Source organism: Rhinoderma darwinii, chromosome 12, assembly GCF_050947455.1.
Source record: "Rhinoderma darwinii isolate aRhiDar2 chromosome 12, aRhiDar2.hap1, whole genome shotgun sequence".
Lineage (NCBI taxonomy): Eukaryota > Metazoa > Chordata > Amphibia > Anura > Rhinodermatidae > Rhinoderma > Rhinoderma darwinii.
Genome location: NC_134698.1, coordinates 69551989 through 69696167, shown reverse-complemented (window position 1 = coordinate 69696167; position 144179 = coordinate 69551989). Strand labels below are relative to the sequence as shown.

At 42.7% G+C, this 144179-nt stretch overlaps 2 protein-coding genes across 6 annotated transcripts; both read left to right on the top strand.

Moving 5' to 3' along the window:
* The first annotated feature begins 35262 nt into the window (after window positions 1-35262).
* Window positions 35263-39108, top strand: ZBTB42 (zinc finger and BTB domain containing 42). The gene is made up of 2 exons (XM_075844948.1): window positions 35263-35549; window positions 37371-39108. Exons 1-2 carry the CDS (start codon window positions 35477-35479, stop codon window positions 38804-38806), a joined length of 1509 nt encoding a protein of 502 aa, XP_075701063.1. The 5' UTR covers window positions 35263-35476; the 3' UTR covers window positions 38807-39108.
* Window positions 39109-63937: 24829 nt separating this feature from the next.
* CEP170B (centrosomal protein 170B) lies at window positions 63938-137521 on the top strand. 5 transcript variants are annotated; one of them, XM_075843818.1, is made up of 20 exons: window positions 63938-64063; window positions 84369-84509; window positions 91812-91901; window positions 94227-94307; window positions 96223-96279; window positions 98165-98303; window positions 100151-100264; window positions 105841-106314; window positions 108127-108896; window positions 110134-110313; window positions 110400-110535; window positions 111545-113257; window positions 117180-117417; window positions 119193-119352; window positions 122452-122490; window positions 129625-129765; window positions 131708-131796; window positions 131897-131990; window positions 134448-134499; window positions 135574-137521. In XM_075843818.1, exons 2-20 carry the CDS (start codon window positions 84405-84407, stop codon window positions 135807-135809), a joined length of 4908 nt encoding a protein of 1635 aa, XP_075699933.1. In that variant the 5' UTR covers window positions 63938-64063; window positions 84369-84404; the 3' UTR covers window positions 135810-137521. The 5 variants fall into 5 exon arrangements, with proteins under 5 accessions (XP_075699933.1, XP_075699935.1, XP_075699932.1 ...); XM_075843820.1 differs by lacking the exon at window positions 63938-64063 and adding an exon at window positions 71864-72135 and having other exon boundaries at window positions 117285-117417; XM_075843817.1 differs by lacking the exon at window positions 63938-64063 and adding an exon at window positions 71864-72135.
* The last annotated feature ends 6658 nt before the right edge of the window (window positions 137522-144179 follow it).

Genomic DNA, 144179 nt, shown 5'->3' with positions numbered 1-144179 from the left:
GAAACAAAGTCACCCACTTCCTGTACATGGTTACCATAAATACACACTTTCTACGAGCAATGTTGCAAATTGTTTACATGCAGAGATGAACTATGGTTATTAGCTCAGTGTGACAGTTTTTAATAAAAACATATATGGGACCCATTATCCGACATCCAGACCCGCCAACATTTCCATTTGCACCTGAAACTCTTCTTCTCATCCTTCCTTATTTTGTTATAGGGTTTACCAAAAGCATAAATTCACACTGTCATATTGTAAATATACTGTATTATAGCCCAGAGCTGCATTCACAATTCTGCTGATAGTTGTTGCAAACAGTCAACAAGCTTCCTTTATTGCTCCCAACGTATATGCCAAATGTGTCCTTAGCCTAAAATGGGCCCAGCATATGCCAAAAAAGTGTAATTTGGGGAAATATTCAGATTGAATACATCAGCATATATTTGTTTCACTGCATATAATAGCATAGTTGACTGCCGTTTTCAATACAGGAGATCCCGAAATAAACATATGGTGATCAGTATTTTTTTCTTTTTTAGATTGGCAGTTAACGGACGATGTATGCAACTTTATGGCATACAGTCACATATATCGAGGGTATGCTTTGTGCACTTGTGCTGGAGGATTTTTCTGCCATTTATGCCGGCTGATTGCGCGCTGCCTATCTCCCCCCCCCCCCCATCAGACATAAAGTGGAAAAAAAAAATAGGTCCCCTTAGGCTCTCACAGCAGGCTGAGCAGTGTCAGGTCCTTATATGAGACGCAGCATCCAACGCCTCAGCGTCAGTACCCTGAATGAGCTGCAGCCTGCAGTAACTGCCAAAGGGGACCCGATGGGGAGAAGTGAAGAAGAGCAGTGAGGTGAACATATATTTGGGGCCGGGCATGTGCCTCTACCTCGCTACAGCCCACAGTGAAATCTACGCTATCTTGGAGCTATAATGGAAGACAACTTTCTGGCGTAAGTTATAATAAATTTGTCGGGCTGCGGTCCCCCTGCCCAATTTTTAAGCCACGTCCTCCTTTCAAAAAAGTGGTGAGAACTATGTAAAATCCCCAAAAGTCACACTTTTCAACACATATTGGGACTTTTGGGCCTTTTGTGACTTTTCTACCCTAGAAAACTGCCGTAGAAAGGTTGCTAAATTTCCCCCATTGAGTCAGCATGGAATGCTGGGAGATTTCAGCTCTGAAGCCAGCAGAATTGTGAATGCAGCTCTGGAGTATAATACAGTGAAATGTATTTGCAAAGTTACTTAACTTTTTATGCAGATCAATTAGATTTGCAATATTATGCAGTGATCTCCACATAGGGGGAGGGGGGCGGAAGACAGCTAGATTTTTATCATTTAGTAAAAATTGAGAACTGATCACACTGGGGGAGTGGGGACTATAAAGTCAGAGTTGTATCTGGGATATACCAGGAGAAGATCTACCTGGTGCCTATACCAAACTAATCCAACAAACATAACAGCTTCACGGAATGCATTGTGTACTATAGGTTTTGTGCTGTAAGACGTTTGACTGCTTTTGTTTAGGACTTAAGCCATAAAACCGTTGACAGGACCTCAAACACAGAAATGTGGTGACTTATGTAACTCTTACCTAAGAATAAAACAGCCTGCTTTATAACGTGCAAGCTTTATATAACGTTCCTTGTGTAAAGAAAAAAGCTTCCTGATCAGGCAGAGTTTGCTCTTTAAAGGGGTTTTACTCTTTTGACAATCGTTTTGTGGTAGAAGGTTCTTCCAATGATAAGATGATCGACAGGGTGCTGGAACCCCAGAGATCTGCTGTAATCTGCGGGGAAAGATGGCAGCAAATCTCCTACAGCACCTCCAGAGGTGAAATGAAGCATTACACAATTAACAAAGAAATCAATGGGCTGACCATGTCATGTACATACATGCCGGGTCCTCCAGAACGAGAGATGATAAGCCAGTTGCTCTTTTTAGACACTCTCCGCCCTGTCTGATAGAGGTGGAAAGGTGAATAATGCTCTTGGGTCAATAATGAGGACAGCAGAGTAATCTAAAGAGAAGAAAAACTAAACTAAAGTTTGTGTCATATCTTACTCTAGTAAGAGGTCGGTAACATACACTTTTCCATCTAGCTTCACTGCCATTCATAAAAGCAGCTCTGTGGAAACTCTGGGATAACAAGTCCTCCACTGTTGCAAAGCCACCGGGAACCTGATCCTTAGTTTCCAAAAATACAAAAGGAGATGCAACAGCACTGAAGTTCAATACAAAAAAAAAAGAATCTTTATTCACCCGTAGAAGTGGAACATTTGACCCCACAATTCAGCTTGTATGGCGCTTCAGCTTATAAGACATTGTCATGATATAAATACTAGAAGACAATCTAAAGAAGCCATGATAACCACATAACCATAGTGCCAGCGGTGGATGGCAGCAGTGTTAAAGGGGTTGTCTAAGAGGACCCATTTCCACATGCCCATAGGCCCGCATATGGACGTCATAGAGGCAGTGGCGGATTATCATATGGGCGATTCGGGCGGCCGCCCGGGGCCCGAGGCTCCCAGGGGGCCCATGGCAGCCCGAACCGCACATCATCTTGCAAAGTTACTTATTCAGCGCGCTAGCGCTGCTAACTAACGAAGATGAGGGGAGGAGCAGGGAATTGGCCGGGAAAGGGGTAGGACACGCCTCCCTGACAAGTGCGGGCCGCCGCCATTGAGTAACAGAACAGCGAGGGACGGCTGTTCTGTTACTCCGAATCTGCAAGACGGTCGGTCACCGGCGCTGAGGTCAGTACAGCAGGCTTATCCTCCTTCCCAACTGGTTCCCGACCGCTGGCTGTATTTTTACGGCCAGCGGTCAGGGACGGGTCCTTAAAACCCGAGCCATAGACTTTCTACGGCTCGGGTTTTAACTTGCTGCCCGCGCGATCGGGTCTCCGGCTGTCAGTGACTGCCGGGGACCCTGAGGAAAAGACAGAAGCAGCTTTCGCTGCTTCTGTCTTCTCCGATGTCTTCTTACACAGCGTTCAATGAACGCTGTGTATAGGAATAGAGACTCTCTATTCCTCCCGGTGATCATGTGACTGTTCACATGATCGCCGGGTGCCGTTAGTGGCAGGCTGCTGCTGGGTCTAACTAGACCCAGCACAGCCCTATTAGTGACAATCGTCACTATGAGAGGGCTGATTTCCCCTGTAACTGGGGCTGCTGTGCAGCTCCAGTTACAGTGGAAAAACATGGTGTAAAAGAAAGAAAAAATATATATAAAGTTCCCCAAAGGTCTTTTTTGACCTTTGAGGAACAGACCACAGTAATAAAAAAATAGGAAAGTGCAAAAAAAATGAAATAATAAATACACATAAAATACCCACCCCAAAAAAAACCGTCCGTCCCCCTCCCGCCAAACATTGTTGTAACGCAAGCGCTGACCCAATTACCCTAATATAGACATGTAATATATTAACATTTACGGTAAACAATGACGATTACAAATAAAAGGTCTATTTTAGGGTAAAACTATGTTATTACCCAAAAAAATAGCTGAAACGTAAAAAAGCTTATTTTTTTACTATTATTTTTAAACTTTATGAATAAAAATTCTAAAATAGCAAAAAAGGTGTGTATAAAAACGCTAAAAAAAAAGAAACATGCATTGTCTACGGAAAAAACGTCGCAAAAATCACGTCGTTTTTATTTCTTTTTTATAAAAATGTGTGTTTGGTGCAACTTTGTAATTACGTTTTATTAAAAAATATTTTCACTTTTTGAGATACAGCTGCTTTGTATCCTGTATCCGTCAGGTCAGCAGGACTGACGGGATCAGTGACACGCAGGATCCACCTCAAATCTATCACATCTAAGATTATAATTTAGCGCAGGGCCCGTTTCACTGATCCCGTCAGTCCTGCTGACCTGACGGATACAGGATACAAAGCAGCTGTATCTCAAAAAGTGAAAATATTTTTTAATAAAACGTAATTACAAAGTTGCACCAAACACACATTTTTATTAAAAATAAATAAAAACGACGTGATTTTTGCGACGTTTTTTCCGTAGACAATGCAGGGTTCGTTTTTTATCGTTTTTATACACACCTTTTTTGCTATTTTACAATTTTTATTCATAAAGTTTATCTATATGGGGCTGTGTGTAACGCTCTCTACGGGGAGGATGTGTGATATATAGAGGGGGCTGTGTATGGCGATATCTATGGGGGTGTGTAATATCTACAGGGGCTGTGTGTGGCACTATATACAGGGAGCTGTGTGTGGCACTATGTACAGGGGGCTGTGTGTATGTGGTGTTTTACAGTGTGTGGTATTATATTCAGGCGCGCAGTGTTTGGTGCTATTATATTTAGGGGTACAGTATGTGGCACCATGATAACTTTATTTTCGTTTATAGGTGTGGAAATGTTGGAAAAGTGAGGAGACGTCTGAGTGGCAAATTCTGCAGAAATGAGTCATGGCCGGGAGAAGTCGTCATGAGCGCTGGACCGGATGGAGAAGAAAAGAGGAAAAAAACTACTAGAATCTGAGACGTCGTCACCTGTGAGTCACTAGATTTATAGAGAATCTGTCACCTCTCCTGACATGTTTATTATAGGAATCCTTGTATTTCACAAAAAGTCTTTCTGCAGTCCAGGACTGATAGACAATTCCCCTTGTCAGGAGGTTGTGTCCCTGCACAGTGTGATACTGTCAGTATGTAGGGACACAGCCCTGTGACAAGGGAAATCGTAACACTGTTAATGCTTGCCCAAAAAAGTAGTGTCAAAAATAGTTACGGCGCGGCAGGGCGGCGGTGAGGAAGGGGGGCCCAAGTTTGGTTAACAGCCCAGGGCCCATGGTCTACTTAATCCGCCACTGCATAGAGGCTGTATTTTCGATCCATGTATTTTTCGTGCCAAAAGCAGAGGAAATCGGGAAAACCTTTGCTGTGGAAATTACTGGGTGAATGCACCATTACTGTTAAAGGGGTATCCTGAGGCTCGAGTAAGTCTTGGAAAATCTCTTTACTGTGCTAGCAATAGGGGAAAAGAATTGTGTGCAATGTACTATTAGGAAACGGCGTCTCTTCTTTGGTGTGGCACACGACTTACCTGCCATTGGTAGCCAATCACGGCACACAGTGGTGGGCACAATGTCAAAAAGGCGTACTCAGATTGGATTTCATGGTCATGTCACTATGAAGTACCGGCAGCAGGTGAGTAGCAAAGCAAAGGCAGTCTTGGAATAACCCTATAAAAACTAAACATTGTAAAGGCTTAAAGAAGACCTATCAGCTCTACTAACATGTCTGCTTTAGTAAATACTTACCATGCAATATCAATGCTGGAGCATTTTATTTTTAGAACTCTAGGTTGCGCAGTTACTCTGTTATTCCTCCCGGAAATGTTACCATTACCTTAGTCCCTAGGACATATACCTATACACTATGACATGGTCTAGTCAATGCTGACAGCATCAGACTGTGTAGGGACACACTATTGACACAGGAATGGTAACGCCAAGTTGTCAATTTATTCAAAGTATGCCTGAGGGCCACTCTCATACAAGCTAGGGACCCATCTTGTAATTGCGGGCAGATGGAAAGTGCAGCACTAGTTATACAAATAGGGAAAGCAGAAATATTAATACTTTGTCATCCATCTGATCCGAACTCTTGATTTTACACTGCAAATGTTCACGATAATAGCATGTCGATCGCGCTCGTTTGTTCCATTTACATGGTGCAATGATCGGGAGCATTGCTCCATGTAAATGGAGTAATCGACAAATGATGGGTTTTTTGGCAGCATAAACGATGCGATCAGTGCACAAACGAGGGTTTGCTTGTGCACACAGGGCAATGCTTGGAAACAAGCGTCTTACGAGTGTTCTTTCAGCCAATCATCTGCCTGTATATCTGCCTGTATAGAAGGGTCTTAAAGGCTATGTACACCTTTGAAATCTTTTATTTTTTTTTTAAATAAAAACCTCTATCTGTTTTATTCAACGTTCTAAATACTTTTATTAAAAATAATTTTTACTTTTTGAGATACAGCTGCTTTGTATCCTGTATACAGAGCAGCTGTATCTAGCACTGAGACCTGAATCCGTCAGGTCAGCGGAACTGACGGGTTTAGTGTCAGCGGGTCCTGCGTGTCTCTGATGGGCAGGATCCACCTGTTATCGATCACATCTAAGTTATGAACTTAGATGTGATTGGTAAAAAAAGCGATCCTGTGTATCTGACCCGCTGACACTGAACCCGTCATTGCCGCTGACCTGACAGATTCAGGTCTCAGAGCTAGATACAGCTGCTCTGTATACAGGATACAAAGTAGCTGTATCTCAAAAAAGTAAAAATCATTTTTAATAAAAAGTATTTAGAAAGTTGTACAAAACACACTGATACACATTTTAATTTTTTTTTTAAAACCCCAAAACTATTATTTCAAAGGTGTACATAGCCTTTAAGACATCTTTAAAGCTATACCTTAAGATAGCACCAGTGACAAGCGGGGGTGGGATTCATATTCCGTACTTGGTGTGCAGGGTAACTGTGATATAGCGCATCACAGTAAATTATTCTTACTATAATAATCAAATAAACCAATTGCCAGATCAGTTTAACGCATTCTGTAGAAGTTTTCACCATGTGAAACTACAGCTCCCAATATGACCAGAACAATGGTAAGGATATGCTGAGAGTTGTTGTTTTACAATCAAGAATGGTGCCAGGCATCATCTGCAGACCTTACAAGTGACTAGAGTATTGATATGACGCAGTCAGAGGCAGACTAAACCGCGACATCCAGCTAAGATGACGTCTTTACTGATTGGAGAAGTTCTCTTTCCTTTTCCTCTCCATTCCGTCCAGACCTCCATGACGACTTCTTCCAGCTATGTCTCATGTATTGCCCTGAATACAATCCTGCCGCACACTGTGCCGCCTTAAAATGCGATAGCTCCACAGACTCTTCCACCGTGATACTGTGTCAACTGAAAATAGAGCTACACACACTGCCCCTTAAAAATTATCTCACACACTGTGCCCCCTGAAAATGACGTTACACACTATGCCCCCTAAAAATGGTCCCACACACTGTGCCACTGGAATGTTTACTACAATACAATGTTTCCACTTAAATGAAAACAAATAAACACTGTGCCCCATGAAAATAAATAATTAACTGTGCCCTCTAAAATTAATAATCCAATACAATGAGCCCACATAAATAAATAAAAATATACACTGTGCCCCTGAAATAAATATTAATAAACACTGTGCCCCTGAAGTAAATATTAATAAATACTTTGCCCCCTGAAATAAATATGAATACTGTGCCCCTTGAAATAAATATTAATACACACTGTGCCCCCTGAATATAAATAATAATAAACATTAGGCCCCTGAAAATAAATAATCACTGTACCCCCTAAATATATAATAATAATAATAATAATAATAATAATAAACACTGAAAACCTTGAAATAAATAATAATACTGTGACCCCTGAAAAATTGTTGTAATCTTTGTGCCCCCTGAAATAATAATAAAAATAAACTGTGCCCTTGAAAAATAATAATATTAAACACTGTTTCCTGAAATAAATAATAACATGGCAATTTAATTGAATCCAGGAGGAACCAGGTCAGGATCGTTCTTCTTCCCGGTTCCCGGAAACGGCTGCTATTTTAACAACCAGTTTGGGAGAACCGGCCCGATCCCACCCCAGTGACAAAGATATGAAAATGATGTTATGAATGTGATACATTCACGGACATATAAACAGTAAGTTCTAAGTAAGAATTTCACAGCCAAACTTATCAATCAACGAGCATGCTTTATGTCTGGTGACTTCAGTCCCTTTCATGCTGTAGCAAATAGGCAGAGGAATAGCTAGAGAGGTGCAAAGTTACCAGTCGCACTAAGACCCCTCTGCTACTTGACTCTACATTGTGTAATTCTCCTCTGTTGTTCCTCCTGGAAATGTATGAATAAATTGACAACTGAAAATTGTCATACCCCTTCTCAATAGGGAATGTCCCTTCACACTATGATATAACTATTACTGTTAGCCTACATTCACACGACCGAGTGCAAACTCGGACGTGAGTCTATCGAGGGATCAGGGAAAATGGAAGAAAATAGGACATATCCTCTTTTTCAACGGGCCCTTCACACGGACTGTTAAAACAACGGCCCCATTAAAATACATGCGTCCGTGTGATGGCTGTTGTTTTAAGGCTGTCACACGGATGTATACAACGTTCCTTTGAATAAGCCCTTGAATAAGACGTTGTAGAAATACTGCAGATTTTACGCAACGGAATTAATTGCGAAAAATCCAGAGCAAATACAGTGGCAGCAAAGTGGATGAGATTGAACAAATTTCATCCACACGAAACGGCTAAAAATAGCCCATGTGAACATACCCTAATTGTCTCTTGCTTTACACCTTGTCAGCAGCACATTTAATAACATGATAATAATGTATGGGGACGAGCGATCGTAATAACAACCTCTCGTCCCCATACATGGCTCCCTGTGACAGGAGCAAACGTGGGCCGATCAACGAGCTGTCTCGTTGATCGGCGCTCATTGCACCAGCCAAAATTGGCCGTTGTAATAGGGCCTTAAGTCTCACAAAAAATATTTGATGAAAAAAAAAAAAAAAGAAGGTCAGTCAAAAACCAGAAGAGGAAGCTAACAGGAAATATTTCAGACAATACTGAAAAGGGGAAAGTTTCAGTTCCTTTTTTAACAAAGTAGAAGACAAAAGTTATCTATGCGTGCAGTGGAGATAGCCCCTCTGTCAGCTCAGGCAATTCTGCAAGAGAATAGAACAAGCACAATCTGTTCACTGGAAACCAGTGGTAATGTGGAAGTGAACTAACAACAACAACAACAATAATAATAATAATAATAATAATAATAATAATAATAATATATGATCATGAATTACCCCGCTTTGCACATGGAACATATACAGTAAAATCTGTCCCTGCCCAGAAGGGCTTACAATCTAATTACCTGGTCATATACACTACCGTTCAAAAGTTTAGGGTCACTTAGAAATGTCCTTATTTTTGAAAGAAAAGCACAGTTTTTTCAATGAAGATAACATTAAATTAATCAGAAATACACTCTATACATTGTTAATGCGCTAAATGACTATTCTAGCTGCAAACGTCTGGTTTTTAATGCAATATCTACATAGGTGTATAGAGGCCCATTTCCAGCAACCATCACTCCAGTGTTCTAATGGTACATTGTGTTTGCTAACTGTGTTAGAAGGCTATGGATGATTAGAAAACACTTGAAAACCCTTGTGCAATTATGTTAGCACCGCTGTAAACAGTTTTGCTGTTTAGAGGAGCTATAAAACTGACCTTCCTTTGAGCTAGTTGAGAATCTGGAGCATTACATTTGTGGGTTCGATTAAACTCTCCAAATGGCTAGAAAAAGAGAGCTTTCATGTGAAACTCGACAGTCTTTTCTTGTTCTTAGAAATAAAGGCTATTCCATGCGAGATATTGCCAAGAAAAAGATTTCCTACAACGGTGTGTACTACTCCCTTCAGAGGACAGCACAAACAGGCTCTAACCAGAGTAGAAAGAGAAGTGGGAGGCCCCGCTGCACAACTGAGCAACAAGACAAGTACATTAGAGTCTCTAGTTTGAGAAATAGACGCCTCACAGGTCCTCAACTGGCAGCTTCATTAAATAGTACCCGCAAAACGCCAGTGTCAATGTCTACAGTGAAGAGGTGACTCCGGGATGCTGGCCTTCAGGGCAGAGTGGCAAAGAAAAAGCCATATCTGAGACTGGCTAATAAAAGGAAAAGATTAATATGGGCAAAAGCACACAGACATTGGACAGAGGAAGATTGGAAAAAAGTGTTATGGACGGACGAATCGAAGTTTGAGGTGTTTGGATCACACAGAAGAAGCATGGGGTGAAATTTCTCCCGATTACCTCAGCAAATTAACAACTAGAATGCCAAAGGTCTGCAATGCTGGAATTGCTGCAAATGGAGCATTCTTTGAAGGAGAAAATAATTATTTAAAATAAAAATCCTGATTTCTAACCTTGTCAATGTCTTGACTATATTTTCTAGTCATTTTGCAACTCATTTGATAAATATAAGTGTGAGTTTTCATGGAAAACGCAAAATTGTCTGGGTGACCCCAAACTTTTGAACGGCAGTATATATATATATATATATATATATATATATATATATACATACATACATACATACACATACATACAGACTTTCATTTTATCTTGCTATTCTGGAACTAATAACGTTTTAATTTTTTGCTTTACTTCAGCAATATGGGGTCTTGTTTTTTGTGGGACAACTTGTCATTTCTACACGCACTATTTGAGATACATATCAGGGGCGTAACTAGGTAAGACTGGGCCCCATAGCAAACTCTTGACCGGGGCCCCCCTTGGGTGCCATAAGCAGCCCCACTTATAAATAGTGCCCCCTGTAGAATGTGCCTTACAGCCACCCTGTAGGCAGTGCTATATAGCCCCGCCTATAGACAATCACACCCCATTTGTACATAGCGCCCCCACCTCCCCTTGTAGATAGTGCCATACAGCCCCCCCCCCCTTAGTAGATAGTGCCACACACAGACCCCTGTCTAGGTAAGGCTGGGCCCCATAGCAAACTCTTGACCGGGGCCCCCCTTGGGTGCCAAAAGCAGCCCCACTTATAAATAGTGCCCCCTGTAGAATGTGCCATACAGCCACCCTGTAGGCAGTGCTATATAGCCCCGCCTATAGACAATCACACCCCATTTGTACATAGCGCCCCCACCTCCCCTTGTAGATAGTGCCATACAGCCCCCCCCCCCTTAGTAGATAGTGCCACACACAGACCCCTGTCTAGGTAAGACTGGGCCCCATAGCAAACTCTTGACCGGGGCCCCCCTTGGGTGCCATAAGCAGCCCCACTTATAAATAGTGCCCCCTGTAGAATGTGCCATACAGCCACCCTGTAGGCAGTGCTATATAGCCCCGCCTATAGACAATCACACCCCATTTGTACATAGCGCCCCCACCTCCCCTTGTAGATAGTGCCATACAGCCCCCCCCCCTTAGTAGATAGTGCCACACACAGACCCCTGTAGATTGTGCCACACTCAGCCCCCTGTAGATAGAGCCACAGCCCTCCCCCTTGTCTACAGTGAAGAGGTGACTCCGGGATGCTGGCCTTCAGGGCAGAGTGGCAAAGAAAAAACCATATCTGAGACTGGCTAATAAAAGGAAAAGATTAATATGGGCAAAAGCACACAGACATTGGACAGAGGAAGATTGGAAAAAAGTGTTATGGACGGACGAATCGAAGTTTGAGGTGTTTGGATCACACAGAAGAAGCATGGGGTGAAATTTCTCCCGATTACCTCAGCAAATTAACAACTAGAATGCCAAAGGTCTGCAATGCTGGAATTGCTGCAAATGGAGCATTCTTTGAAGGAGAAAATAATTATTTCAAATAAAAATCATTATTTCTAACCTTCTCAATGTCTTGACTATATTTTCTAGTCATTTTGCAACTCATTTGATAAATATAAGTGTGAGTTTTCATGGAAAACGCAAAATTGTCTGGGTGACCCCAAACTTTTGAACGGCAGTATATATATATATATATATATATATATATATATATATACATACATACATATACATACATACAGACTTTCATTTTATCTTGCTATTCCGGAACTAATAACGTTTTAATTTTTTGCTTTACTTCAGCAATATGGGGTCTTGTTTTTTGTGGGACAACTTGTCATTTCTACACGCACTATTTTTTTTTTTTTTTTTTTTTTAAACATTAAATTTTTATTGATTTTAAACATAGAAAACATAGAAAACATTTTTGTACAGAAGCAAATAAATTATATCATCAAGAAGATGTTCACCAAACAGAGTAATATTATCCTGTACAACTGAGGTAGGCAACCTGAAAAACGTTATCTCGTAAGGGAAGGTGGGGAGGAAAGGGAGGGATAGGGAAACAGGGAAGGCTTTCTCAGAACATTCTCATATCCTTTAATGTGTTCCACTATTATTATTAACCCCTTCTCCTCTTATTGCTTTGTAATCCACGTGTGAGTCCCCATTTTACCTTCGTCTGTCCTAACCTGGGAACATGTCAGTCCACCTTTGCCACTGAGCTTCGAATCTATTCATTCTATTCTGACGAAGTGCAAATAATCTTTCATATACACAATGGGATGAGACTTCTTCTATAATTTCCCTCAAAGACGGGACCGAGACTGACTTCCAGTTTCTGGCCACCAATAATTTAACCGACAGACAAATATGGCAAAACAAGGCTCTATCTTCCGGTGAAATTATTCCCATATTTAGAGACAAAAGGGCTAGATCTGCATTTGGTGTCACTTGAACCTCCAACAGTCTGGAGGCCAGATTGAACACTGAAACCCACACCGGAGCGATAATGGGACATTCCCAAAATATATGATGTAGGGTCCCCAGCCCTCCACACCCCCTCCAGCACTCCGCGTTAGCCCCTGGGTATATCTTGGAGATCTGAAGGGGGGTATAATACCATCGTAACACCAGCTTATGGTATACTTCCAGGAGGTTCGAGTTCACGGTGGACCCTAACGTCCACTTAATGGCCCTGGACCAATCCTCTATGGTATAAGTGGATCCCAAATCCCTCTCCCATTGTAGCACATATTTCTTTTTGGCCATCATCATATCTCCCAATAGCCCTTCATAGAAGGCCTTTGTTAAGCTAGATTCTATGACTGATGTCTCGAATAGCAGATGATGTATCTTAGAGGGGATGCAAACCTGTGCGTGTGCCCTTGTCGGGAGGAGATGTCGAATCTGCAAGTATTTAAAGAATTCGGAATGAGCCAAGGCAAATTCTTCTCTTAATTCTGAGAAGGGTTTAATGCTATCTTCTCCATAAAGATCTGCCAGCGTTGCCACTCCTAACCTGACCCAGTTACGTAGATTCAGATCAGGAATTAACAGTTCAAGAGCATCTATTGGTAAAAAGAGTTTGTACCCCGGATTAGAGGAGGGTGTCCCTGTCAGGATATGTCTCCATGCTTGTAACGATACTCTTACTGTAGGAAATTTAGGAAGTACCTTCCTTGGAAACTTTGCATGAACTAATAGTAGCGAGGTCAGGGGAATATCCCCTATCAGGTGTTGCTCAATCGTCGGCCAACTAGAGCCAGAGGATGCGGTGCACCAGTATCGCAATTGTCGTAACACTATGGCCTTATGGTAGGCCTCTAGGCTCGGTACTCCCATCCCTCCTCTCTGTCTATGTATGTATAGACTTTGTCTGGCTACCCGAGGTTTCTTATTTTTCCATATAAACCGCATCAACTGATCTTGTAACTTACGGAGAATAAAAGCCGGTATAGGCGCCACCACTGTCCTAAACACATAGAGTATTTTGGGGAGAATAAGCATTTTATACAGGATTATTCTGCCCATCCAGGATGGTTCCGTATCTGACAAACGATTTAATTCGTCTTGCAATTTATCCTGAAGAGGAAGAACATTAATATGAGCTAATTTAGATGTTGGCGAGCACAATTTTATGCCTAAATAAGGGATCGACATCTCCTCCCAGCCAAACGGAAACTCCCTCTGTATATCTTTTCGCAGTGTCCATGGTATGGCCACTCCCAATATCTGAGACTTGGAGGCATTAACTTTATAATAAGACACGTTGCCAAATTGTGCTAAAATCTCTGCTACTCTGCGGAGAGAGGACAATGGTTCTGTAAGGGTCAGTATGACATCGTCCGCAAACAATCCAATCTTATGCTGTCTATGTCCTACAGAGATCCCCCGCACCCCCATATCCATTCGTATCAGTTCCGCCATCGGCTCCATTACCATAGTGAAGAGCAGAGGAGACAATGGGCAACCCTGCCTTGTTCCATTGGTGATACTAAATGGCTCAGACAGCATCCCATTAGCCAACACCCGGGCTGAAGGTGCAGAGTACAGGGCCCCGATTGCTCCTAGGATGGCTCCCGAAAAACCAAATCTCCTCATAGTTTCAAAGGCAAATCCCCAGTGTATCCTATCGAACGCCTTTTCTGCATCCAGAGTAAGGAGAACAGAGGGCATTCGACCTGCCTCCACCCTGGAAATTAGATTTATAATGCGCCTTGTGCCATCTGGCGCCTGTCTCCCCTTAGTGAATCCCACTTGATCGTTATGAATCACTGTGGGGAGTATTGTCAAAAGACGTTGGGCCAATATTTTTGCATAAAGCTTTGTGTCGCAATTTAACAATGAGATGGGTCGGAAATTGGCTGGGAGAGTCGGGGATTTCCCCTGTTTAGGTATTGTTACAATAGTAGCCTGCAACATCTCGGCCGGGAGGCTTCCCCTCTCTATAGCTACATTAAAAATACGAGCTAAGTAAGGGGTCAAAATAGATTCGTTAAATTTGTAATATTCGGATGAAAACCCATCCGGCCCCGGGGCTTTACCTAGTTTAACTAATTTTATAACTTTGGACACTTCGCCTGGTAAAATAGGAGCGTTTAGCTGCTCTAGTTGAAGAGGAGTTATTTTCGGCAACTGAATCTGATCTAGAAATCTATCTATTGCCTCTGCTGTAGGTGGCACTATACTGGGGTCTCCCCGTAAGTTGTATAATTTGGAGTAGAACTGGCTAAACCTATCCGCTATCCCTTGGGGATTCGAGATTTTTGGCTCACTTCCTTCCGCTATCAAAAACGGTATCTTCGACTTCTGCCGTCTTTGTTTCACCCTGTTTGCCATATATTTACTCGCCTTATTGTGTGAGGTGTAGTATGTCATGCGAAGGGAGGTCAAACTTTTATCAAAGTCTGCAATCAGTACTTCTCTCAATTCCCGTCTTAGTTTAGTCAGAGCATCGTGAACCGTAAAAGACGGGGAGGATTGCTGTTGCATCTCCAGGGATTTAATCTGTGCTAGTATGCGGTCTGTGTTCAGCTGTTTTTGCTTTTTATAATGAGAGCTTTGTTGGATCAACAGCCCGCGCATCACCGCCTTATGGGCGTTCCACAGCACAAATGGGTCTATGTCCGGTGAATCGTTTAGGTCAAAATAGTCCTTTATCTGGGAGGAAATACGTCCTCTATACTGGGTCAAGGCCATCAGAAAAGTATTGTTCCTCCATGACCTATGCGGGCGACTCCAGGGTGACAGCGCAACCTGCATGGAGACCGGAGCATGGTCCGACCACGTAATGTCTCCCACCTCAGCTTTTATCACTGAATTCAGCAACCACTTATCTACCAAAAACAGGTCTATCCTAGAGAAAGTATGGTGACAAGGCGAGTAAAAGGAGAACTCTCTTGTCGAAGCATTGTGACATCTAAACACATCATATATGTCTTGTTGCTGAATCCACCCTGACAAAGTGGGGAGAGACCTCTTGCTCCTACTGGTAGAATCCAAAACTCTGTCTGGAATGATATTGAAATCTCCACAGAAAATAAGCTGTCCCTGCTGGATTTTGCAAACTTTCTTTATGGTTTTGTTTAGAAATCTAATCTGAGAGACATTAGGAGCATATATATTGACTAGTGTGACTAGGGTATCATTAATGGAGCATATCAGAGCAAGAAATCTCCCCCCCCTCATCCACCCGGGAGTCCACCAATTTAAAATCTATCGTATCTCTGATAGCTATTAAAACTCCCGCCTTTTTTTTCCCCGCATTAGACATAAAAACATGAGGAAATTTAGCATTTGTAAAGGCCGGACATTTCGATTGCTGAAAATGCGTTTCCTGCAGACACATAATGTCTGCCCCAGATTTCAAAGCCTCCTTCCAGGCTGACGACCTTTTGAAAGGGCTATTTAGACCTTTGACATTAAGAGACATTATTTTAACCGCCATAATCTCTATTACAAAGCTGCGATATAACATACATAAGGCACTGAATCATTTTTACATTACATCTTTGGACTGTACTGAAAAGGATATTCTTGAAAAAGCTGCTTGGATAAAACAACCGGGAAGACAACCGGGAAAAACAGAAACATAAAAAACTGCATTCTTTTTTGAAGAACAACATTCTCCGGAACCAGGAACAGTTCCAGTAGGATCCCATCGACCTTGGCGATCCCGTAAAGGTTTCGGGGGTGAAAGTTCGGCTAGATGAGACTCGACCTCTCGTTTAGCCAATAAAGCCAGTCTTTCATCTAGTATCTGTGCTCCTTGACCACTCTGGGGAGATCCTCGCCGGTCCCCTAGGAGATATTTTCCGCTGTGGACCAGGGAGCAGGAACCCCCAGTCTGACATCAATTTTTCTCCATCAGCAGGTTTAAACAATACATGGGTGCGTTCATCTTTCCTTAACAGCTTCGTAGGGAAGCCCCACTTATAAGGTATTTTCTGATTCCGGAGTACCAGGGTTACCGGAGAGAAGGCCCTCCTTGCTTGCAGCGTAGCTTGCGAGAAATCCGCATATAAGTGGACCCCTCCAAATGGATCTGGTAAGGGCTGTCTTTTCCGCGCAGCGAACATCAAGGCCTCCTTGACATGATAAAAATGAATGCGGGAGATCACGTCACGTGGTATGTCCGCCGGCAAAGCTTTGGGTTTAGGCAGACAGTGAGCACGATCAATAATCCAATCCGGAGGATGGGTGTCGGGTAATAAGGTTTTAATCAGCTTCTGGAGATACCCCTGAAGATCTGCTTGTGCCACCGATTCCGGAATGCCTCGAAACTTAACATTGTTCCGTCTGTTTCGGTCCTCCATATCCGCCATTTTATTTTTCATAGCTTCCACCTCCTCTTCTAACACATAGTGCGCATCCACCAGATCATTATGGGCCTGTGTGAAATCTCCCATCTTGTTTTCCACGTGATCCACTCTAGTACCTAGATCTTCTATGGAAGTATTTAGCTTGGCAGTGATTTTGGCCATATCCTGCTGCAAAGATCCTCTGAGCGCCATTACAATGCCCTTAATAAACTTTTCTGACGCCACCTGATCTGTGGTGGGCAGATTAGATATGGGGTCACCGTCTCCTGCAGCCCCTTCCTCCAAAACCCCTGGACTCTGTCTGTCAGGGTTTGCTATATGCCCGTCTTCCTCTCTTTCCAGCCTCTGATCTTCTGCCCTGTCAGCATGCGATATTGGCCCAGGGCTAGTTGCAAGCACCCCATCTCCTTCTCTCTCCTTAGATCTCTGTCTGGGGCACACCGGAGTGTGTGGTGACTCACCCAGAGAAGCTGCAGGAGAAGCTGGTCCGGAGCCTCTGCCACAGGTGCCGGAATCTCCTGGAGAAGTCTCGCCGGCGCCATCTTGGATATCTTCCCGCCTCATGCTGCGGGTGGAGAAGAAGTCCGTCAGACGCTTCGGGCCGGTTTTATTGCCCCTCTTCCTGGTCATCATCTCGCCTGCACTCCGGGACTCCGGTATAAGTCAGGTAAGTCGGCTTTCTGTCGCTTATTTAGTGTCGCTTAGAGGTCTGAGGACGGAGCTCCGAATCAAGCGTCCGCCACGGTCAGCATCCAGGCCACGCCTCTACACGCACTATTTGAGATACATATCAGGGGCGTAACTAGGTAAGACTGGGCCCCATAGCAAACTCTTGACCGGGGCCCCCCTTGGGTGCCATAAGCAGCCCCACTTATAAATAGTGCCCCCTGTAGAATGTGCCATACAGCCACCCTGTAGGCAGTGCTATATAGCCCCGCCTATAGACAATCACACCCCATTTGTACATAGCGCCCCCACCTCCCCTTGTAGATAGTGCCATACAGTCCCCCCCCTTAGTAGATAGTGCCACACACAGACCCCTGTAGATTGTGCCACACTCAGCCCCCTGTAGATAGAGCCACAGCCCTCCCCCTTGTTAATAGTGCCACACAGCTCCCCCTCGTGTATAGAGCCACACAGCCCCCCCTTGTGTATAGTGCCACAAGGCAATGGTGCATCCGAGAAAGTTGTATCAGTCAGGGAGAGGTCACTCAAACATGGAAAGGTGGGTTTGGAGGCAGGACTATGTGACTCTTCAGGATAACGTCACCGCCCCATGACCCTCTAATGAGTAATTAGCATATAGTGTGCGACGTTTTAAAAGTGGATTTTAAAGATTTTGCTGCATCTGAAAAAAACATACAAGGGAATTTTTGGAAATATTGTCAGGTCATGTATTACCGCATGGTGGCGGTTCAAGGGGTTAAAACTACCAGAGAGGTTCCCATTAAATATATAATGAATTGAGAACAATTCTATCTGCCCTGCAATTTTGTTATTAGAACTATATCCTATATAAACTACAGATCCAGAACCAAGCTCTGACATATATACAGTACCATAACCAAGCTCAGAACATAAATACAGCACTAGAACCAAGCTCTGACATATATACAGCACCAGAACCAAGCTCAGTACATATATACAGCACTAGAACCAAACTCAGTTTATAAATACAGCACTAGAACCAAGCCCATACATATATACAGCACCAGAACAAACCTCTGTACATATAAACAGCACCAAAACCAATCTCATATGTATATACAGCACCAGAACAAAGATCAGTACTTACATACAACATCAGAGCCAAGCTCAGTACATATATACAACACCAGAACAAATACAGCTCAATTTAGTGCAACCCCTGCCATATGTAGTTTTACGACGTATGTTTGTACGTCGTAAAACTACAGCTCCCAGCATGGCCCGAACAATGGTAAGGATATGCTGGGAGATGCTGTTTCACAGAAAAACAAATCACACCACCATCATCTCGCTGCAAAACATACAGTGACTACAGTACTAATTAGAGGCAGAATAAACATTTACATTAAGTGACTCACCGGTGACGTCTCAGATTCTAGTTCTTTTCTTCTCCCTCCGGTCCAGACCTCTATGATGGATATCTTCCAGCCACGACCCATTTCTGCATTTTTCCACTCAGATGTCTCCAGCTTCTCACTTTTAAAACATTTCTGCACCTATAAACGAAGTTAAAAGTCTCAATACCTCTAAATATAATAAAGCGCCATACACTGCACTAACTATAATAGCACCATACACTGTGTCCCTGATTATAATGGTACCATACACTGTGTCCCACACACACCGTGCCTCCTGTAGATAGTTCCCCCATAGCCCCCTGTAGATAGTGACCCCATAGAGCCTCTCTAGATAGTGCCCTACATAGAAGCCCCTGTAGATAGTGTCCTACATACAGCCCACTGTAGATAGTGCCTACATATGGACTCCAGGGCTGCTAACCACTGAGCCACCGTGCTGCCCTACATATAGCTTACCCTATAGATAATGCTCCACGTATAGCTCACCTCTGTAGATAGTCTCACATATAGCTTCCTCTGTATATAGAGTCTCACATATAGCCCACCCCTGTAGATAGTGCCCTACATATAGCCACCCCATAGCTAGTGCCCCACAGGTAACCCACCCTTGTATATAGTGTCCTACATATAGCCCACCCCTATAGAAAGTGCCCTAAAATATCTCCCCTATAGATAGTGCTCTACATATAGCCCACCTCTGTATAGTGCCTTACATATAGCTTCCCCTGTATATAGTGGCCCACATATAGACCACCCCTGTATATAGTGGCCCACATATAGACTACCCCTGTATATTCAGCGCTAATATGTATTTGACTGTCGCTAGCACCGGGGCCCCCTCCGGTGCTAGCAACGCCTACGGGCATGAGAGGGCTCGGCGGCGCGGGCCGCGTAGTAGCTGCGCTACCGCTGTAGCAGCCATAATGGCTGCTAGCGGCGCCTCCGGGCATATGGGGGGGGGCGTGTCGGCTGGCGGCACGGGCCCCCTCAAGCCGCAGGCCCCATAGCGGCCGCTACGGCTGCTACCGCAGTAGTTATACCACTGATACATATGTATGTGTTATATTATGTTTTTATTAATTTAATTCTGGAGGGACAAGTAAGAAAGACACCACCATTCCTCAAAGTTTTTTCCCATTTGTGTTGTGATGGTTATGGGTATACCAAATAGGTGGAGAGTCATGTTTGTGTATATGTGGGTTTGTTTTTAAATAAAAAACTGTTTTGTCTCCTTTTTTTTTTACATTTAATTTTTTCATTTTTTTAATAAATCGCATAAAGGGATTTAAATTTAACACTGGTATGGCCTAACAGGCTTTTACAAGAGACAGCCCTGGAGACCTTTATCTGGTGCCAGTTTGCCCCCATAGTGACGTCAGCCACAGCAGTCAAATAGCCCAACCTGGCGGTTTACGGCTACAAGGATCCACCCCCTTTTCTTCGATCAGGTTTGATCGTAGCACTAAAAGAGTTAAAGGGGTTTTCTCATAATCACTATCTTCATCAGCCCCATAGAAATGAATAGGGCTGTGGCCGAGAATTCACACTACCGCTCCATTCCTATGGAGCTTTCAGGAACGACACGGTAAGTCTGTTTTCGTGATTGGTGGGGGTCCCAGCAGTCGGACCCCCACCGATCAGATATTTTTTTACCTATCCTAGGGATAAGTGATGAATATTGATTATGGGAAAACCCCATTAAGTGTCGAGATCAAAGTTTTCTCCAATCCCGACTGTTGCGGTGGGAGTGCAGCTGTGTATCACAGCCGTCCTGATTGCATGGGCACAGCGGCAGTTCCCGCACGATCACCTTGAGGTAATAGTGTGTCAAGGTGTGCCAGCTACCTCAGGCCCTTGACCTACTATCGGGACTGGAAGGGGTTAATATATGGAACGTGGTGATGATCCCTGACATTGCAATCTTCTAAAGTCTCACCACTCAAGAGAGACATTTCAAAAAAAGGAAAACAATAAAATATACTCCATAAAAATGCGGAATTAAGCTAACATTTTACTCTAAATGAAACCAGCCATCAATACTAACCGGAGTCAATTAACACCCCCACTTTGAACCCAGCAGCTTCGCCCCAGCTACACCCCTGATGATAATAAAGGCCCTACGGACCAAGTGAATAGTTTTATACATTTTATAGCAGTGAAGTGAGAATACAGGTGTGACAGATGTTAATGAGCTCACTAGCAAAACTATGTCAACATACTGAGCCCAACGTTAATACTTCAGCATGTGTACGCGGGTGGAGCTAACCTATTCCCACAGCGCTGAACACCAGCAGGCACGGTAAATACCTGTAGGGCACAGTTCAATAGCTCTTGACGTTTGAGAAAATCAAGTAACTAAGACGGAGCACAAGTAATCAAAGCCACCACCGACCATTATTCCAGACAGCGCTCTATCAGTGTAAATCATCCATAAATCGCGCCATGTCCAAGGGCAAAGTCCTTTCTGTAACAGTAAAAACAATGTAATGGAAACAATTGATTTGTTCGATTACTTGCATTTTTTGGATAACTAAACTTAACTCTTCAGGACCAGTACAGACGTCTTTATGGTAGGACATCTATAAGGTACCCTAACAGTGCTAAACTACCATCCATTAAATGGTCCCCTGACCTCCCGATCTTGACAGAAAATAAATATTATATACAGATGTAGCAACTCTTATCTGGATTCTGATAACTTGCTGCAGCGGGATAACTTATTGAGTAAATGGTGGTATTACAGGGCCCGACGTGGAACGTGTAAACAAAGAGATCGGCGCTCATTTGCTCCTTTCACAAGGAGCTAGTAGGAGGACGAGCGTTCGTTTACGCAGAGAAATGTGCTGCAGACAACGATAATACTTTCGGCATTTATAACGATACAATCAGCCGATGAACGAGCGTCTGCTCGTACATCGGCTGATCGTTGCCCTGTTTACATAGGGCAATTCTGTAAACGCTCGTTTGCCCAATAATTGGCCCGTGTAAAAAGGCCTTAAGTCAAGTTAAAGTTTTTTGCCACTGTGCATTTAAAAAGAGGTTATCCGGGTTGTGTAAATTTTTTTTTTTATATGGGGCTGGAAATTAAATAAATTAACCAAAATAAGAATACTTACCTATCTTGCCCCTGGCGATCCATCAGGCTCTGGCAGCACTCCCGGTTGTTGTTGACATGCACGTAGCATGTGACTGCTGCAGCCAAACAGAGGGATCAGCGGCCATATGTTTTATTTCAGGCATTATGCTAAAAATACGATTTCTCACCGGTGAGCCCCGCTAAGCCCCCTGATTGGCTGCAGTGGTTATATGCTACATGCATGTAAAACAACCATCGGGAGTGCCACCGGTGCGGCAGCGCTGGATCACCGGGGGGCTAGGATAGGTAAGCGTGGCTTTTTTGGGTTTATTTTTTTTTATTTCCAGCCCCTACTAAAAATAATCTACATCCGGATAACCCTTAATGCACTGAGGTCAAGATAAAGATTGCTACATCTGTATATCATTACAAGAATGGTGTCGGGTAACCGGTCAGTTGATGCCTCTTAGCCAATCAGTGTGAAGGACATGCTCTTTTACAAACATGGCATTCTTCCTGTCTGCCAAATGTTCAGAGAAGGGCTGCTTTTCGGTGGGGTGTAAGGCCTCATGCACACGACCGTAGCCATGTGCACGGTCATGATTTTCGGGTCGGCCGGCAGCGGACTGTCAGCCGCGAGCCGCCCGCAAATCGCGGGCCATGCACATGGCCGCCGCCATTATTTTCAATGAGCCCGGGCTCCCGGGCCATGCAAGGACCGTAAAAACTACGGTCGTGTGCATGGCTCCATAAAAATGAATGGGGCCGCAATTCTCCCGTGGATTTTCGGGGGAATTGCGGCCACAAAAGCACGTTCTTGTGCATGAGGCCTAAAACTGGGCAATTGTCCAAGGCCTTTTGAGGATGGGACCTCCAGGAGCACACTGAATTTACCATGATCCCTTCACTGTTCTAGACCACTGGGAATATAAAATGAACCTCTTAACTGCCTATACTAACAGGAATTTACAATTAACCACTTAACTACTGTAGATAAACAGGGGCTTTGAAATTAGCAGAAAAACTGTGTAAAAATTGTAAAGGGGGGCCCTACTTTGCTTGTTGCCTGGGGCACCTTTTTTAATTTATTTATATAAAACTAGCTCTGGATCAGAGGATCGTTCAGTAGATGCCATTGCACAGAAGATTCCATAGTCTTTGTGGTGACAGATGTGTTTTTTTTAAAGGAGGGCAGCACGGTGGCTCAGTGGTTAGCACTATTGCCTTGCAGCGCGGGGGTCCTGGGTTCAAATCCAACCAAGGTCAACATCTGCATTTAGTTTGTATGTTCTCCCCGTGTTTGCGTGGGTTTACTCCGGGTACTCCAGTTTCCTTCCAAAAACATACCAATAGGGAATTTAGATTGTGAGCCCCAATGGGGACAGTAAAAAAGAGGACCTCTGTACAGCGCTGCGTAATATGTTGGCGCTATATAAGTAACTGAAATAATAAAGGGGATTTTTGGCCAATTACTTTTTATGCCATATTTATTGGAAAAGCCATAAAAGTGAGATTGGTGAGGTCAGGCAGCTGGGACCCCCACAATCTTGAAAATAAGCGTGCCTAGTTCCCATTGCCAGGGGAGAAATGGCGATGCTGCAAAATTCATTAGTCAGGCAAAAAACCCTCGGAAGTCTTTTCAAAAATTCAAAAACAATAATGAAAGAAGAAGAGAGTGGAACGGAAAAAGATCACCGTTCCTCTTTCCTTGGCACCACCAGACGGAGTGCTGGGTAATCTATGAACTCATCCTCACTCCTTTCTACATGGACCTCCCTACGTTTCTAGTCCTTGTCAGGACCTCCCCTCTTCTGCAGGGTCTGAAGTCAAAGCAACTGGTGGCAGCAATGGTGAATATTTCCACCTGCAATGTGTGACCGGTAAGTAAACCTCACAGGGTAATGCAATAGCAACTTAAAATAAAACTGGCTATGGTTCAATTGAAATAGACATGACATTGTAGAATAGCCAAAAGCAGTCAAAAATTCCAAACTAGAATAAGCATATAGTAGCCTAATAAATGTGACACACCATGAAAAAAATAGTATTGCCTTTTGGTGCCAGAATTAGGGTATGTGCACACACACTAATTACGTCCGTAATTGTCGGACGTATTTCGGCCGCAAGTCCCGGACCGAACACAGTGCAAGGAGCCGGGCTCCTAGCATCATACTTATGTACGATGCTAGGAGTCCCTGCCTCGCTGCAGGACAACTGTCCCGTACTGTAAACATGATTATACTACGGGACAGTTGTCCTGCAGCAAGGCAGGGACTCCTAGCGTCGTACATAAGTATGATGCTAGGAGCCCGGCTCCTTGCACTGTGTTCGGTCCGGGACTTGCGGCCGAAATACGTCCGTCAATTACGGACGTAATTAGTGTGTGTGCACATACCCTTATAGTACAAAACAGTGCTAAAATAATAATGTCAAACAATTCCGCTAGTAATACCACCATACTGTGCCATATTACTGCCATACAGTGCATAAAAAATGCCAGTATATCACCATTGTTATGCACTGCCCATATTGAGGGAAGTAAATGGTCCCGAAGAGTAAAAGCCCTTTTACTCTCCGATAATCGGTTGGTGCAGCGAGCGCCGATCAATGAGACATCGTTGATCGGCGCTCGTTTGCCCCCGTCACACAGAGCCATGTATGGGGAAGAGCAGTCGTTACTCCGATCGCTCATCCCCATACATTATCATGTCGGCAGCGCGTCTCCCTGTTTACACACCAAGATGTGCTGCTGACAACAATAATATTTTACTTTTTTAAAACGATACCATCAGCAGACGATTGAGCGTTTGCTCATTTATCTGATGATCGCTGCCCTTTTTAGACAGGGCAATTATCGGCAACGAGCGTTCTATGAACAACTGTCTGCCTAATACTCGCCCAGTGTAAAACCCCCTTAAGGCAGTGTGCTGTGTTAGCATTTTATCATACCACTAGAGGAGTAAGGGGGAGTTCACGCTGAGTTTTTGACGAGGAAACCGCGTCGGAAAACGCGCCAAAAAAAGGAGGCGTTTTTTTCCTGCAAGCGAAAAAATTGTCTCGCGGGAAAAATAAGGGCCATGCCCTATCTTCGGCCATTTACGCCTCTGACCTCCCATTGACATCAATGGGAGGCAGAGAAAGCGTATTTCGCAGTGTATTTTGGCCGCGGCACTCAATGACCGGTCACCTCTCCTGACATGTCTATTTTAGTAAATACTTGTATTCCTCATTAAATAAACATTCTGAAAAATATTATCTTAGAACTCTCTATTGTTCCTCTGTTATTCCTCCTAAAAATGTATAAATAAATTGGAAACTGGGTGTTATCATTCTCCTTGTCAAAGGGGCGTGTCCCTACACAGTCTCACTCTAAGCACTGATTGGACATGGTCAGTCTGTGTAGGGACACACCCCCAACTGGGAACACCCAGTAGTCAATTGTTTCATAAATTTCTATGAGGAATAACAGAGAACAGCATAACATAGAGTTCTAAAAACAAAATACGCCAAAATTGTTATTTCATGGGGAATACAATTATTTACTAAAAAAATACATGTCAGGAGAGGTGACAGGTCCTCTTAAAGGGGGTCTCGGGCGTTTTATATTAATGGCTTTTCCTCAGGAATGGATAGGTCACCAACACCAGATTTGCGGAGGTCTGTCTCCCGGCACCCTCGCCGATCAGCTGGTTGATGGGACCACGTCATTTGCAGTTTACAAGCACAGCGCCGTACATGTCCATAGTGGCTGTGCCTGGGATTGCATTACCGGTCCCCTTCAAGTGAATGGTACTGAGCTGCAATCCCAGGCACAGCCACTATGGATGTGTATGGCGCTGTGCCTGATAAACACTGAAGAGGCCGTGGTGACATACACTGTGGCCCCTTAAATCAGCTGAACGGTGGGGTTGCCAGGAGTCGGACCCCCACCGATCTGATATTGATGATCTATTCTAATAGCTCATCAATATAAAATGCCAGGACAACCTAATAAAATATAAAAATATAGACTCAGAAATTAATTAACCAAGCAATACAGTAAAACCCTCACTTTTTTTTAAACTTTATTTCACTGTACATACCTCCATCACTGGCAAATATCTGGGTGTTGGCCTGAAAATGAAAACTATAGGGGGCGCGTATGTTGTGGTCGCACTTGAGCCCTGGAGCCTAAGGGGGCCTAAAAGGTTCTTCATCCCCATAGGAGGAGATCACACTATAAATGACATGTCAGAATTGGGGAGCCCTGATTTTGCATTGAGCTTCAAGTTCTACCTCTGTGAAGGTATTAGCACACACACATGATATTATCTTGTTCACACTGTGCAGATTTCATGCATTATTTTCCACCAATAGAAGTTATTGTGTCTTCTGTTAAGTAGTTAACATTTTTAATCAGCCATTTCATCTTTGCTTCTGGGAAATGTTTTTAGACTTCCGAATTGTAAATTGTCCTAGTGATGCAGCACTATATCCCCACTCCTATCCATGTAGATATAGGGTGCAGTCACACGTGGCATATTTTAGTAGCGTAAAAATACGCTGCGGAAAACTGTACAATGTCCAATGTATAAAATATTCTGCTATGCAAAAAATTAAGAAATCGGAGTTGTGGAATATTTTTCCTATTTGACATTGTACCGTTTTCCGCAGGTATTTTTACACTACTAAAATACAAAGTAAATACGCCACGTGTGGCTGGATCCAGGGGTTAGCTCCTTTTCGATCAGTTGGTCGCGGCTAGCTGAGGAAAAACTGTGGCTCATCATATATTTCCTATGCAGCCAACAAGGTCATACGAACCATAAAGGGCAGCACATGTGGTTGCTACAAGGGCCCGTGGAGATGCAGGTTTATCCACTCCAGGGGAATTGGCCGAAGGCTCATGGATAGGGCGTGGAGAGGGACACAAGCACCAGGCCCTTTTGTCTTCTTGGTGCCAAAACCTCAGGTCCTTTTGGTGCCAAAACCATCATAGGTCATCCCCTCTCTTCCATGTACACCACTGATGGCCAACCATGCAATACATGGATGGGCTGGGTTCTTCCAAAGCAGGAGCTGCTCCGATTTGACTAATAGAGGGCGACATGATCAGAGGACCTCCGTAATGTCCATATGCTTTAAATATGCGCTTATAGGATCGTGAGGCATACATTTAATCTTCAGGACTCTAGTAAAGCGGAACGACAACCAGGTTGGCATCCATATTGGTTATCACCCAGCATTTCCAAAACCAGAAATAACCATGAAATGCCTGAACAGAGTGTTTAACAACAGAAGAGGACGAGTCAAGGACTTTATTTATTGTGTGTTTAAGGTGGAAATACTCTTTAATGTTAGGAATTTCTCCAAGAAACAATCTAATCTGTTTCCATTGTGTCGGATAGGTGACATGGCAGCATGTGTGACGGCCCCCTCCCCCGTCCCATCCCGTCTCCGCTAGTTTATTGTATGTTGGATAACACCAGCAGTGGAGCAGAACAGATACAACCAGTTTAGAGTAGAGAGAATAATGATTGATGTCAACTAGATGACCCCCTGTAATTTATAGGGAGTCTTTTTATTTCCTTCTTCTTTCTTTCCTTCCTTTCTTTTATTCCAAAGGAATATTCCATACTTTGTCCTGCCTGGAGATAGATGTGGCGGGCTGGGAGGAGGGGGTCTAGACTAAACTCGCTGGGGCCGACTGTTTCCGTAACTCCCATAGAAGTGAATATGTTATTGTATATTGTTCGTAAACCCATTAGGGTCGTCTGGTCTCGGCAAATATTTATTGTATAATGAAAGTTATGTCATTTCTTACTATACGATCAGTTCTTTACAACATTTAATATCTCTGCTTGCTTTCATTCATTCAGGGGTATAAATATAAGGTACAGAGGTAACCCGGGCTCTGGTGCATGAGGGGCCCAAAGGCCCGTCTGCCCCATATGACTCCCGTGTTATACATGGCACATGGTAGATGGGGGGCCTGTTACTAATTTTGTATTGGTGCCCAATAGCTTCTAGTTACACCTCTGCTATTAATGAATCGGAAACCTTTATTATTTATTTCCAGAAGGTGAAAATCTGTCCTGGTCACGTGATTCTCTTTACAAGATCTCTCATAACTGTAAGGATTCAGGTAAGATTTTCAACCCCTGGAGAAAAAAATAAAGGTTTCCATTCAATGTCAGCAAGCGGAGATCAGTGATGTCATATCCTAGAGTTTGTAATGCAAAAAGGGAAATCTGCAGTAAAATATCCAGATTTACCTTAAAGGGGTTGACCGGTCCCTAAAAATCGATGGCCTATCCTCAGGATAGGCCATCAATATTTGATCGGTCGGGTCCAACAGCCGGGACCCCCCGGCGATCAGCTGTTTTGAAGGCGCCGCAGCGCTCTTGCGAGCACTGCTTCCCCCTCATTTCCCTTACTGCTCACACTGTGAATCGCCGACACACTTGTAGCGACAGTTCACAATATTGCAGCTTTCTCACGGTCCCTTCAATACTATGAACCGCCGCTACTGCTGTGTCGGCGATTCAAAGTGTGAGCAGTGACCGTAATGAAGGGGAAGCAGCGCTCGTACGACCGCTGCTGTCCCTTCAAAACAGCTGATTGGTGGTGGTCCCACCAGTCGGACCTCGACTGATAAGATATGGATGGCCTATCCTGAGAATAGGCCATCAGTTTTTAGTCACTGGACAACCCCTTTAAAAATTTTGTGTACATGTTCAGGTTTCCAGGGACTGCTACAAGGCCTGGTCAGCAGGTGCATAAATATAGAGGCTCAGAGATAACACTCACACCCGGGCCCCAGAGCCGTACGGGGCGCAATGGCCTCTCTGCCACATAAGAAGACACCAGTATTATAAATAGCAACGAACCCTGTTACAGGGTTGCATTGGGGCCCAGGAGCTTCAAGTTACCCCTCTGCTGGTCAGCGCATTGTGAAAGCCTCTGCAGACAGAATACAGACTACTGTAAACAGCACATATATTCTCCGCATAATACCAGCAAGGAAGTTGCAGACAATTTGAGTCCACGAGTCATGAAGACTTGTTATGACAATTGCTGGTTAGCTATAAATCCGTAGATGCCACTGATTTTGTTGACAATCTACTGTCTCAACATCTGATCAGGAAGGGTGATTTTTTTTGCTAAATGATCATTTTGAAGATAAGGGGCGCCAGTGTGTCTGTCGGACGCTTATCTCCCCCTACTGAAATAGCGATTGGCCTAGAAATGGGGTAACCAGGACTGATAGTTGTAGTTCGTCACTTAGCCTGCTTTTTTCGGAAACCTAGGCCTATTCAAATGTGTTTTTGACTATATGTCTTCATTAGCCGTCAACAGCTGGAAAAACACATGTTGACTAAGCAGGGCTTAAATGTAAGCCCTGAGCAGCGCTGAAGTGTGCCTTTGTTTGCCATGAGGCTTCATCATAATGGGTGAAGTGGTCTTAACGGGAGAATAAACCACCACAGCTGTCACAGGACAAGACTATTAGCTGTGATATACCGGTTATTTTATCTACAAGGAACCTTTGGTTCATTTTTTACTCAATGAAGAACCTTCATTCCACCACCGAGGCTTCTAGGAAAGCATATGGCTACTTAAACGTAGTTGTGGCACTTTGTGAAAGTTGCAACTTGTGTGGCCACACTTGGCGGCGGCCCCATTGACCTGCTTGGGAGTGCAATCAGAGACGGTACAGTCACATAATTTCGACAGTACCGTGTAGGTGCTATATGTGTTCTGTTTATGCACTGTATTGGTGCTATATGATTACTGCACAGGTGCTGAATGGAGGCATTGGGTACCATTAGGCCAGGCCTACATAGCGAGCGGTTAAATTGCATTAGCCTTTGAGGAGAAGAAACGTGACCTTGTGACCATCCCAAAAGTTTCAACACAATCCGTCATATTGTGTGTGATGTTGTGTCACTGTTTATCCCTAGCCTTAAAGTGTATGTACACATCATTTTGGTTTTAATCTAAAAATGGCCGAAACTGTTTGCTGACTAATTTCTTATTATTTCTGTTTTCTGGTGCAGAGCTCCAACTCCCCTGCGTAGAGACAGGTACATTATACAATTTTGGCTATCTGCAGCTACCAGTAGAGGGAGCTCACTGCATACTATTTATACATTATACTCAATAATAATACGATATGCAGTAAGCTCCCTCTAGTGGTGGCTGCAGGTAGCCTGAATTGTTTTATTTAAAGGGGTATTTCAATCTTGGACATTGGATATACCATACATGTCCGATAGATGCAAGTCCCACCTCTGGGATCCACAGCCATCTCTAGAACGGTGCTCTGAGCCCCATCCTACCGTCTCCCGCTATCGCTGTGCTTCGGCTACTGAATTATGAGGTGGCCTAGTATCCTGGAAACAGCCGAGCTCGTTTTGCTACACTGTTTCCGAAACTCCCATAGAAGGGAGTGAGAGGTAGAGAAACAGCGTAGCACAGGGAGCTACGCTGTTTTCGTAACTCTGTAACCATTATTCACTTCTATGGGAGTTCCAAAAACAGCGTAGCAAAGCGCGCTTGGCTGTTTCTGTAAAACTCGGCCACCTCGTAAGCCAGTGACCGGAGCTCAGCGTTAGGACGGGGGTCAGGGGATAGGTGTGGGACCCGCATCCTTGAACCTACATTTTCTCAGATATTTATGGCATATTATGTGGACGCTTATGCAGGGAATTTGGAGCAATGTAGCAGATAAATGGGGCTCTGGCCGCTATAAAGGTATATTAAGAAATTTATCCGCACAGAATGTCGCACCTAAAAACAACGTGGTGTCAAAAGGCGGAGATTCACTTTAAAGCACAAGTTTCCAGATAATGCCATGAATACAGTCTATTGTTAAAGTATCGTAATCGGAAGATTGTTTGGGTAGACTTAACATAACTGTACTGAACCAAGAATCAAGCCATGCAGGGGGTAGATAACAATCACTTCCATCGATCAAAGGCGCTTAGTATCACACAAGAAGAATAACCAACATGTCGGAAAATCTCTGTACAATGAGTACAATCTTTACATTTTCTATGGGAAGGATGCGGTTTGTCACCGGGGGTCCAAGGAGGGGCAGATTTCTCACTGACCACATCTATCTGCTCCTCAAATTATATCTAAGGGGTCTTGGAGGCTGACCCTAATGCTACAGTGTACACCGAACATAAAAAAATCCAACATATGATGAGCATTTAAAAATACTACTGCCATACAATGACCAAATAGTGTCATACAATGCTCCAATTCCTCAATATACCATAGTTCCCAAATAATGCCACCATACAATGCCCAAATAGGAGCGCTCAGGCTGCAGATTTCCAAATCTGTTGATGGTGAATTGCTGTGGGAGTCAATGGAGGCCCATAGATAGAGGAGGCTCCAGGACATGCGCCACTATTGCCCTCCCTATAATTCAACTCTGATCTTAACATATTCACATGAATTACAAATCATCATGTGCCATGATACAATATTGACTCCACTAAAATCTACTCCACCTGCAGAGTATTTAATGATCTTGCTGCTTATACAGTTTAAATATTTTAGAAGAATTGAACTAATAGCGGAAAATCCAATAACAGGACATTTACCTTATTTTGGTTGCTTCAGGAAAAATATGCAAAGGAAGATTATCCCGGATTTCACTGCCGCTTATTACATTTTTTAACCCATGGACAAATTAGCTTTCTTTTATGACTGCCACATGATCCAATCCCAGCCACATGTGAGGGATTACACAGTTTTGCTGTCTGGTTTAACAGACCAGGCCTGGGTTTACGGCACAATTCTCAGGCACTGTCCTCTCACAGCCATCTCTTAGAAACAGATGCCCGGAGATAATCTGGGTACGTTCTGAAACATACATGGCCGCAGTGTCGCTTGTCTGTACAGTAATGAATGCATGTAAGCATCTGAGACAAGGCTGTGCTCCCACATTCAGTAGATCTGGTTTATATTCAACTGCAGCAGGTGTAAGGAGGATTCCAGAAGTATTAGGCCCTGTTCACATAGACCTTTTTGCAGGCAGAAAAATCTGCGTCTAAATTCCTTCATTCCTTTTTTTTTATTTTTTATAAAACAGTGTATCATTGTGTTTGGTGCAACTTTCTAATTACTTTTTATTAAAAATTATTTTTACTTTTTAAGATACAGCTGCTTTGTATCCTGTATACAGAGCAGCTGTATCTTGGGCTGAGACCTGAATCTGTCAGGTCAACGGCACTGACAGATTCAGTGTCAGCGGGTCCTGCATGTCTCTGACACGCAGGATCGAGCTGTTAACCATCACATCCAAGTTCATAACGAAGATGTGACCGACAACAGGTGTATCCTACGTGTCGGAGACATACAGGACCCTCTGTCACTGAACCCGTCAGTACCGCTGACCTGACAGATTCAGGTCTCCGCGCAAGATACAGCTTCTCTGTATACAGGATCCCGCAAGCAGGAAAAAACCCGCTTGGGGGGGGGGGGGGAGGCGACATGGCCTTTATTTGGGCGTTTCCATCTCTGACCTTCCATTGACATCAATGGGAGGCAGAAAAGCGTATTTCACAGTTTTTGCCCGCGGCACTCAATGGCTGTTTGCCGCGCCGTTTGCCGAAAAACACAAATGGCATGCAGGCAGGTCAAAATCTGCCTCAGAATTCCATGCCTGCAAAAAGGCTCCATGTGAACAGGGCCTTAGATGCTTTTAGCACTCTCTCCATCCAGTTTATCTGCCCCAGTGTATATTAGGAGGCTAGACAAACTAACAAAATGAGAAATATTTTAGAAAAAATATACACGATCACATTAAACCGGCCATAAACATTAGATAATTGTCGGCAGGATCCGTCAGTAGTATTATATATATGGTGGGAGCCTAACTGTCCCTTGACATCTACCCCAGGGGGTTAAAGCCACTGCCAGAGGTGTCTTGTGGCTGGCAGTAAATATGCATGCTTATGGGGGAGTCTAGGGAGATTGTAGGGGACCACTCAGCTGACAGCTATCATATGTCTACGGCCATATGTATCGTATAGCTATGGCTTGAAGCAGTTGTCCGGGATTCAAAAAAGATGGCTTCTTCCTTCCAGAAACAGCGCCACGCCTGTCGATGGGTTGCCTCTAGTATTGCAGTTTAGCTCTATTGAAGTTAATGTGGCTGAGGTGTAATATCACACACAACCTGTGAACAAGAGTGGCACTATTTTTGTAAAAAACAAAAACATGTTTGTCTAATCCTGTACAACCCTTTTAAAGGGATGCTGGCACAAAAGGGTTTTAATAAATCCTGCTTCTGTCTTCCTATAGTTTACAAACTATTATGCATCATATTTAAGGAAAGGACTCCATACCTCCACCAAGAGGCCACAAAGAGTACTACAGTTTTATTTTTAGCCTAGAATATTTTGGGTTGACAACTAATAAGATGGATCAGCAGCTACAACTCTTGGGGGCTGTTTGTATAACCAGGTTTATACACGTAGTTGTAAGGATGGAGATACTTATATTGATGTATATCTAAACAGCTCCACCCTACAGTAAATTTTAGCGTCTGTATTACAGCCTCAAAACCTAGACCCATCGTGTTTCTACTTAACTGAACTTAGATACAACCCTATGATATTCTAGGTATGGAACCACGAGGGCGTCAATTGAGAGTGTGGGGCATGATGCCACACTTTTGAATAGGGTCCCACCAACATGGACCTCTCCAGATCAGGGTTCCTTTAAATGGAAGGATAACTGCTAACTGAATTACAGTCTTAAACACCATTCTGGAACTTCTAGTTCATCAACAGTTAGGGTTTTATATGTAGAACCTGAGTAACAACATACAATACCCAATCCTGTGTACTTATATATGTAGTATGAAGCACCTGTGCCCAGGGTCGGACCAGCATGCATCAGTTGCCTCTAGGCACCACAGGGAGCCTGGCATACAAGGCTTGAGATCATCATGAATTGTCTAGAGCCATTATTAGATTACTTTATGTATGGAGCTGTTAAGTAGTCACTGTATGTTGGTAATATATGAGCACTGCATGTTGGTATTATATTAGCACAGTATGGTGGTATTATTTGAGCACTGCATGTTGGTATAATCTGAGCACTGTATGTTGGTATTATATTAGCAAAGTATGGTGGTATTATTTGAGCACCGTATGTTGGTATTATTTGAGCACCGTATGTTGGTATTATATGAGCACTCTATGTTGGTATTATATGAGCACTCTATGTTGGTATAATCTGAGCACTGTATGTTGGTATAATCTGAGCACTGTATGTTGGTATTATATGAGCACTGTATGTTGGTATAATCTGAACACTGTATGTTGGTATTATCTGAGCACTGTATGTTGGTATAATCTGAACACTGTATGTTGGTATTATATGAGCACTGTATGTTTGTATAATCTGAACACCGTATGTTGGTATTATATGAGCACCGTATGTTGGTATTATATGAGCACCGTATGTTGGTATTATATGAGCACCGTATGTTGGTATTATATGAGCAATGTATGTTGGTATAATCTGAACACTGTATGTTGGTATAATCTGAACACTGTATGTTGGTATAATCTGAACTCTGTATGTTGGTATAATCTGAACACTGTATGTTGGTATAATCTGAACACTGTATGTTGGTATAATCTGAGCACTGTATGTTGGTATAATCTGAGCACTGTATGTTGGTATTATACGAGAACTGTATGTTGGTATTATTGCTTATACAGGTCATATAGTAAATGAGAGATAAAAGATTATTTGTAAATATAAACCCCACCCCCCCCCCAAAAAAAACAAAACAGAGTGCTGCAGAAGCTGAATTCATACATTCATAACACTCTATTATAAACTCTAAATTTGATAGAGACAGGGTTGTTTGTGCTAGGTTTCAAATAAAGGAGACAGGTCTTCTTAGCAAGAGGTTCTGCAGAAGCTGCATTCAAACATTCATAACACTCTATAATAATCTCTACATTTGATATACGCAGGGTGGTTAGTGCTAAGTTTCAAATAGAGGTGACAGGTCTTCACAGCAAGAGGTTCTGCAGCAGCACTTTATTTTTCTGCACCTATATACATGATTAGAGCAGAAGTGTGAATGTTATATGGGGCCAGTCCTGCTATGAGCACCCTCACCCCTCCTCCTCCTCCTCTCAGTCCAAAAAGCTGCCAGGCTGCCCCTGCTAGCTGAGCAGTGTATTATAACAGGAGCAGCCTGTTTATCTGAGAAGGGCACAGCTGTAGCTCTCGCCTCTCCCCATTGGTTCCCAGCAGCGGTGGTAACACTTCCCATTGCTGGCTGGGGAGGGGGAGCAGGGACTGTGTCCAGTGCCAGGCTCTGCGCAGAGACACCACCACCACCACCAAGGAAAGCTCCATATACCAGCAGCACCAAGCCTGAGCCCAGGAGCAATCACACAACAAGGGGGAGAGGCTACAGAGTATTGTGTGCACAGAGGAGTGTCCTCTTACCAACCTGCTCCAACAACACAGTGCTGCTAGGCTGCCACTAACACAGGGAGGAGGGAGGTGGCACCAGCTCCAACATCTGGGGATCTCCATGAAGCCGCAGGATCCCCACAAACTCTGGGCTTTAAACCAGCCACCAGCCCCTGGATCCCCCAAACCAGCCTGTAAGTAGCCTCAATATCTGGGGTGCATGCTCATTATTGCAGGGAGGGAGGGGAGGGGGGTCTGGTCTTTTAAACTGGATGAGACAAGTTTGCAGTCCCCATCTGGACTATTGCTGGTCTAACCCCCCCTGGGGACATTGTCCAGACAACAAGAGGGTTCTGCATTGAGTTTGATCCTCTTCATCTGACACCAACACATGTAGCAGTGCAGGGAAGTCTGTTATAATGTATCTTGTGTCTTTCTAGCTGTGTTTATAAACAATAACAACTTTGTTATGGGGGGGAATCAACCGTGGGAAACAATGATCCAGGCTGGAATTGGCAGCTACATGGTGAAGGCACAGCCGGCAGGAGGGGAGAGAGGAGGGGGGTGTTTGTGGATACAATGAGGTCTGTCTGCACTTCCTTAAACTCTGTGCAACCTGCTGCAGTTGGAACCGACAGGCCTGGGACTGACTGCAAAGGTCACAGACATTGCTTTACCCATAGCCCAGCATGGGGTACACAAATCAGGGGGTTATGCTAGAGGATTGGGCTGGTGGGGGGTGTCTGGAGCCCTACTCTACTTTCTATGTCTTAGCAAGCTATATAATAGTTCATATTGATCTGTGTGTGTGCTAAAAGCCTAATAAGTTATAGCATAAGGACTTTAGTCCTGAAAAGACCTCTAGAAGATTAAAGGGACAGCTAATATAATCTGTAGCTTAGCTCAAGTGTATATGTATGTAAATAGGAGATATAAAGGACAGATATTTTTCTAGTAATCCGTATGGTTCTCTGGAATGGCTTATAGGGAACAATAGATTGCACAGTAAATGTAGAACACGTAGACTTGTGCCCCTTTAAAGTGCTGTCCTGGGCCGCATGCACCTGTACCTAGTCTTGTAGCTGTAGACATGTGTCCTTCCCCAATCCGGCCAGCAGTTGCACCCATGTAATAGATGGCTATAAATGGGGAAGTTGGAACTTTAAAAGGCAGCAAGCGGCGTGGTTGGCTGGTAGTTAGATTTGCTGTAACATATGGCATTAAGAGGAGCACAGCTGGAGGTAGCATTTCTATCCTAGTGAACTCAGAGCAGCTGACTTTCCAGCTTGCTGTGTAATTAGCAAAGCGAGCACTCCCAGCCTCCTCCTCCCTCACACTCTGCACTGACACAGAGACACAAACTACTGCTGCTACTCACTGCTTGTCTGTTGGAGACCTTGTAATGCCACAAACCATGGCAGAGACCAAAGCTAGATCACCCTAAAACTCCCAGGGGTATAACCCATGAGCCGGTCCATTCTATTATTGCAAAGGGGGGAAGGTAAGACTGTCACGAAGCAGGCGATGCAAAAAAAAAAAAGTAAATTTTATAGCAATGACTTTTTTTTTTTTTGCAGTTTTATATTGGCATAGTAGGTGGCGGGTTTTGTTTGTGGCTTTTTGTAATATCCCCGTTGTGTAAATACGTATTTGTGATCGCAACGTCTTCGTAGTACGCACAAGTTGAATTAAGTTTTAGACAGCTGCCAAGACTTGTGTTTAAAAGGCAGCAGTTACCATAACTACTCGATCGCTGCACTGACCAGGAAGGGGACAAAGCTTTGAAAACTGCCTCCTGGAAGCCATTGTTTATTTAAAATCAAGTTTTTCCTGTTCCTGGCAGGTGCAGTTAGATGAGAACCTTGTTTTATAAATGCAACTTGCCATAGAGAATTGAGCGGTGGATGTTATGTGCTTCGCTTTTTCCATGTGGTGCTACAGCCAGATCTTTATTGCAGCTGCTAAGAGGATTTAGTTGACTGTAACATTCAAGTTTTTCCTGTTTTTTTAAACAGGTTATGAAGGAAGAATGGAGTTTCCAGACCATAGCCGCCAGTTGCTGCAATGTCTGAGTCAGCAGCGTCACCAGGGTTTCCTGTGTGACTGTACTGTTTTAGTTGGGGAAGCTCAGTTCCAAGCTCACAGAGCTGTATTGGCGTCTTGCAGCATGTACTTCCATCTTTTCTACAGGGACCAGCTAGACAAAAGGGACATTGTACATCTGAACAGTGACATTGTCACGGCCCCAGCATTCAGTCTGCTGCTTCAATTCATGTATGAAGGGAAGCTGGAATTCAACAACCTCCCAGTAGAAGACGTGCTGGCCGCTGCAAGCTATCTTCACATGTATGACATTGTAAAAGTCTGCAAGGGCAAGCTTAAAGATAAAGAACTCCATTTGGGAGAAAAAGCAGTCGACGACGGGTCGGACTTGGAGAAAGAGGATGGGTTGTCCGATGCCGATGGACCTCGAGGATGTATCTTAGATAAAGAAAAAATGTCTACCACTGAACGTGAGAAACCGGCCTGGAAAGAAAAGGTCATTAGGCTACCGGGCCGGTCCCCCGACTTGATAGGTGTCAATTCAGTTCCTACAGAGGCTGTGTCATGTAAGACAGCAGCTGGAAAAACAAAGGCCAGTGTCAATAGTTCTTCATGCCCTTTGTCCCAGAGATCTGCTAACCATACACAGCCTCCAAGTGATGGGGATTGTGCTCTGGATTTGTCTTTCAAGCCAATGTCTGGGAGAGATTCCTTACACCCCTCCTACGTCTTTGGACAGCTGGCTTCCGACAGCCAGCAGCAGGGCACTGTGCCACTTGTTAAAGATGAACAAGGCTTGTTGTCAGAACAGGAGGACAGTGAAGCAAAGAGTCCAAAGAGTCAACATGTTGGGAATTCAGCCAAAAACCTAATGACAGGGTTAGGACACATGTTCGCAGGAAATGGAAATTCTCACGTTCGGGAAGAAGACTTGTATCACGACCGAGACGAGAGTGAAGATGACATGGACTCCTCAGATCTTTCTACATCAGGTGTCCTTGTGTCTCCAGGACAGATTTGCATATGTCCTTTGTGTAGTAAAGTTTTCCCAAGTCCTCATGTTCTGCAGCTTCATCTCAGTTCCCACTTCCGAGACAGAGACGGTTCTCGGATCAAGATGTCCCCCGATGGTTCTGTTCCCACCTGTACGATATGCGGCAAAACTTTCTCATGTATGTACACCTTAAAGAGACATGAACGTACGCACTCCGGAGAAAAGCCTTACACGTGTGGCCAGTGTGGGAAAAGTTTCCAATATTCCCATAACCTCAGCCGTCACGCGGTGGTTCACACACGGGAAAAGCCACATGCGTGTAAGTGGTGTGAGAGACGATTCACCCAGTCGGGTGACTTGTACAGACACATCCGTAAGTTTCACTGTGGCCTGGTCAAGTCGTTGGTTGTGTAGTAATGAATGATGTAAATTTTGATTGTAAGGTCCATTTTGAGCTCTGTAATCTGTTATGACACTGATACCACAAAGTGCATCACCCCATCTCCCCCCCCCCCCCCGCAATTAATATATATATTTGATTTGTTCTGCTGTTAAAACGAATGTGGCAGATTATCGCAAACGTCAAAGAAGGGTCATCGTTGAAGTGTCCACAAATTACTCACAATCCCCTGCTTAACACATGTTGGTTACATCTGGCTTGATACCCTTAGGGTATGTGCACACACACTAATTACGCCCGTAATGGACGGACGTATTTCGGCCGCAAGTACCGGACCGAACACAGTGCAGGGAGCCGGGCTCCTAGCATCATACTTATGTACGATGCTAGGAGTCCCTGCCTCGCTGCAGGACCACTGTCACGTACTGAAAACATGATTACAGTACGGGACAGTTGTCCTGCAGCGAGGCAGAGACTCCTAGCATCGTACATAAGTATGATGCTAGGAGCCCGGCTCCCTGCACTGAGTTCGGTCCGGGACTTGCGGCCGAAATACGTCCGTCAATTACGGACGTAATTAGTGTGTGTACGCACATACCCTTAGATGCAGGAATATCCCAAACATAGGCACTCATTACTATAACTACCTAATATTCTATTGATGTAGCAGAGCTGAGTTAGGCATCAACTGTAACATATTGTGTTTAACTTATCACAAAGGGCAGCAGGTAAACCTATTGCTTTATCTTAACTCGGAAAGCTGAAAGTTGCAGTGACAAATTCAGCACTGCTACATCTGTACATCTGGCAGCATGTCCTAGTCGCAGATTAAAGTTTTCGATCAACATTTCAGTCAGCAGTATTTAGGATGTGGTTCACAATTTCCTGTGCTGATCACTTGGTATAGGTAAAGTATTGAACATTTGATAAATGTTCGGTGGCTTCAAAGTATTGACTATTAAAATTCAAATAATTATAGTGTTTCTGTGCCCGGTTGACGATGTGCATCTTGTTAGCCTGATGAATTTTCTCATTTTGGCTCCATTTATTAATATGAAGTGCACAGAGCACAATATAATACTATGGCCCTGATTTATCAGAGCTGTCTAGCAGAAAACAGGCCTCGTTGCCCATAGCAACCAATCAGAGCTCAGCTTACATTTTCTAATCGGCTCTATAATAATGAAAGCTGCTCTGTGATTGGTTGCCAGGGGCAACAAGGCCTGTCTTACTGTTAGACAGTTTTGAACAATGAGGCCCTAAATGTGTTCCCTCATCTGAAGCAGATGAAGTGTTTAGTATTTGTTTCTAAGACGGTTATAAGATATATATAAAAATTTGGTGACAACCAGATAGACTTGTTTCACAATGCAAATGACTTTATGGCATGATGACAGCTATCTGTTGCAATCCGCACAGGAAACATTGTACTGTCAATGTTTAACTGATATGTTATGACAAACGTCTTAAATATTCCCGGACTGATAAGCTATAGTATTCAAAGGCTGACAGACACTGTGTCTGTTGTATTCCCAGAATCCTCTGCAAAGTCTTAAAAGACATAGCTGAAACTTCTAGCAACCAATCAGAAATGAGCTGTGGTCAGTCTTTCCCAGGGGTGGCCAAGAATGTGACCGAAAAATAAAAAAGTTCAAAAAGTTAGCAAATTTCTGATGGAATTAGCTATCGAATTTAGACCGGTCCTGGTCTAGTCCATCGAGAATGTAGGGAACAATGGTCTAATTGTTTGCTATGGGTTGCAGCGTGTTTGTGCCATTCGCATGAAGTTATAATAGTCCTACATGAAGTAGAGACAGTTCATAAATGAAGAAATTATCTTCCGACTTGGGAAGCGCTCCATTTTATATGCCAATATAAAATGTGTTTTTATTTTGAAGTGCCAATTGTTGGCTCGTGCTAAAAATCTTAAGTTTCTATTGGCATTTAAAAGATAAATGAAACTTTATGATCCTAATTATTACAAAAAAAAAAAGAAGATGCCCTTAATGAGTTTTTATGATTCCCAAATGTCCGTGTAATGTGAGGAAATATATTTATACGCCAACACAGTGTCATTCTTGTTCTGTGTTCACATTGTGACTCTTTTCCTAACTGCTGTTACATTCACGTTGAAGGTATGATTTAGAATTTTTTTTTATTTTATTTCCTTTAATATGTGTGAACATCATTTTTTAATAGGCTTCACCAAGGTACAATAGTTTTATTTACTGGTTAGTTATGTTATTTTGCTGTGATTTGAAAATAGCACTGAAAAAAAAAAAAACTACTAAAATTAAGTTATTTCTTTTTTGTTTTTTTATTTTTTATTTTTTTTGTTCCTGACGGTACTTGATATAGTATTTATTAGTTTTTATTTGAAGTGAAATGATTTTATAATTTAGAGATTCTATTTAGCATTGTGTTCTTTTTCACCCTTTCGAGATGCGCGATCATCGACGAAATGGGAGTAATTGCTGTATGTTTGATTTTTTTTTTTTTTTTGTCTTTAAAATATTTAATTTATGTATACTTTAATAAAACATGGTAAAGTAATATTAGACACTGGTAAACAACAAGGAAAGTTTACATCCGCTTCTCTCGCCTGATGAACATAAGTATAATAAAAAAGGTAAAAAAATATATATATATATATAAATCCAGTTGTGCAATGTCCAATTACCTTGTTTTTTTTTTTTTCTGTTTGTTTGAAAGCAATGTCATTTGCACTTATTTTTTGAGTCAATAACACTGATATCTTTGGTAGATAAAAAAAACAAACTTGCATATTTGCATTTAGCATTTCTTTATGAACACATTGCACAGATGCAGTTTGGGTATAATAAATCTGTAATTATTTTTTGAATCTGTACCTGCTCTGCAGAGCTGCTCATGGGTTTTAACACTGGATGTGAAATATAATCACGCCAATGCTGTGAAATCACTGAAAATTATCAGTTGCTAGTTCTCCTTGAAGTGACGAAAATGTATATGTAAAAAAAACAAAAAACAACAAAAAAAACACTAATTATTTCTGTATAAAGTTTTATACTATATAATATGTAGACAGACAGGTTGGCTTGGAATATATTTTATAAAAAAAATATTTTGCTGTTCTACAATTTTTTTTGTTTTCTTTGTAATTCTTTTATCTTTTTAGTTTTGTGTGGTGTTTAAGTACAATTTTTTTTTCAGTGTGTGTTAAACTGACAATCGTGAATAGGATTGATGTCTTTATATTTTTTTTTTCCTTTTGTCAAAAAAATAAAATCTAAATCTGTTAAATTCTGGTTATTTTTTTTTTAATTTTAATTTTTGTCCTTTTTTCTTCAACTTTGGCTTTGAATTACCTGGTGTGTATATATTTTGTAATGATCAATAAAAACAGATGTTTACTACGATACAACAAAGCTTACTAATCTTAAACCTACTCCAGGGTTGTCTTCTAATGGAACAAATAATTTCCTTTTAATCGGGGCATTTACTGGTGCTCAATTTGATGCCGGAAGGAATGAAGGCTTATCTGTAGACAAAAGACACTGTCCATGGAGATTATTAAGACCTAGTATAAGTCATTGACAATACCCATAGTGTTAGTACTGTATCTACTTCACGTTCTTAATTCTATCGAGTGAACTTAGAACCTCAAAAATGAACATTTGTTTTATTTTTGCATTTTTTTTTCTGGTAGAACATGATTGAAAATACCCTATACTTCAGTGAGGTCAAATACTAGATCAACCCTCAAAAGGGCTTCTTCTTTTTGAAGGGTGGTGTGATGTTGATGTTTTTGAAAAAAGTGGTTTGCCAACTTCATATCTCGTTCCACATCTAGGCAGCCATGAGCGCAGCTGGAGTCCTCCCAGGCCAAACCTTTTGAGGTCAAAATTTGTAACTTTTTAATTTCTACTGGTTTGCTTTAGTGACATACATTGGCAATCGGGAAACTGTTGAGCTGTCCCCATACCTGTTAGGTCGTAGTCCAATTCCACAAAAATTTACAGGTCTACATTTTTAGGTCTTTATGCCCGATCCATAAGCCTTTTGAGGTAAGAATAGTAGTGGTCAACTTTGAGCTTCCTGGCAACAGTCACATCCCTAATTTAAAGGATTCCAGTCATTCTATAAAGAAAATGTATATTTTGCTGGTGATAACACATATCTGTAATACATATTAAGTTTTAAGAGATTATAAAACAGGTCTGCTTATCTTTTCTTCTCCCAGAAACAGCGCCACTCTTATCCATGGACTGTGTCAGTACTGCAGCTCGGCCTCATTCAGATTATAAGGTTGCCAAACCAATCACAGTGGCGCTGTTTCTGGGGAAAACTAGAGCTTTTTTTCCTAATCTCATACAACCCTTGTCAGGGCCTCCCATCTTTTTTAACTAAGACATGTTCATGTTTGGAAGAAAATGATAGAGGAAATAGAAAATTTAAGTTGGAACTCAGGACAGTCACCAGTGATGAAAGATTAGCAGTGGTAATAACAAGAATAGGGCCTGAGCTGTGACCACTTACGTTCAATTTAATGGACACCAGAGCAGTCGGAACAATTTCTTGTTCTACTCCAATGGTTCCTAACCATAAATTATCAAAATGATTTTACTTCTCAGTTGGCCTCAACTGTGTGTTTTAGTAGAATACTCCTGGTTTTACTAAATTTGTGGTAGGAGGTTGTTAAAAAAATGGATAATTTTTTTATTTTTGGGTCACATATCAAATTCCTTTTTTTTGTAACTAAAAAGTCATTCAACGTTTATTGCCCTTTCGATGTTTTTTTCAGAAAATATCATATAGTATATTGTATTATGCACCAGTCGCACGTGAAGAGCTTTAACAGCTGGAGCACTGCGACAACTGCCAAACCCTTAAAGCAGCCGTGATCGAACAGCTGGGGCAAGAGAACAGCTGGAGGACCCCAGCAGCTGGGGCAAGAGAACAGCTGGAGGACCCCAGCAGCTGGGGCAAGAGATCAGCTGGAGGACCCCAGCAGCTGACAAGCTTCAACAGCTGGAGACATTCAACAGCCAGTTGAGTCTGAAAAGTTCATGGAGGGATACGCTTGGCCTTTCCTAAATTGTTTGCTTTAAATCTTTCGTTGAAATCTTTTATTAGCGGGTCCAGCTTGATTATAATGGACGGCACAGATGTATTGACGGGTTGAGTACCTTAGAAATGGTTGTATATAATTTTATACGCGTATCCTTTTTGATTCCTAGGCTGGGTTGACATTGAGTTTTGGTACTGCGCTCCGCGTATACATTGGTAAGTTCTGCCGCCATAAACGTGTCCATAGACTTTTATTCGCAAGAGTTTGGCTAGTATAGGTCGGTAAACGGTACATTTGACTTAATTGTACACTACGCTTTTAAATACAACTTTTATTTTTAGGGTTTTTTTATTCATTGGGAGTCCATGTCAGACGTATGTAACGAACGATAGGAAAACCTGCAGCATGCTCGGAATTCAGTGCGGATTCTTTCCACGTGTAAGGCCTCGTGCACACGAACGTGTTTTTGCGTCCGCAATTCACCAATGGGTTGGATTGCAAGCAATGGGCAGATGTTTGCAGGCGTAATGGAGCCGTCTTTTCAGGCGTAATTCGAGGCGTAAAATGCCTGAATCACGTCTGAAAATAGGTCGTGTGAACATACCCGAATAGTGAACACCTTATATTACATTAATATTTTTTATCAGTCATACCGGGGATCCCTTGGGAACTCCAGATGAAATGATTCTGAGCCCCCCCCCCCCTAACTGTACAGAACTTTTCATTGCATTGTAATCCTTGTACCCACAGGACATTTTATTAAGTGATTGGCTCCAAATGGGGATGTCTTCTGATGGTACTTTAAAGGGGTTGTACAGGATTAGAAAAACATGTCTGCTTTCTTCCAGAAACAGTGCCACACCTGTTCATGGGTTGTGTCTGGTATTGCAGGTCAGCTCTATTGAAATGAATGGGGCTTAGCTGGAGTACCAGACACAACCTGTGAACAGGTGTGGCACTGTTTCTGGAAGAAAGTAGTCATGTTTTTGTAATCCTGGAAAACCCCGTTAATGGTCCATTGGAGAATCCTCTAGTGGGCCAGTTCGACCCTGGGTCTCACCCTCTCTTCACAAGGATATGCATTATAAATAGCACCAATAGTGTATAATACTTCAGACACTTGCCTGGAGATTTGCTCTGAAATTAATATTACAACCCAAAATCGAAAGTCTGCCTGTTGACCGGCTGTTACTCAGTAGGTTCTAGAAATCTCGGGACTTCCCTGCCGCTTGCTCTATCATGTCACCTCAGTCCTGGGTATTTCAGCAGTAAGGAGAACGCTGGCAAGCCGAGAAATGATTAGATAACACAAAGCTAAAATAGATTTTTACGAAGGGTCAGTGCAATGTCATCGCCTTCTCAAATTCATCTGAGGGCCGTCCAGCGGAACTTGTTCTTCCTGCTCTTATGTTTTGTCTACAACACCTGAGCAACCGTAGAAACTCAACTGTGGCACCGAGATATTTCTGGGTAGTCCGTTCCTTGCGGTGAGCTCAGGGTATGGCTCGGGGCCTGGGTGCAAGTACAAAAGCCGTCTGAAGAACATGGCGGTGGGGGTCTGTTTTATGCAAGTGAGGCACTGAAGTTGCTGTCCTTCCCTTGTAGTCATGGGGAACACAACCAGGATGATATATATGTATAGACTGAGCCAGGGCACAAGAAGAGAAAGACTTGGTACCACCATGGGCGTTGCTGGGAGAGGGCAACCTGGGGGGGCGGGCACCAATAAGCCGCTCTGCTTTGGCCAGGTTATTTAGATACATGGTTAGGGCAGAAAACTAAATCTTTGAAGGAAAGTCTTGCTGTGACAATGGAAAAAATGCCTCCTGGGTGTCCCATTTACAGTTTTACTTCTGCTTTGCAAGTAGTTCTCGGAATTGTTTCTACAACCGCTTCCATGGGAAATAGGAAGAAAAACACATGATTAAAAAAAAAAAAAACGCAAAAAAAGAAAAAAACCCCCAACATTTTCATGAAAGGAGTTCACTGCCACATATTGTGACCCGCATTTTTTTCAGAACTAGCCGCAATGTTAAAATAGTACAGCGGCCAAAATATACCAAGGTGTGCCTGGATTAGGGGTGCTTGTTTTCCTCTTCCCCTAAAGTATTAGGGTATGTTCACACGGCCAAATTTCAGACGTATACGAGGCGTATTTTGCCTCGTTTTACGTCTGGAAATACGTCTCAAATACGTCGGCAAACATCTGCCCATTCATTTGAATGGGTTTGCCGACGTACTGTGCAGACGACCTGTTATTTACGCGTCGTCGTTTGACAGCTGTCAAACGACGACGCGTAAAAATACAGCCTCGTCAAAAGAAGTGCAGGACACTTCTTTGGACGTTTTTGGAGCCGTTTTCTCATAGACTCCAATGAAAACAGCTCCAAAAACGGACGTATAAAACGCCGCGAAAACGGTGTGAAAACGCCGCGAAAAATGCGAGTTGGTAAAAAATGTCTGAAAAGCAGGGTCTGTTTTCCCTTGAAAACAGCTCTGGATTTTCAGACGTTTTTGTTGACTACGTGTGAACATACCCTAACCTGCCACGGTGGCCCCATTCACTGCCCAACTTATTCACGGTCTTTGCATTTTAGGGTAGTGTGTTAAAGGGAACCGGTCACATCAAACGTGCAGTCCGACCTGCGTGCAGTACGTTATAGAGCAGGAGGGGCTGAGCAGATTCATATATAGTTTTGTCAAAGATTCAGGATCACCTGTAATTTATTGATTTAAATCCCTGCTAACTCTGGGCTTAAATGTCCAGTGGGCGGTCCTACTATGATTGGCAGCTATTTTGGTGATCACACTCATACAGTGGAGGCTGTCAATCAATGGTTGGGTCCACCCATTGGACTCTTTAGTCCACAGTAAGCGGGGATCTCAATTAATAAATGACGGGTTATCCTGAAGATTTTTTTTTACAAAACTATATATCAATCTGCTCAGCTCCTCCTGCTCTATAACATGCTGCCTGCAGATAGGACACCATGTTTTACATTATAGGTTCACTTTAAGGACCCCCACTACAGAGACTTCCGCACTTTATAAATTCTTTATTTTGTATTTTACAACAACTTGCAGTTAATACACACATCATATGTCCTCAGCATATGAAATTAACATTTGACATTTAACAATTAACAATATAAAGGCAGTGCAATAGAAACAATGACTTTCACAACCCAAATTGCAAATAGGCAATTCCCACATATTTTAGATCCTCAAGATATATTTCACTTCAAAGTCATTTCCTCTTGGATTCCTATCGAGATACATACAAAGAAAAGAAAATAACATACAATACCATAACTGACAATAAAATAAATCAGAATACACTACATTCAGAACAAAAAGAAAAGAAAATTGCACATCATAAGGTAACAATCCATATCTCCATCACATTGGATCTTCTGCGTATATTATAAGAACCATAGCTCGCTAATACTTTCATATCCCTATATCCATAGGGCTGGCTGTCTCCCGGGCGCCCCCTTCTCCTAATTAGCACCCCCTGCAGGGTCTGACACCAATCCCTTACACCTCCCCCAGGTAAAGAGGACAATAGACCACAATTCCCCTCACCTGTTGACCTTCATTGAACGCTTACTCCGCATCTTCAGACTTCCGCACTTTAAATGGCCGGAATACAGATGCATGTTAGCTTCAATATTACGACCAGAACCCCCAGATCACCTATTGAAACTAAAGGCCATTTTATACGGGCTAATTATCGAGGCAAACGAGCGTTCATGTGAACGGTCGTTCCCGATCATTGCCCTGTGTAAACAGGGCAACGATCAGCCGATGAATGAGCAAACGCTCGTTCATCGGCTAATCACATAATTTATGCAGCCAGAAAATATCGTTGTCGGCAGCACATCTCCCTGTGTAAACCGGGCGATGTGCTGCCAACATGATAGAAACGTATGAGGACGAGCGATCGGAATAACGATTGCTCGTCCCCAAACATAGCTCCTTGAGGAATGAGCAAACGAGCGCCGATCAACGAGCTGCCTCGTTGATCGGAGCTCGTTTACACGGTCCGCGTCGGGCCGTGTAAGGGGACCCTAACTTAGATCATCATAAATCCCATTCAAATGGGGAATATTTATTTTCGTTCCTAAAACAGATGATCAACTTCAGGCGGTTTTGGCAGCAGGCTCACAATGCTAGGCTTCACCCATAGAATATATGGGGCTCTGCTCTACCTTCATATGACTCTTAGTTTTTTCTTTTAGATTAAGGGAAATCGGAAGCAGAACGCCTCCAAACATCTGCCCATTGATTTCAATGGGAAACACGGCGTTCTGCTCCGACAGGTCGTTTTTTTGCGCGGGCGTTTTGAAAAACGGCCGCGAAAAAAGTGCACGGCACTTCTTGGTGCCGTTTTTCATTGACTCTATAGAAAACGGCTCCAAAAACGGCCGTAAAAAACGCAGCGAAAATCGCGAGTGGCTTCAAAAACGTCTGAAAATCAGGAGCTGTTTTCCCTTGAAAACAGCTCCGTATTTTCAGACGTTTTTGTGTTTGCGTGTAAACATACCCTAATAAGGAAACAAATAGACCAGCCAATAACTTGGAGATTACTGTCTCATCTAAGTTGTGCCGACTGGAAAAGAAATTAAAGGGATTCTCCAAAAATACAAGTTTTATATTTCCACCTCAATAAGTTAACTTACTAAGTTGTGAGGGGTCTTTGTATTTAGTAAAATAAAAACATTTTAAATCTATAGACTAAAATAAGAACACTTTTTTTTTTTAAAGAAGTTCGAGCTCCATCTAGTGGTCGTGTGTAGAGTTGCAGACTGATATGTTTGTTGGTAAGCATGGAAACCTGTACATCCCATTACTAGATTAACAGACCGTTACTGTCACTTTCTTGGGAGATGCCGACATGCTTCAAGGAGAAAGTAGTATTTTCCCTGCAGTGAAATTATACCAACACTGACTGTTGGAAGATAGATCACTCAGATCAAGTATACCGATTTTGGCGGTAAAGTGCATATTTTCTTTCGTTTTTACTTCCAAAACCAACAGTAATTTATATAGTTTATTTCATGTTTTACTACTTTCAGAAAGAAAAAAGTATTTGTTAAAAAAAAAAATTTTATTTGGTCTCAAAATTCTCATAAAAAAAATTTGTGTCATCAAATTCTGAGACCCTTAACTTTTTATTTTTCTGTCGATGAAGCGGAGGACATTTTTTGAGGTGCGGGCTGTCCTTTTATTTGCACAATCTTATGGTACTAGCAAACTTTTGATCACTTTTTTAAAAAAATTATTATTATTATGATGCCATTTATAATACTGGTGTCTTCTTATGGGGCAGAGGAGTCTTAAAGGGGTTGTCCAGATTAAGTGCGGTTTTTCATACTGATGACCTATCCACAGGATAGATCATCACTATATGATCTGTGGTGGTCCGACACCTGGACCTTGCACCAATCGGCTGTTCCGGCTGCCTCCAGAAGGCTCCGGTCACAGTATAGTGGCCGTAATGCAGCTCTGCTCCTATTGAAGTGAATAGAAGCAGAACTGCAGTACTACAGCACGGCCGCTATCGAGTATATAGAGCCATCTGCTTCCGGCAATTGGAGGCAGCTGGAACAGCTGATCGGTGCAGGGTCCAGGTGTGGGACCCCCACCGATCATATACTGATGACTTATCCTGTGAATAGGTCATCAGTATGAAAAACCACCCCGAACCTGGACAACCCCTTTAAGTCCCCTCTGCCCCATGAGAAGACACCAGTATTATAAATGGCACATGCTAATTGGGGGCTCTGTTGCAGACTTTGCATCGGGGGCCCTGGAGCTCCAAGCTACGGCTTTGCATTCCGGTAGGGTTTTGCCAAGTAAATGAATATTTTAGGTACAGTGCGTTCTGAAGGACTTTTTGGAGGTAAGTAAAGCATTATAGAGTTCCTCGCAGTTTTGGATTTGCTGGAACGGTGAAGTCGCAGACAGCTGCGGAGTCACCAGTTGCCTGGCTCTGCGATACGGATTATCAATCCAAGCGCACTTTGCTGCTCATACACAACAGTCTCTTCCAGCTACCCTATTGCCAAGAGGCAGTGGACAGAACATGGCAAACTTCCAAGAATCCATGCAAATAACAAAGCTACAGACGCTTTGTACATAGTCATTACAGAAGCCCGGGACACAATGTAATGAGTTTGGTATAACTGAACATCACCTAAATGGAAACTTCTGTCTTAGAAGACATTCTGTGGGTGAATGTACATGGGCAGTATGGGTTCTTAGCTGGTTCAATGCACACCAGGAACATATTGGCATGGTCTGTCCCTGCATTAAACCTACTGTAATCCAATGCAAATATGTAGAAAACTGGGAAGAAGCTGTCACCAAACACAGGTGACATTTATGACAGCCTGTATTCTTCCAAATGCCCAGGTTGTGTTAACAGCACATTGTATGAATGCTAGCTGCCCTAAACAACACCTGATTCTGCAGATGGCGCCTGTAGGCAAGCTGCCCATAGAACTTCTGGGCTTCCCGACAAGACAAAACTTTGCTGCAATAGTCTGCAATCAGGCACTGAGGTTAATACTGTGTGTTTTCTACCAGCTTAATACTGATGGTCTGAGGTGGCTTAGTCAATAATGGTGAATTCCTAGGATACATAAGGGGTTAATGATAATATACCTGGGGGTCTAGAATGGCTTACGTTTTTATCTATGGAGGGTTAGAGGGTGTAAAAATCCAGGTGGTCTAGTGTAGGGGTTGTCCAGGCAGGGGGCTGTTCTTCATAATGATGACCTATCTACGAAATGTTCGGTGGGGATCCGACACCTGGACCCCACACCGATCAGCTGTTTCGGCTGCCTCCAGGCGTCGGAAGTTATGCAGTCATCGGTGCTGGATGCAGATGGCTCCAGTCACAGTATAGCGGCCGTGCTGCAGTACTGCAGCTCTGCTCATATTCAAGTGAATATTCATTACTGCAGTACTGCAGCACGGTCGCTATACAGTGTACGGAGCCATCTGGTTCCAACAAAACTTCCAGTGCCTGTAAGCAACCAAAATGGCCAAATGGTGTGGGTGTCAGACCCCTACCGATCATATACTAATGAGCTATCCTTTCGATAGGTCATCAGTATGAAAAACCATCCTGTGCCTAGACAACCCTTTTAAAACAATTCTGGTAATATTCCTATTAGTATAGGGTTCCCTCGTGATCTAGGGTAGAAAAATGGTTAATACCAGCATCTGTGGTGGTCTAGGTTAGGGAGGCGTTCATATCTGGTGTCCAGTGGCTCTTGTGACAGGAAGCTGAACACAATGGGCTGATCATTTTCAGATGACCAAGGCGGTAATTTATGAAGGCTGGCGTTTCATATGCCAGTCTTAATATAAAGAAAGTTGGGGTAAGATGCGACACGTTTATCAAGAGACGAACGTATCTTTAATGTGTCACATTTTTCGGCCAGCCGTGCGCCATCCATTCCCCCCTTCCCATCGGACATACTGTAAAATAAATAAGTATATTCACCCCACCGCGCTCCTCCTCTCCCCTCTGGGTCCTCTCCGCATGCTGCGTTATGTACAAGGTCCGGTATGTTGTATCAGACGCAGCATGCGGAGGGGAACAGAGCGGTGAGGTGAGCATTAATTGCATTTTTTTTAAATTGTCCATTGGGTGGTAGTATGTTCGGATTGGGGGCAAGGTACAAAGGTATCCTTACCTTGCTACACCCCTGAGATTGCAAATTTTCACTTAATTTATGAAATTTTCTGATGTAGACTGTAATATTTGTTGGGTGGCTGTGGCCCTGCCCTTTTATAAAGCCACACCCCTTTGTATAAAAGTGGTTATGGTGGCGTGAATGGGCCAAAAGTTGTAAATTGCTACTTTGGGCCCTTTTGAAACTTTTCTACACTGGTGTAGAAAGGTTTATAAAGTCCAGTGCCCCAGCGCCGCACATTTGTCTCCATGGACAGGCACAGCACTTCATGTCTATTCACGTAGTGGGATAGGGGAGTCTTGCACAGCCAGGCCACCGCGACTCCTATATAAGGCTTTTTGGGCGCACCACAGAAGAATTGTCAGATTGCTATTGATTATAGAGTCAGCCTTTCTATTGAAGATATTACATTCGAGAATTGTTACTTCTGCAATTAGTCTCTAAACTGGATACAAAATATAACTTCACGTTTATATGATTTGTTGTATCCATTTGGGTCTCATGAATCCTACACTAAGAAGGTCTTGCATGGCCCAGGGTTGAAGTGTCCTGTAAGGCTATAGTGCCACCTACTGTATGTGTTTAATATAACATACTGTTTTGGGACTTTAGAACAGGTACAGTACGGTGTAATAATAGATATCAGTGACTTTTCTTTGTAGGATAGATGAGGATAATGATGCTGCGTTTCTGCCGTCAAAATGGGCATGAGCAATGACTGGATTTCAATGCCATGCTTCATATATTATCCACCATCTGAATCATCTCATCTATGAGGTAAGGAATATACGGTAACCTGCTGCACCCCAAGGGGAATGTGCACGTCATGAGTTAGTGTCAAGTCATTGGGGCTACCGCTTATCCGAGGGGGCCCACAGTGGTCTTTCTTAAAGGATGGGTTTAATATTTACTTTTAATAATAGGGCGTTCCAGACTACACATCCAGATTGCTGTTACAGGGGCGCTCCAGGCTACACATCCAGACTGTTGTTATAGGGGGAGGTCCAGACTACACATCCAGACTGCTGTTATAGGGGGCGCTCCAGACTGCACATCCAGACTGCTGTTATAGGGAGGGCTCCTGACTACACATCCAGATTGCTGTTACAGGGGCGCTCCAGGCTACACATCCATACTGCTGTTATAGGAGATGCTCCAGACTACACATCCAGACTGCTGTTATAGGGGGCGCTCCAGGCTACACATCCATACTGCTGTTATAGGGGGAGCTACAGGCTACACATCCAGACTGCTGTTATAGGGGGGGCTACAGGCTACACATCCAGACTGCTGTTATAGGGGGAGGTCCAGACTGCATATCCAGACTGCTGTTATAGGGGGAGGTCCAGACTGCATATCCAGACTGCTGTTATAGGGGGAGCTCCAGACTACACATCCAGATTGCTGTTATAGGGGGAGCTCCAGACTACACAATCAGACTGCTGTTATAGGCTACACATCAATACTGCTGTTATAGGGGGAGTTACAGGCTACACATCCAGAATGCTGTTATAGGGGCTCTCCAGGCTACACATCCAGACTGCTGTTATAGGGGGCGCCAGGGGCGTAGCTAGGGGGGGGGCAGGCGGGGCATGTGCCCAGGCGCAGTTTAGAGGGGGGCGCCAGCGCCACCTCCTCCTGCACTATAATTGTACCTGTGTCGCAAGGACACAGGTATAATTAGAAGCAATTAGAAGCAGCGCCTTTCCACGAATGAAGTGACTGGTACCTTTTCTACCAGTGACGCTTCCGTCGATGAAAGGCGCTGACTGACTGACAGGGAAAGTCATCCTGCCCAGCCAATCAGCGCCTTTCATAGACGCTGCGTTCAACCCCCAGGAGACCTGCGCAGAAGAGAGCAGGTCTCCATGGCTGCCGGACGGCGTGGGAGCGGGAATAAGGGGAGTTTGAATTGTTTTTTGTTTTTTTTAATCGTAATAAAAGTGTGCGGCTGTATCTTGACTTTGTCTACGGGCGGGACTTTATCTACAGGGGGGGGGACTTTTTCTTCACGGGGGGGCCTTCATCTACAAGGGGGACTTTATCTACACGTGGGGGGTTTATCTACGGGGCGTGTCAATCTACAGGGGGGGCTATATACTGGGGTGGGCTATCTATGGAGCACCATATACAGGGGTGGGCTATAGCTACAGGGGGGGCTATATAGTATATAGCCCCCCCTATAGATATAGCCCCCCTGTAGATATAGCCCCCCTGTAGATATAGTCCCCCTGTAGATATAGTCCCCCTGTAGATATAGTCCCCCTGTAGATATAGTCCCCCTGTAGATAGCCCACCCCTGTAGATATAGTCCCCCAGTAGATATAGTCCCCCCTGTAGATATAGCCCACCCCTGTTTATAGTATCCCACAAATATCTCCCCCTATAGTGCTCCACAGAAAGCCGACCCCTGTATATAGCCCCCTTGTACATATAGTCCACCCCTGTATATAGGGCTCCACAGATAGCCCACCCCTGTATATAGTGCTCCACATATAGCCCACCCCTGTATATAGCCCCCCTGTACATATAGTCCACCCCTGTATATAGTGCTCCACTAGATAGTCCACCCCTGTATATAGGGCTCCACAGATAGCCCACCCCTGTATATAGTGCTCCACAGATAGCCCACCCCTGTATATACTATATACAAGGGTGGGCTATCTGTGGAGCACTATATACAGGGGTGGGCTATCTGTGGAGCACTATATACAGGGGTGGACTATCTAGTGGAGCACTATATACAGGGGTGGACTATATGTACAGGGGGGCTATATACAGGGGTGGGCTATATGTGGAGCACTATATACAGGGGTGGGCTATCTGTGAAACACTATATACAGGGGTGGACTATATGTGGAGCACTATATACAGGGGTGGGCTATATCTACAGGGGGGGCTACATACATGGTTGGGCTATCTGTGGAGCACTATATACAGGAGTGGGCTATATCTACAGGGGGGCTATATACAGGGGTCGGCTATATACAGGGGTGGGCTATCTGTAGAGCACTATATACAGGGGTGGGCTATATCTACAGGGGGCTATATACAGGGTTGGGCTATACGTGGAGCACTATATACAGGGCTGGGCTATATCTACAGGGGGCTATATACAGGGGTGGGCTATCTGTAGAGCACTATAGGGGGAGTTATTTGTGGGACACTATATACAGGGGTGGGCTATATGGGGGCACTATCTACAGGGGGCTCTATGGCAGGCACTCTCTACAGGGGGCACAGTGTGTGTGTGGGACACAGTGTATGGTGCTATTATAATTAGAGGTGCAGTGTATGGCGCTATTATATTTAGGGGCGTAGTGTATGGTATAATGATAACTTTAAATTTATTTATAGGTGCAGAAATGTTGGTAAAGTGAGAAGCTGAAGACATGTGAGCGGCAAACTGCAGAAATGGACCGGGAGAAGTCATCATTGAGGTCTGGACCGGATGGAGAAAAAGAACTAGAATCTGAGACGTCACCGGTGAGTCACTTAATGTAAATATTTATTCTGCCTCTAATCAGTAATGTAGTCACTGTATGATCTGCAGCGAGATGATGGGTGGAATGATTATGATAGGATTTATTTTTGTGAAACAGCATCTCCCAGCATATCCTTACCATTGTTCCAGTGGCGGACACAGACTGCAAAAGGCCCCTGTGCAGATAATGTGCCAGGGCCCCCCCGCCCCCCCCCCCAATACCGACAAAGTTACCTAAACATATATATGCATATAAAAATAAACCTTACTAATAAAAATTATGAAGGAAGATTTATATTGTACATTTTATTACCAGTTTAGAACACAAGTAACACATTTTTTTCCGGGTTAAATTCTTATCTAAACTAAGTCCCTAAATGTGGGCAAAGAAAATGAAAAACCTATACTCACCTCCTCCGGCGCCTCCGTTCCCCCTCCGCAGCCCCTATCCCTTTCTGTGTTTACAAAGCTGCTGTGGTGACGCGCGGTCGATGGCACATGACCGCTGCAGCCAATCAATGCCCTCAACAGCGATTTGCTGTGGAACTACTGTCCTCAGCAGCACACCAATGAGGAGTTATTGGCAGCAGCGGTCACGTGCCATCGGCAGCGCGTCACCAGTGCAGCCTTGTACACTTGTAACACAGACCGAGACAGGAGGATGGGGGCTGCGGCGGGTGAACGGAGGCGAGGGAGGAGGTGAGTATAGTTTTTTTATTTTCTTTGCCCACATTTAGAGACTTAGGTTAAATTGAATCATTGAATATAACACAAAGCACTCATGCAACTGAGATGCAATAATTTAGATGATCTTATCATGCTTAGCTTACTGCACTGTTACCTATCAAGCAGGACTGAATCTCAAGATATCTACAGAGGGGGCTGTATGGCGTTATCTACAGGGGGGACTGTATGGCGCTATCTACAGAGGGGTCTGTATGGCGCTATCTACAGGGGGGTCTGTATGGCGCTATCTACAGGGGGGACTGTATGGCGCTATCTACAGGGGGGACTGTATGGCGCTATCTACAGGGGGGACTGTATGGCGCTATCTACAGGGGGGACTGTATGGCGCTATCTACAGGGGGGACTGTATGGCGCTATCTACAGAGGGGGCTGTATGGCGTTATCTACAGGGGGGCTGTATGGCGTTATCTACAGGGGGCTGTATGGTGTTATCTACAGGGGGGACTTTATGGCGTTATCTACAGTGGGGTCTGTATGGCGTTATCTACAGGGGTTCTGTATGGCGTTCCCTACAGGGGGGGTCTGTAGGGAAAGTCATACAGCCCCCCCCTGTAGGGAACGCCATACAGACCCCCCTTTAGGGAACGCCATACAGACCCCCCTGTAGGGAACGCTATACAGCCCCCCCTGTAGGGAACGCTATACAGCCCCCCCTGTAGGGAACGCCTTACAGCCCCCCCCTGTAGGGAACGCTATACAGCCCCCCCCCTGTAGGGAACGCCATACACCCCCAATCACTCAAAAAAATGCGACCTACAGTGTGAAAAGACAAAAGACATGTATCCCCTATCCACAGGATAGGGGATACATGTGTGATCGCTGGCATTGATAGGGAGAGCGGGGGACCGAAAGTCCCCCGAAGTTCTCCATCACTCACCTCTGACTTCCGGTGTCTGCGCAGCTCAAGTGTGACCGGCGCTCCATTCATTTCTACGGAGCTGCCGACACAGACCCCGGAAGTCCGAGGTTTGTGATGGAGAACTTCAGGGGACTTTCGGTCCCCCGTTCTCCCTATCAATGCCAGCGATCACACACGTATCCCCTATCCTGTGGATAGGGGATACATGTCTTATGTTTAATGGCAGAGCGGGGAGATACTCCCTGCTCTGCCGTAGTGTTCCGTGGCATCGCGCTGTAGCAGCCATAGCGGCAGCTAGCGGAGATTCCGGCCAAGGTGGGGGCCCGTGCCGGCAGGTGACGCGGGCCCCCTCATGCCGCGGCCCCGTAGCAGCCGCTACGGCTGCTATAGCAGTAGTTACGCCCCTGTGTTAGGGGGAGTTCACACTGAGGTTTTTTTCGCGAAAAACGTCAGAAAGTGCCTCCCATTGAAATCCATGAAATTTTTCCTGCGAGCAGTAAAAACCGCATGCGGGAAAAAGAAGCGCAATGCCCTTTCTTCGGGCGTTTCTGTCTCTGACTTCCCATTGACAACAATGGCAGGCAGAAAATGCGTTTTTTGCTGCGTTTCCCTGCCCACGGCCCGATGGCCGAAAAACGCCACAAAAAAACGCAATGAAAAACGCGGGAAGTGTTCTACCGGCAGGTCAAAATATGCCTCAAAATTCCGGAAGGAATTATGAGGCAGATTTTTCTACATAAAAACTTCTCCCTTCTGACATGAACTTTTTAACTTCATCTACCTGTCCTCTGCAGTCTGCACGTCCTCCACTCGTCCTGTGTCTGTCCTCCGCTCATCCTATGAGTTCTCCGGCAGTCCTGACTGTACTGTCCAGCCGCCCGAAGTCTTACGTCGCACCGCCCCCTGTCCTCTCCCCTGCCTGAGCGCTCCTCCTACCACCAGCATCGCCGTCCTGTCCTATTCATCTGTGCCAGATTGGCAGTGCAGTGTAGCGGCTATCACCGGGCCCGGGCACCCGCCCCCTCCCTCCCGATTGGTAGTGCAGTGTGGCGGCTATCACCGGGCCCCCGCCCCCTCCCTCCCCTCATGCCTAGTGTTGTGATGCTACTAGGCATGAGGGGGCCCGTGCCGCCAGGCCTGGTACATAAAATGTAATGTGCCTGTCAGGGCGACACGGGCCCCCCCATGCCGCGGGCCCCGTAGCAGCTGCTACGGCTGCTACTGTGGTAGTTACGCCACTGAACGGGCCCCCTTCCCACGCGGGGCCCTTGTGCAGCTGCACCGGCTGCACATGCGGTATGTCCGCCCCTGCATTGTTCGGGCCATGCTGGGAGCTGTAGTTTTACGCCGTACACACCTATATGGCAGGGGTTGCACTAAATTGAGCTGTATTTGTGCTGGTGTTGTATTTATGTACTGAGCTTGGTTCTGGTGTTGTGTATAGAACCATATTGCTTGTAAGATATACAAATGTGTTACATAAAAAGCAATGACACGTCGATTGGTAGAGAAAACAAACACGGCGAGGGGGAAGGAGATGTCGAGAAAGAGGTGGGGGGGGGGGGCGCCAAACTGAATCTTTGCCCCGGGTGCTGGAGAACCTAGCTACGCCCCTGGGGGGCGCTCCTGACTACACACCCAGACTGCTGTTATAGGGGGGACTACAGTTTATAAAGCAAGACTGCTGTAATAGGGGGTGCTCCAGACTACACAGTCAGACTGATGTTATAGGGAGCGCTCTAGACTACATAGCCATACTGCTGTTATTGGGGGAGCTCCAGACTACACATTTAAGGGGTTATCCAGGTAGTTTTTGTTTTTATAAAGCTATTTGAAAAAAACTAATTTCTGTGAACTTGCACTTTGACTGATTCCACAACCGATCAGAATTAAAATTTAAAGGAGTTGTCAATGATTCAAAGATTTTAAGGGAGTAGGATGAGCTGCAATAGCACATACAGCCCATAGACAGACATGGTGCTGTTTCTGGGGGGAAAAAACAAATCCTTTCTATAATTTTAAAAGGACAAGCCGTGGCGTGGTACGCTCTACCTGTAGTTACTTCCTTTAAATAGCAAAACCTACTAAGGGCTCGTCCACACGTAACGGAAATGCCGCTTTTATTCCGGCCGGCATTTGGCCTGGAAAAAATGCAGCAGAATACAGTAGCAGCATAGTGGATGAGATTTAACAAATCTCATCCACACGCTGCGTAAAATTTCCACCAGAAATTGACCTTCGGTGCGTATTTTTGGGACCGCGGCATGTCAATTCCTGCTACGGGAAATGTGCAGAATTGCTGCGTTTTCCAGAGGAGATGTCTCTATCTCCTAACATTGGGAAAAACGCAGCAATTTCCGCACCATTTTTTGCCGCAAAAACTACAGGAAATGGTGCGTTTTTGCCGCAGCGGAAAGCCTTTGACTTCCAACGTAATTGCTGCAGAAATTTTCTGCAGCAATTCTGTTGTGTGTGGACAAGCCCTAAGAGTATTTCATGGCAAAACCATTCATGGTCCTGCAGTATGGAGAATTAAAGTTATATTTCATAATCCGACACACGGGTTTTAAAGCCATCTGGGTTTTAAACAAAATCTGATTACAGTAGTGAAGCAAGGTGGCCATATGGCCGCAGAAGTCAGGTAACAGATACAGCTAAGCTTGATTTTCTTGTTGTAGAGGTTAGGAAGTGTGTTCTGCATTATGTGTAAAAAAAAAAATTGATGACAAAGATTTTAGCTCTGCTGTGCAGTGTATGGTATAGTCTACCCAGTTAGGCCCCATGCCGTTCCCGTAATCACAGCCCGCGATTGCAGGCATGGCCGCCCGCACGCATTTTTGGGCTGTGCTCCCATAAGAACGGACATGTTCCATAATTTGCTTACAATTTTTACGGCACGGCCACCCATCCGTAGCGATACGGAATGGTGTCCGCGGCCAATAGATCTGAATGGGTACGTAATTGCGGACTGTATTACGGTCCACAATTACGGAGAGTTTTTACGGTCGTGTGCATGGGGCCTTAGAGGGTTAGGGTTATACTGCTGGTTTAGTCTTAAAGGGACATCTGGACAACCCCTTATTAGAATGAAGACACCTCAGCGATCAACTGATCACAGGTCCAACTTCTTTAACCACCACTCATGTAGCGGCTGCTACAGAGGAAATGTAGTATTATATGGCATGGATTCTGATCGCCACGCATTTACGGCGATTCTCTAAAACACAGGATTCAGCTAATAGCCATAACATCTAAGGCCCCAATGGATCCATAAAAAAAAAAAGAGGGAGGCTGCAGATGATGTCACCAATATATTGCATAGCAATGCTTCCGTAAATAAGGACGGTTTACGGATGCACATCCGTAGCTGTCCGTATTTACAGAAGCTCCCATAAGCTTCTATGGGAAAGTCCGTACCGTAATTACAGATAAGAATAGGACGGGTTCTATCATTTTTTCATCACGGACACCCACCTGTAAAAGTACGGAAAGGTGTCCGTGGCCAATAGAAATGAATGGGTACGTAATTACGGATTAAATATACGGTCGTGTGCATCGGGCCTTAGGGCTTGTCCACACATAACGGCATTGCTGCAGAAAATTGCTAGCAGGAGTTCCGCTGCGGAAAAACCGCACCATTTCCTGCATTTTTTTACTGCAGAAAATGTTGCGGATTTTGCTGCATTTTTCTTCAATGCCGGGAGATGGTGAAATATCTACTGAAAAACGGAGCAATCCACTTTCCGCAACAGGAAATTAAATGCTGCAGTACGAAAAATACGCACCGCAGGTCAATTTCTGGTCGGAAATTTTACACAGCATGTAGATGGGATTTGTTAAATCTCACCCACTTTGCTGCTGCTGTATTCTGCTGCGTATTTTCCGTCTGCAATTTCTGACATTTCCACATTCGGGTGCGGTCTTTCAAACTGAATTTGCGCTGCGGAAAGCAGCGCAGTGAAAACCAAAAAAAAAGTTCATACTTACCCCCTCTCTCTTCTTTGCACGTAGTCCGGCCTCCCTGTATGACGTTGCAGGCCATGTGACACTGCAGCCTGTGATTGGATGCAGCAGTCACATGGGTGGAAACGTCATCCCAGGAGGGAGAACTGCAAGAAGGAGAGAATTCTGGGTAAGTATGTTTTTTTTTTTTTTTACGGAGTTGCGATTTTGCGCAAAAGTTGCAGCACTTGACTTTCTGTTGCGGGTTTTGCATCCCTATTGAATTCAATGAGGAAAACCCACAACGGAAAATCAACAAAAACGTAGCATAAATTGACATGCTGTGGAATTAAATTCCGCACCGCAGGTCAATTTATTAACGTTTACACTGTGGGGATTTTCCGCAGCGTGGGCAGGAGATTTCCGCACAGGATTCCAGGATTCCGTTGCGTAAATTCCGCAGCATTTATGCAACATGGGAACCCGGGCTTAGGCTCTATTCACACGACAGGGTCTGGGTGTTGGCCGATAAAAACTGCCATTTTGGTCAGTTTTTCTCGGCCATTTTGCATCCGTTCAGTTTCTATTCTGGTCCATGTTTCCGTTTTTAACTGCCGATTGAGACCCGTTTTGCATCCGTTTTCCACTGTCCGTTTTAAAAACGGATGAATTTCATTTGTCAATTTTTTTGGTTCCAACCAACTAAAAATACCCACAGGAAGATCACATGATCGACCAGTCACCATTTTCTTTTGCTCTCAGAGTATAGAACGCTTTGTCTGATCCCTCAGCTTCATTGCATTGGTTTCTGGCTTTTTCTCTGCTATTTTTTACTTGCTACCATGTCCTCACAACCATTGAACAGTGTACTGCAGCTTTGCCTGATTTCTCAGCAATTCGGACAGCAATCGCAGATGTTGAATCCCTCTGTAGATAGTGCCCCCTGTAGATAGTGCCAAAGTGCCCCTGTAGGTAGTTCCACACAGCCCCCTTGTGGGTAGTACCACACAGCCCCCTTGTAGGTAGTGCCACACAGCACCCTTGTAGGTAGTGCCACACACCACCCCCTTGTAGGTAGTGCCACACACCACCCCCTTGTAGGTAGTGCCACACACCACCCCCTTGTAGGTAGTGCCGCACACCACCCCCTTGTAGGTAGTGCCGCACACCACCCCCTTGTAGGTAGTGCCGCACACCACCCCCTTGTAGGTAGTGCCGCACACCACCCCCTTGTAGGTAGTGCCGCACACCACCCCCTTGTAGGTAGTGCCGCACACCACCCCCTTGTAGGTAGTGCCGCACACCACCCCCTTGTAGGTAGTGCCGCACACCACCCCCTTGTAGGTAGTGCCGCACACCACCCCCTTGTAGGTAGTTCCGCACACCACCCCCTTGTAGGTAGTTCCGCACACCACCCCCTTGTAGGTAGTTCCGCACACCACCCCCTTGTAGGTAGTGCCACACACCACCCCCTTGTAGGTAGTGCCACACACCACCCCCTTGTAGGTAGTGCCACACACCACCCCCTTGTAGGTAGTGCCACACACCACCCCCTTGTAGGTAGTGCCACACACCACCCCCTTGTACATAATGCTACACCCCCCTCCCTGTATATAGTGCCATTGGGGCTCCCTCTAGGAGTGGAATCCCCATCCAGAGCGTTGCCAACGCCCTGGCCGGGGGTTCCTCTTCTGGAGGAGCCTCTGACATCACTGTCCATATATGGATACTGACACCAGTGGCTCCTCTAGGAGCAGAGTCCTCGGCCAGAGCGTCGGCAACGCTCTGACTGGGGATTCTGCTCCGGAGGGAGCCCCTTTTTCATGTCACTGTCCATATATGGACAGTGACGCAAGGGGCTTCTCCAGAAGCGGAATCCCTGGCCAGAGCATCGGCAACGCTCTGGCCGGGGATTCCGCTTCAAGAGCAGCCCCTGATGTCACTGTCCATGTATGGATAATGACGACGGGGGCTTCTACTAGAGCCGAATCCCCGGCCAGAGCGTCAGCAACGTTCTGGCCGGAGATTCAGCTTCAGGAGTAGCCCTTGATGTCACTGTCCAACATGCATAGTGACGTCAGGTGCTTCTCATGGAGCGGAATCCCCGGCCAGATTGTCGGCAACGCTCTGGGGGGATTCCCCTCCTAGACAGGGGCTCTGCTCGACAGGGGAGCTGGCAAAAAATCTCCTTCGCACTGTGAGGTGGAGGAGGAGAGAGCAAGCGGCAGAAATCACGACTGTCACTTGGATCACATGGGAGCCATGTGGCTGTGAGAACAGCCCAAAATAAGACTTGTTCCATTGTTTGGCGGCCCAATAAAACTGGCTGTCATAAAATCGGTCGTGTGAATAGCCCCATTTGGGGTGAATTGTTTTTACTACAGCCGTGTGACGGCCATTAAAAAAACCGCCGTCACGCGGCTGGGAAATGCTGCAGTGTGAATAGGGTCTAAATCTGCAGGTAAAACCACTTTGTTTTTCTTAAGATTCTGCTGCAGATTTTATATCCTGTGTGTGGGAACATACCCTTAGGTTGGGTTCCCACATAGCGTAAACTCCGCAGAATTTCCTCAACCGAATTGTGCGGAAATTCCGCAGCATTTGCAGTAGCAGCAAAGTGGATGAGATTTAGTAAATCTCATGTCCGCGCTGTGGAAACAAAATGCAGCATAAACATTTTTGTTGATTTTCTGTTGTGGATTTTCCTCATTAAATTCAATGTGCAGGCAAAAGTCCCAACAGAAAGCTAAGCGTTGTGACTTTTGCGGCGTAATCGCAGCGATTATGCCGCAAAAAACACAACTCTGGAAAAATATGCTGGTAGTACAAAGTATTACAGAACACTGATCATGTCGGCACTGCCAGTGTGCCCGGGTGATAAAGAGCGGGACAACGGCTGTAATATACTGCTGCAGTCCCACTGGTCTTCGCCATTTAACCTCATGAAAAAGTTATGACCCCCATAATGGGCAGAGACAAAACAAAAAAGTTGTCCGAGTCTTTATGGGATTAAACATAGTCGAGGTTACCGCCATGTGCTGTCAAATAAAGTCTATTGCTCCCTTTTATCAGCCATTCAGGCTGTCGAGAGGCTGAATGCAGGGTTATTGAGGGGGATTACTGACAGGAAGTCCAGAAAACCCCCCCGCCCCCATAATCTATGCTTTATCCCACATATCTCCAGTTCTGAGAACCTCCACAACATTTACATACACAAGTCAATGATATTACGAGCTCTTTTATATATAATATACACTGACGACTTTAGGTTTAGTGTCCCTTTAAGGCTCATGTATGCTATGCAGAGGAATGATATACAAGTACACGCAGCTCAGTCTGAGCACAGGCCAGAAAACGAAAGTGTTGTGGAGAGGCCACCCTCTCCCACCCTGACTGGGGGATTCGCCAGATATAGGAGGAGGTATGTGGAGCATGCCCAGCGAGAGATGGTTGAGAGCCCAGCACAGCAGAGAGGAGAAGGTGAGAACTATTGTGTTTGTATCTGTGATACTGGATGCAGGGGCAGTGCCTGGGATATTCTCTTCATAGATGGGAATGCAGGAAGTGGGAACAGCCGTCATGTGTCTGCAGATCTACTGTACATGTCATAGTTTCCACATTGCCCTGCTGGCATAGTGAGTGATGGAAATAATGATGTCTAAGGAGATCTCCTGATCAGAGTGACAACCCCGGGGGCATCATAATCAGACCTGGGCGCCAATCCCATAGTAATCCCCCCTCAGTTTGACGTAATGAAGACAACTTGGGGGCCACTATTAAGGCATACGAATGTCATAGTGGGGGGGGGGTCGCCAGCTTGGGAGCCCCCACTTTAACCAGAATATAGTGCTGCTCTGGCAGGACTCACGTCATCTGAATGGCCACCATGTAATACTACATTGCAGGGGTTGTTGTATCGGAAATATCTGGCTGGCTGCGGCTTTCCCTAACAAAATCACCCTTTTTGGGGGGTGTCGGGAGTTGGCAGCTGATCGTCGCGGTAGCTTCAACCTAAAAAGTGTTGTCTCTGATGAAACAACCCGTATAATCATAGTATAGTAAATGCCTTTTAACCCGAGATCAATAAAACATGTAGGTGCCGGATTATCAAATATTCCGGATTATCAGATTACCAGAAAAACATATATAAAACACAATTGTAAGGGGTAGGGAACCTTCAGGGAGGTTCTGTACTGTTCAGAACAGTGTTTGTTCATACAAAATCTGCTAGAATGGGGGAGATTTATTAATACGCACCGTACGAGCGATGCGCCGCCAGTCTCTTCCCCGGTGCAGCGAGCGCCAGATTCATCAACATCGACAGGGTAGAAAAGTGTCCGAAAATTTGGATAAACGAGTTTCGCTCGTGACCGCAGGGGCTCCATAAATTACGTAAATACATTGAGAAATCTGCCCGCTCATTGGTTCTCTCTGCGCAGTCTTGTGCGTCTGGTTTTTCTGGATTATCAGGAATTTCACTCTATAATGAACAGTTCTATAACTTTCTAATATAATGTGTATTTCAATTTCTCACTGTTTTCAAGACCTCTGTTTGCTGTCAATGAATGGAAACATTCTTCCTTACACCCAGAGGTCAAACACCTGCACTGCAGGTGCCATCAGTACAGCATGGGCACCATCTGTGGATAGAGTCCTCACGCAGAGGTTAATTGCCATTCCTGTCAGCACGAGCCACACTAATCCACCATATCTAAAGCATCTCCCATATCATTTGGACAGGGGCATGATGAGACGACGAGCAGGGTTAAGTATTCGTAAGGAAGTCATCTGAGAAACTGTGACATCATTAACCCTTCCTTTGGACATCAATAGACCAATCCACATAGTGCATTTCTATGCAGCGACTCTGCAGCGCTGTCACTCACAATCTGCTGAATTAAATGAACATTTCACTCACTTTTGCTTTCAGAGATACCGCCATATAGTGCATATAAAGCTGCCATGGACATACAACTTCAAGCCTTATACGTCTGCTCTCCTGGATCCAATTCTGGCTTTGGTTAAAAAAACGCATTAAAAATCTGCAGCAAATCTGCACTGTGGGTACCCAGCCTAAGTGCTGTATTCCGCAGCGGATATTCCACCCGAAAAACTGTACCACAATTTGGTGAGGTTTTTCTTCCTAAAATAACAATTCCGGAGAATCTTTTTTTTATTTTTTTTAGAACTCTGTGTAGTGCCGTTCCTCTATTATTCCTCCTGGAAATGTATGAATAAACTAACAACTGGGTATTATCATTCCATTTGTTAATGGACTATGTCCCTACACAGTCTGACGCTGTCCAATCAGTCTAGGCACGCACCCTGTTGACAAGGGTAACGGTAACGCACTATTTTCAAAGTAATCATACATTTCCAGGAGGAATAATAGAGGAATGACAAGTTCTAAAAAAATAAAATAAAAAAATAATGGGCCCCAGTCCTCTTTAAACTTGTCTTGTCACAGCGGTTTAATGCAGGGCATCCCTACCATAGTACAGCGCTGGCAGATAAAGGACATTTATCAGTTCTGAAATGTGGAATCAAATCTTAGATTCGTCAGATACCGATGTAAACTGAGCAAAGAAGTCAATAACCTACGTACAGAATAATTATCATTTACACACTTCCTTCTGAGCTATAGAAGTCTTCTCAAGCCACGGCACCGCATACATATTTTATTTCATCCTCTTGTGACTCACAGTCTCATTCCTTTTATCTGTCAACTTTATGGAAATAATAGAATTATGTAAATGTTGTAATGTGCCGTATGCACTGCTCACATTACACAGCTGTGCGTAAAGGGAATGACTCCTATAATAACATTATATTTGGGAATTGCTCATAGTGCATTTCCCTAATTTAATAGTTAAAGGGCTTTTCCAGTTAGAAAAAAAGTGATGACATATCCTTAGGATCGGCCATCAATATCTGATCATTGAGGGTCCGACTCTCGGCCCCCCTGCCGAACAGCTGTTTTGAAGAAACATTTAAAGGGGTTTTCTCATCTTGGACAATTAAGGCATATCCACAGGATATGCCATAAATGTCTGATAGATGCGGGACCCACTTCTGGGACCCGTACCTATATCTAGACCGGGGCCCCTGAAACCCCGTTCTAGCTTACTCTGCTGTCGCTGCCTCCCGGCCACTTGATGGTTAGGTGGTCGGTGGTCGGGAGTTACGGAAACAGCGTACTCCGGCTGTTTCCGTAACTCCCGACCACCTAACCAGGAAATGGCCGAGAGGCAGGGGAGCCGAGTAAGCTAGAACGGGGTTTAGGGGACCCCGTGCTAGAGATCGGTACGGGTCTCCGAGGTGGGACCCGCATCTGTGGATATGCCATAATTGTCCAAGATGGGAAAACTTCTTTAACCATGGTCAATATAAGCCGAATGCCAGCCTATGACTAAGGGCATGTAGATTAGATTTCGTTCACATTTGCGTCGGGGCTCCTGTCCTTAGGATAGACCATCAATATCTGATCAGCGGGGGTCCGACTCTCAGCAACTCCACCAATCAGCTGTTTCATAGGAACTGCGGTGCTGCTTCCCCTTTATTCCTGGCACTGAAGTAGGCGCAATTAACGACTGAACCCTTGCACAACGTTGACAAACTGAAACCATTTGCAACGTATCCGACACCATTGAAATCAATGGTGATGCACACGGAAACCTATGGTTTCCGTTTGTTTCAGCTTGGTTTCCGTTCATGGGATCCCCTGACAGAAAGGTCCGACGAAACCCATGAACGGAAACCAAGCTGAAACAAACGGAAACCATAGGTTTCCGTGTGCATCACCATTGATTTCAATGGTGTCGGATACGTTGCAAATGGTTTCAGTTTGTCAACGTTGTGCAAGGGTTCAGTCGTTAATTGCGCCTACTTCAGTGCCAGGAATAAAGGGGAAGCAGCACCGCAGTTCCTATGAAACAGCTGATTGGTGGAGTTGCTGAGAGTCGGACCCCCGCTGATCAGATATTGATGGTCTATCCTAAGGACAGGCCATCAATTTCTTCTAACTGGAAAACCCCTTTAAAGGGGGATTTCTGTAGATCCTGTATATTTCACAGTGGCATCTTCTCCATTAATGGCCGGGATCCATTGGCACCAGCGCCCAACACCCACAAATCTAACCCTAGGTGGCGTTGTATTGACAAGTCATAAAAGTCTTATTTGACTCCAATTGGACTTTTACTTTAGGAACAAAACTGCATGAACTTTCATCATAACAATACTCACTGGGGAAAATGTATCAAAATTAGTGAGATGTATCAAAGTGGAGCAGTTGCTCATAGCAACCGACCAAATAGCGTTTTTCATTTTCAATTAAAGCCTTTAAAAATGAGAGCTGGAATCTAATTGGTTGCTATTGGCCCATGAGCTACCAATCAGATTCTATTGTGCTGATTGGTATGGGTCCTGGGAATCAGACCCCACAATAATACAATGATGTTCTATCCTAAGGATAGGCGATACATTAAAAATCCCCCAAAAAACACATTTCCAGCTTAAATTTAAAAAATGATTGAGTAACGTTTTTTGCGTTGTCCTTTTCTGTGAAGTTGACAAAAATTCTATCATTATCGCCGCAGCTTTCTTGTATAATAAATCTGCATCTTAGTCCTCATATCATTGCAGGATGAGGCAGAATTGCTTTTCAGGAACCTGGGAAAGCTGGGTGAAACCCCTTGTGGGATCTGAAATGGTTGTAACCCAGCTTTTCTAAAACTATTAGTCTGTGATCTAGAAGTCACGTTGCCATTCTGAAAACCTGCTGCATGCCGTGAGTTGTATGGGAAAGAAAAACATGGCTGCATTCTTCCAGAACAGTGCCACTCTTATTTATGGGCTGAGTCTGGTATTGCAGCTCAGCACCATTCACATGAATGAAGCTGAGTTGCAATACCAGACATGCCCATAGACAAAAGAGGCGCTGTTCTGGAAGAAAGCAGCCATGTTTTTAATATCTTTAAAAACCACAGAATGTGGATAGGATTTGTTCCTTCCTAATCACCTCAATGATAACTTTTACTGCAGTTGGACCTGACCTCGGTATGTGAACTAACCCTAATTGTATATAGGACTTGTCAGTTGTAATATTGTGTTTATAGGACAATATACAGAGAATTGGTGCAGTAGTTTTCTGTAGTTATACGTGAAAATATCATGTCAGTCTGTTTGTAGCTATTTATAAATGGCCGCTTATGTCCCGGGACTGATAGGGAAGTCATTATATTACTCATCCTGCGTATAAAATGTCTTATTTTTTTATGAGATGGATACATGACCTCGGTGTATGATGGAACATTCTGTGATAAATGAAGCGTCTCATCATCATACAGAACAATTATCTTACCTGGATCGTTTCGGAGACTTGTATGATAATATTTGTCAGGTATGAATTGGCGCTCCTCTTCCTTCTATTTGTTGGAGAGGTTTCAGGTCTTCATGGAGCTTTTATCTTCTCCCTCGGTTTGTGTGATGTTCTTGTTTCCAACACCCCGAAGTTGGGTGACAATTTAAAACACACATAGAGCGCAAATTAAGTCATGATTGGCCGAGAGGGACAACCCGGTCACAGCCCCTATGTGCTAGAAGAGTCGTGGTCATGTGATGCTGTACCTCTCATCAGTTCAAGAGGCACCTTCATGTGAAAAGAGAAGGGTTATTCCTAGGGCAGGGAATGCTATACAAGCAAAAGCCCCCCCACCCCCAATCCAGCGCATTCCCTGCCGCTCCAGCCCCCCGCTGAGGTCAGTGATTGGCTGCAGCGGCATGTGAGCACTGCAGGTGATTCCAAGACCAGGGTGGCAGGACGGAGCCGCTGTAGGGGGCATTTCATGGAGGAGTACCAGATAGTTTATTCTTTTATATGATACCCTGCCCTAAGGCTGGATCCACACGGCCGTGTTCGGTTTGTGAGATATGGACCGTATGTTGGCCGGATTTCCCGGACTGGACACAGTTTACTCCCAGCACAATAGTCACCCATGACACTGAGTCACTGCCTCCCCGCAGGACTATATTAGTATAATATATTGCCACAATATTAGGCTTATATAATAAAACCAGCGACAAATTACAGTACCATACACTGCGTACCTAATTCTACCATATAGTGCTCACATAATACTGCCATATAGCGGCAACATAATAGAGCTATATAGCACTGACCTCATATTGCTAAACAGTGCCTGAATAATACGACACCCTTCACCATAAAGTAAGTTCTTCCCAAGCCAGCAGTGAGGACATTTAAAAAAGGCTACAAGTGGGAGGAGTGGGTTTGTGGAGGCGCCAGGGCAATTGCCCGCTTTGCCCATACAGCAGTTTTTATCATAAGCAGAAACAAAAAACTGATAACCTCCAAACACAAGTGCAAAAATCGCCTTACTATGGAAAAGCAGTTCTCAAGCCCTTGGTGCAGGTACTGTCAGCAATTACAGATAATTTAGGAGGCCCGGCCCTTCTGTGGTTTCAGTATAGGAATTTTTCTTCAGCTTAGTCAACATGTTAAACCGTTTCTGACGCATTGATAAAGGCCACAGGAAAACTCTGCGATGACTAGAAAAAAAAAAGTGATGACTAAAGCCGGCCAAACATTACTAAATTGGCCTTTTCAGGCATCCAAAATCTCCATTGTATGGGCAGGTTTATTATCCATATTATTTAGGAATATTTGGGTATATTTATTATATAATCTGAATATCTAAACCCACTTTAATAGCTTCTTGTTCAGATTGGAACCATGTACCGTGAGGGTATGTGCACACACACTAATTACGTCCGTAATTGACGGACGTATTTCGGCCGCAAGTCCCGGACCGAACACACTGCAGGGAGCCGGGCTCCTAGCATCATAGTTATGTACGATGCTAGGAGTCCCTGCCTCGCTGCAGGACAACTGTCCCGTACTGTAATCATAGTGTTCATATAATACCAACATACAGTGCTCATATAACACCACCATACAGTGCACAAATAATACCAACATACAGTGCTCATATAAAACCACCATACGGTGCACATATAATACCAACATACGGTGCTCAGATTATACCAACATACAGTGCTCAAATAATACCACCATACAGTGTTCAGATAATACCACCATACAGTGCTCAAATAATACCAACATACGGTGCTCAAATAATGCCAACATACAGTGGTCAGATTATACCAACATACAGTGCTCAGATAATGCCAACATAAAGTAACCACATTACCGCTCCGTACATAAAGTAATCTAATACAGTGCATACAATCAATATTAAGATCCTTGGTGGTCACAAGCCTCGAGGCAGCTGAAGTGGTCACACACCTTAGGTAGTGGCGTAGCTATAGGGGTTGCAACAGTCCCAATTGCAACCGGGCCCCAAAGCCAGAGGGGTCCATGGCCCCCTGCACCACGTCTATCCACAATTACTGTAGTAACTGGAGCCTATGTAGCAAAACTACACAGGGCCCTGTTACTACAGTAACAGTATACTTACCCACCTGACTCCTGACTCAGGTCTGGGCATACAACGGAGATGATGAGGACCCGATTCAGGAGCGAGGAGGGTAAGTATAAGAATACTGTCTCCTGGGCCCTGTATCTAATCCTATAATGTGTGATACTTTCCGCTGGGCCCCGTAACTAATCCAATAATGTATGCTACTCTCTGCTGAGCCACTGTATCTAAGCCTATCCAGTGGCAGAACTATAGGGGTTGTAGTCTTTTTGATATGCGGTCTCATATATAATAAATAAAAAAAATATATATATATATTGCAGGGGGGGGCTATTGCCCCTGATGTCTTAAGACCTTAGTAACGCCTCTGGCTGCTACTACTGCATTGATGTGTGACTTAATCAACCCAGCAATGCGGCTGAAAGCTTGGGACCCTCGGCCATGAAGAGAAGATGAGGGGGGGGGGCCCAAGACGAACTTTTGCAATGGGGCCCATGAGCCTTTAGATACGCCCCTGCCCTTAGGCCAGCCCTAAATATCTGTAAGCAGCAGAAAAATGCAGAAATATGCTGGTATAGCTTTATAATATATTTGAAATATAATCTATTATTACTACTAGTGGTTTGGGGTGTAACATATACTGGTTTTTATATAACCCTATAGAATTCTTTTTTTTTTCCATTGTCATTTTATTTCCCACTTTCAGATCCCCCACAAGTTTAAAGGAGCCATGAATAAAAAAACATGCCTAGCACTCATAGGATTTAGGTACCGGGTGACAGCTTCATGCAACAGCCCAGCAGATGGCGTTTGCAGTCTCCATTACAGAGGAAAAAATGTCACCTATCCTGGATTTCCAAGCTAGAGGGGGAGGGAGGATTGGCTGGTGATGTCATGAACCTGTCGTGCAAGTGCAGGCGGAGAAGGGTGTCTTTAGCAGGAGGAAAGAGGGTGTGTAGCTTGTGTGTATCCATTACCTGCCTCCATACACCTCCAGATCTGCAGCTCAGAAAAAGAAGCGGAAGCATTTGCTCCTTGATTTCCAAGACTCCTCATAAGGATTCCAGGCTGCGCCAGACATAGAACCTAAGACAGGTAGGTGCGAAGCTTATGTATGGCATTACCTTGGGCACAGGAAACAGCTGATCATCCATATTCTGGCCTGCAGCTGCAATCTCATACCTGGCTACAATGTTGCAATCTAGATCCCAGTCACATTATGGCAATAGATGGATACATTGTATTGCAGTATTCTGTATTTTTTTTGGTTTCTTTTCTATCCCCGCTATGATCTTCCAAGTGTTGGGTGACATATTTATTCCGCCAACTAGGGAGCTGTGGAAATATTAACCCTTGCAAGACTGGGAATGCTGTTGTATTGGTAATCGGCCTCCCCTCCCCCCTTTCCTACAGTTCTTCAGCAGCAGGAAAAAAAAGAAGGGATTAATGATTACATTCTGACAAGGAGAGATCCTGGCGGGGAGTGGTTTGTAATTTAAAGGGATAAAAAAAAAAAAATGCAGCTGTATTACAGCTGGAGGGTTGTACAGGGTGACAATACTTGGGCATGTTTGCTAGCCGGTCTTCTTTTTTTTTTTTTTGCTACATTGTGTCTGTCGCACTGAATAATAGATAACGCTGGGTTTGGTCACTGCAGGGCCCTGAGCTTTTTTAATTCTCGCTGGGGGAGATGAGCAGCTTTGATTTGTCTGTTTGGCAGCTGCCTCTTACCAAGCTCAGTCTTGCTTTTCCCACCCGCACGAGGGGAATAACGCTGGTGGTTACTGGTGCCAGCTCCTGCACTTGTTTCCGTCACACTTGCTCTGTTGTCACTTTGCTATTTTCTTTATAGTAGGTCCACCCTTGGCGTATTCCCTATGATAAACCTTATTGACAAAACATTTTATAAAAATATTATTTTTTATTTATTTACGTATTAGGCCCTGTTCACACTTTTTTTTACAGGCAGAAAATTCTGCCTCAAAATGCCATCTGGAATTTTGAGGCAGATTTTGACCTACACATTTTCTGCGGCGTTTTTCGCTCACGGGCATTGAGCGCCACAGGCAAAAACGCAACGAAAAACGCTTTCTCTACCTCTCGTTGATGTCAATGGGAGGTCAGAGACGTAAACGCCCGAAGATAGGGCATGTCGCTTCTTTTTCCGGTTTTGCCGCTCGCGGGAAAAATCGCCTCCGCCTCCCATTGACCTCAACAGAAGGCGTTTTTTTGGCGCGTTGTCCGACGCGGTTTCCGTGTCAAGAATCGTGTCAAAGAAAACTCCATGTGAACAGGGCCTTATACAGATTTATGCAAATGTTAAAACATTCTTATGATCTTTTAAAGGGGGATTCCACTTTGTCAGAGGTTGGAGGTTCATAAGTTGGGACCTTACTGATGCCACAGCATTCTGTCAACCATCCAAATTTCTTTGGCGTTGCTTGGAGGTTTCCAGCAGACTAAGGCCAGATTCACACAAACGTTTTATACGTCCGTGTGCTGTCAGTGAAAACACCGGACGGCACACGGATCTATGCAACTCCATGGGGCTATTCAGACGTGCGGTAATCTGGTGCGTTTTTTGCGTATCACACACCCATTGAAGTTGATGGGTGCGTGAAAATCACGGACAGCAGCCGGATGTGTTGCGGCCATAACATGTATGGTAAAATGCGCCTAAGTTACGTCTGTCTGAAAGCGACCTTAGACCGAGACGCAGCTGCCATTTCTATTGTGCTCCATCTTGAAAACTATGGAGGAGATTTATAAAAACTAGTGCAAAGGAAAAGTGGCGTAGTGTCCCATAGTAACCAATCAGATTCATCTTTCATTTTTCAGCGGCCCTTTGGACAATTAAACCAGCAGCCTGATTAGTTGCTTTGGGAATGACTCCACGTTTCCTTTGCACCAGTTTTCATACATCTCCCCCATTACTATAGAGTTTCAAGGAGTTTGGGCATTTTACATGGAGCTGTGGCCCTTTTATTTTGGATTTAAGAATTCTGTCACGACTTATGGACCACAAGTGATGTTTTCTTTTGACATCTAACAAATGCTGAATTTAAAGCGTGTCTTTGGATTAAAAAAAGGTCTCACAATTCACAGACCCATTAGTTTCTATGGGCCCATGCACACGACAGTGGTTTCCACAATCCGTGCATTGGCCGGGAGCCCGGACCGCAAAAAGATAGGACAAGTCATTATACGGTCCGGATTTGCGGTCCTGGCTAATTGAAATCCATGTATGCTTGGTCCATGAATTGCGGACGGCCCGTGGATGACACGCCGCGATCGTCCGTTCTGTTATCACGGGCCACGTGCATGAAGCCTTAGAGGCAGCCACTGATCTGTAATCTCCATGGGCCCCTCTAGCATATTATCATATATTGCAGACCTCCGTGACGGCCTTCCGAATTCCAGCACATGTTTTGTGTGTTGTGGTTGTGAGGAAGATTGAGTCTTTTAAGCTGGATTCACACGAGCGTGTGCATTTTGCGAAATGTGGCGTTTTGCGCGCGCAAAAGGCACTTAACAGCTCCGTGTGTCATCACCATATGATGCGTGGCTGCGTGCTTTTCGCGCAGCCGCCATCATTATGACACTCCGTTTCGATGTTTGTAAGCACGTGGTGCTTTTCTGTTTTCATTCATACTTTTTACTGCTGTTGCGCGAATCACGCTTGTCCCACGGAAGTACTTCCGTGTGCTGCACGTGTTTTTCACGCACCCATTGACTTCAATGGGTGCGTGATGCGCGAACAACGCAAAAATATCGGACATGTCGTGAGTTTTACGCAGCGGACACACGCTGCGTGAAGCACACGGACAGTCTGCACGGCCCCATAGACTAACGTAGGTCCGTGGGAGGCGCCTGAAAATCACGCACGTTGCACGGACGTATTACACATTCGTCTAAATAAGCCCTTAGCAGCAGTTTCCAAAATGGTCGCAGACTGCGGTCCGTTATAATTGGAATGAGAGATGATGTGTGGGATAAAGGTGGACGCCCGGTAATATAGGAGATCTGCATCTTGCTGTATGTGGTAGTTTCTAGTTGGGACTGTTTTTTTTCCTGGGTTGTGGAACTATATTTGGTGGACTGTCTTTCCAATGCTAGGCCCAGGCCTCCTGTGTTTCTGGTGCTTTTAGGCCTCCTGCACATGGGCCGAAAATGCTGCGGTTCTTTCTTGCGGATTTGTACACTTGAGATCCGCAGCGGATTACAGCACCCGCCACGTGGATGAGATCTGAACAAATCTTATCCACGTGCTGCCGAACATTTTCCACGTGGAAATCCGAGCGTGCTCATTCTGTCATGAGTGTTTACAGCTGATATTAACCTTTTCAATGTAGAAGGGGTGAAATCCATTAAAAAATGTACACGTAATACGTGCAGATTTTGCCTCAAATTCACTACGGAAAATTTGCAACAAATCACCTGCGTGTGTGGGTAGCCTAAGACGAACGTGGCGTTTTTGCGCAAAAGCCACTTACCTGCTCCGTGAGGCAGCATCATATGATCCGCGGCTGCGTGCTTTTCGCGCAGCCGCCATCATTATGAGACGCCATTTGGATGTTTGTAAACAGAAAAGCACGTGGTGCTTTTCTGTTTACATTCATCCTTTTGACAGCTGTTGTGCGAAACAGGCAGTTCGCACAGAAGTGCTTCCGTGCGACCTGCGTAGTTTTCACGCACCCATTGACTTCAATGGGTGCGTGATGCGCGAAATACGCAGAGATATTCAACATGTCGCGCTTTTTACGCAGCGGACAAACGCTGCGCAAAAAGCACGGACTGTCTGTACTGCCCCATAGACTTCTATTGGTCCATGCGAGCCGCGTGAAAACCACGCGGCCTGCACGGACGCAATTCACGTTCGTGTGAATCCGCCCTTAGGGTCAGTTCACACAGCATTTTTGGTGCTGATTTTGACTCGAAAGCCATCTTGGAATCGGCGTCAAATGTCCAAATCCCCCCCCCCACCTAATGATTTCAATGGGAGGCGGAGGAGTTTTTTTTTCCCGGGAAGCTTTTAGCCACTCGCGGTAAAATAAAAAAGCGGCATGCGGTTTATGCGGTTTCTAACTCTGATCTCCCATTGAAATCAATGGGAGGCAGAAAGAACCTGCGGCGCTCGTTTGGATCACTTTTTGCACAGCTTTTTGCCTGCGTTTTTTGCATTTGCTTCAACAGGTTAAAAAACGCGACAAAAAAGCGTAAAGCAACGCTGGTAATTCAAAATCTGCCCAAAATTCCTGAATGAATTTTTAAGGAAGATTTTTTTTCTGCCTGTGAAAGTACTCTGTGTGAACTAGGCCTTACAGTGCTAGTAGCATATCCATAGTTCCATGCACACAACCGTATTATGCCTCCATACAGCACCCCGGTAGTACGGAGCGATCATACAGAGCCCTAAGACTGTACCTTTGCATGCCTCCAATGTCATATGTGGCCTTCTCTGTCGGATCCCCCTAAAGGCAGGAGCAGTTGCGGTAGCAAATCTGCTCCACTCCTACCATATAAACAGCGGTGTAATATGCAGGCAATGCATGGGTTAAAGGAAATATTGTGGTGCAAGTTCACACCAACAATACTCGAGTCCTAGGACAGGAGGGCCCAGCAAATGGTTTCTTTCTTCTCAACCCGTAAACGGGGTTGAGAAGTCCCCCTTTGCACAGTTAGGGTATGTTCACACAATAGACTAAAAACGTCTGAAAATACGGAGCTGTTTTCAGGCGAAAACAGCTCCTGATTTTCCGACGTTTTTGTAGCAACTAGCGTTTTTCGCTGCGTTTTTTACGGACGTTTTTGGAGCTGTTTTTTCAATGGAGTCAATGAAAAACGCCTCCAAAAACGTCCCAAGAAATGACGTGCACTTCTTTCTTCTTTAGTTGAGAGTTCACAAAAATAATTAATCTTCATAAAAAGTTGAGTAACTGTCATTGCATGGTATTACTTATCTTGCATTGATCCTGAGTTAAAGCCTGAATTATACTCTAGAGCTGTATTCACAATTCTGCTGGTTGCCTTTAGAAACAGTCGACAAGCTAGTTGTCAGACACACCTCTCGCTGCTCATCTGAGCTTCTACAATGCCGTAGGATATTTTAGGTTTTTCAGATTACTGGTCTAAAGATAATTCCTAAAATCAATTCACTACAACATGCTCTCTACAGAATTGAGCTAGAAAGGAATGCTGGGAGATTTTTGCTCTGAAGCTACCCAGCATCCGTACAAACTAAGTTATGCAATATGTTTATGTAGTTACATACAGAAGTTGGAAATGATAAAAAGACACAGATCCATCAAGTTCAATCTATTTTATAGTAGCGATCCAGAGGACAACCAGAAAATCGTAGAAGGCTTTTGGGTAAAAAAAAAACCTCCTTGAATCCAATATGGCAACAAAAAGAAATCTCTTATCAAAGATCCATCTCAAGCAATACAAGGCTTCATTCACACAGCATAGCACAACATAAAGAATCCCCTTTTATGCTGTTGGTGAAATCTTCTTTCCTCTACATGTATTGGATGCCGCTTGGGTTTGCTCTGGAGTTTTTCTATAAAATGAACCTCCATGTTTTGGGTAACATATGCCTATATTTGTTTGGGGGGAAAAACAAAAACATTGGCCTTTATATACTCTGGGAAGATCTCGTCCTGATAACCTGTTCTCCACCTTTTGTTTGTCGGATAACAATGAACCTTTACATAGAGCTTGCCAATAAGTACAAAGCTTATATCACTTTCCAGTACAGAATAATTAAGCCAGCCCACAATACATAAGGCCCATAGTTTGCACTTATATACAAGTGGTACTTTCCTAATATATACCGTATATGACCATTTTGGGGCATTGGGGAAGGGAAGTAAGAAAAGGGGTTAAATAGGGGGAGTTGATTAATAGGCAACTGTGACCATGCTTATGGGCATAGACCTTCCAAGTAGTCAGAAACGATCCAAGTACCTCCTGGTGGTAGTTCTGTTCGATGGTCTGTAATAACTACTGCGAGGTCCATAGTATACTGGATTTCCATATTTAGTTTTTTAATGGTTTTGTGTCCAGGAAAGGAAAGCAAAGCAGTTTTGGTATCCTTTTTGGGGAGATGGGTGGGGAGGTAGGGCAGGAGGTGGAATGAGGAAGGTAGAAGGCATGGAAATGTAAGCTATAGAGATGGTTGGCTTTCGAGCTTGGTGAAGGGGTAAAGGGAAGTTAAGTACCTTGTGACCAGACAAGATCTAGTCAATTGGGTTAACTGGTGAGGTCCCCGAGAGTTATCGTTGTAGGTGCCAGGTGGTAAGACCAAAGCATTGTTTTAGTTCGTCCTAATGTAACCAGCTATTAGACTAAAGGCGCTATTACAGCGGCCAATTTTGGCAGGTGCAACGAGCGCCAATCAACATTGATCAGCGCTCTTTTGCTCTTGTCACAAGGAATTATGTATGGGGATGAGCGGTCGTTACTCTGATCGCTCGTCCCCATACATTATTATAATGTCGGCAGCGCGTCTCCCAGTTTACACAGGGAGATGTGCTGCCGACAACGTTAATACTTCAGTTTTTTTAAAACGATCTGATCAGCAGATGATCGAGCGTTTGCCCGTTCATCTGCTGATCGCTGCCCTGTTTACACAGAGCAATTATCGGCAACGAGCGTTCTATGAATGATCGTTTGCCCAATAATTGCCCAGTGCAAAACCCCCTTGAGTTTATCCCATAGTTGGATGAACCACGACTTGCATAAAGTAGCCTGCACCCAATCCATCAAAAATAGGTAGGACCCTTTGTCTTAAAAAATACGTAGGGTTGGTAGAGAGGAGTCAATCTAGTGTGGCAGGATATTTTTACTTGCCACTGCTGAAGCATAAAATAAGAGTTTTTTTTTTTAACCTGGCTTTGGCAGCTCGGAGGTGATGTCGGGGAGATAAATATGTTATGATTTGGCTTTCTTTGCTCCATGTTCCAGTTCTGGTTTTACTAGACAGGTTTTCATGTGTTTTTTGTTGGTTTTTTTTCTCCTTGAGGAGACACAAATGACCTCTGTATTGATCCGGACTATTAGTGAGAGTTGTACAATGAATTTTTGGAAAATAATGTGGTGTTTACAGAAAATACAATTCTCAAAAACTTTTTATAATAACCTGTGAACTAAATGGTCAAATGCGATGGTAACTGCTGATTCTATGTTATGCAGTGCCAGTATACACAGCTGGATGCTGGGAGTTGTAGTTGTGCAACAGCTGGAAAGCCAAAGGTTGCAGACCACTTAATGAGGGAATGTTCACACGCAGTGTTTTCAGGCGTAATTCGGGCGTTTTACGTCTCGAATTACGCCTGAAAAAACGTCTCCATTACACCTACAAACATCTGCCCATTGCTTGCAATGGGTTTTACGGTGCTCTGTTCCCACGAGCCTTTATTTTACGCATCGCTGCCAATATACGGCGCGTAAAATGACGGCTCGTCAAAAGAAGTGCAGGACACTTCTTGGGACGGTTTTGGAGGCGTTTTTCATTGACTCCATTGAAAAACCGCTCCAAAAACGCAGCGAAAAACGCGAGTTGCTACAAAAAGGTCTGAAAATCAGGAGCTGTTTTGGCCTGAAAACAGCTCTGTATTTTCAGACGTATTTTGCTACTGCGTGTGCACATACCCTAACACCCACAAAATTGTACCCAGAATTGGCAACAAAATGGAAGATCTGTTCCTTCCCCTCTAATAGGGTCTACCAGCCATTCATCTACACTAGGAAAGTTTACATTACTTGTTCCTCCACCTTATGTATAGTTTGGAAAAGTTAGCATTTTAAAATATCTTGTTACGGGGTAAGGAAGAGTATTATTTGAGCCCTACTGGCATTGCTAAAGGGCCACATATCTCATTCGCAGGTGGAGTGCCACTTTCTGACCCGCGCTTTTGCTACTCTGTCCTTGTTAGGACATCGTTGACTGTTGTACCTAGCAAATTTAAATCTAGTTAATGAAAGTGTTGAAGACGTGTACTGGAGAGGTAATGCTAGTTGCACACAACCGATGTCCGAGTGGCACCCGATAGCCTTCACGGACCCATTCACTTCAGCGGGTGAATATGGGCCGTGACAGATAGGACATGTGCTATCTTTCCACGGATCACTCACGGGACTCGGCCGGCGCACACTGTCATGTGCATGAGGCATAATAATTACTCATCCAGTCATCTGTAATTTCCTTACGTCAAGGCCTTATTCAGACGAGCGTGTCTGTTTTGAGCCCGCAAAAAAAGGAGCGCATTTCATGCATTTCAGTTCCGTGTGGCATCAATGTGCTCTCTATGTGGCATCAGTTTTTCACATCCGTGTTTCTGCACTTCCTGTTTTTTTTTCTTATTATTTCTTTAGCAACTGGTGCGTGAATAATACGGACAGCAGAAAGATGTCGTTCGTGCGCTGTCCGTGTTTTTAACGCACCTATCAATGCACCTTCAATGGGCGACGTGGTCCGCAAAAACGAACCAAAATAGGACATGCATTGAGTTTCACACAACGGACACGACGCGCCCCATTGAATTACGTGGGTCCGTGTGCTGCCTGTATTTTAAACGGACAGCACACGGACGTAAAATACACTCGTCTGAATAAGGCCTATAGGTGACTGTGACCTCCATTAGAATAGTTGCGTCCCACTGTAGATATTGGCATAAAACCCAGATGGCCAGGTCACCTTTCAAGTTATCTATGTTATTTAATTCTTCTATTTTATTATACAATCACATTTTTTTTAGACCTAAAGTCCTTGGTGTCCATTTCTTTGATGACTCGTATGAAAGTGCACCCTGCCAAGAGCCGTCCGCCAAATGTATAAATTATTCAAGGCACATATGTCCCTCTGACTGGACCAGTTCCTGTATTGATCCTGAACACAATGCCTGTTTGTTGTTGGCTTGTTATCTGGCTCTTAATGTCGTAATTAAATTATAAGAACATTTCTTTATTGGCATGCATGTTTTATTTTTTTCTCCATAAAAGACTCTTTAATGACCAATGAGGATAAAGAACCGGCCTGGCATTGATTTCCATAGTGCATAGTCATGGCCACCTCTTCGGTGAAGTTCATTGTTTGGTCAACAGCTGTCGAATGTCCATGACCAGCTTTACTTTCCCAAGACTATGGAGCCCTATTAGTTTATTAGGAACCTGTTGGCATCATCATTGCAGCATTATAATTGCCACCTATACAGTATGTACACAGCAAGTTATGGCCCCGTTTACTTGAGTGTTTTGTTTTTTTTTAAATAAAAAACTGCAACGGATCCTAGCTTAGGGACCATGGGAAGGTTTGAAATGTTCTTCTTGTTCCTCTGCTAAGATTTGGCAAATGTAATTTATTTCTTACAGCATTAGTGGCACATAGTGGTTGAGATTACTATAGTTTAACCTCTAAACACTGAGCAACGTGAAAATATTAAAAGCTCTTGCATCCCCACTTCATGTTCAATGGAAAATAAGATTTCCGTCTCACGTCAGAGCACTTCAGAGAGCTTAAGCAGGCGCAACGCTTGATATTTGCAGCACCGTGAAGCTCTTCCCATATGTCTGGAAAACCATTTTTTTGGCCTTTAGGAGCTCTTAAAACCTTGTTAAACACCCATGTGATATTCTTATAGATGGTGGTGCAACTTTAAAGCTCTTGAATCTTGTAAAATCAGTACCGGGGGGATATAGATGAGATATATATATATATATATATATATATATATATCTCTGGCACTCCAAATTTGGAGTGCCAGGTTTTCTTCCAAAATACTACGGAGTTGAACCCTACCTGAGTGCCATAGTTTCTTTGGATATATATGTGTGTGTGTGTGTGTGTGTGTGTGTGTGTGTATATATAATATAAATATTTTTCTTTCTTATAGTTGTTCCTATATCATGATATGCCATCACACCTCTGCCCTTAGGATCCTTTTTGAAACCTTTGTACTTCCCATAGATCTGTCCTTCATTATCCGGGCAGTTGTCTCATCGGTTATTATATACAGAGATATGATTGTGACTTGAAAAATCTTTCCTATTATTGTGAACTATCCTCTACATATGAGAAGAATACATTTTCTGATGCATTGGATGACAGATTTGCATTGGTATTTTTTCTGACGGAATCCGATCTAGCTGTGGTCACACTTCTTGATTACATTTGCCACCCTTTCCTGTACCCCTCTCATCCATATTGGATCTGACCCCAGTTTAGGCAAAAAATGACACCGGTGGCAAGTAAGTCCTACTAAACCACAATCCTAATGTATGACCCTGGCCAGAGGGCACCACCAATGAGGCAGGTGTTAAATTGAAGTTTGATATAATATCCTTGTGAATTCCAAAAACTACCCTACAAATCAATGAGGAAACTTGCTGATTAATGTGTGTCTGCTACTTCATTGGCCTAGTTTCTCACGTCTGCTTGGTATTCTGCCATATAAATGTGTTTGTTCCCACACTATCTCTGATCAGGAGATGTAATATAGATATACGTGTGATAAAACTGTGGGTTGTGCTCATACAGGGCGATTTTGTGTCCCTTTACCACAGACGCCACATTGATGACTGGTGAATTCAGGAGTTCACACCACTGTATTACTTGAAGAGGATGTACAATATTAAAAAAAAAGTGTTTTTTTGTTGTTTTTTTTAGAAACCGCACCACTGTTGTCCTTTTGGCTGTGCCTGGTATTGCAGATTTGCCACTTACAAGTGAATAGGGCTAAGTTGCTAAATCGTATACAAACCATAGATCAGAGCGGTGCTGCTTCTGGAAAAAAAAAAAAGCACAGACCGTTTGCTAAACTATGACAATTCCTTTAAAAGACAAATGCAGCAGGAGATCTAAAGGACACATTTATGGTGGATTCACAGGTGGCAGATGTTGCAGAAATGTCGCTGTTTCAGTGGCCTTCACACAGAACTATGTAATTCAATGGGGCAATCTTGCTGTGCTGTCACTTACTTACACATTAACTTTACTGAAGTGTCTTTGAGAGTGAATAGACATCACCTCCAGCCAGGACGCGATGTCTGTTCACAATCCCGACACTTCGGTAAAGTTTGTGTGGGACTTAATCACTGTGAATGACAGCATGCTGTCAGCAAACTTTACCGAAGTGTCGGGAGTGTGAATAGACATCGTGTCCTGGCTGGAGGTGATGTCTATTCATTCTCAAGACACTTCAGTAAAGTTAATATGTGAGTAAATGACAGCACAGCAAGATCACGCTGTGCTGAGTACAAATGGACATGAATGGAGAGACGTGTATGACGCCGATTGGTCACGGATTGGTCAGCATCATACACTTCTCTTTACAACCCCCACTTGGTCAAAAGTTAAAAAACGCCCAGAAAGTAATTCGCATTAGTAAGAAAGTAATTAGCATAAATCTAAAATTGTTTATGACTTGGTCAAAAATTATCGTTTTTAAAAATAAAAAAAACACTTATCTACATTACAGCGCCAATCAGATTATGTAGGAGATAGGGCACTTATAATGTGGTGACAGAGCCTCTTTTTAAAGGGTAACTAAACATTTGACGAACTTCTGATATGTCATAGTGACATGTCAGAAGTTTTAATTGGTGGGGTTCCAAGCACTGAGACCCCCACCAACCGTTAAAACAAAGCCACAGAAGCACTCGCATGAGCGCTCAGCCCCTTCATGTCTGTTCGGCTTTTTCCAGAAATTAATGTATCGGAGTACGGGCTCAATAGAAAGTCTATGAAACCGTACTCCGATACATCAGGTTTCTGGAAAAAGTTGAACAGGCACAAAGTGGCTGTGCGCTCACAGAATTGCTTCTGCCACTTCGTTTTAGTGATTGGTGGGGGTCTCCGTGCTCAGACCCCCACCAATCAAAACTTCTGACATGTCAGAAGTTTGTCAAACATTTAGTTACACTTTAAGCTGGGGGGTGGACAATGGAATCGGCCGAGAAAATGTGATTGATATTAAATAGGTTGTATAGAGTTAGATAAAATTGCTGCTTTCTTCCAGAAACAGTGCCACACCTGTACATGGGTTGTGTCTGATATTGCAGCTCAACTTCTTTTGAATTGAATGTGTCGGTGCTGCAATACTACCTACAACCTGTGGACAGGTGTGGCACTGTTTTTGGAAGAAAGCAGACAAGTTTTTAAAATCCTGTACAACCCCTTTAATTTACTATAAATTGATGAAACATTATTCTGTTATAATTCAGTCCTGAGTGGTAAAATGAATATTAGCTTGGCATTGCTATTGCTTCCCCATTCTAAATTGCTTAAATTATTTGTAGTATTGTACTCAGTTTGTCATTTCTCTTTGTAGGATGTTTACATGGTAGGTGCTTAGTCAAGAAACAAGATGAGCGTCACGTCATGGTTCCTGGTAAGCAGCTCGGGCACTCGGCATCGGCTGCCTCGGGAGATGATCTTTGTTGGCCGGGAGGATTGCGAGCTCATGCTTCAGGTAAATCTATATTTTTACACCTTGATATCCCCTTCGCCACTTTCAACAATGTAATAGGAAATTGAATTCCTAATATAAGGATGTTATTGGAACTGGAGTTTTGGATGTTGCATTTGTTTCATTATGTTGGGAGTTCCAATTGTGATTAAATGGATTTATATTTTGAAGCTGAAGTTGCTGTATGTAGTTTAGGTTTGTAATACCAGAGGAAACGCTATAGGTGGTGCAGTGGTAGGCGTCGCACCATAGTATGGACCTGTACAGACTCTCTGCGCCTTTAGACAGGGTCCGTGCATGGAGCTGTGCCATGTACATGAGCGCTTACAGCCGTTCTCAAGTTGTGGTATTGACTACGGGTTAAGTGCACTGCTTATTGGAGTCTGAGGTAGTCTGAAATCCTTGTCCTTTCTCATCAGAGGCTCAGGTTGCTGCATTTTACTGCAGCTCAGTCGGGTCAGGATGGCAAATGAGCCTCAATTTGGGGGGGGGGGGGTCTTTGAGATCCACTTTCACATTTACTCTGTGTTGTAGTCCTTACGATAAATTACTGCATCCTTCTTCGGATACACTAAGGGTCATATTACATGGGCCGTGAAAACGAGCACCGATCAACGGGACAGCTCGTTGATCGGCACTCGTTTGCTCCTTTCACAAGGAGCAATGATTGGTTGTGATCGTTACTACTATCTCTCATCCTCATACATTTCCATCTTGTCGGCAGTACGTCTCCTTGAATACACAGGGAGATCTGCTGCCGACAACGAAAATATGTATTGCTGCATAAACTAGACGATCAGCCGATGAACAAGTATTTACTTAGGACAATGATCGGAAACGAGCATTTACATAAACGCTAGTTTGCCCGATAATTGGCCCATGTAAAAAGGGTCTTTACTCCGGGTTAAGCAAGTCTGTGCTAGAATAACAACGGCCATTGTATTTTGTGTTCTTCCGTTGTGTATTCATAGATGTTTATTTGTTTGTCAGGGTGGAGCTGGGATGACTCATGTGGATCGTAATGGTACCTTTTATAACACCCACGATGCCAGCAATTCAATTAATGTCATGACATGTGGTGCGCCGCTGGCATTTGACTTGTTTTAACACATGTAGAAATTCTCATTAAAATTTGCAAAAAACAATAAAAATTGATTAATACTATAATATTGGTTCCACTTTTGTTGGGCCGCAACTTTTGCTTTCTTGTTTGCTGATACAGCTGCGCTGTGTTTGGATGGTGGCGTTCTATAGGGAGAGCAGTGCCCTGGTGCTTAAGAGGGCCAAATACCCTTTTGCCACATAAAGGGACAGTAGTACTATATTTGGCACATGATATCTAGGGGAATCTGTTATTGATTTTGAATTGGGTCCCTGGAGCTTTAAGTTACGCCTCGGATTCTGGACATGTGCAAGTCAAAACAACAAGCTTTGGGGAGGAGGGGCACAATGTGAAGGCTAGGGTATCTAAATGGCAGAAAAAAGTTGGAATTGGGTTAGGTGAAGTCTTCCTCCTCTTTTTAAATCAGGGTAACCTGGATTAAAGCCCCATAGGGATATAACTGAAAGTCCAGATGGTTGTGGAGGCCCGTGAGTCTATTAGATGTGTGGACATGTAATAGTGAGGGTCAGGCCCAAGAGCGCTTTTACACTGGCCAATTATCGAGCAAATGAGTGTTCATGTGTAAACAGGGCAACGATCAGCCGATGACTAAGCAAACGCTCGTTCATCGGCCGATCGTATCGTTTATGCAGCAAGGAATATTATTTTTGTTGGCAGCCGGACATCTCCCTGTGTAAACATCGAGATGTGCTGCCGACATGATGGAAATGTATGGGGACGAGCGATCGTAGTAACGATCGCTTGTCCCCATGCATTGCTGCTTGTGAAAGGAGCAAATTGGCACCGATCAACGAGTAGTCTCATGTCAGGCCGTGAAAGGGGACATTTAGGGAAAAGGAGAGGAGAACCCAGGGATCAAAAAGCTATGGGTAGGGAAGAAGGCAAGTTAACCGTCAATTGTAGTGCTAGAAGTTAAAATGTGGCACCATGCCAATATATAGCTGGATTAGTCTGGGACAGCAGTGGCGATTTTCTTCTTGCACTACTATAGACCAAAGCTTTAGTAGCTTAGTGGTTGTTAATGACCAAGTAAATTCTCCAGTTACCGACAGTTCATTAAATCATTAACTCAGAACAAACAATGATTAACTTACTATTTTGATCTTGATAAAGCCTTTTGTATAGAAATATACCAATAATCTCTATTCTGTGTATCTTGTCTTGTGACCCCACCAATTCGGCTATGTCTTCTGTGCAGATGCAAGTGACACATCCACATCTATGGGGCATTAGGGCCTGTCCACATCACCGTGGCTTTCCGCCGAGGGGTTCCGTCGGAGGTTTCCGTCGGGTTAACCCCTTTCAAAAAGGGCAAACTGAAACCTAAGCTTCCATTTCCCTCACCATTGAGCTTAATGGTGACGGAAACCTAGCTAATGGTTTCCTTTTGTCACCGTTGTAACAGCGTTCCGTTGTTTCGGATGGAATTCCTATTGACTGCGCTATTGATTCCGTCCAAAACGACGGAACCCTGTCACAACGGTGACAAAAGGAAACCATTAGCTAGGTTTCCGTCACCATTGAGTTCAATGGTGAGGGAAACAAAAGCTTAGGTTTCAGTTTGCCTTTCCGTTGAGGGGTTAACCCGATGGAAACCTCTGACGGAACCCCTCAGCGGAAAGCGACGGTGATGTGAACACCGCCTTAGTGGCATAGACATAGCATCTTCACCATAGGACTGTCTGCTTTTGACGATCCCATTTACTTTTAGAAGAATCCCTAGAAAATAAGCTGATCATAGGAATCGGTTGTAATCTTTCCAGGAACCTGACAGCAATCGTTCCATTTCCCTGCAGCACCACCACAGGTATAAAAAAGCATTACACAATTCTTAAAAAAAAAATCAATGGGCTGTCCCTGTAATACATGGATGTGCCTCCAGAGTGAAAAACATTTTGAAACTGGACTTTCTAAACTTGACAACCCCCTTTAAGTATTGTGGTATTCATCTTTGTGTTAAATTGATATAGCTGGTTCACAAACTAATAGCTAGTATTTAGCTAGCATCCCTTTTATATTGAATGACTCTGGTTTGGGAGATGTACAATCCTTAATCACAGAAGAGCAATAGTATTTTATTATAAATTACACATAACGCAGTAGAATACATATTGATATAGTTGTGATAGCATATTTTGTGAACTGGATTGCTCATGGCTCGTGTGGCGGGAATATAATTGCTTTTGTTGGGTCATTGTCAGATAAACATTTATTAGGTTAGCAGTCCCTTGTGACAAAGGCCAGTAAGGTTATTTATTTACCATGGTGAGCATGTACACTGTGAAAAAAATCAAGGTCATAGTTTATAAGTTTCCCAATATCACAACGACATTGGACGAACTTGACTATAGGGGGTAAACTATTTCCCATGCACTCAACCGCCTCCTGGAAAGCATGTAGATCAAAGGATCAGATTCCTCTAGATCCCAACTCATAAGGTCCTTTTACACGGGCCAATTATTGGGCAAATGAGTGTTCACAGACGGTCGTTCCCGACAATTACCCTGTGTAAACAAGGCAACGATCAGCCGATCAACGAGCAAATGCTCCTTCATGGGCTGATTGTATCGTTTTAAATGGCTTAAACATTATCGTTGTCGGCAGCACATCTCCCTATTTAAACAGACGTGCTGCCGATATGATGATGATGTATGGGGACGAGCGATCGGAGTAACAAGTGCTCGTCCCCATACTAGCTCCTTGTGAAAGGAGCAATAGAGCGCCGATCAATGAGCTGTTTTGTTGATCGGCACTCATTTACACGGCCCATGTCGGGCCATATAAAAGTACCTTTATTCCTCGTTGTTGGGTAAATTGATGATTATACTATGTCCTATGATAATATTAGCGGATCAATGTAATCATCGTTATTTCTTATAATATATATTGTACTTCATTTCTAGGGGCTGGTTATTCTAATTTTCTGGTCTAGGTTTACATCTATACTTTCATATGTCTAAGTTAGTCAAGTTTAAGGGTCGATTCCGATTTCATCATAGCATGGTTGAAAAAAGTTCAACCAAGGGAGAGGATGTGGATGAAGGGTGAGGGGTATAGGTAAACTTTATTACTTTATTTTTACCTCCTCCTGAATCAATAGGGGGAAACAAAGAACCCATTGGTCATGAGCCAGTCTGTCCTAAAAGGAAAAATTTCCCTCCTGATACCAACATTTAAACAGGAATTCTATACATTTACAAAGGCGTTGATGTTATTTTGTTCTGATATATCATCCAAGCATTTTTTTTGGACTTATTAAGTTTCGGATTAAAACAAGAAATTGAATACCTTTAATCCATTTCATTCCGATTTCCATATCTCCACCACAATTTGCAATGTAGACTGAGCCCGCTGGAATATTAGAGCATCCTCTGTTGGGCCCAGTCTCCGAAACAATAATGGGCGCCAAAGGTCCAGCAGAAGACAACCCCATTTGGAGTTGCCTTTGGAGCTAATCACTTTCCACTTGGGTCTACTTCTTATGGAGTGATTCTGAAAAACCCTATTAGACCATATTGATGTAATGTCCTGTCAAAGATTACAATGCAATTAAAAGTGGCCGTGCACATGTTCTATATAGAGGGTTTTTGCTTGTCTGGTAAAGCCATTGACCAAAAATTATGCTTTACTTGCATGCTCAGCTGCACGTGTATATTAATAGGAAGGGGGACAATGGTCCTATGTCTATGGCCAGCTTCACCGGAATACCATTAGATCGTTTGACCCATTTTATATTGCTAGTATACTATTGTACTTCTTGCATAGATAATCATAGTAGCATTCTAGGGGTATGAGCCTGGAGGCTATAGTGATGAATCAACTTATCCGGGATTGAACATAACCGGTAGGCCATAAACCACACATGCGTATCGTGTAGCCCACAAGGCAATTTTGTGTGGCTCTTGGAAGCAATGTGTCTGAACAGCCTGCTATGGGCCGCACAGAATGTCATTGCTGGTTGACTACAGAGGGTTTTTAAAGTTTAAAGACCTGCTGCCTCCCTTCTCTGATATTTCGGGGGCTATTCCTGCAGAATAGTGAAGTTACCTTCGAATATTCATACAGCAGTCTATATGGACGCTTTGCTTACTTATACTTCACTGTATGCAATGGACGAGTATGGAGAGACCCAGTTTTGCAACAGCAACCCCTAAGATCTCAGTTTAGGAACCTAATTGTGACTTCATGTAAATAATAATTTGGCGTTTTTACTGCTCCTATAAATGAGCTCATCCTAATAAAATAATAGAACCTCATAAAGATCATATTGAAGGTTTTCAGCTATTGTACCAGCCTGCCATTCCCCTGCAGGTATAAGAATTATTGCAGTAATCCTAGGGCTAGATGACATCACTACTGCTAGTGTACCCTGCCCTTTGTATCAGTTCCAGAACATTACAGCCGTCAATTATAATTTGCATCGTTGCCCCGACAAGGCCAGTGATGTCATCAGCAAGAGTCTATGTATAGAGTAAACCGGAATGTACAGCCAAGAATGCATAAAGATTAACCACTAAATGCAAGGGGCATGTCTGGAAATCCTGTATTGTCTCGTGGGCAGACTTTTGTCTTGGTAACCAATCTTATAATAAAAAAATAATTATAGATATATAGATATAGTGTGTGTGTGTGTATATATATATATATCTCTAGAACTAAATTTAGAGTGGATTTCGGTCAATATGATGTGTTGGTGCTAGAAACATCCCGCTATAACTCCTGAGTTGAATGAAGTTCTAAGGCTATGTTCACACAGAGTTTTTTTGCAGGCGGAATTTCTGCCTCAAAATTCAGTTTGGAAGTTTGAGGCAGATTTTCCTCTCTCTGCACGCGGATTTTCGCTGCATTTTTCGATGTGTTTTTCACCCGCGGCCATTGAGCGCCGGGGGCATAAAACGCCACGAAATACGCTTTCTCTGCCTCCCATTGATGTCAATGGGAGGTCGGAGGTGTAAACGCCCGAAGAAAGGGCATGTCCCTTCTTTCTCCCGCGAGACGGTTTTACCGCTCACGGGAAAAAGACGCCTCCGCCTCCCATTGAAATCAATGGGAGGCATTTTCAGGCCGTTTTTGATGAGTTTTGTGGCGCGGTTTCCGCGTCAAAAAACTCTGTGTGAACATAGCCTTATACAGCACCAGTGATATTGATCAACTCCATTCAGGGGGTTTTCCAAGTAAACACTTTGATGGCCTCTCCTTAGAATAGGCTATAAATGTGTGATCTGGGGCCTTGTGACTACCGCAGCCTCCACTGTGCAGAAGAACCAAGGGGCCACAATTCTCTCTGAATGGGTCTAATCTGCAGTACCATGCCCAGCCACATGTACGTACTTGGAGACACAATGATAGGGCGACTGTCCCTTCATTCTGCGGATGTGTGGTGGTCACGGGCATAGGCCATGAATGTGTATTTCTGGAAAACCCTTTTAAGGCATTTTATCACCTTCTATACATAAACCTTAGGCTTTACTGGATTACATTTAATAAAACCTTGGGAGAGCTTGGGTTTTTCCCTTACTGGTTGTCCCATGTTTCCGAGAACCGGGGGATCATAATCGCTCTAGATGAAGCCATGCTCCATGCACAGCACTCAGTTCTGCCCCTGCCATAATTGAAAAAATACCGGGATACCAGGTGAATAAAAGTACTTTTTATGTCAACGATTATCGTTACATGATTCCCGAATTTGCTTTGACCGTAAAATGCAATTGTCATATAGACTATGAGCGACTAGTAAAACAGTACAATGTATTATACTGAATCAAGTAAATGAAGCTGAGCTGCAATACCATACACAGCCTATGGAGAAGAGTGGCGCTGTTTCTGGGGAAAATCTCACATCGTTTATAGCCATAGCTTCATCCCTGATTGCCTGTAGGTTCCTATAGAATGTGCTTATAATGATATTTCTTCGAGAAATACCACAAATTATTCCTTTTGACTTTGGTCTGCTACTTGTTGGGTATTTCGCTTGGTTGTGTGGGACCAATGCGCTGTTTGCAGTAAACAGATGTGGATGAAACCCTTTGACTTCTCTGGACTCTTTACATTAGGGCCGGCCTGTAGAATGTGAATAAACTAGATGTGATGTCGATTTATAGAAGTCCTAGGTTTGCAGAATGTACATATTCATTGCAAAGCTCCGACAACAAAAAATAAACTATAGATCTATGTGTTCTTAGTCCCGCAGTGTGGATAAACAGCATGCCGTAATCAACTATGACAGTGAAAAGGACGAGCATCGTGTGAAGGACCTCGGGAGCTTGAATGGAGTAAGTTGGTAACTATATATACTAAGTCCATGAGCAATGTACTATAGAAGCTACTGTGTTGCTGGAATTGTAATTAGTATGCATTAATGCCTAGATCCACTCTGCTGTCATTCACAGAAACTTTTCCGAAGCGTCGGGAGTGTGAGTAGATATCGCGTCCTGGCTGGAGGTGATGTCTAGACACTTCGGTAAAGTTAATGTGGGAGTATGTGACTGCACAGCGTGATCTCGCGAGATCACACTGTGTTGCGAGTACTGCTAAAAATAAATGGAGAGAAGTGTATGACGCTGATTGGTCCGCGTAATACACTTCTCTTTACAACGCCCAGTAGGTAAAAAAGTAAAAACACGCCCAGTTGTCTATTAAGAAAGTAATTAGCATAAATCAAAAATTGTGCATAACTTGCTAAAAAAGGATTGTTTTTTAAAATAAAAAACACTGTTGTTACCTACATTACAGCGCCAATCACATTATGTAGGAGATAGGGCTGATCAGTGGGGGTCCGACCCCTGGGATCCCCAACGATCCTGAGAACGGGCTTGTGCCTGTCCCTGTGCGCCCCATACGAATTGAGCGTACTATGCATGCTTGGCCAGACCCTGCAAGTCCTGCTGTAGATAGTGCTCACTTTCCAGTCTTATGGTTAATCCTTTAATCCTTTAGGGATCTCACCGGGGGGGGGGGGGGGGGGATTTACTCTATCTCTTTGGGGAGAGCCAGCTGGTGTGGGGAGTCTTGCAGGCAATGCTCCCTGGGCAAAAGTATGCAAACTAGCTTTCCAGTAGGAAGAAAACTGTCTCTCTAGTGCCACCTATTGGTAGCTATCCTGTAAATCAATGTCTGACCCATTCAAGAGCCTTGACACATGACTATGGATATCCACCAAACCAGAGACGACCATCTGTAGTCTGCTATTTCTGCGTTTTTGTTCCTCGTCAGGGATCAAAATCTTTAGATTACAATGGCCAACAGTAGAATTTTCGTCCTTGATTTCTCTGATGACTTGGTTGTCCACAGGGTTAACTACTACACAAGTGACTGGACTTTAGAGAATCACAGATAAGCACAGCTAAACTTAACCGGTTTGCTATTTAAAAGTGCAAACACCCTTACATTCATAGAATTATGTACACAGTGGTATTGCCTTGTTCTGAAACTGTCTAGGCTTGGAGACGCTATATACGAATCTAAATAAAAATAGTAGCCTTAATCTGCATCTTGTAATAGAAAAATCTCTGCAGTTGTGTTCGTGTCTGGCTATGTCTAATATAACTCCGAACAGCTGATATGTTATGTCTAGTGTAGGTCCTAAGGAGGCGGGGCATATCACCGATTCAATGAACCCCACAGAGTCCCTGTGTCATGCTCCGCCCCTTCAGGCCCTGCACTAGACAATACTGGATATATTTATTTTCCAAGAGTTTTCCCTTAAGAAAATACTGTGGTACCTCAAAGTAAAAATTGCTTTGTTTTAATGGCATGAGGCTCATGTATCAATTTGTTTACGGCAGAAAAATGGGGCATGTACATAAGAAAATAGGTTGCTTGAAACCCGGGCTATAGCTATCAACATATTGCGCCGTATTTACAACAGGCAACACCAGAGTTGAACTGACCATTTGGGCTTTGGGGCAGTTTCGTGGGAACATGGCCAGGAGGGGCCCCTGGCCCCTGAGACAGTTGCATTAAAGTTTAAGAACGGGGTCTGCAATAAACAAGCACACGAGTATATGCGATAGATGCTGCTCAAAGGCATTGGGCTAACCCGGCTCAAGCGTCTTATAACTATGGAGAGTGGTAAGGGGCCAATATTACCCAGGATGCCCAGACCACTCTCAGTTCGTCCCTGGGTACAGCGGTCTTGACACCTGTCACCCTGGTTTGCGAGTTACAAAGCGTTTATAAAGTGCCATACAATATTAAAGGGGTTGTCTCCAACAGGTTTTGACGCGGGAAGCTTTGGCCAATTTCCCCTGCAGCGGCCACTGTAGGGGAAATGTAGTATTACATGGCGGGCATTCAGATAAATGGTCCTCAATGCAATACAGCTCGAGTCCACCAGGGCAGTAGCTGCTCTGGCCTATAGAGGGGTTTCCTAATAGGGTATATGGACAGGGGTTGTTTTTATGAGATCATATTTTGCCCCTCGGTGAAATTAATGCATCTTGCAACTGAAATCATTGATTTGTGAGCTCCTCTGTGTCTTTCTTGTATAGAATATGCAGTTATTATGTGTGTTAATATAATTACAACATATATAACCTGTGGTGACTTATTTCTAATTAATAATTATTCATTAAGATCTTTCCTCTTTCTCTCCACAGACATTTGTGAATGACGTGAGGATACCGGACCAAAAATACATAACCCTTAACCTCAATGACGTCATCCGTTTTGGCTACGATATCCTTTTGTAATTCTTGTACTTACTGGGTTTATGGCTCCGTTCCTTCTGTTAGGAGAGGGTTTGTGTAAAGACACGCTAAGGTCACAGGAAAGCAGATTATAGACTGCAGCCACGTGAGGCGGGAGAAATCCTGAGGGTTTTCATGATTTATGTAGGGCCTGTAAAGGAATGCATTAAGATCAGCATCAAGCTTAGTGGGAAGTCAGAGGAAAAATGGGTTTACATGAGCTTAAAGAGGCTCTGTCACCAGATTTTGCAGCCCCTATCTGCTATTGCAGCAGATCGGCGCTGCAATGTAGATTACAGTAACGTTTTTATTTTTAAAAAACGAGCATTTTTGGCCAAGTTATGACCATTTTTGTAGTTATGCAAATGAGGCTTGCAAAAGTCCAAGTGGGTGTGTTTAAAAGTAAAAGTCCAACTGGGCGTGTATTATGTGCATACATCGGGGCGTTTTTAATACTTTTACTAGCTGGGCGCTCTGATGAGAAGTATCATCCACTTCTCTTCAGAACGCCCAGCTTCTGGCAGTGTAGACACAGCGTGTTCTCGAGAGATCACGCTGTGTCGTCACTCACAGGTCCTGCATCGTGTCGGACACATCGGCACCAGAGGCTTCAGTTGATTCTGCAGCAGCCTCGGCGTTAGCAGGTAAGTCAATGTAGCTACTTACCTGCAAACGCTGATGCTGCTGCAGAATCAACTGTAGCCTCAGGTGCCGATGTGTCCTCGCTCGTCTGACACGATGCAGGACCTGTGAGTGACGTCACAGCGTGATCTGGCAGAAGCTGGGCGTTCTGAAGAGAAGTGGATGATACTTCTCATCAGAGCGCCCAGCTAGTAAAAGTATTAAAAACGCCCCTATGTACGCACATAATACACGCCCACTTGGACTTTTACTTTTAAACACACCCACTTGACAAACAATGTAAAATATGTGATGCATCAAGGTCAGCAAGGCTCTAGTATTAATACATGGTATAGCAAAGAGGACCATAAATGCTGTCAGAAAGATATTTCTCTAATAGTAACATATAATATATAGATGGCTGTATAAGGTGCACACAGTTCAAAGATAACCTCAAAAAGACTCTCTAAGTATTATTTCTATTCCTCTATTAGGATTTCGGTCATTACAAAAAAGGAGAAAGTGCCAGTGCATGATAGTAATATGAATTATTCAAAAGCCAGCCTTGCCCATCTCAGGACAAGAGCGGTCCTGCACAACCAATGTATACCTAAATGCGCGTTTCGCGGTGATCTTCCTCAGGGGGTGCATAGTGTCCTGACAATGCCTGGCCCCTATATAGTATAAATAGCAGGTGTCTCTAATTTCTAAACGGCACCAATGAGCTCTCGGTGCATGCCCATTGGCACGACCGGTAGCGAGGCGCGCCCCACCTCTTGCTCCCAGCGCTGGAGCACACATCCGGGTTAGTGACGCGTAACAGGAATTCTGGGCATGCGCAGTTTGCTGCAGGAGCCAGGGAGCAGCAAGCATCGCCACCGGCCACCAACAACACACATGCGCACCTCATCGGTGCATAAAGGATGCTAAATAGTGACATAACACGCATAAATATCAACCCAATTTTTTTATACCTTTATACAATTCCTCTCACATAAAACTTGGCCTCATATAGCCACATCAATGAAAAAATAAAAACAGGGAGGCTGCTGAAAGGCAGAGAGGCAAAAAAGAAAAAAATTAGCTGGTCCTTGAAGCCTTTTCAGGCCTGGTCAATAAGGGGTTAAGAAAGAGAGCTTGATCCAGTCTCCGGTGTCTTGATGCTTACATAAGATCATCCAGTTATTGTGTCTATATGCTTCTGGGGCGTTGGTCTTATATGACGTCACTAATACATATTATGAGTCTTGGTGTTGATGACTTTTCCTTATCTACTTGTATACATTTCAATATGTACGTGTTGGAACAGATTCAGCATAAGGTCCCAGAAGAGGCATTAAAGGTTGGTAATTACATAATTCATCTTAGCATAGAAGAACATAAGCCAGAAAACAAATTTATATCAACTGATTAGATTGATATAATAAGACTAGTGTGTCCATCTAGGTAGTTCTGAAACCAACTCCTACTATTTCCTTGGGTAAGAGACGAAGGGTCCCTTTACACCGGCCAATATGGGCCGTAACAACGAGTGCCGATCAATGAGACAACTCTTTACTCGGCGCTCGTTTGCTCTTTTCACAAGGAGCTATGATCAGTAATGAATGGGGATGAGCGATCGTTACTATGATCGCTCATCCGCATGAATTTCCATCATGTTGGCTTCACATCTCCCTGTGTAAACCGACAACGATAATATTTTGTGCTTCATAAATGATCCGATCAGCTAATGAACGAGCGTTTGTTAGTTCATTGGCTGATCGTTGCCCTGTTTACACAGGGCAATGATCGGGAACAAGTCTTCATATGAACGCTCGTTTGCCCGATCATTGGCTCCTGGAAAAGGGCCTTAATAATTTTTTTACTTTTCTCTGTTATCTTCACCCAACATCTTATAAACTATTTCCCACCAGAGGAAATGTTTTTGAGGGCCCACCCTGCAGCTTATGCATCACAAGTACATGCCCGTGTTTTATTGTATTGTAAACTCATCAGTTATTGCACACGGGTCATAGCATCAATAGGCATTATTCAATAATTTATAAAATGGCTCAAATAGTGGAACTATTACCAGATATGGTTGTCCTCTGCCGAACCCCATGAGTCCTGATGTGGCTGGGTCTTACTATTCCTAACCAAGGAGACAACCAAAAGATGACTTGATCTTCTGGTGGACCAGTCTAACCCTTTAGATTTTGTGTTCACTTCTGGCTTGTAAGGGACTGTTGTCCAGTATAGCAATTTTTTTGTGTCGACCATTCTAAGTAATAGATTTGTTGTATTATTGTATAATAAGTGTTTAATGTGTCACCATCTACAGTTTATACTAATATAGTTCTTTTCTAAAGGACTATATACTTGTAAAAGACATAAAAAAATCAAAAATATGTGAAATGGTCATATGGTATGATGTCCTTCAAAAGGAATACCTAAAGAGAAATTCATTATACTGCATGGGAAGGTCCAGGTCTTTCACTGTAATTCCTACTTGTGATGAAGTTTCCTCCAAGTAATACCCAAGTGGACTCAATAGTAATAGCATTGTAGGAAGAACAGAATTAATCTCTCTCTATGGAAGATACCTTCAGTCTAGGCGAAGCTTCAGTATAACAAAGTATGGTCTAATGATCCATGAAGATTTGGGCTTTGAGATCCCCAATGACAAGTAAAAATGGGCCAAGCATCAAGCCTCTATGGCTCATATCTGGGATATTTCTGTATCTTTGAGCTATGCTGTTAGGTTTTCCAGTGACTTCCATGAGTCTAATGGCTCCTTCAGTGTAGCGGCGGTTACCGTACCCAGATACCCAACAAGGATATCTTTTGACATGTTAGATCGAAAAATAAACCCAAAATTATACATCCTTTAGGTTAAGAGGTTTTCCTGAACGTAAATACTGATGACCTATCCTATGGATAGTCCAACCCCTTCGACCAATGGGCATAATGAAGGTTACTGAGTTGCAATACCAGGCACTTCCACCTGTACGGACGAGTGCCCCTATTCTGCTGTGTGGGGCCATGGCATGGGATTTGCCCAAGAAGGTGCCATCAATATTTAAACTTTAAGTCCCAGAAAATCGTTTCCACCATGTTAGGAAATTCTGATATCCAGATGCAAAATCTTAATACAACAAATTACCATTTGGTCATTGCCAATGCAGTTTTCCTAATGATTATTTAAAAAAAATAAAAAATACATTTTTTTCTATCGTCTCTATGTCCAGCATGAAAAATATACCAGCCAACTTCAAATGAGTTTAAAGGCACCAGTAACATCAAGGCCAGAGCAAGGCAAGGAACAACTACACCAAGCGGATTCAACATCAGCAAAACAGGAAAAGGGTGACAAGAAAGCACCCAGTGGTATGTTTGGCTGTGTTTTTACCTACATCACTGCCCTCTGTAGATGGATGAAGCATTATTATTTTCGATCCTGATTTTATTCTTTGTTTGCACCTTACTTCTGTATGTATACAAATTCATATAGATTATATCCAAATGACGATCACCAGGACCTGTATAGTAAATAGTGACTTTTTTTTACCTTAAGTAGTAGCAGCCAGACTGGGCACTTTCAAGTCAACCGGGTGTGAGGGTCAGGAGGGGCATACATACCAACCTGTACAGCTGCACAGGGGCCCAATATGTAGGGCCTACTGTATATTCGATTGCATGAAAGGGACTGAGCCAAATAATTTCATGGCTTATAACTAAGGTTAGGTTATTAGAGAGACATAGGGCTAGTGCTCTGATGAACTATGGGAGAGCAAGAGGCCCATAGCCTGTTCTTGTATAGTGGCGTCTGTACGGTCTGCCCTGGCGTTCAGGGTAGCAAAGCCTTAGAGGAAACTGTAGATGGGCTTGTCAAATAATGTAGAAGAACTATGCCTGTAAGCGCTTATGCAGACCATACAGAAACCAGCAGAGAACCTGCCCTGATAAGGGTGTCTCAACTACGTTATCTGGCCCTGGTTACCCTATTAATACCATATACAGAACCATGGTAGGTACTCTGAACCCAAAGGCCCCAATGGGTTTACCCATTGATACTTGGTTTATTAGGAGACAAGAAACACTTATGCCCTGGTGTCTGCATACGTAGTTGCCATTTTTTTGACCATTGACGATTACAGATATGCCAGTGGGAACAATCCTCCAAAAATGTATAAACATGGCTTAAAAATAGGAAACTAGATATGCTCTAATTTCACCACATGCTCTAATTTCCCCACATACTCTCTGTTAAAATTCAGTCCTCAGACTTTTATCTCTGGGATATTAGATGAGGGGGGTAGTGGTAACATGTATCCCAACCGTATTAATGGGAAGCATATATAGATTCCTGTGGATGTGTCCTACATCTATGCAGTTAGCAAAAAACTATGTGCAGAAAACATATAAGTATGTAAACCTATACTGGTCACCCCCCCCCCCCCACTCACAAACCTTGCAGCTGCAGACCCCATTATCGTTTTTAGGGAACCATATTTTAACTGACCTCTGTTAGGAAATTGGTGTACGTCCAGTGCTCTGTTACTTTACCCTTCTCTATTTATTTCTGGAGAACTCGTTGTTCTTCTCACACTCCGTTATAATGTTTCATGGAATCCTTTGCATTTCTGAGCAACTTTGATATATGTGCCTGTAAAATTATTTTTTTTACCATACAGTATATGGTGACTACAGGGTGTCTGAGCCTCTTTTGGGCATCTCCTGAACCCTATGACACACAAGTGATGTTACTTATATTTGGCCCTCAGTGTATGGGCATTGGATTTGTGGAATATTTTCAAGGTGGAACCATTGTGTAGGTACCAGGTGTGGTCTACATTGGGGGACAGTCTGCTACGTGCACTACAATTTGGGGCATCCTAAGGTTTGGGTACTCAGAGAGTAGTGGCTTATCTTGAAATTACAACTAGGGTGGATTTTTGAGATGTGACCAGGACAATTAGGAGTGGGACAAGGGTTGGGCATGGGCTTCTTTTCTTCCATCACTGACTGTCCGCTAGCCATTATTGGGGAAACATAGGTTTTACAGCATCAAATCTGTTTGTTTTTTGGGGTGATGACTTTTGTATTGTCTACAGCTCTCTCGTTTATGATGGTCTTTATTGATGTGTCGGTTAGGGGTATGGCAATGGACTTTACAGTAAAATTCTGAATAATACATTTCCTTTTCACGTAACCTGATGAGTTTTTGTTCTTAGAGCCTTCAATATATCGCACACCACTATATGGTCAGCCATCTTGGTGGGGAGAGGATGACGCTAATAACAAACATGAGAAACATGACGGTAGGAGGCCAGAAGACCACTATTCAGGTGAGCATGCTTCAATTTTGTTTTCCTAAAGTGAACCTAATATCCATTAAGGGCTCATGCACAGGATCGTTTCGGTTTTGCGGACCGCAAAACACAGATCCTAGTGGCTTCCATGTGCTGTCCGTTCTTTTCGCGGACCCATACACTAGAGTGGGTGAGACGAACCGCAAACACGGACCAGGATAGGACCTGTTCTATGATTTGCGGAACAGACCCACGCGTCATCAAAAAAAATGGATGCTTGCATGGCCAAATAGAAATGGATGGTTCGAAATGCTATCTGCAGAAAAAAAACAAAAAAAAACGGATAGGACACAGAAGAAAAATGGTCATGTGTATGAGCCCTTATAGTGAAGGTAGCATTTTCACGGATGGATCCTTTATTGAGACCACCCAGTCATTGGAAAATTGGTAACCTCATGGAGGCGTTATATGCCTCGTGCCTCAGTGGCTGATCTACCGCATTGATAGACTGCTCTTATCCCTAATATTTCCTGCTCTGTTTCTAGACTTGGATTCGTAATCCCTTCTACATAAATGACCACATAGTCTTGTTATCTTGAGTTATAATAGGCTTTGTATTTTATGCATTGGGTCTATGCCAACAGGTAGCTGGGCGCTGCCCACACCTTCAGTTGTTCTATAGCAGAAAACTCATTCATCACGCTGATCGTGTTAACGGGGATTTCCAATTTGCACTTCTTACTTCTTAACAGATGACATCACTTCATCATTAGGATGTTGCACTATTGAAATCAGTGGCTTTATGCAATCTGAGATTCTGCTAAACGTGTCCTGCTCCTTACCAAGTGCAGGGATCTGTGGTGGAGATCCCTATTGACCCCCCCCCCCCCCCCCCACACACATATGTCCTACAATGTCTAAATGACATGTTAGGTTAAGTAAAAAATCTTTTATTTTTTTATGTATACACCATAACTGGTGCGTTGTAAAAAGATATTGTATGAAATGAGGAAGAAAAGGGGATTGCTTTTTTTTTTCAAAAACAGTGCCACTTATGTTGATGGACTGTGTTTGGTATTGCAGCTCATCCCCATTTAAGCTGATGGGGCTGAGCTGCAATGACAGACACTGCCTATGGATAAGAATAGCGCTGTATCTGGAAAAAAAATGGCAAACTCCTTTTTTCATTTCCTACAACTCCTTTAAGTCAGCTAGTTTACCATGATATTGTGATATGTGATAAAATAAATTTGTCCTGTATGGTAAACTCCACGGTTGCTGCAGAACAAAAGGAGAACTTCATAGAAATAATGGTTGACATGAAGTTCCTTCTTCCTCTTTGTCTGAGGTATTGTTATGAATCATACAGGGCTCAGCTGCTGCAGAACCTCGTACTAAAAAAAGACCGTTGATTGCCATGTGGCTCTCTCTCCATCTATAGAGGTTCTGCGGCTGCTGGGTTGTGTTTTACATAGTATTCCATTTAGTAAGTATACCTTTAAGGAGGCCCCATCACCAGATTAGAAGTGCCCTATCTTCTACATAATGTGATCGGCGCTGTAATGTAGACAACAACAGTGGTTTTTATTTTGAGAAACGATCCATTTTGAGCAAGTTATTAACAATTTTATATTTCTGCTAATTAGTTTCTTAATAGACAACTGGGCGTGTTTTTACTTTTTTACCAACTGGGCGTTGTAAAGACAAGTGTATGACACTGACCCATCAGTGACCAATCAGCGTTATACACTTCTCTCCATTCATTTTTAGCAGTACTCGCAACACAGCGTGATCTCATGAGATCACGCTGTGCTGTCACATACTCCCACATTAACTTTACCGAAATGTCTTGAGAGTGAATAGACATTGCCTCCAGCCAGGACGTGATGTCTACTCACACTCCCAACACTTCGGGTAAGTTTCTTGGGGACTTACTCACACAGCATGGTGTGATCTCGCGAGATCACGCCATGCTGTCATTCACAGACTCTTTACCGAAGTGTCGGGAGTGTGAATAGACATCGCATCCTGGCTGGAGGTGATGTCTATTCACTCTCAAGACACCTCTGTAAAGTTAATGTGGGAGTATGTGACAGTACAGCGTGATCTCGCGAGATCACGCTGTGTTGCGAATACTGCTAAAAATGAATGGAGAGAAGTGTATGACGCTGACTGGTCAACGTCATACACTTCTCTTTACAACGCCCAGTTGGTAAAAAAAGTAAAAACATGCCCAATTGTCTATTAAGAAAGTAATTAGCATAAATCTAAAATCGTGCATAGCTTGCTCAAAATTGATTTGTTTTTCAAAATAAAAACCACTGTTGTCTACATTACAGCGCCGATCACATTATGTAGGAGATAGGGCACTTATAATCTGGTGACAGAGCCTCTTCAAGATCCCATTGGATGCACATAGGACTCAATAATAGTGTTAATGCAAATACATTAGATGGAATAAAACTGGGGATAATGGAACAAGAGAAGTACCTGGGTTTTCTGGTTACAAATAAGCTAAGCAGCAGCACTCAATGTCAAGCAGCAGCTGCAAAGGCAAATAGGATTTTAGGGTGTATAAAACGAGACCTAAGAACCCATGATTCAAATGTAATATTACCCCTCTAAATCCCTTGTAAGGCCACATCTCGAGTATGGAATTCAGTTTTGGCTACACATTGTAAAAAGGACATAGGAAAACTGGAAAGGGTTCAAAAGCGGGCGACTAGATTATTAAATGGGTTGGGAGGTGTCGCTTACAATGAAAGGCTAGAGAAATTGGGCTTGTTCAGCTTGAAAACAAGACGTCTTAGAGGTGATCTTATTAACATGTATATGTGTGGTCAATACTAAGAACTAGCACATGATCTGTTCCTTCTAAGGACTCTACAAAGGACCAGTGGACATTCATTGCGTGTGGAAAAAATATATTTCAGACATCAATATAGGAAAGGATTCTCTACAGTTAGAGTAGTCCAACTATGGAATGCCCTACTCCAAGATGTAGTAATGGCAGATACTATGTCGACATAAGCGAGATGATGATTTACTGACAAATGGCATTGAGGGTTATAGCTAATCTAGCAATGAATGATGTGTACTTTATTTAGAGAGGTTGAACTTGATGGACCTGTGTCTTTTTTTTGTTTGTTTTGTTAACCCTACGTAACATCCAATTGGCAGTCTGTTTTTGGGGCCAGGGGGGCATAGAATCCAGCCTGTGTATTCCATTTATTTTATTCTATTGTTTTCCCTTGAGAGAAGCGGTGCCATAATTATTTGACAACCACCAGTCGTCTTGCTTTCTATTCAGCTAATTGTGCCTGTTAGTAGGTGCGTCCGGGTTGAATGGTGGGTTCAGTGGACGTTTATCTTGTATCGATGTCCAGCTTTACACTTAATATACTGAATCACCTTGGTGTAAATTGTCATGTGCAGCTTCCTATTTCTTTATACAGTGTTGCTGGGCAATATCTTCTTTGTTCTGTGAAATTTGCTTTGCAAAGACCAGTTTATCTTTCTCTCGTTTACTACTGGTGACTAGGGAGTGAATCCAATAAATAAAAGCTCTGTAGGCTGTGAGTTACGTGAACACTCTGTTCTATATTGACTTATTTTATTTGTTTGGAGGATTACTGTTGTTTGCTACTACGGACTACAAGATTTCATTGAGGTGGTGATGCCTTGTAATGGACCACTTAGGCCCCATGCACACGTCTGTAGTGTTTATTACGGTCCGCAGATACAGGTCCGTAGTCATCTGCATATCTGGCACGCTGTCCACAAATACGGTCTGTAGTGCATCCGTATTTACGGATCCGCAAAAAAAATGGGAGGCTGGTTAGAAGACACAGCTCTGATACACATACTGTAACGATCAGTGCACCTGGGTGTCCATCACATGACCATGGACAGAAATCTACTACTGATACAGCAATTACAAAGAGTACACCGGGGCCGCTCACATGACGAAGCGTCATGAAGGAAGACTGTGCCACTAGACTTCCGGTGCCCCGCCAGTGGTATAAAAATCTATTAAAGTCTTAATCAGCGCGACTGGGGACCAGGATGTATATTAGCGAGTGGAATTACATATTACAGTGAGTACACTGCTAATATTTTCCGGTCCACACATAACCCGTTTAAAAGAATACTCTGGTGAATTATTTTTAGTGGGGCCCATGTTGGAAAAGTACACTTGGTAAAAGGTAGGGCAGGCCATCCTCTTACCGGACACTTTGTTGCCGAACAATATGCTCCATTCCCAGGCCAACGTTATGTCACGTGACCGCAATGTGATTGCCTGATTCCTACAGCGTTGGCTGTGTGAACCGGAAGTCTCTTTCACTATGGATTCCTATGAGACTCACATTGAGCATCTAAGAGAGATGCATAGTAAAAGCAACTTCCAGTCCACACAGCAGTTGCTGTAAGAATCAGACAGTCACATTGCGGTCACGTGACATAACGGTGGCTCGGGAACCGGCAACAAAGTGCCCGGATAGAGGATGCTCTACGTTTTAACAAGTGCACTTTTCCAACGGGGGCGGCGATAAAAAAAATTCACCAGAGTATTCCTTTAAAGAATTGATTTACAAAGTTACCTTAACTTTTTAGGCAGATTCTGTCTGTCAAAACTTATCATTGCGGAGGGAGCTGGAGTGGTTTTGCTGATTATATTTTATTATTGGAAAATATGGGAGTACCATTGAGCAAAGGCCTTCATGTCTTAAAGGGATACTAAACCTATAAATGAATGATAAAAGTAAAACCGAGATAAACCTGTCCACAGTGTTTGTCAATCTGCAGGATTTTCTACGTACTCTTGAAACAAATAGTCTTGTAGAAATCTTGCAGAGAACAAAGCTGTTAATTTCCTTCTTATCCCTTCCATTTTTGGCTGGTATTATGCTAAGAAGGTGGGGCTTAGTAAAGGGGGTGTGTCTTAGCATGTTTGTCTCCTATTGTAGATAGAGCTGTAGGGGAGGCTCCTTCTTAGGCCTCATGCACACGGCCGTGCCCGTAATCACAGCCTGTGATTGTTGGCACGGCCGATAGCCGCAGCCTGCATTCTCGGCCCATCCTCCCATACAAAGTATGGGAGCACGGCCCGTAAAATGCAAACGATAGGACATCTCCTATCTTTTGAGGTACACTTCAAACGGCCCGGACACCTATCTGTAGCGATACGGAAAGGTGTCCGTGGCCAATAGAAGAGGAGGAGTCTGTATTGTGGACCATATTACGGTCCACAATTACGGAGATTTTTTAAGGTTGTGTGCTTGGGGCCTTACATCTAGACCCAGAATTGTGAGAATCAATAGACGAGAAATGGATGATCTCCTTCTTTATATAGTTCTCACAATTTTTTATATTAAAATATTAGACGAAATAGGATCAAAAGAGAATATTACGATTTTGTCTTTGTATGTTTTCTACAATTAGTATTCTTGTAATATGACCATGGACATATGATGCACTTGGACTTCTACAAGCAATATGATATTCCTTGCTATATGAGGAAATGGTGATCAGAAGTGCTTTTTACTTGTAGCACATTACGCTATAGAATTAATATTTAATCACAAACCATTCATTTTCAATTTATGCTTTAGATCACCCAAAAGAAATGTCTCAACACGAAGAAGAAATGAATTGCAATCTAGGGTACAGAGATTTTGCTGACCAATCACTCTATTCGTTCAGACGAGAACCCAGCTACTTCGAAATTCCTACAAAAGACTTTCAGCAGCCAGCCAAATCTCCAGAGGCCCAAGTCCATGAAATCCCTACTAAAGACACCGATACTGTTACACCCCCAGTGATGCAGAGCCATGCCTCTTTCACCATTGAGTTTGATGACTGTCGGCCTGGGAGAATAAAGATTAAGGACCATGTCACTAAGTTCTCATTGAGACAAAAGAAGACCGGAGGGAAGGAAACCGGTCCACATGAAATGATGTCGGTTGAAAATAAAGTAGCTGACTGGTTGGTTCAGAATGACCCAAGTTTAATGAGAAGGCCGTCTCCTGGAGAAGATGTCTACAGTACGAAGAGTGACCTTCCTATCCACAATCGGACTCTCAAAGGTGAGTCCGTAAACCAGAATAACATGATTGTAAGGTTATTTGGACAAAGTTCTCTTTCCCTCGTGTATTGGGTTTCTCTGTATTTTGATGGAGTTTGCAGCTAAGCTTTCCTTGGCCTGGGGACAAAGAGTAAAGGGAATGTGTTGCTTTAGTTAAACAATTATTATTATTTAAGTGATTACACATTGTTTTAATTTTTTCACAAGTCAGGAAATATTATAAATTAGATTCTATTTTATAACCTTTCCATGTGCTGGCCACTAGAGGGAGCAGTTCCCAGAATTGCAGCATGGTCAATGTGGTAAAGCAACCTCATTGATTGATTTATGCTGCAAATTTGGGGTGGACATACTCTCTCTCTAGTGTCCTCACACAATCCCCCCTTCCTTCTTCTGGCTAGTGCCAGGAGAAGGAAGGGTTTCAATTTCTTCAAACCTCCAACACTCTGTGCCGCCATTTTCTGAGCGACTGCACAGTGTAGGAGGATTAGATACAGTGCTCAGCAGACAGTATAAGGGTATGTTCACACGATGAGAAGCATTTACGTGTGAAAAGACAGACTGTTAACAGCTGCCTCGTTTCACACGTAAATGCTCCTCCTCGCATTTTGCGAGCCGTCTGAGACGCTCGTAAATCTTTAGCTGTGCTTCATTGAGTTCAATGAAGAACAGCTCAAATTACGTGGCAAAGAAGTGTCCTGCACTTCTTTGCCGAGGCAGTCCATTTACGCGTCATCGTTTGACAGCTGTCAAACGACGACGCGTAAATTACAGGTCGTCTGCACAGTACGTCGGCAAACCCATTCAAATGAATGGGCAGATGTTTGCCGACGTATTGTAGCCCTATTTTCAGACGGAAAACGAGGCATAATACGCCTTGTTTACGTCTGAAAATAGGTCGTGTGAACCCAGCCTTACACGAACATATATGAACATTATACACACATCACATACACGAACATAAATTACCTTCTCCTGCCGCCGCCTCCACTCCTATTCCTTGCGCCTTCGCTTCCTTGAACATATGGCCGGAAGCCACAGCCAGAAGTCGTCATCTTACTGTCCGGGAGAGGCTTCCGGTCCACATGAAAATGGCGCCGGATTTTGCTCTGCGAACAAGCTTCGTCTTGTTCTGTGTGGGAACAGCGCATGCGCCGTTCCCACACAGACTGCGTACGCTTCAGAGAATGGAACGGCTCCCGTTCGCATTCTCTATGGGCTTATATGTGCCGTATTCCATCTCTGGGTCGTTAATCGAAACATACAGAGATGGAAAAAAATGGCAGCCCCCATAGAGAAGTAAAAGTAAAAACAAAGTAAAATGTAGAACTCAAATAAATTAAATTTATGTTAATATCCTATTAAAAGCAATATGATAAAAAAAAATAATTCATGACACCTTCCCTTTAAGCCCTGTATCTGAATCCCTGGCCAAGGCAGAGTGGCTTATTGGTCCCTTTCCCGGCTCTCTGCATTTGGGGCACATGCCCCGCCAGCCACTCCCTAGCTATGTCCCTGGTATCTGCTCACCTCCATCACTCCACTATTGGATAATAATTGCATTTAACATAAAGACGAGTTGAGTGAGCTCATGTGGCTCTGCCTGTCGCTCTACCTGTCTCGAAGGTGTATGACTAAATGAGTCCAAGCAGCAACCGGCATTCTTCCAGCCAATATTGCCACGAGAAAGAGGAAACTATTTGGAGAATATTTGGACTATTTGAAAAGTTTATATGTAGAGTTTAAGTAAAATGTTAAATCTTGGAGAGTTCATTTAAATGTGGTCATTATATGATTGTATTCATTATTTCAGGTAACCGACATGAAGATGGGACTCAAAGTGATTCAGAAGATCCACCCGGACCTGTTCCAGAGAAGGAGAATGCACACTCTGATCAGGGCAAGCTTCAACGACAGATAAAGCTGGAGCCTGAAGAACTGCTGCACAATCAGCAAGCATTCGTTATAGAATTCTTTGATGAGGATGCACCTCGAAAAAAGAGGTCTCAGTCCTTCACACACAGTGCAAACGCTTCACAAAATGATGCTGAACCGGTCAACAAAGGAAAAAGTGACAAGAAGAAAGGAGTTTTACCTGCTGAGAAGCTGACCACTAATGGGACAACTACAGCTCCTCTGGTTCCAAAACCACTGGTAAATTCTTCATTTCCTCAAAGGTCCAATTCTTTTAGGAGAGAAAAGACTGAGGATCGAATAAGTACTGGCCCTGTAACCGCAAAACCTCCAGTGAAGTGCTATGGTAGCATTGGAAAAAAATCCAAGTTTGCCCAGGAGTTTGTGGCCGAGTATTTGCGGGAGCAGGCGGAGATCTTAAAAGATGCAGTAGAAAAACCTATGACATTGCCGTTAACAACAATAGTCACACCAGCAGCGTGCCATCAAGTACAATCCTCCGTAATGGGGCCTTCAGTTCCAATATCCATGACACCATTTTCTGAATGTAGGCCAGTGAGGGTACAGAAAACTGAAGAGGACGACAGCCTGAGCGATGCTGGGACATATACTATTGAAACAGAGAATCAAGATGAAGAAGTTGAAGAAGCTAGAAATATGATAGACCAGGTAAAAGTGAATATTCCTTATATTCTAAGAAAAAAAAAAACACGAATTCTTCAAATTTCCTTAACGCAACAGTCACTTTAAATATGATGTCAAGGCTGAATACCTATATTGAGACCTGACATCGCCTTTCCAATAGGATCCTTCTATTGTCTAAAAGCGGTAGTTTGGGCGATGCACATTTGTGACTTTCGCTGTGGCTTTCAGACTACTACTTCCCTCCAGTGGAAATATGGGGAAAGTGGTAGTCGAAGACTGTGCTGATACATGTAATTTACGTAAGTAAGTAGTGCGGGCGGGCACAGCTGATGAGGTCATGCACCAGAGACTGCTCGCCCACTGCATTGTAAAGCAGGGGGCTGGAAAAGAAACCGCGAGGGAATGGAGGTTGGGTGAGTTTATTTTTTAACCTGCTGGTGGACTCCTATTTACGGCCCAGTTTAGGGGATGGCACAGTCACTTAAACTTTTAGCATCTGTAGCTCAATATTACTATGTGTCCAAAAGATGGTTCTGTTAAAACCATGATCGTTTCTATTTAATAGTCGTTCTAGTCTGATCAGTTCTGGTGATGTCTGATTAAAGTCCTTCATGATCGTGTGTAAGATTATAATATAACCAATGAAGGCCTTAAAGGTGTGTCCCAGCATTTAGCAATTTTTACCTATCCACTGGATAGGTGAAAAATGCTAGATCGGCACTCTGTTGTTTTAGTCAACCCCATAGACTTTGAATGGAGCGGTACCGCACATGCAAGGCCTCCACTCCATTTAAATTCCTCCTAGCCTCCATCTTGCTGCTGGGAGGAACGGGGGATCTGGCGATCGGTGAGGGTCCCAGCGGTCGATTCCCACGGATCTAGCATCTTTCACCTTTCCAGTGGATAGGTGAAAAATTCTAAAGGCTGGAATACCTCTTTTTAACCTGGCCAAAGAGTATACAATACAGAAGGAAATTCAGCCAGAGCCCTTAATGATCAGATGTTTTTCAATAAGCTCATCCAAGTTACTGGTCATATTAGGTGCTTTTTAGCCCTTCTAACTTAAGATGTTGGCAGTTTCACTAATTTACAGAATGAAATGCTGTAAGGGGTGTAAATAGACTTTTAATATAAGTGAAAAAAATTTTTGTCCTTCAGATACATATCCAGATTTTGGTACCTACATTTATAACTGTGTGGTGCAGAATAACATCTCAAGGATAAGTATAATGGTGGATAATTATCCTTACTTCACTTGTAGGTATTTGGAGTCTTTGAACCCGAGGAGTATTCCAAAATTTCTTCTGCAATTTACAGACCAGTCATCAATTTAGAAAATGAGGAATCCTCCCTCAATGAGAGCATTGTGAATCACAAGACTGCAATTCTGTCAACCAATCACTCAGTCAAAATGAATAGTGATCCTCAAGTTGATATCCCGGTGAGTTTAGGAGCCGCCCTTGACCAGTTCTTGTATTTGTGTATAAACCTAGTTTTTGTTCTGACTAGAATTATAAATGTTTGCAGGCTGGAAAATCATCTGGCTCCAGTAAAAGTGGCCAGAAATGGGTTTCTAGGTGGGCAAGTCTTGCCGACAGCTATCCAGATGCCTCACCGACTTCTCCCTTAGATGGGCAAAAAATGGGATTACTGGCAAATGATGGTAATGTGCTCAAAACTTCATAGTTATAGATGTCCAAAATAGGACAAATATTGAAACTTTTTTCCGGTAATGAAGACTTTAAATATATTTAATATCTATTGCTCTTTATCTTTGATGTCTAGAATATTTTATTCGGTTGTTTAAAGAATTATGGGCCGTTGGGATAAATCAACTGACTCAGACCTTCGGGACAGACACAAAGCAGTGGCACTTTGGCAAAAAGAAAAACCTTTAGGCCCTCAGAAACCAGGGCCACATAAGACACCATTATTATATATGGCACATGGTAGGTGGGGGGCCCGTTAAAGATTTTTCCCAGAAGCTTAAATGGGTTGTCCACTACCAGACAACTGATGACCTATCCACCGGATAGGTCATCAGTATATCATCTGTGCGGGTCCGATACCCGAACCCCACACCAATCAGCTGCTTCAGCTGCCTGTGGGCACTGGATGTCATTGCACAGTATGCAATGTATGGAGCCGGAAGCAGTTGGCTCCGTACATTGCATAGCAGTACTGCAGCTCAGCCACTATTCTGTGGCCGGAGCGATCTGCTTCCGGCATGGACGTCCGGTGCCCAGAGGAAGCCGGAGAAGCTGATCAGTGCGGGGTACAGGTGTCGGACCTCCACCGATCATATACTGATGACCTATTCGGTGGATAGGTCATCAGTTGTCCGGTAGTGGACAACCCCTTTGAGTTATGCCTCTGCTTTTGGAATGTCTAGAGTCTTTTCCAGATGAATTTATCAGTCTAGTCTTCAGTCAGCATTGGGACAACTCTGATTGTGAGAATCTCCTAAGTCCTGGAAGCTCAGAAATCATTCTTAGTCTGTTCTGTACTAGCTTTCCTGCCAGATATACTGGAAATTCTATTTTCGGTGTGTAGAGAGTTCAAACTTGCAAGAAGCTTTTTAATTAATATATAACAAGTCTTACAATCGTTCTCATCTTAATCCACTTTTGGAATTCTTTTCACCAACTTATTGAATGCCCTCTGTTTTTTAGATTTTGACCATGTTGAAAATACGGGTGAAGGAGATCCTGGTTACCCTTCGAGGACAAGACGACTTCTTCCTCAACTACCACCAAATGACAAATCTGAAAGTCCAACACCAACTATTTTGGTCTTTACCGAGTCTTACTCTGAAAGTCCTCCTAAAACAATGATTATCGAAAACGAAGTGAAACCCATGCCCTCTGATACGAATAGTCTACTGTTTATACAAGAAGATTTGGATCCAGACAGTCTTAGCGATGCAAGCAAGTCTGATGATGGTGGTCTGTTTAGCAGAAAATCTAACCAATTGCCAAGAGTTTCTAGAACGAAGCGGAGGAAAGAGGACACTGATTTACAAGAACCAAGTGTCCAAAAAATAAATAAACTTTTTAATGAACCAAAGTCTACTAGCTTTTATGTTGGAAATGAAAGTGAGATTGAAAGTTTATCCCACTTAAATTCCATATTGCCCAACCTAGAGATGCACAAACCATATAAAGGTCATGATCTCCATGTAAAACCAAAAGGAAACCATCAAACCGTGCAAGAAATGCCAACTACAGCAAAAATAGATAACCAGTTATTGAAAAAAGAATATGAACAAGCAAGAGATTCTGTTTCGTTTGTTAGGCAAGAAAGTTTTACCAAAGAGAAATCCAGCTGCAAAATATCTTCTAACAAACTTCCCCACATTTCAACCCACCCCTTGCTTAAAGATCTGAATGTTACACAGTCTAACACGGACTACAGTCGAGAAACACAGCAGATTCTTAAAGAAACTGAAAATGCCTTGGCTGCTCTTGAAGCTAAGCTCTTTTCTCAGAATCATCTAGATGATATAGAAAATACTCCTTGTCCACCGGATGATTCCTTATCCGGAGATTCTGATGTGGATACAGCAAGTACAGTCAGTCTGGTTAGTGACAAGAATGTACCAAGTCATCCACAAAAAACAAGGGTTTTGGGTCTTCATAAGGAAAAGTCATCATCTTCATCTTCAATACAGGATCAATACTGCCAGCCAAGTGCCCGAGAGAGACTCTCTGAAAAACGGAGAACTGTTCCTGCTAATGGAGGTAGCAAAAAAGATGTAGCCAAAAAGTTTGAAATGAAGCGCAGCTCTGGAACACGTGGTTCCTTGGATTTCACAGATGAAGAAAGAAGTTCTAGTCTTCCTTACATATCCGTTCCTGACACTGTATCCTCAGATTATGAAAATTCTTCCTCGAGAAATCTCTCAAGAAGGAGACCCTTTGCTCAATCAACTAAAGAGGATGCAAGCAGAATATCTGCAAATGCACAGAAAGTCCAGCAAGCTCTCACTCGCTCAAATAGCCTATCAACACCCAGGCCTACAAGGGCATCTAAGTTACGTCGTGCTCGTCTCGGGGAAGCATCTGATAATGAAAGTGCAGATGCTGAAAAACTAAATATTAGTTCAGAAGCTTCTTCATCAGCAAAAAGTAGCAGTGAATCAAAAAAGCTCTCCCGGCTGGACGTTCTGGCAATGCCAAGAAAGAGGACTGGCTCATTCAATGTGCCAAGCGATTCTGAGACTTCCTCTCCACGTACTGGGTTTTCAGGACGTAGTGTTGACCACAGCTATACAAGTCGAAAACCAGCCATGGCAGAAGTTAAACAACCTATCAAAAAAACAGTGGCACCTACACCAAAACCACCTCTAACTCGGGCACGCTCTGGTAGTGTGAAGTACTCTTCCTGTAAGTTGTTTTTTTTTTTTTTCTTGGTTTCTCTTAGCCTACATATATATATATTTCCCATTGACGAGACTCTCTTTTATTGGATTGTTTTTTTTAAATTCTAATTTCACTCGAATAAGATTATTATGGGCCTCATTTACAAAACTTTGTGCAGGCAAAGCAGAGGAGTTAACCACTGCATTCAATGAGATCCCTGCCTTAATTTTCAGCATAAAAAGAACATCTGGAATTCATTGACTGCTATTGGCATCAAATATGGCCCTATATGTTGTAACTGAAAACTATAGAAGTGCATTATTTAAAAAAATTGTCCTGTTTGGAAACCCCTTCTTAGAATGAAGCCAACTGAGAACTGATTGCCACAGGCTGGCTTCTCTAACTGGTGCTTAACGGTTATTGCCAGGGGCTGCTCTCTGCGTCCACTGCAGGGGAAATATATTTCACAGTGCCCATTCTATTCCATTAGGGTGGGAGACACTCTTTGCAGTGGCTTTCCGTTCTGTCTCAAAGAGAGTAGTCCCAAGTTCGGGACTTCCCTCTATGGCTTCCATATACCCAAATTGGCCTAATAAGAGGCCTCCTGAACAACTCAGAAGAGTAAAAGAGTTCAAGAGTAACTTTGAAACTTTTCACATGTCATAGTGACCTGTCAGAAGTTTTGATCGGTGTGGGTCTGAGCACTGAGACCCCTACCGCTCGCTAAAAGGAATTGGCCAAAGCGGTGGCGTGAGCGTTGTGGTGCTTCGCTTCTGATCGCCCTTCCTCGGAAAGCCGAGTTTGAGGTGTACGGGCTCAATACAAAGTCCATACACCGCTTGCTCGACTTTCCAAGGAAAGCCGTTCAGGAACAAAACAGCACAGTGCTCATCTGAGCACTTCTGCCGCTTGATTTTAGCGATCGGTGGGGGTCTTAGTGCTCAGACCACCACCAATTAAAAATTTCTAACATGTCAAAAGTTGTTTATAAGTTTACCCTTTAGCTTAGGAAGCCCTGTTATGTCTCCTGACAAGCCTGTTTTAGTAAATACATGTATTTCCCATGAAATGGCAACGCAGGAACACCTGTTCTTATAACTTTTTGTTGTCTTATTCCTTTGTTATTCCTCCTGGAAATGTCAGAATAAATTGACAACTGGACATTACCATTCTGCTTTTCAGTAGGAAGTGTCCCTACGAAGTCTTACACTGTCCAATCAATACTGACACTGTCAGGGTAGTGTGTAGGGACACTCCCTTTGGCAAGGGGAATGGTAACATGGTAACACTTAGTGGTCCAACCCGTGACTTATTTATAAGTTTCCAGAAGGAATAGCAGAGGAATGGAAAAAAAGCAAAAGGCATGGAAAAGATGCTGCAGAATTATTATTTTATGGGGAAGTATTTACTAAACACAAATGTCAGGAGACAAGAGATCCCCTTTAAATGGAGGTGTGTCCAAGGTCAAATTGAATTGTATTGATGGTACTTTCTATAAACTATCATTTATGTTCCTTTTGAGAATACTTTTAAGGAGACCCGCTGTTTATAGATGTGGAAAATGTTGGCTCTGTCCTGGATGCAAAATGGATGAAAACAAGAAGTTCAATGAATACAGTAAAAATTATGTATTCAAATGAATTGGTTTTTCCTTCCCTCTGGGTAGCACACTAACGGTTTTATTCCAAAGTCTGTAACACAAGCACTGAATTTATTTTAATACCTTTCCTATCAGAACTTTCTTAACATTTTAATTTTAAAGAAGAACTACCAGGAGATGTAGTCAAATCCCACTAATGTTCGTCTTATCCCTTTACTATCCGAGGTTGCCGTCTGGAACTTCTGTAGGAAGGGAGTTCTTTGCCGATTGTCTCTGTGACCTACCTATGATGTTCCTATACATTACAGCTCCACATTAATCAGAATCTAGCTTTTTGCTATATTTTTTTTTTTTTTTTTTTAGTACAAGTAAAATAATGTAAGAAGAAATCTGATTGGTTGCTATGTGTAACACTAAGCTGCCTTGGTACCAATGCAGGGAGGGTTGTCATAGGGACATAAGCTCTAATTACAGATGGCCTGTAACGGCAAACTCTGATAACTCAAGACCGGTATACGATAATTCAATTTTTCTGTCACATTAAGTGGTTTAACTATCCATCTTTTGGTAGCTCTTCTTTAATTCCATTATCAATATATTTAGATTTCCCAGAGTAGCTATGTATTAATGAGTGAGATCCCGCAAATACTTTAACAATTTGATAGTTATTAATTATTTTAAAAATTGCCACAATTTGTTTCTTGCCTTCGTGTATGATGATCTACAAAATCTCTTTATCAATTTTCTAACTTTTAATGAAATTTTTTGGCGTATATGGTTTTATTCTTGCGGTTTCTCCACTCTATTGCATAGGTCCTCTATTGTTTTTTGCAGACCTATAAGTGTTTCTATTATTTTCTGCGACGTTTTAGCCTGTGCTAAAACATTTTCAGGGAACCTATCCATCTCCCAGTTGCAGCAGGACTTTAGATCCTCCAAATTCTTGTTAATGTATAGCCTGTAACCCATACCAGTATATATTTGTCTACAAAACAATATCTAAATTGAAGATCGTAAAGCTGCCCACTTTGCATTGGTCTACCTAAAAAGACTACTACATACGATCCAAACCAGAACAGTAGAAACGTATATATGGTCTGCAGATTATCACAATGAAATACATAATTAAGTTTTCTTCTAAGGGCTAGATTTAACAATTCTTAATATTGGTCGTCTCGTTGGTATTACAGAATTTGTCACCCATTTTGTATACTTTTTAATCTTGTGCCAACTTACAAGTTCACCTATTGTAAATCTAGCCCTAAGTTGTACAACAAACTTCCTTGTCTACGGTTTTCTATATTAATTGACTACTGATTTCTATTGAGCCTAAATACAAGTTGTGATGCAAGTTTCGGTGTCTGTTTACCAAGCTCTATCTCAAGAGACTGGGCTTAACCACATATGTCGAGCCAAATTGTTGCTAAAATTGTCCATGGTCACGTAAAAAGGTATGTACACTATCTTCAAATAATGACTTCAATTCTTCTGAAATCAAAAATAAGACCTTTGCACACGGTCTTGATTTAAACATTTACTACCTTTTTGGTCTACAGCTAATATACAAAACTATGCATCTCCATGGTTTCAGACTACAAACAAATGCTGCGTAGTCTAGTCCTGCATTCCTAGTCTCTAGCATCTGTCCCTTACGTCTTGTAACAGACATTTATTAGGTTAACGAGAAATAAGTGACCGATGGGAGAAAGTATGACTGCAGGATCAGACTACACCGGGTTTGTTTGTAGTCTGTTACCATGAAGACACAATAGTCAAATGAGAGCTGTAGAAAAGAAAAGGAAATTTTTAATCAAGACAATTTGCAAAGTTGCCTCATTTTTAATTTCAGATGTATTGAGATCATACATTGAGAGTTAAAAAGGTGTACATAGCCTTTAACAGTATATGTAGTGTGTTTATGGACTAAAACACTCATCAATTTATGGGCCTTTGGGACCATGATGCAATTCAACAAAGAGCCAAAATGTTTTCTTAGACTAGGTGAGTCTTTTGCTGACCAGTAAGAGGAGATCTACTTTCGTGGGATAGTGAAAAGCATTCTGGGCTCCATGACATGGGGCCCAGAGTGGCTGTAAAAAATGTTTATTCTTAATTTCACGCTGCAATAAAACATCGATGTTACACAATCTTGACCAATTTATGGTGCAAAATATGCAGTGGGAATGTAAAAAATTGTCATGGCTCTCATAACTACTCCCATCATTGAACAACTTGTATATTGGCCATCATAAATCCACAGAATTCCTACCTGTCGATCTCACTGGTGTTAGGAAATGATTGATCTTTTTGACTTTCTCTTTCTCCGAAACCAATTCATTTTATAAGCTTCAAGACGGAGACAGCAGGGTTCAGATTATATTTCTACATCTGAGGAGGAATATGGCTCTAATCACAGTACTCCTAAACACAAACGATCCCATACTTCAACAGCCACACAGACTCCCAGGACACATAATGTGCCTGTCCGCCAGCGGCAGAGCACTCTTCCGGATGATGATGACGATGAGCAAGAGGTCTACAATAACTTCATAGCCCAGTCAGAAGAAATAGCAGAAATTGCCAGGTGAGAGTTCACAGTATAAATTTGGTAAGCCAAACCGAAAATCGACATATGGTATGTATAGAATATGACTGTTGTGCTACCCATATCATTTAGTCCAAGTTGAGTATTATTAGCAATTGTTTTTTAGTAGTTTAGTAGTTTTTTGGAAATTTATGTGAAGGGCTATTGGCACATATATTGTCTCCTCCTCCAAACCCTGATCCTCGATTTTGATAGATTCCGCTCCAAATGACCTTGAAAACTGAGCAACAGTTAGATGTTTCTGGTGGAATTATTCTCTAATTAGGCTGGGATTACACCGCAACATCCATCATCTGAGAGGGAATATGTCACAGTGACAGACCCCTTTTTAAGACAATGAGCAGCCTTGGATGATGCTACATGATCACCTTCGGCCAATCACTCGAAATGACCAAGCTATTTGCATATAGAGCGGGCCATCTTACAGAGCCCCAAATAGATTCCCTAATTTAAAGGGGACTGTCAGTGACCAGTTCTGTTTACCCTTTATGGATGTTGCTCTGTAGTCAAAGCCTAATTAGAGAAGTCTTTAGTGGAATCTTACTTATCTTTCAAGAAGGTCACTTGACATCTGTGAGAATAAGGCTTCTTTCACATCTACGTTGGGGTCCCGTTCTGACGTTCCGTCGGAGATTTCCGTCAGAACGGGACCCTGAACAGTCACAAACGGAAAGGTTTCCATCACCATTTATTTCCATGGTGATGGATCCAGTGCCCATTGTTTCCGTTTTTCTCTGTTGTGCACCGAACCCGTCGTTTTGACGGAAACAATAGCACAGTCAAAAGTTTTTATCCTATGATGTGGCACATGTTAGGGCCTGTTCACATCACCGTTCTATAGCGGAGTCGACTATGCTATTGATTCCGTCGGAAAACCGGAAACATGCCGGAACGGTGACGAACGGAAACCATTAGCGAGGTTTCCGACACCATTGAGATCAATGGTGACTGAAACGGAAGCTGTGCTTTCACTTTCACTTTCCGTTGCAGGGTTCACTCGACGGAAACCTCTGACGGAACCCCGGAACGGAAATGAACGGTGATGTGAACAGGCCCTTACTCTCTAACTCTACCTTTTTATATTTATTCACACAATATTACATTTCATTACTTCAAACAACCAGGCTATACTTAGTGATGATAATAAATGGAGCTGTGCTGAGACAACGTCATATGAATTTCATCATATGGATGTCATCAATAGTAGTTGTTGCTATAGTAGAGCTTGTGTCTGAAAATGGAGGTTTTAATAAATAATTAAAATTTGGAGGAAATTCCAAGACTATTAATATAAAGTCATTAGATAATTTAATATTTTGTAAAGTTAGTTTTTTGATATATATTCTAATTGACAAATTATTCACTATTGTCTCATCTGTGGGATCCAACAGCTCGGACCCTCCCACCAGTATTCCAGAATGAGCGATAACTTTAATAGAACGGCGTCCATGTATAACAAAATGTCCATCAAAATCAATGGACGACGTGATACTAATGATATGCCAGTCAGACCCGTCAGAGCTTATTATTACAAAATGGCTTTAAATATAACCGTGGTGGTGATATCCTAGTGCTTGGCATCTTATAATTTTTCTCAGCAAAATAATGCAAAGAGACCGATCCAAAATTAGCTAGTGCACCCTACATCTTTTCACATTTTGTCTTTACCTTTTCCCATTTATCATAAAGCATCATGAAAGAGACGCAACTTTTTTTTTTTTAAGACCGGGCTGACTTTTTGATATTTGCCATAGATTGAGTCAAACCCTCGTAAATGACGTGGCTTGCTTAGCTAAAGAGATTCATGACGTGGCCGGAGATGGCGATTCTCAGAGCTCATCAGGAACGGGACACAGTACCTCTTTAAGTTCTGTGCCAAACACACCAGCGCCAATCATATCTGCAAGGGAAGAGGTGAGGATTTTCTTCACTATTATTTGCACTCAATAGAGTTTGTTGTATCTGATAATGTTAATTTTTCACGTTTCTAAAGGTAAAGCTATGGAATCTGTGGAATGCACTTGAGGTTTGCATAAAAAAATTCTCTGGTTTTAACAACTTTTTGAAATTTATTTTTAAAATAAAACCTAAAATATAGAATTCGGTATGGTTATAAAAAAAAAAAAATTCCTACACCCCTACAGTGCTCCTCATAGAACTAGAATGAGAAGATATTTTTTATCTATATGTATGTTTTATCTATTTTATTTAGCATTTTGATTTAACACTTTTTAGATAATGGATTTGGGGCAACTGAATTTTTTCTTTCTAGTATAGTTGGGCTATAATACATGTCCTGCCAGGACGTCCTGTTTTTAAAATATGTTCCAACATTAGTTTTTTACAAATCCTACCAATTGAATGCTCCTGTTGGTAGAATCAGTATTTTAAGGTATGAATATGAATGACCGAGAAGGTTTAAAGGGGGTGTCTGGTTAAGAAAACCCATTTTCAAATACCCTATTAGGGCATAGTGGGGGAGCCAGAGCAGAATGTGTATACAAATAGCGCCTGTCTACTGGCGGATCCAGCACGTATGTTCTTTACAAAGACAGCCTATTGGTTTTAATGGGCATCAAGTATTTTCCTCTGTGGTGGCCCTGCAGGGGAAATAAACACTTGCTGTCGAGTATCCCCAGATTACAGATTGCTAGGGTTCCCAAAAAAGGGTTTGTCCAAAGTGCATAGCCCCTTTTTAAGCTGGTTAAGCTTTCCTCCAGTGCCACCTTATAGATGTTAGTGCCAAGTGATTGGCTCAAAATGGGGTTGTCTTCTGCTGGATCTTTGGACTCTTTTGTATTGGGGGCCCGTTATTGTTCACAACCTAGGCCCAGTCCAACTCTGTAGCTTGAAATAACATGCGGTCAACCATGGATCTGCCGTGGCTTACAAGATCCTTGTAGACATACCTCCATATACATGGGCAGGTTCATGTAATCAAGTAAAATGATCATACTGTTGGGTAAATAATCTAGGGGGGAAAAAAAATCTACAAATATTTATTAAAACGATATTTTTATACATAAATTTATTTATTACATTTAGTCTATTTGCCCACATTTTGAAAGAAACTATGGTGGTAACTCATAGGGCCTGACATACCATATGTGTCTCCATTAGCTCACCAAAGAACATCCAACCGTCCTGTCTCCCTAACAATTCATCAGTAATTCTTACCCATTGTCAATAGCTTAGTCCATACATGGAATCCAATAGACCGTAAAAAGCTGCTTTAAAGGTGGCAGTGGGCCCACCCTAACCAATTGGGCCCCTGTGCAACTGCACAGTTTACACCAATGGTACTTCCGCCCCTGGTCCGAAATTAAAAGACAATATCTGCATTATATATATATACACCAATGAGGCACCAGTGCCCTTCAAAGAAAGGGTGGTTCATTACGAACAAGTAGACATAGCTGGCATTCCTGTATAATCAGACTGGGGGCTTGGGCTCGGAACATCTAATGAATGCATCTTGCCAAGTTGTGCTTGTTAATAAAGTTCGGTCAAGCATTATAAGTTCTCATTCTTTGCACCATCACACATTTTATGTTGAGGAGAAGATTAATGGGAAAAAATGTTTAATACTTTCCCATAGTAAAATGCAACTTTCCAGGAGAATGAGTCATGGGCATAGCAGTGTGTTCACTAGAATTATAGCTTACCGGAACTCTGTGCCGACTACACCCTGCATGTAATGGCTACTTTAATTCTTCGTTTTTTGTCTAGTGAAACCTCAAACCTCACGTGACATGTGATGCTTCAGGTTGCAGAATGAGCCGTAAATCCTAGATCTTATTGAAACGGCTTGTAAAACGTGATGAAGCTTGGTATATACATAGAGCCACATATAGTACAAGCAATATGAATGTGAATGCAATTTTTTTTTTTATTTAACCTGTAATTATTTGCATTATGTGGGCATGAGTATTGTATTGTAACATATTGGTAGTGCTTTCTACCCATCCTACATTTATTTAGAGTCATCTTATACCCTCTGTCTCAAGATTTTCCTCCTCATTAATAGTTTTCACATTTTGGTTTCAGTTGCTTTTTTATGTTCACAAAAAAATATATATATGTTTTCAATGTCAAATAAGGTCGCATGGACTCTGTATGGCACTATAGGTACTCAGTGTGCCTCCATATGATGAGACACCATATTCTTCTCTGGTAGCAATACTTCTAGGAGAGAATACTTCCGTAATACACGTGTTGGAGCATGTTATGATTTTGTAGGTCTAGTATTGGCCTATAACAGGCTATGGTCACTGTATTATAGATCTATACAGCAGCAATCCTTAGTGTCTATATTACGGCCACAATACCCAGACTCCCTGTGGTTCTAATGTCACATAAGGTTCGTGGGAGTTCCGGGTGTTTCATTCCATTACGAAAGAAATGAATTATGGTGGCAACCTTTTTCTAATGTCTGTAATTCATAGACATTGTAGAAGTTTGCCATACGCTACATTTACAAGAATATATATATGCAGAGTAGTATTAAAATATAAAATATTGTCTCTTCCTCTGTTGAAGAATGTCTCCAATGGTGAGAACATCACTCTACTGCTGGTCCAACTGGCCCCTCTATCAAACCGGGGGAGAAGGGGGAAAAATATGACTTCTACATACTCCTAACTCAAGGCTTGGGACTTTCTTTAAAATATGCCCCTTTGCACCTACAACCACACTTTTGCTACCTCCATACATAGACACCTGGAGATCCAGTGTAGTCACTCCGAGGTTCCATTTGCTGTTGCTATACAACCACCCAAACTGGAAACATATGAATAATTGTGAGCTTGCCTTTTACAGAATAGTTTGATTTTGCCCATATAATAAAAAACAAGACATCCTATATAGTTGGTATTTCGAAAGCTACAATGGGATCATATTGTGGAAAAAAAAATCTTATTTCAGTTGAATTATCAAATAACCATTTTCATTGTCTTTTGTTATTTATTTTTACATCCATGATTTTATATTTTTTTCTTTTGTTTCTTAACACAGATTCTTAAAAGAACCTCACAAAGACCATTCCCATCACAGGTGCATGACTGATTTTTATTTATTTTTTTCATTTTTGTTGAAATGCTTATAAGGGGTCATTTATGATCGAGAAAAACATATAGGTGCACAGTGCAGTTTTGGGTTTTACATTTAGAAAACGCCCATTCATTCTAATGTACAAAAATAATGCTGCCAAGAATAAGGGTATATCCTGGCACATGTAAAATCCTCAACTAACAGGGCTAACAACCACTCTTTTCCTTGGGCTGTCATGTATTACATTCACGTGAATGCGATATGAGATGCATATACATAGAAAGAGTGGGTCGGTTTCTGGGAAAAAAAAGAAAGACCCTTTTTTCCAATCAAGTCACCTTTAAGGGATTTTCCCACAATCCGTATTTATCACCGAGTGTGCACAGTACTGCTCCATTCATGTGGGGCTCACCAGAACGGCAAGGTAAGCCCGTTCTCCTGGTCAGTGGGGGTACCAGCGGTCGGAGCCCCAACGATCAAATATTTTTCACCTATTCTGTGGATAGGTGATAAATACTGATTATCGGAAATCCCCTTTAAGCCCTTGGGTTGTCTTCTGTCAAACCTTTAGACTGCTCTGTTTCTGAGGGGTGACAACCAATGTGACTGCCTTTCCTGCTACCACAGGGGTTGGGTGCAAAATGTCCTATAGATCTAGATAGACAAATTTGGCTTGTTTTCAGCAATCTGGTGGCAGGGAATATATCCGTTGCATGGCTTTCCGATTTCCCATCCAGGATTCTTGGATAGTTTGGTGACCACCCCTGTTGGAGCTGTAATAGTGACCATATTGGTTGGCTTATCACGAAAACTGGTGTTGAAAAGAAGTTAACAACTAGACTGTATCTAAATTATTTTCAACATACTGTGGTCCTAAATAGTAGTAGACCCTTTTAATTAACACTATTTATTGATCACACACCCTCCTCAGATACTACATTAAGTCCTACCTACAAGACTTCTTCAATACAAATTTAGGCTATTTTATGCCCTTCTGGTTTACCCTGGCTGTGTTTTCTAAATGTTTATATGGTACAGATGCATTTTATAGATTAGAGCTCTCCGTTTTTCAGTCTTAAATTTGAGACCATTGTAAAATGTAACTTTATGGCTTCCAGGACCCAAATCTGGATATTCATAAATCCTTAATTTTGAATTCCATTGAAGTCCTTGAGGATCTGACACTGTCCTCAATCTTCTTCCTCTTGCATACCCTACATTATCATGCATGGTTAAAGACATTTTGACGTGCTTCTTTAGTTTACTATTTCATAAATGACCCTTAGGACTTCTTTCAGACCCATCACGCCTCAGTCCTGTTATTTGATGTAGGGTGGATACTTGTATAAAAATGTTGTGAAGGCATGTTCTACTTTTTTCTTCTTTTATCATCTGAGAGACCATTGATCGCTCCACAACTATTTGCCCATCCCTTCCATTTCCTATCAAAGGTGGGGATTTTGGACTCTATGTTCAGAAATATAGATGTAGCAGATTTGAATTAGTCTTTTTAACCCCTTCCCGACATTTGCCGTACATGTACGTCATGGAAAGTAGTGACTTCCCGCATCTTGCCGTACATGTACGCCAAATGTTTGGGACCGGCTCAGAAGCTGAGCCGGTCCCATCATCACCGGATCTCAGCTGTATCTTACAGCTGACATCCGGCTGTAACGGCGGGGACCGAAATTAGCTTCGATCCCCGCCATTAACCCCTTAAGTGCAGCGCTCAAACGCGATCGCTGCACTTAAGGTGTTTGCAGCTCATCGGAACCCCAGTAATGAAATTGCCGGGGTTCCGGTGGCTGCAATGGCAACCGGAGGCCTAATACTGGCCTCCCGGTCTGCCTAGCACCGAAGCCGGTCAAGATCCGCCCGGCGGCGGAGCCTGATCGGCTTCCGTAGCTGTCGGCAAGATGGCGCCGGGTCAGGAGCTGATCCGGCGTCATCAGCGGTGGAAGTCAGCTGTACTGTACAGCTGACATCCACCTGTAACGGCAGGAACCGGAGCTAGCTCCGATCCCTGCCATTAACCCCTTCGATGCAGCAATCGAAAGCGATTGCTGCATCGTAGCGGTTACTAGCAGATCGCCAGCCCTGACAGGCAATCGGGACTGGCGACTGCTGTTATGGCAACAGGAGACACAATGGTCTCCTGCTCTGCCATTACGGAAGCCGATTTAGGCCCCGCCGGGAGGCGAAGCCTAATCGGCTTGCTGTCAGTGAATGACTGACAGATCTAATACATTGCACTACATAGGTAGTGCAATGTATTAGAAAAAAAAAAATCTGACCGTTGGAACTTCAAGTCCCCTAGTGGGACTTGAGAAAAAGTGTAAAAAAAGTATAAAAAAGTGTAAAAAAAAGTGCACAAAATAAAAGTTTGAAAACAATAAAAGTTTCAAGTATCAAATAAAACACAATCCCCCTTTTACTCTTATCAAGTCCTTTATTATTGAAAAATAATAATAAACCATATGTATTTGGTATCGCCACGACCGTAACGACCGGAGGTATCAAAATATTATATTATTTATTGCACGCGGTGAACAGCGTAAAAAAAACCGTAAAAAACGTTACCAGAGTTTCTGTTTTTTGGTCACTTTGCCCTACAAATATTAGAATAAAAAGTGATCAAAAAGTCGCACGTATCCAAAAATGGTACCTATAAAAACTATAGCTCGTCCCGCAAAAAACAAGCCCTCATACACCTCCGTCGACAAAAAAATTAAAAAGTTATGGTTCTCACAACTTGGCGACAGAAAAAATACATTCTTTTTACAAAAGTAATTTTATTGTGCAAAAAGTTGTAAAACATAAAAAGTTCTATAAATTAGGTATCGCCGGAATCGTACTGACCCGCAGAATAAAGTTAACATGTAATTTATAACGCATGGTGAACGCTGTATAAAAAAAACGAAAAAAAGCTGTGCCAGAATTGCGTTTTTTTGTTTACCTGGCATCCCAAAAAATAGGATAAAAGGTGATCAAAAAGTCGCATGTACCCCAAAATGGTACCAATAATGACTACAGCTCGTCCCGCAACAAACCAGCCCTCATACCACTACGTCTATGAAAAATAAAATTAGTTATGGCTCCAATAAGTCAGGAAATAAAAAAATATGCAGTTGTGCCCGAGGGGAACATTTCTTCTGTTTGAAGAGGCGATTTTTCAAGGACCTAAAATTAGGGAACCAGGAAAGGGAGGGCCCAAACATATCCGCTGGAAGCGACGGTGCCCGTATTATACCAGGACAACACTTCACAGCAAAATTTCCCAAACTACAAAGGCGCGGAATGTGGACCAAAAGGGGGATAAGAAATGACACCATTTATCAGTGCGACACCGGCCTGTGCGGAAAGGATTGCTTCACAGCGTAACACACATCTATGGATTATTTTATTGTTTTTTTTTACCCCGTTATTATACCACCTGACTATGCCCCTTATATACTCCGCCCGGCTTACATATGCCCTACATTATAAACGGAAACACCAGTAAGACTCCAAACAAAACTACTACCAAGCAAAATCCACGCTCCAAAAGCCAAATGGCGTTTCCTCCCATCTGAACCCTACAGCGTGCCCAAACAGCAGTTTCCTTCCACATATATGGCATCGTCATACCCGGGAGAACCCTTTTAGCAATTTTTGGGGTGTGTGTCTCCAGCGTCATAAGCTGGGCACGACATATTTGCCACTGAATGGCATATCTAGGGAAAAATATAAATGTTTAATTTGCACCATCCACAGCGCATTCATTTATGGAAAAGATCTGTGGGGTGAAAATGCTCACTACACCCCTTAATAAATGCCTTGAGGGGTGCAGTTTCCATAGTGGGGTCACTTTCCAGGGGTTTATTTTTATTATTTCACATCTGAGCCTCTGCAGTTGTGAACCAATACTTTGTAAATCGCCAAATTAGGCCTCAATTTTACATGGTACGCTTTCACTCCTGAGCCTGGTCGACTGTCCAGGCAAGAGATTAGGGCCACAAGTAGGGTGTTTCTAAAACCAGGAAACCCAGCATAATAATTAGAGAGCTGTCTCGTTATGGTGGCACAAGCTGGGCACCACATATTGTCCACATATCTGTGGAAAAAATCCCATTTTCACTCTGCAACATCGAGTTCACACTAATTTCTACAAAACACCTGCAGGGTTAACATGCTCACTACACCCGTAGGTAAAAGCATTGAGGGGTGTAGTTTCCAAAATGGGGTCACTTCTGGGGGGTTTCCACTGTTTTGGGCCCACAGGCGCCCAGAAACCAATCCAGAAACATCTGCACTCCAAATGGCGGTCCTTCCCTTCTGAGCCCTGCCGTGTGCCCAAACAGCAGTTTATGACCACATATGGGGTATTGCCGTACTCGGTAGAAATTGCTTTACAAATGTTGGGTTCTTTTTTTCCTTTATTTGTTGCGAAAATGAAAAAATTTGCGCTAAAGCTACGTCTTATTGAAGAAAAAGGATTGTTTTTATTTTCACTGCCCAATTCTAATAAATTCTATGAAACATCTGTGGGGTCAAAATGCTCACTACGCCCCTAGATGAATTCCTCAAGAGGTGTAGTTTCCTAAATGGAGTCCCTTTTTGGGCGTTTTCATTGTTTTTTCCCCTCAGGGGCTTTGCAAATGTGACATGGCCGCCGCAAACCATTCCTGCTCAATGTGATCTCCAAAAGCCAAATAGCGCTCTTTCCCTTCTAAGCCAAGCCGTGTCTCCAAACAGCCGTTTATTACCACATGTGGGGCATTGTTTTACTCGGGAGAAATTGCTTTACAAATTTTGTGGTGCTTTTTCTCCTTCAGTCCTTGTGGAAATGAGTAAAAATAAGCTAAACCTACATTTTCTTTGAAAAAATGTTGATTTTTATTTTCAGGGCCTACTTCCAATAATTTCTGCAAAAAACCTGTGGGGTCAAAGAGCTCACTATACCCCTAGATAATTTCCTCAATGGGTGTAGTCTCCAAAATGGGGTCACTTGTGGGGGGTTTCCACTGTTTTGTCTCCTCAGGGACTTCGTAAATGTGACCTGGCCTCCGCAAACCATTCCTGCTAAACTTGAGCTCCAAAAGCCAAATATCGCTCTTTCCCTTCTCAGCCCTGCCGTGTCTCCAAACAACCGTTTATTACCACATGTGGGGCATTGTTTTACTCGGGAGAGATTGGTTTACAACTTTTACGGTGCTTTTTCTCCTTCAGTCCTTGTGGAAATGAGAAAAAATTAGCTAAACCTACATTTTCTTTGAAAAAATTTAGATTGTCATTTTCAGGGACTATTTCCAATAATTTATGCAAAAAACCTGTTGGGTCAAAACGCTCACTATACCCCTAGATAATTTCCTCAATGGGCGTAGTTTCCGAAATGGGGTCACTTGTGGGGGGTTTCCACTGTTTTGTCCCCTCAGGGGCTTTGTAAATGTGACATGGCCTCCACAAACCATTCCTGCTAAACTTGAGCTCCAAAAGCCAAATAGCGCTCTTTCCCTTCTCAGCCTCGCCGTGTCTCCAAACAACCGGTTATTACCACATGTGGGGTATTGTTTTACTTGGGAGAAATTGCTTTACAAATTTTACGGTGCTTTTTCTCCTTTAATCTTTGTGAAAATGAGAAAAAAAATCGCTAAACCTACATTTTCTTTGAAGAAATGTTGATTTTAATTTTCACGGCCTACTTCTAATAATTTCTGTAAAAAAGCTGTGCGGTCAAAATGCTCACTGTACCCCTAGATAATTTCCTTGAGGTGTGTAGTTTCCCAGATGGGGTCACTTTTGGGGGATTTTGACTGTTTTGGCACCGCAAGAGCCCTTCAAACCTGACATGGTGCCTAAAATTTATTCTAACAAAAATAAGGCCCCAAAATCCACCAGGTGCTCCTTTGCTTCTGAGGCCGGTGCTTCATTCCAGTAGCACGCTACGGCCACATGTGGGATATTTCCTAAAACTGCAGAAACTGGGCAACAAATATTGAGTTGCATTTCTCTGGTAAAACCTTCTGTGTTATAAAAAAAATTGTACTAAAAATTTATTTCTGCAAAAAAATATGAAATTTGTAAAATTCACCTCTACATTGCTTTAATTCCTGTGACATGTGTAAAGGGTTAAGACATTTTCTAAATGCTGTTTTGAATACTTTGAGGGGTGAAGTTTTTAAAATGGGGTGACTTTTTGGGGGTTTCTAATATATAAGGCCCTCAAAGCCACTTCACAACTGAACTGGCCCCTGTAAAAATGGCCTTTTGAAATTTTCTTGAAAATGTGAGAAATTGCTGCTAAAGTTCTAAGCCTTGTGAGGTCATAGAAAAATAAAAGGATGTTCAAAAAACGATGCCAATCTAAAGTAGACATATGTGTGATGTTAATTAGAAACAATTTTGGGTGGTATAACTGCCTGTCTTACAAGCAGATACATTTAAATTGAGAAAAATGCTAATTTTTGCAATTTTTCGCTACATTTTGGTGTTTTTCACAATTAAATACTGAACATATCGAGCAAATTTTGCCAGTAACATAAAGTCCAATGTGTCACGAGAAAACAATCTCAGAATCGCTTGGATAGGTGAAAGCATTCCGGAGTTATTACCACATAAAGTGACACATGTCAGATTTGAAAAATGAGGCTCGGTCAGGAAGGTCAAAAGTGGCTAAAGAGGGAAGGGGTTAAATATTTGCACTACCTACTGTGTAAAGTAAAAAATATATTTTGATATCACGGGTTGTATCGCCAATCTCTGTTCTGTTCCATCCACAAAGAAACTAAATGGGGGGGGGGGCTCTACCTTTTCTACCTATACACCTTTGCGTTCAGAGCCGTATAAAAAAATATCTGAACAGCCAAACAAACAAAAATGATGGACTTTATTACAAAAAGGCAAATTTTTTCTATCCTATCTATCTATCTATCTATCTATCTATCTATTTGGGATCATAGTGTCCGTGGCTCCTGAGATAAGGTATATACATAAAGATAATGATCCCACAAAGAGATCCTGGGCTTCCAACCATAAGGTTACTCTGCACTAATTTGTAATGGAGGACACCACTCCATGACATTATATTTTTGGGTCTACAGTGTGATAATATTGCATATTATGGTGCACTTCTTCATGTTTTGCTTTTTCTCTATTCAGCTGGTTCATCATATACCAGAGGCAAGCCTCAATTATCAGAAAGTCCCACCAGGCTCAGCTGAGTTGAAAGACTTTGATCAAAATATGAATGACAACCGCGATGAAGATCCCATAAAGAGAAGGGCTAGAAACAGAGAAGAGGTCGGCATGCAATGTTCTTTGTGGAGTTTTTTTTGTTAATTTAATCTATTTTTCTCCTACTTTGTATCTTCTAGCATAAAAGGAAAAAAAAAATATATCCTTAAATGAAAAGTTTCACTGTTTCTTAAGAACCCCCCCCCCCCCCATTATCTGTGTGCGGTGATCCGTTCCACAGCACCCAGTCATTTGGCAGATATGCCTTTGTGTTCTGGAACAGACCACTGCACACAGACAAAGGGGGATTCCGAATTAAAAGAAAAACAATCAATTATATTACAAACAAACTATTTCATTGCTCGGTTTAATCAAACTAGCCTGATAAAAAAAATATATATATATATATATATATATATATATATATATATATATATATATATATATGTATGTGTGTGTGTGTAACTATGTGCCATTTCTGTTATGATTATTAGAACAATCTTTCTTTAATTTGTATATGTAAAGTGTCGGCATAAAGCATGGGCCTCCTTAAATTGAAATCAATGTATGGAAGGCGTTTTTAAGCTGAGAAACCTTTCTGCTTCCTCCTCTTTAAGCTTCAGATTTTTCACATGCCCCTTTCTGAGTGCCCCCATAAAAGAGCAAGCCATACTGCTTCCATAACAGTAACACCCCCCCTAATGAAAACCTACAGTCCCCCTTAAGAGACCTCAACGCCTGAATTGTGCCAGCTGCAGTGAGCCATAAATGTCACCATCCAAAAATTTTTGCATGAGTGCCAGCCTCTATCCCCACTAATGCCATTAACAGTGACCCCATAAGTGCCAGCCACAGTACTTATATGACGGTCAGTTACACTTCCCTTTTAGTGCCAACTGAACAGGAACAGCCTCATGCTACTTTTTTCTAGGTTCCCGCGTGTGTTAATTCTCAAAGATCATTGGCTGAATTGAAGAAAGTAGTAAATGGAACCGGTCACCAGCATTTCACCTACTGAACTCTCCTCACCCCTCGCTGGCCGCTGCTATCAAAAGTTCATTGGTGTTATCCGCTCTCCTAAACTCTTGCTCCGACCGTAAATAACGGTCTGCAATCCTATTGTGCCTTTTATGGTAATAATCCGGCAGTCTCATTAGTTTCTCTTCTTATGCCCGCCCACCGCCAAAAACTAACCTGCCCTGAATGCCGAAATCTCGCCTGAGAGAGCGCACATGCACCTGTCATGTATGGTCCTGCACCCTTCCCTGCTTCGTCCGGGCCTTATATCTAGTTGCTCCACTGTGGTGTCCTGTTGTGCGCACATACCAGAACAGGATATATCGATGCGTACGCGCAGTATTTCGTATGTGCTGGGGGGAGACGAGGAGCTGTCAATCAAAAGTAATGACTAAATACTAAAGGTACAGAGCCGACTTAGAAGATAATTAATTATAGGTTACATAACCATGATTTTTCACCCAATGCCACCAGGTATTACTGGTTTAATTGGTGAAATGCTGGTGACCGGTTCGCTTTAAGTGCCCTTATCTGCGGACAGCTTCCCCCTATCATATCTGACCGTACGCATTAGATAAAATCCTTCGGAATCCAGTAAATTCGGTGGGATCGGCCGACTATCTAGTGAGTATTGATTGTGGCCTTCCAATTCTCTCCATTGGCAGATGTATGAGGAAGATGGATCAGTCATGTTTTAACATATCCAATACTTTGGTTCACGCAGGAAACCAATCTGGCAGCGGCTTATTACGTTCTTGGTGCGCATGTGTGATTGTGGGGGAGTCTAGTGAAATAGCTGTCGGCCTAGTGATCATTCAGCAGACCGCTATCTTGTGTGTATGCCCGGCTTAAGACTGGGTCTTTAGATATTTGATATCCGTATATATCCATGAGAAGTCAGGAGTATAGCCGTAGGATATTGTCAAAAAATATTATGCAGTGATGTCCCCTTATTAAATGACCAAACCTCCTCTTTTCTTGTATATTGCAGGTGATATTTGACAACCTCATGTTGAATCCTGTATCACAACTGTCGCATACAATATGTGCCAATACTGAAATACTCACTGAAAAAATGAAGTAGGTTAATTATTTTTTCATCAATACCATATATACAGTGTATTTTTGGATTTTCATTGTTTATTCAACATTACACCCAAAATGTTGTATTTTTTTTCAGAGTTCTATTTTTGAATAAGGAAAAAAGTTGGGAAGAAATAGAGACAAGAATTAACTCTGAAAATGAAGTGCCAATACTTAAAACGTCTAACAAGGTTAGTATTTATTTTCTTAAAGGGTCTATCCAGTTTAGAAAATCCATTGTCATTTAAGCTGTGTTCTCAGCTAATGGGTGGGGGTCCCCTGTTCAGGATCCTCATCTCTTCGTTTAGAGTGGAGAGTGGTTGCTAAGAGCGTCTCTCGCTCTGGAGGACCTGTCCTGTCCTGCACTACAGAGACAAGCTCATGATCTTAACTGTATGCTCTTTATTTATTATTTCAACTCTTATCTTAGGCTTATATCACACTGAGATTTTTGCAGGCGGAAAAATCTGCCTCAAAATTCCTTCAGGAGTTTTGGGGCAGATTTTGACCTCTCAGCAGAAAACGTTGTCGCGTTTCTCCCACGAGGGTTTCTTTCTGCTTCCGATTTTGAGCGTCCTTAGGCGCAGTTCCCGACGCATTTCCATGTGAAAAACAGCGCCAAAATACTCAGTGTGAACTAGGCCTAAAAGGTTGTTTTTTTTAGGTTTTATGTAAATAAAGCTTAGAGGGTTGTTTTCATCACAGAAAGGCATTTAGCAAGGGTATGCCATTACATACTGATCAGTGGGGGTCCGACTGCTGGAACTCCCACAGATCTTAAGAATAAGGCTGGGTTCACACGAGCATGTTACGTCCGTAATGGACGGAACGTATTTCGGCCGCAAGTCCCGGACCGAACATACTGCAGGGAGCCGGGCTCCTATTATCATAGTTATGTACGATGCTAGGAGTCCCTGCCTCGCTGCAGGACAACTGTCCCGTACTGTAATCATGTTTTCAGTACGGGACAGTAGTTCCACGGAGAGGCAGGGACTCCTAGCATCGTACATAACTATGATGCTAGGAGCCCGGCTCCCTGCAGTGTGTTCGGTCCGGGACTTGCAGCCGAAATACATTCCGTCCATTACGGACCGAACATGCTCGTGTGAATCCAGCCTAAAAAGAATGAAGAAGCTGCAGTTCTGTGCAGGGAACTACAACACCGCTCCTTTAAAATAAATAGGGCTTTGTCATTCTCCGGATCGGTGGAGGTCTCGATAGTTGGACCCCCACTGATCAAAAAGTGCTCACCATTTTTAAAATCTGATTGCTGTCAGTGAAATTAATGCATTCTTCTTTGCATTCAGAGGCCAAAAATTAGTGTTGATGAAGTCCTGCTGACACAAGTGTACCACTCTTTAAGGGGAGTTCACACTGATTTTTTTTTGCCGCTGTACTTTACACTGAAACCGCGCCAAAACACGATTTTAATGGGAGGCAGAAGTGGGGAAAAAGTGTCATGTCCTTTCTTCAGGCGTTTCTCAAATCAATGGGAGGCAGAGAAAGCATTTTTCGCTGCGTTTTTTGCCCGTGGTGCTCAATGGCTGTGGCCGAAAAATTCTGTGAAAAACGGGGCAAAAGACGCAGCAAGTGTTCTGCCAGCAGGTGAAATTCTGCCTCAAAATTCTTGAAGGAATTTTGAGGCAGATTTTTCCGCCTGCAAAAAAACTCTGTGTGAACTAGGCCTTACAAGAAACAAGCCATGCACCTGTGTCAACTGGACATGATCAAGACAGGTTTTCTGGCAGCAAGCTGAGATACACACTGCCACAGCTATAGGATGAAAACCAATCCAGACAATTGGAAAATTTGCAGGAACAAAAAAGATTTCCTAGGCAGGTGTCATGCGTTTTTTGTTTTTTTCAGCCAGAAGAGCAGATCCATATAGATAATTATCAGTCTTTCCTTTTAGATCCACTCCTGGTTCGGGCTAGAGAGAACTGCATCAAAAACAGCATGGTGTATCCAGCGTAAATCCTCTGCCATCTGTGTAGTGAGGGGGTATAAAGGAAACGTGTTTGTATGTGATTTGTGCAACTTTCTAAATACTTTTTATTAAATGATTTTACTTTTTGAGATACAGCTGCTTTGTATCCTGTATATGGAGCAGCTGTATCCAGTGATGGAACCTGTATCCGTCAGGTCAGCGGCACTGACGGGTTCAGTGACAGCGGGTCCTGCGTGTCAGAGCTGTTATCGATCACACCTAAGTTATGAACTTAGATGTGATCGATTACAGCTCAGTCCCGCGTGTCCGAGACACTCAGAACCCACTGTCACTGAACCGGTTAGTGCCGCTGACCTGACGGATACAGGTTCCAGCACTAGATACAGCTACTCCATATACAGGATACAAAGCAGCTGTATCTCAAAAAGTAAAAATAATTTTTAATAAAAAGTTATTAGAAAGTTGTATAAAACACAGACAGACATTTTTTTTATTGTATTTTGTACAAAGCCTTTAACTATTACATGACCGCTTCAGTCCATAAGACTGCATGCATGTATTCATTTGCACTGCAGCTGTAACTCAATAGTCAAATCAATCAGTAGAACTACAAAAAAAAAGTCTCCGTTTAGCCCTGGCCTTAGTGTTTCAATATCTTATGAAATATGTCGCTTAGTTCATTTTATGTTTTGTCCTTAAGGAAATCAGTTCTATTTTGAAAGTGCTGCGAAGAGTTCAGAAACAACTGGAAGGTATGTGCTGTTTACACTACTATACTTGACAATAAAGTACTATTCTAGTAATATAGTAATAATAGTACTAAGTACTATCTTATTCTTATGAATACTGTATTTATAATATGGCTAAATACTATGTATTATTTGCATACATTCACAGAAGTTAAACTCCTTGTCCTAGTAATATAAGTACTCCCTAAATAGTGTGGAAACCCAGAGGAACATCCATGTGAAAAAAGAACTAAATGAATATCTGACATGTTTTTAGTCTTTGCAGAGCGATTTTAAAGGGGACCTGTCATGTGAAACATGCTGTCAGATCTGCAAGCAGCATGTTGTGCAGTAGGAGCCAAGCAGATTGACATATAGTTTTATGGAGAAATATTCAGTAGAAGGTATTTTAGTCATTTAAATCCCTGCTTTATCTGAGTGAGAGTCCAGTGGGCGGTCCTACTGATACGGGGAAGGCTCGTCATCATTGAGTAACTTCACCCCTGGACTCCTAAACTCACATTGAGCAGGGATTTTTAATGCACCCAGCATCGGACTGGGATTCCTTGGGCCCACCAGAGGATATGATTTTGAAGGCCCACCCTCCATCTATATAGAACATGTCTACTTTTCATTTCATCATAGTCCTTGTTGTTATCATTGTACACACAGGACATATCCTCAATAAGGTCTAATAAGTAGTTTGAGTTTGTCAACTCCTGAGAAATAGACCCTAGTGGCAAGTGATTGCTTCAGTCACCTCCAAATGGGGTTGTCATCTGCTGGACCTTTAAGGCCCATTATTATGTAGGAGCCTGGGCCCTTCGGAGGATTCTCTGGGGGGCCAGTCCGACCCTGAATGCACCTCATTAATTTTTATGGCAAGCCTAGCGTTACTTGCTGCCCTATTCTTGCAATCAAAAGCTATGGAAGCCCTGAAGGAACCCCTGATGGGGCTGCCAAATACAGGTGTGAACTCAACCTAACTTTTACAGGTATCTATTATACTTTGTTGGTGTTTGATTGTTGCTAGGTCACTACTAATTGAATGTTGAAAATAATTAAGGTCTTAACAACAGTGTTTTTGTCCTCCCACAGTTATAAATGTAATAATCGACCCGGCCGGACACATGGAAGTCATCCCTACTAACAAGAAAACCTCTCCTGTTATTCAAACATCAACACCTCAAGTTAGGACTAATAACTCCGTTTCAAAAATAGAGTCGCGTCAGCCGGTTCGCGCAAGAAACTACATGCATAAGTCCAGCTCGGGCTCTTCGAGATCACCAGAATCCAGCTTTGGTAGAGATGAGGACGATGCCTATATCGTTTGATGATTTTGTTTTTTATATTATTCTTATTTAATTTTTTTTGTCATTTACATTTTTTAGTTATTTTTTTTTAAATTGTAACTGTTTGTGGCTTCTGGTATGGTGTTTTAAGTACTTGTGCTTGTCTGCAGGACTCGCTGTTCTCACATATGCACAAAGTCTGTGTTTTGCAAATGAATGTTAAGTTTACTCGAATACTAGCACTGTTTACCAGCACATGCACCACACAGAAGCAAACTTACTTGAATTTTTTTTTTTTTAAATAGAATTTGACTTTACGTAAAAAACAAACAAAATGTGCCATAGATTCAAGACCTGCATATTGTAAATTTTTCATGCTCATAGGTCTGACTCGTATATATTTATTGTATCTAGATTGCACTTAACTAGGAAAACATTTCTGTAATTATGTTCTCTGAAAATGTAAAAATAATAATAGAGGTAGGTAAAACTAGTACAAAGAAATTTCATTGAATTTTTTAGTTTCAGCAAAAAACAAAGAAACTGGTATATAACAATAAATACATTCAAAACAAGTTTGGGATCATGCATCAAAACTGTCTCATAGAAAGAAAAATGAAAAAACAGGAAAAATTTCCTTGCAGACATTTAATCCTTTTTGTTTTCTGAACTGCATTTGATAGAAAAAGCGGCCTTTTTGCTTTTATTTGCCCGACTGTTTTTATATGTGACTACCACTGTGTTTCTAAGGCTCTGTTCACATCTGTGTTGGGGTCCCGTTCTGACGTTCCATCGGAGATTTCCGTCAGAACGGGACCCTGAACAGACACAAATTGACATTGATTTCAATGGTGATGGATCCGGTGCCCATGGTTTCTGTTTGTCTCTGTTGTGCACCGGACCAGTCGACTATGCTATTGCTTCTGGCAAAATGACGGGTCCAGTGCACTACAGAGTCAAATGTAAACCATGGGCACCGGATCCGTCACCATTGAAATCAATGGTGATGGAAACGTTTCCTCTGGTTTCCGTTTGTGTATGTTCAGGGTCCCGATCCGACGGAACGTCAGAACGAGACCCCAACACAGATGTGAACCGAGCGTAAAACAAACAAAATAACGCTTGAGGCCCAAAATGTTGTTCCAGTATTTTTTACTTATTTTATTTTATTTTTTTGTCTGTTTCTGAGAGTGGTTTTTCGATACATTTAAGACATTCCCATTGCAGTAATTGTACATTTGTATATTGTCTGTCATTTAATTAATCACAAGCACTCTAACAGGTCCTGTGACTTTTTAAATGGGTTATCTAGTTTGGAAAAGCCATTTTAATATAACCTGTTAGGGAATTCTGAAGTAATATAGTGGGGTTCTCTGTTCAAGACTCTCATCTGTGGGGAGCGGTTACAAAGAGTGTCTCTCGGTCTGGAGGACCTGTCCTGTCCTGCATTACAAAGACAAGCCATTGATTTGAATTGGCACTGTGTAATGCTTAATTTTCCCTGTGGTGGCGCTGCAGGGAAAGTGAACACTTACTACCAGGTTTCCCCACAGATTATAGATCATTGCTGGGGTTCCCAGCAGGGGGACACTTTGTGATCAGCTTATTGTCAAGTGATCCTTTTAAGGCTGGATTCACACGAGCACCTTACGTCCGTAATGGACGGAACGTATTTCGGCTGCAAGTCCCGGACCGAACACAGTGCAGGGAGCCGGGCTCCTAGCATCATAGTTATGTACGACGCTAAGAGTCCCTGCCTCGCTGCCGGACAACTGTCCCGTACTGTAATCATGTTTTCAGTACGGGACAGTTGTCCGGCAGCGAGGCAGGGACTGCTAGCATCGTACATAACTATGATGCTAGGAGCCCGGCTCCCTGCAGTGTGTTCGGTCCGGGACTTGCGGCCGAAATACGTTCCATCCATTACGGACGTAATGTGCTCGTGTGAATCCAGTCTCACAATTTGAGATTGTCCAAGGTGGAGAACCCCTTTTAAATTTTCCAGCTAAGATCTGTTTTCATCATTTGGAACACCAGAAATTAAATATTTGGTCAATGACAACACTTTTTATTTGTTTTCCGTTCTTAAAACCACTGGTATCTCTTCCTTAATTTTTTTTCGATTTTTAGTATTAGAACTGTAGAGAACTGCTATCCAGTTAAAAAAAATTCCATCATCTTGGTCCGCAAGAACAGAGTTTTAAACATTCCCACAATGAGGTAATGAAGAACGACTCCTAGGTTTGGAGAAACTGGTTTTAATAATATAATTCAAGAAATCATCTTCTATTAGGTTTGTAAAATATAAATACTAAAAAAATTTAAAATATTTGCCTCTATTTATAGATTATTGAAAAGAAAAAATACTCAAAGGGCAGTGGATATATATAATTGGAGTAGATCATTTTGATCTATTAGTACATAAATCCTTGAATGCAAAATTAGTAGACGTGAAAAATTACACTTATTGAAAGAAAAAAAAGAAAAGTCATAACTTAAAGGGGTTGTCTCGATTAGACAACTTCTGTCCATATACCCTAATAAGGCATATGGATGTCATAGAGGGGGTTCCCTACTTGGGATCCCCCTCCTAAGAGCAAGAGTCGAAAACCGCGTTAAGTAAGAGGGGCTTACGCTCTGTTTAAATTGGACTGCCCATGTATGACATGGTCAGCCATCCATTATAATGACCAGCATGTAATACTAGGGTGGCCACAAGGGAAATGCAAGTCTGAACAAAAATTTGATCAGAGCTGATCACTGGGGGTGCCATAACCCTGACCTGCCGCGATCAGCTGATCGTCGGGGTGATTGTCTTTTGAGAATCCATATTTGAGTATAGAAGAACCCCTTCATTTTTGTCTTAGTACATATATTTAATAGTTCAATTTATCAGATTGTGGAACCAAGTGAAGGTTCTATGTAACTTTAATATAATTTAGTAAAAGTAGAATATTTTTCTAACATATTAAGCAGGGTCATAGAAAATCTTGTAAAAATTACTATAATGTCTTTCATGTAAGACCATGTAATTTATCTCCTCCATGCTGGAAAACTCAAACTATTGCTGAAGTGCTTGGCCATTAAAAAATATTTTTCAACTTTTTTTTTTTTTAATTATTATTGTTTTTTTCATTACCTGCTGCTTTTTGAGGGGATGGGGAAATCTCCTTTTGGTCATACTTAATGTAAAATGTATGTTTTTTTTTTTCTTATTGTTAATGTGGTGCGTTAGTGTTTGAATTATGAGCACAAATCTATGATTTTTCTTGTTTCTTTTCTGTATATTTTGTATTTATTTTGCACATAGCTGTAAAAAATGATATCTTTAATTTAAGTTAAAAATTAAAATCAAGATTGTCTAGAATTAATCTGATTACTTTAAACATTTACTTGATTTTTGTTTATTTTTTATTCAAAAATAAACCTAATTTCATGGTTCAGATAGCAGATATTTCTCTATATAGCTGATAATATATTTGCATTTAGTCACAGGTTGCAAGAATTCTCATATGTACAGTACACAAAGATTCTGTAAAACGCAGCAACCAATCAAAAGTTTGCTATCGTTTAAATTATTCTAAAATAATTAAGACCCCCTTTACACTGGGCGATTATCGGGCAGATAATGCTCGTTGCTGATAATTGCTCTCTCTAAACAGGGCAGCGATCAGCAAATGATCATCTGCTGATCGCAACGTTTAAAAAAAGTACAGTAGTATTGTTGTCCGCAGCACATCTTCCGGTGTAAACAGGGAGATGCGCTGCCGACATGATGATAATGTATGGGGAGGAGCGATCAGAGTAACGACCGCTCGTCCCCATCCACAACTCCGCGTGACAGGAGCAATCGAGCGCTGATCAACAATGTCTCGTTGATCGGCGCTCACTGCGCCGGCTGATTGTCGGCCGGTGTAAAAGGCCCTTTGGACAAGCTGATTGGTTGCCATGTGTTACAGCACTTTCCATCACATTATCCCACTCAAAACATAAAACTGATAGTGTGTTATGCCTGGTACAGCTTCTAAGGGGGTGGTGCATGACAAAGGAAATCAGATAGAATTTTTGTCATGCTCCGCCCCATCAGGCCCTGCATTAGGCATAACACAATGTACTAGCTTTCCATGGAGTGTTCCTTAAACTGCAGTCGCAGTAGAGTTTTTTTTTAAGATTTGAGTGAAGTTAGGCTATAGGGTCAGATCATTATTTTGTCTACATACGTTCTTTGACTGCTTAGCATTTTTTTTTTCAAAAATGAAGGCAAGTAAGCCCTAGTGGAATTGCCCATAGCAACCAACCAATATTCATCTTCAAAGATGCACTAAAAGAACATTTTTTAAGTAACTGGAATATTCAGTACTGATTTGTATTATGAATGTGATTTTGCTTTTGTTTTTCATTGTGTACATGACTGTAGAGAGCACTATAACAAGCCATGATGAACTCCCCATTAATTATGCCCACCTAAATTGGCAATTACGACTAGCATCATATGCCCAGCTTATGTTGATTTCCGGTAGCGCACTACTCAATTAGACCTAACAGGTAAACCACCAGGTACAGGTACAGGACTGTCTAGTAATGTATCATATGGTTTATTTTTGGTTTTGTTTTTTTGCATATAAAGGTTCGAAAAGAACAAAAAACCTGCATAAAAACATTAGGTGGGCCGGAAACTAAACTACAGGACATCCAAAATAAGCCAAACCTACTTAGCAGTAGTAGTAACAATATGGGTAGCAATATGGGTTGAGGCCATCTGACCCTCTACCCTAGTCAATAGCAGATTAGGCCTCCCATGAACTTTTTGTTTGCCCTTCCCATGCTATCATGCAGCACCAAACATATGCTGTGCCCACAATACGCCGTTGTAAACCTGTAAGATTTGTCCTCATGGCTCCTTGAGACTGATATTTGCCAAAGTATGATCGGCAATAAACTTCTAGATAAGTTTAAAAAAATTCCTTTTTCATCTCCAAACAAAATACAAAAACATTAACAGTATTCAAATCAAACGTTGATTATTTTTAGTCAAGTGCCATGCATCTACTGCCACTCATGTTGATATATACTAACTAGAGTGTAATTTAAATATTCCCCTTGCCCTTTTCTTTCATATCTTTAGAACCATGGTTGAGTTGTGCGTCTCCGATTTAACTCAAAAGTGTAATTGCTGTGCATTGTGTTTATTCAGTGGGGCTGAGCCAAAGACAAAATCACAAGATTGTATTTTAAGCTTCACTAATTCTCAGCTATGAACCAGCAACGACGTGCTTTATTTATCCGCTTTTAGAATATGAAGCCAAGTTCTATATTAGAAGTGCAGCCATCAAATACAGATTGAGGACTTTTTTTTTTTTTTTGATAAGCGGTTTTAGTAATGATGCTGCTAAACACTGTGGCGCTAGTGACCTCCGTAATGTTTGTAGCACCATTTATCCCATTTCTCAGAGAGGTCTCCTCTAGATCTTTGTCAGGGCTATTCAACTAGTATCCCTTGACCATACCATTTGTCTTTTGTATTAAATATGTTTAATAGTCCACAACCACATGGTTGGGATAGATCCCCCCTTGCGTCCACTTGGAATATAATTTTTTATTGTAGTACAGTCTTCACCAAAGGTCACTAGAGATTATTTAATAAGTACTAAAGCAGTCACCTACTACAGTTTAGGAGACTGTAATTTGGGCATTCTATATTTTCTGGACCGAGGGGCTAAAAGTTGACAAACTCTACCGATGCCATTCTGTGATTTCTACAATGGTTGTCACTTGTCTGCACAAACAAAGTCTGTGGAAACTGGGGCTCCTACCTGGGCAGAAGACCAGTACAGGCTAGGTGATGTATGATTTAGACCGAAAGGGGTAATTTCTTGCCCATTGGGTCTTAAAAATCCCCCCTTAGGGCTCATATGGCACACAAACCCGGTAAAGTGGCACTGGGTCCGGACCTATAAGCACTCTATAAGGCACCATATTCTTCCTTAGAAGCACCATTTCTAGGAGGGGAATACCACTATATTATGGTAACAAAAAGCCTCCATGAGCCTACGGATAAAATCGGAGGCAAAGTGTAGGCCCATATAATTCTGTGGGCCCCACATTATGCACCTGTACAATACAGATTGGTAATATTATCATGTGCATGAACCTTATCGCTGTAATAATACAAGGATGCAAATTTTCCTGGAAATTTTCACTGCAGTAAACCTCTAGAATTGTAATATTCAGTGAATTGACAACCGGCTAGATTAGAAAAAGTAAAAAAAAATTGGCTTCCTCCATATGATGTAGTTCATTGATGCACTTTAGAGGTTATGGTACGATAAGTTAATGTTACTTTCATTGTATTCCCTGAGGAAAATCTCATCTTATATCGCTGCATTGTGTCCGTTTTAGTCCGTTCTTCAGTCCTTACGATTATCTGTACAAGTCTTTTGTTTTTTGTTCAGTTTTCTGCTTTCATTTTATTTTCTATTCTTTCAATGCTTGCACTAATTATAAAATGCAGAATTTGTAATTTTAGATGACTTTTTTTTTTTTTTTTTTTCCTACTATTTTTTTCTTTTTGGATAGTTTTTGACACTTTAGGATTCATTCTCATCCTGGGTACTTGAATATCAGATAAAGGGTAATGTAAAAAAATTATTTAAAAAAAATGGAATGGTTTGAATAAATACTTCAAAAATATTCTATGAGAATGTGGTATTTTTGTTATTGCACAACAGTGTTTTATGTAAATGAATAAATGTTTATGCTCATAATGCATGGGAGACCATTCTGCTAATGCTTTCCGGAACGCTGTATATTGCCTTTTACAGAATACGAAACCTGTTGTTCTAATGGTATTGTGTCAAATCTAGGGAAAAAAACTTTTTAAATAGATTTAGATGTGGCCCATACTGAAAATATTGTGCCTCTGTACACACTTCAGTTGAGAGGGCTTGCGATGCTATGCATTGCAACATCATATGGTTGTATTGTCTTGCTGCTGTATTTAGTTTCTGAACTATTCACAAGGTCATTCCATTTGCATGGAACACAAAGGCAACCTGCCTGTAAATTTAAAAAATAAAATAAAATCAATAAAAATCTGTAAAACTTGAATTTTTTTTTCCACCCACAGTAGCTAAAATACATTTGACGAATAAAAATGTCATAAATTCAAACCTTGCTTTATCTTGATTGGTAATTTATTCGCAATTTACGTGTATACTATGTTCAAAAGTGGTAATGTTTTGTTTTTGAGACAAAATAGATGACTATTTTATCTAATTTTCCATAAAATATGTAATAAATCATTCTTTTTCATGCAATATTGTATTTATTCGCTTTTGTTTCTACTCCTACAAATTGTAATGTGCGCCACAAAACCCCAAAAACGAATAGTAAGAGCCTATTCACATGGAGTCCCTATGGCTTTGCATTACGGACACATAGGCCCCCTGTTTGCTGCCGTATAGTGCCTCCATAGGGTACCATATTCTCCGCTAGTATTATCTCCATACAACAGAATGTGATGGAAGATGACACGATCTTTATCCACGATCACTGATTCATATGAAAAAAACCTACATGTGCCTCTGCATGAAATCGGAGATACAGTATGGTCCTATAGCAAGGTACAACAATAACCTGTAATACAACCGTGTGCATGAGACCTTGGTCACAATTTAATTACAAACACAAATTTTTGCCACTGCACCATATAAAGGTGATTGACAGAAGCTACGTCTGCGCCATCAACCGCATTAACAGCCAGCCTCCTTGCGGGAAAGACTGATTGGAGAAAACTTCAATCCCATCTGTTTAACTTCTAAGATGCCACGGCATCTAAGTGATGTAACAGGGGGAGAGGGCAAACTTTACCCTCCAATCGCCAGGGGCCTATAAAAGGCTCCTGAGACTGTCATATACAGTTGCCTATTACATACCTCCCAACTTTCAAAAATCACAGAGGGGCATTTTTTTTCCTTTTAAGCCACACCTGTAACCCTGCCCAGTCCCCGTCCATATACACCCGGTTCAGCCCACGCAGTATCCTGCTCTCATAGTGCCGCCCCATAGAACCCCACACACAGTATAATGCCCCTATAGTGCCTCCCACAACGTATAATGCCAAATAGCTGAACCCATACATAATGCCCCCATAGCTGCCCACACACAGTATAATGCCCCCATAGCTGCCCCATACATTATGATGCCCACACAAATTCCCCCATACAATATAATACCCCATAGCTGCCCACATACAGCATAAGGACCCATAGCTTCCTCATACAGTATAATGCCCCCATAGCTACCCCCATATAAAATAATACCCCATAGCTGTCTCATATAATAGAATACCCCCATAGCTGCCCCATTCCGTATAATGCCCACACAATTTCCCCCATACAGTATAGTGCTCCT

Coding starts and splice junctions, on each gene's coding strand:
- ZBTB42 (XM_075844948.1), top strand. CDS start 35,477: ATGAAGCCGCAGGATCCCCACAAACTCTGGGCTTTAAACCAGCCACCA. Junction 35,550..37,370: donor TGGATCCCCCAAACCAGCCT/GTAAGTAGCCTC, acceptor TTTTTTAAACAG/GTTATGAAGGAAGAATGGAG.
- CEP170B (XM_075843818.1), top strand. CDS start 84,405: ATGAGCGTCACGTCATGGTTCCTGGTAAGCAGCTCGGGCACTCGGCAT. Junction 110,536..111,544: donor GGGATTACTGGCAAATGATG/GTAATGTGCTCA, acceptor TCTGTTTTTTAG/ATTTTGACCATGTTGAAAAT. Junction 131,991..134,447: donor TACTTAAAACGTCTAACAAG/GTTAGTATTTAT, acceptor TTTGTCCTTAAG/GAAATCAGTTCTATTTTGAA.